The 126,854-nt window shown below is 45.1% G+C and overlaps 2 protein-coding genes and 1 pseudogene across 4 annotated transcripts; all 3 read right to left on the bottom strand.

The window, feature by feature from the left end:
- Positions 1–14,931: 14,931 nt before the first annotated feature.
- Positions 14,932–81,527, bottom strand: STX7 (syntaxin 7). 3 transcript variants are annotated; one of them, XM_074990552.1, is made up of 10 exons: positions 81,409–81,527; positions 74,103–74,251; positions 46,120–46,189; positions 35,435–35,525; positions 33,685–33,822; positions 32,779–32,831; positions 30,703–30,793; positions 21,399–21,471; positions 19,714–19,796; positions 14,932–16,329 (listed from the first exon to the last, which is right to left on the bottom strand). In XM_074990552.1, the coding sequence occupies exons 2-10, from the start codon at positions 74,185–74,187 to the stop codon at positions 16,237–16,239; spliced, it is 777 nt and encodes a 258-aa protein (XP_074846653.1). In that variant the 5' UTR covers positions 74,188–74,251; positions 81,409–81,527; the 3' UTR covers positions 14,932–16,236. The 3 variants fall into 3 exon arrangements, with proteins under 3 accessions (XP_074846653.1, XP_074846655.1, XP_074846654.1); XM_074990554.1 differs by having other exon boundaries at positions 81,431–81,481; XM_074990553.1 differs by lacking the exon at positions 81,409–81,527 and adding an exon at positions 77,795–77,929.
- An 18,882-nt stretch (positions 81,528–100,409) lies between these two features.
- On the bottom strand, positions 100,410–101,435 carry LOC142010426 (trace amine-associated receptor 7a-like). Its single transcript, XM_074988759.1, has one exon. The coding sequence runs from the start codon at positions 101,433–101,435 to the stop codon at positions 100,410–100,412; it is 1,026 nt and encodes a 341-aa protein (XP_074844860.1).
- A 10,101-nt stretch (positions 101,436–111,536) lies between these two features.
- Positions 111,537–112,560, bottom strand: LOC142010425 (trace amine-associated receptor 7a-like; annotated as a pseudogene).
- Between the last annotated feature and the right edge of the window lie 14,294 nt (positions 112,561–126,854).

Genomic DNA, 126,854 nt, shown 5'->3' with positions numbered 1-126,854 from the left:
TGGATGTGGCCATCATGGCCCTCGCTGCACTGGGGCTCCTGAATTGCTTCGGTGACCTCAACGGGACCCACATACCTCTCTGCACCCTGGAGCACAATGGAGGACAATTCATCAAGAGGAAGGGCTACCACTCGGTGGTCCTGCAGGCCATGGTGGACAGACGGGGCCAGTTTCCAGGATGTGTACGTGGGCTGGCCTGGCTGCACCCACAATGCACAGGTCTTCCAGAACTCAAGCTTGCGCAGTGAGCTGAAGGCAGGGACCTACATCCCCCAGAGGGAGATCCTGCTGGGGTATACCACTGTGCACCTTTGGCCGCTTGAAGGCGTGGTGGCACTGTCTTTTCAGCCGTCTGGATGTGGTGTCATAAATGTCCCCCAGGTCTTGGGCACCTGCTGTGCTCCACAATATTGTGGAGACCACGGGAGAAGCCTTCATGCCTGGGGGAAGTTCGAGGCTGGCATGGGCTACCCCCAGCCAGCCACTACCCCTAGCAGCCAGGCCCATCACGATGGCATCCGCATCCAGGAGGCTCTGCACCGCTACTTTGACCCGGGGCCCCAGTGAAAGTCACCCCTGCCACCCCCCAGTGGGCCTCTCACATGCAGGCCCCCCACCTCCTGCACCCCCCACCCCACTGAGCACACAGTACATAGGGATTATTGAAAAATAAATCAGTGTATTGTAAACTGCAAAAACCGTGGGGCTAATACTTATTGGTAAACGTAATGGACCGGCTAACTATATTCAGGACGAGGGGTACCCTGTGGGCCATCACTGCAGGGCAGGAGTGGAGGGGAATGACCCACGCTGGCTCCAGGTCTCATGCCCCACTCTTGTTTGGGGTCTCCAGCAGGGCTGGAAGGGGGCATGGGGTATAGGGAGGTAGGGCCAGGGACTGGCTTTGGGCTGGAGTGCTGGGCCAGTGGGGTCCTCTCCAGGGGACTGTCAGGTGGGGCAATAGCAGGAGGGGCAGCAGAGGGAACAGCCAAAGGAGCAGCAGGGAGGATGGCTGGAGGAGGCAGCCGGGCCAGGAGCTCCTGGTGGGAGGCTGCAATGTCCTGGAACGTGGCCAGGAACTCCAGGCAGGCTGCCTGGTGCCAGGTGGCCTCCCAGTCCTTAAACTAGGCCCGGTGCTCAGCCAGCTCCACCTGGCACTGGATGGAGGTGGTGAGGTGGGAGTCCTGCGCAGGCCGCCTCTGGCTCCAACGTGACCGAGCCTGTCCTGGTACTGGTGGCGGCTCTGGTCAGTCACCATCCCTCACCTCTGGGAGGCTGTCTGGGACTACGCTGTAGGGTGGGGCCCGGCTGAGGGTGAACAGCATTTGGCCTGGCAGCACAGGGCTCACTGTCTGGGACCACAGCCCGTGGATGGTGCAGGTGCAGGAACAGGGTGGAAGAGAGGAACAGGCCATGAGTACCAACCCCTGCCCCATGGCAAACACCTCCCGTCCTCCTGTAGGTGCTGGGGCCCCATCCCCTCTCCCCAGTCCATGGGTGCAGTGGCCCTGGAGGTGGCCTCCCTGTGCAGTCCACCCACCTTTGGGGTCAGGGCGCGACACTGTCCATGGGAGTGGAAGCTTATGGGCACTGGCTGCTGTGCTGCCATCCTGGGGCCATGATCCGCCTGGGCCCTGGCAGGTCAGGGTCTGCCGGGAATGTGGGGGGCCCCCGGTCATGTATGGTGCCCCCACTCAATGATCCAGGGTGTGTGCCCTGTTGCGTATATACCTGAGGGCCCAGCGCCGCAGTCAGAGAACAGCTGTCTGGCCGATGCCCAGCTGACAGTGCGGGAGGGGAGGCCGATGACCAGATTCCCCCCCCGCACTGGACCACGCCCTGGCCAAGGCTGGCTCCATCTCCAGCGCTGGTGTTATGGGGCTGGCTGCTGGGCCTGGCTCCTGCTCCTCTCCCAGCTGGGGCTCCTCGGTGGAGGTGTCCTGGGGGTCCAGGATGCTCTTGAGCTCCCTGTCATAGGGGCAGGCAATGGGGGCAGCCCCTGACTGGCTGGCTGAGTCCAGAGCCCGGGTATAACCCTGCTGCAACGCCTTCACCTTACTCCTGACCTGGTAGTCAGGCCCTCGGCCAGCCAGATGAAGGCAGCCGTGTTCTGCTGCTTGATCCCCATCACCCAGAGCATCTCCTCCTCCTGCCAGAGCCCCAGCAGGTCCTGGAGCTCGTGCTCGCCCCAGGAGGAAACATGCATTTTTCTCCCCTGGCTGGACCCTTGGGAACCCTGGGTGTGCTCAGAGGGAGGGCCCTGGTGCTCCTGACCTGCCTGGCTGGTGGTCATCACAGCCAGGGGGCTGCTGAGGTAACACCGAGGCAAGCAGGGGCAGCACATGTAGCAGCTGCAGCCTGCACACTCAGCTTCCTGCAGTGGGGTCTCCTCTTCCGTGTGGCTTTAAGAGCCGCTGCGCATACACACCATAGAACCATGCAGGAGCTGGGCACTATATCTCCACCTATCAGCTGACTGCCACCATGGCGGACCCCGCTCTTTCGAAAAAACAGAATGTGGAGCATCTACACATGTCCTTTTTCGAAAAAAAAAGTTGAAAGAGCAACCTAATGTTGATTTCACCTTCAAAAGAGTGCACGGCCTGTGTAGACATGCCACGCGCTACTTCAAAGTGGGGCCTGCTCTTTCAAAAGAAATGGCTAGTGTAGACGCAGCCCTTGTGTCTTGCTCACAACGCTCCTCTAAATGCATCCCAGAATCATATTTGCTTTTCTTGCAATAGCATCACACTTTTGACTCACACTCACCCTGTGGTTCACTGTGACCTTTAGATCCCTTTCTGCAGTACTCCTTCCTAGGGAGCCACTTGCTATTTTTTTGTATGTGTGAAACTGCAGTACTTTGCCTTTGTCTTTATTGAATGTCATCCTATTTGCCTCAGACCACTTCTCCAGTTTGTCAAGATCTTTTTGAACTCTGACCCGATCCTCCAAAGCACTTGCAATCCCTCCCAACTTGGTACCATCTGCAAACTTGATAAACATATTCTCTATGCCAATATCTAAATCATTGCTGAAGATATTGAAAAGAACTGGCCCCAGAACTGACCCATAAGGAATGCCACCTGTTATTCCCTTCCAGCATGACCATGAGCCATTAATAACTACTCTCTGTGAACAGTTATCCAAGCAGTTATACACCCACCTGATAGTAGCTCCATCTCATCTGCATTTCCCTAGCAGGCAGGAAACCTGCACTCTAGTGCCAGCTCTGCCCTCACTTGCTGTATGACCACAGCCAAGTCCCTTGAACTCTCTCCCTTCTCTCTGTTTGCTATTCGCCACAGGACTGTTTTCATCATGTGACTGAGAGCTGATGCCAATCTCATTTAGGTCATTCTCTGCCACACTAACAAATATTGGTGATAAGTTTTTATGCTTAGTATTTTATGCTGAAATGTTGATATATCTGACAAATTTGTATACAGCAGGGTCTCCATATTCACGAGTGCCACCTTCGCAAAGTCAATTATTCACGAGCGGCTTCGCTTCCCTAGGGCTCCGGGACTGGGAGCGCTGCTGGCTGTTCTGGTTTCACCAGGGCCACGGGCAGGGTGTGTCGGGAGCTGCTGCTTCCTGGTGCTCTGAGCCCCACCCCCCATTCACGTAAATCAACATTCACAAGGGTTCTGAATACAGAACCCTTGTGAATGTTGAGACCTTACTGTACTCTGTTTTTAGAATCAATATAATATTTTAAGATATCGTAGAAAGACTATCAATAGAGATGATGTGCAGAGCGTGAACTAAAACATCACCAGGAAAATTAAACAAAAATCTGAAGAACTAAATGTAGACATTTGTGGAGAATGTGGAAAAATTCTGTATTTTATCAACATGATGCGGGACTCATTTTACTCTCTCTCTCTCTCTCTTTTTTTTTTTTTTTTTTTTTTTTTTTTAACAGAAAGGCTCCTTGTGCTAAGACAAGTAGCCTATATCTTTCAAAGAGAGTCATTAAGGACTATCAACAAATTAACAGGCTGGCCTCTGAGAATAATAAGGCTATAGCCCATGTGAAACTGGATCTCTGTTTGTAGAGGAGAGTAGAAAATTCCCAAGAGGGAAGCAAAAGAATGAGGTATTCCTACAGCCATTTAAACCCCTAGAGGCCAAGAAGCTTGGAGAGGAATAAAAAGGGGAGTATTTCCTGAAGGACAAGCTGCCTTTTTGAACATTTGACTATCAGGACTGAAGGACATTTGGCTGCAGGCTTCACAGAGAAGATTCTATATTCTGGAGGAGGGTTAGAAGAACCCCAGACTGGCTGGAGGACTCTAACCAAATGCCAAAGAACATTCAAGAGTGGCAGGGAAACTGAGGCAGGGAAATGGATACAGCTGTTTGTTTTACATGGATCTGTATCTCTCTCCAAGTCTAAAATCAAGTGTTTGTTTTAGAAATCTTTCTGCAAAGTCTGCTTACTTCAATTATCACATATCCTTGAAGCTATAAACTATAAACCAGAGTGCCCACAAGTGGGGACTCTGTGGAAGGGTACGTTACAGCTTTCTGGAAGTTCAACAGTGGTCTTGGGATCAAGTAACCCCACTTCCAAAAAGGGACACTGGGCCGAATCTGTGCCTAACAATTGTGTCTGAAAAGGCAGTGACAACACCTGAAACCTACCAAGGTAGACATAGACGGGAGCTTTAAAAACAAACAAAAACTGTACACAGGCCCAGCACAGGTCCAAATACAACAGCCTGGTATGTGTCCAACAGAGTTTGATCAGAGCATTGACAACATTTTTCTAAAATCAGAAGAAAAGAAGCTGTCTAATGGTACAATAAGAGCACTGAGGAGGCAGCTGCAGATCTTTGATGTTCACAAGCGCTGTTTTACAGGCAGGGCTTAGCTGAAGCCAGAACCTTCTGAAGAAAACAATGGTTGCTAGTAGGCTCCCAGTACCAGTCCAAAGCATTAATACATGGTCTTATAATTGTCAACAATGACAGATTTTCTTGTTCAAGTGTTGGGTTAAATCTTGAAACCCTCAAGATTCCCCTGTTCGTAATCTTTCTCTATACGATTATACCTATTGAAGAGACAAGGTGGCTAATGAAATAACTTTTTATTGGACCAACGTAAGGTCTGACCTGAAGAGAGCTCCATTGTGTGGCTCAAGAGCTTGTCTCATCCACAGAAGTTGGTAAAATAAGAGTTTACTTCACTCACCTTGTGTCTCTAATATCATCGGACCGACACAGTTACAGCAACTGCATATTTCTATTGAAATCCAACTGCAATCCATGCTTACGTTTGTAAAGGGTGAGGAGTTGTGCCTATGTTTAATACTTTGTGGTGATCATGTGGATTGATTTCACTTCATGTCCACTGTGTAACCCATCAGATGACTCTAACCACAGATAATTGTGGGGGGAAGGAATGATTATACAGAGGAAATTGACTATTTTGCTGGCTGCTGTTGTAGGCAAGGCTTTAATTTTTCTTACATTAGTCATGACATTAACAAAACCAGAGATACCTCCTTGTGCCAAAACACTGCAAGACTGTGGGAAAAGAACCACCTATTCCCAGAACAGAATTGACTTAGGAGTCTTGGGGCATAAGAAGCCAAAAAGTAAGACATAAGCATTGAATATTTACTTCTAAAAATACATATGAAGAAGTAACAGCTTCAGGTCAGTCTGCATGGTCCCTCCATGGATGCTACTGGGTGCTAGGGCAAAGGAAACAGAGATCCTCCCCACTCCCTTTGTGAGGACTGTGTGTGAAGACAAAGATTAGATCAGGAACTGCCATCTCTCACCCCTGCACTGACAGAGAGAGAGAGGCATATGGCTCCCATCCCCTTCTCTGTGGACCTACCAGCATAACTATCCCCTTTCCCCTCCGCAGTATGTACACTCTGCACTTTACAAAAGTACTGAAATGCTGCCTTGCACAGCTAGAAGACACAGGGAGGCATTCTTAAGAATGCACAGGCTGCCTGGGCAATTACTACAACTGCATGTGCAAATGGATATTTCAATTTCGAAATACACAATGTGCTTGCAGATGCAGGCATGGAAATGCAAAAAAAAAACCACCCACAGTTTGTATGTGTGAGTGGTCCTCTGTCCCTAGAAAAAAACATCCCTAAAATCTGTATACTTTCCCCAAAGGAGTTTTGCAGTGACCTCGACCAAAGTGCCTACCTTCCTCACTCCTGTGTAAAGTTTTCACGTTTTTTAGCTCACCCCCAGGCTTGGTGGAATTTGGTTTGATTTTACAATAATTGCAAATAATATTTATGAAACAAGGTGATGAAACAAGTAGTAGTAGTAAACCTCTTCCTCTCCTACATCTTGCAGCACAGGCCATTGATGACCATTCACTAGTGCCCCCTGTCCTGGGCAAACAAGGAGGGTCTTTTATTAGACCAACATCTGTTGGTGAGAGAAGTTTTCAAGCTTACACAGAGCTCTTTGGTTGGTCCAATAAAAGAGCTCAATGTGGTCTGAAAGCTTGTTTCACTAGCCGAAGTAGAGCCTCAGCCATCTCTCACTACTGTCCTGGGACTGGCAAGGCTACAACACCACGGCATATAGGTAATATTGATGTTTATTATTAAATTTTTTTATTAATATACATGCTCAGTTATGGAAAAGTACGGAAGAGCTGAGACAATTCAATGCCAGTAGATGTTGGGATTCCAAAAGTTAGCACCTAACACCTTAAACTATTAAGACACGAATTGTCAAACAGTGCATGTCAAAATATGCAAAGTGCATATCCATAATTCCAACACTATTTTTAAACACTTGGCCTGACTGTAAATTTAGACAATTATGGATGAAAATATTTTTCATTAATGTCTGATATTTACATTTATCACCATTTACTGATAAAAATCTAGCTCTTCAAAACTTCTTTACAACCCATGGAAGCTGCATGTCATTGGCAATGTGTGATAACATAGCTTGCGAAGTTACTTGGAGACACTGGATTTTAAATAAAGTAGTTCATGCAGTGCACTGTGGAGAGAATATAATCTTTCACAGCCTAGGATGAATGACAGAACCACCTTCCTTAATCTACAGTATTTAAAAACCATTGGGGTTCACAGACCCTATCTTGGCCAGGTCAGAGGAAGTTACCTTCTTAGAGACAGGAGGGTAAATTCTTGGCCCCATTGAAGGCAATGGGAGTTTTGCTACTGACTTCAAGTAGGACCAGGATTTCAGCCAAACTTTGTCCTACAATACCCACCAGAGGTCAGTACTGGAGGACAGTCCAGCCAGCTGCAGACAGTAATCAGGAAGGGAGAAGAGCAGGCCTTGGAGCTGGCTGCCCTATCCTGGAGAACACACATCACATGCAGTGTTGGATTTGAAGACCTGGAGGCTGGAATCAGCAAGAGATATATAGTGCTCCCCTGCAGGACAGAAGGTTCTATCAGCTGACTGACCATATGGTGAGTGGGACAGACTATCCAGCTCTCCTTGAGGAAAGAGCTGGGGGCCATGGCGGACTGCTCTTTCAGAAGAGGGGCTCACTGAGTGTCTACACTCGCTTTCTTCCAGAGGATTCTTCCAGAGGAGGACAAGCTTCCTGAACCAGGGAGAGACATAACGATTCCAGAAGAGATGCTGCATTCTTCTGGAAGAACAGTTGTTGTGTGTAGATGCTCCCAGGATTTTGCAGAAGAGTGCTGCCTTCTTCCAGATGAACTTGCCAGTGTCTACACAATGTGACTACTATTTCAAAATAATTTTGAAGTAGCAGTTGTCTTATTTCAAAATTGGTAAACTTCATTCTACAAGGAAGAGCACCCATTTGGAAGTGTGCTATTTCAAAACAGGGCTGTGTAGACAGGGAATAGAGCCTATTTTAAAATAAGCCATAGTGTGTCCAATAGCTGTTTCAAAATAGGTATTCTGTGTGTAGATGCTGTATTGTGAAATAGCTAAGTACTATTTCAAAATGCATGTCTGTTTGTAGCTGTGGTATTTCAAAATAAACTATTTTGGAATAGCTTTTCCAGAATGGCTCATTTTGAAATAAGGCTGCTGTGTAGACATGCCCTAATACACATTATCCAGAATTAAACTCTTCTCTGTGCAACAGAGTAACTCCTAAAATAACTATGTTGAAAACTTCCAGATGAATTGGCATTCTCAACTTGGAATTTGCAAGATTCCTATTATTTTCTGGAACACTGGTCAGGAATTAAGCAACATTTTCTAGCTAGTGGTGTTTGATCATGCTGTTCTTTTAATTCCACTACATAGACACTTTGTAACTACATGGTGAATTCATTTTAGGACATTTTGCTTGAGAAGAAAAATCTCTCATCAGTATCCTAAAGTAAGCCTTCGGTGGCCAGCAGACTTCTATGGCACCACACAAAACTGATTTAACCCACTGTCCTGGGCAGTCTGTATCACTAGCGCAGTCACAGCAGGATGCTACTAGGACTGTAATCTCCATTGGTACGTGGTTGCCATAACACAAGGAAAGCACATATGAACAGAACTGGAACAGGTCTACTCGATTTCCTTCATCCAGCCCATCTGATAGCCAGTTGTGGAAAAGAGAGGCAGAACAGGAGGGTCAAACGCTAGAAAGATTAAAAAATGAGAGAACTACAAAAATAAGGAGTACAAACCAATAGTTCCATGTTTGTGCTACCCTCAGAAGGCTCTCAGAACTTAACGAATGCATGAGGGCTCCATGATGGATTTGATATAAGTTGATTAGGTTAAATTAAATGGATTTTGAGACCAATACATTTTGCACTATGTTCATTCACTGGGAAATCAGACTCTGGAATCAACTGATTTCTTGGAGGTTCAGTGGCTGTCATTAGCCCCGTCCTCAATGCTGCCACATGCCTTTGTCACGCTCTGCATCCTTATAATACAATCATCTTTTTAATTAGTCAGAAGGCTCATTTGCGTACAGCAATGGCACAAACAGAAAAGTCCAGAAGAGTTCAGGGAACTGAGTCCTCTTCTGTGATCGTAACAGAAATAATTATACCAGAAAACTAAAGCCTTTCCGGATATACATGAAATACAATATTCAGACTAACTATTGTGGTTTTGCTCTCTGAACCAGGAACATACAACTGTAAATATATTTTCTGGTTGTAGAAAAGGGTGGCCTTCCATGAGCATTCAGACGGGGTAATTTTCAACTGTTGACTCATCGCTAATGGAAAACAATCACTGTTCTTCGCAGTAATCAGAATCTCATGGGCTGTGTCTACACTAGAAAAATAACTTGGAAGTTGCTTACTTCAAACTACAACTTCCAAGTTGAGCGTCTAGCCACACCCTACTTTGAAGTTAAACTTCAAAGTAGGGCACTACTCCATTCCTGGGGATGGAGTAAGGACTTTGAAGTTGGGCTCCCTACTTTGAAGTCAACTTCAAAGTAAGAAAAATGTCTGTAGATTCTCTGCTGGCTACTTCAAAATAGTGCCAAAGTAGTAGACATCCAGGCACTTTGGAGTACCAGCAGGTTAGCCACGGCTATGCAAGTTGAACACTTTGAAGTTGCCATGGGGGAGAATTAGCTTAATGAAGTGCTGCATATGCACCGCAGCACTTCATTAATAATCTCCCGACACCCTACTTACCATCCTTCCTTCAAAGTAAGGAGCTAGTGTAGACACAGCCCTAGTGTTCTGTAGAAACTTCTGGAGTCACTTGCAGTTTCTAGACACTTGGTTTGTGTTTCCCCTTTTTTCTGAAGTAGAAACTACCAGAAGGTTCCTTCCCCTCCCCCATAGTTTTCCTCTTTCAGTTAGTCTTAGGGTTTTATCGAATATTTCTGTGGTTTCAGGGCTCTTCTGGTTTAAACATTTATCTAAGGCTGGCTTTGTAAATGGCTGAATCACAACATGAATGTTCTAGTTTTTTTCCTCATGAAATATGTTCTCCTTGAATCTTTAATGGAGTTTGAAATCAACTAGAGTTACTATAAAAGTTGGGAGTGGGGGAGAGAGAGGGTAGAATACGGTTTGAGGCTAATTTTCCATATTAACACTCAGGAGGTTTTTTTGTGGGGAGGGTGGCTGGAGAACCTCCAGAATGTTATACAAACCAAAATTGGCACAAAATTCCCCAGCGGGTGTGTCACTCCAACACAAACACTTAGCCTCAACTGAGATTAGAGACCAATTTCAAAAATCCTTTAAAACCCCAAATTTGTACAGCACAATATCCTGGAGTACAAATAAGTTTTCACCTTTTGCTGAAGCTGGAATTATAGGAGAAGCTAAAAGACTATTGGAAGCAATTCACGTCACATACATCCAAGAGAGGAAAATTACTGGGAAATGATTTAAAAGAAATTATGGAGGGCCCAACCCATTTCATGAGAGATGCTTGGCATTGGGAGCTGCAGAGGCAATCTCCACCTCCTGTGAAAGCTATTTCAATATTTTGTGGGTGTTGTGAAGCTATCCAGCAGCTCTAGCAAATCAGCTGGTTATTTCTCAGCTTGAACTCCAGTGCCAAGCTCTCAAGACAAATTCTCCCAATACTCTCATTTAGGACCACTCAGTAGGCTTTGAGTCAGGAGTAACATTTTGGGGACTGAGCAACTGATAAGGCTTTGAAATCAGAAGCCACCTTTTCCTCTGCTCTATCATGAGCAAATCCTGACTGGGCTTCCATGTGCAGTGGTAGGGAATTCTCTATGGGGGGTTGGGAAGGTTGTATAAGTCCAGGGGGAAAATACTGGTCAACATGAGAGAATGACAAACAAGCTTAGCCAGTAGGTAAAATCATAGCAATGCGATTATTCCTGAGATACTTACAAAACACTTTCTACACTTCAACCACCAATTCGTGTTTGCATGATATGAGGGAAAATCATAACTATAAACTGCTCTGGTGTGAGTGGAGAAACAATGAGTAACAGAAAAATAAAAAAGGTCGCTGGCAATTCTGAAAACCAAATTGTCTTGTTTTTTTCCATCCACAAGAACGGGTGAAAGCAATATGCTAATTAAAAAGGAGCTGGTGTGCACTAAATTTCTTGCCCTAACAAGTCTGACACTAGATATATTCCCTGCTTTAAAATAATTTGCTTTCTCTACTGAATTTTTGCACATCTGCAAGTGTGATTATGTCACTATTATATATATATACAATCTCTGATATATGCACCCCTCCAAAGACCACTGACTATCCCCTCTACAAAACACTGCACCCTTACACATGGAGATCAGAACAGTTCTTGCTGCCTTTCCAACACCAAGACTTTCCCATGGTTTTAACAGCAGCTAGAAATACTACTGCAAAATGGGAAAGTATCATATGTGAGACTTTGCGTGCCCTGAAATGGATACAAACAGCCAGCACCTCACTAACAGAAAAGCTTCTAACCAGTCACATAAACAAGAAAATGTAAGGCAAAACTGAGTCCTTTTATGATGACCTATTTGAAGACATTACATATTCCTCTCCACCTTTTAAGTCAGAATTTTGTTACTGCTATAACCATTTCTAGTTGCAGCTTTTGTACACTTGCATTTACTGTATTTAAAAAAAATGACGTGCCTACCTTCAGTGAAAGGAAGTAAGAATGCTTATTTGCATTCTTACACTCCAACAGCAGTTGCAGTTTCTGGGGCACCATTTGTTTAGAATCAGAAGGGTAGTCGTGTTAGTCTGTATCTGAAAAAAAATGAGAAGTCCTGTGGCATCTTACAGGCTAACGGATATGCTGGAGCATTCATTTTCATGGGCAAAGACCCACTTTGTCAGATGCAATATGACATTGACCATAGGGGCTGGATTTTTTTCATTGTTTAGGTTGACTACTGAGATTACCTCCTAAAAGGAAAGCAGATGGGCTGAATGTGGTGGGCAGCTCACCCAGTCTGAGCTACTCAAACCACAAAGCCATTGTGCCCTGGTTAAAGTCTTGCACTACATGACTGCTGGACAACTCATCCCCACTACTAGGGGCAGAGGGAAAGGAGGAATCCCTAGTGCTTTCCCCTCCTTTATTGCTTTACAAAATGGGAAGCAATACCCTTTATACAGTCCCTTCCCTAGCACCTAAAGAGAAAAGGAAACACTGGCCCCCAGGCCTTTCCTAGAAGGAGAGCAACACAGACACTATTATCAGTGTGTGCAAAAAAAGTTAAACTACTAAGTTATACAGGTTGCACTGCTCCGATCCGGTGCTCTCCCATCCGGCAACATCGGACCATGGATGTTGCTGGCTGAGCATACTAGGCTAGGACCATGGCTGGTGCAGGAATACCGGCAGGGCTGGGAGTGGAGCCCTCTGCCTATCCTGTGGCAGCAAGGGGCAGGAGCCAGAGCGGCCCCCTCCTCCCCCCACCACAGTAGCATGGGAGTCAGGAGCTGGAGCCCCTGGCAGCCCTGCAGCAGCTGAGGGGTGGGGTGCTGGAGCCCTCTGGCAGTCCCCCAGAGCCTGTGATAGGCTGGAGTCCTGGGAGAGGGAGGCTAGAACTGAAGGAGCCTCAGAGTGCACAGCTGTCTGGGTGCAAAAACCCTGGATCTCCTTTGGTCTGACAAATTCTCTTTCTTGGCAGATAAGGGAGGTGAAACCTGTGCCCTGAAAATACAGCTGTGTAAAATGGCAGTGGTGCTATTCACCAGACCAGCCTAATGCAAGAGTTCAGAATGCTCGGTTTACAGTTAATTGCTACAAACAAGAGTTGGATGGCATAAGGGGTTTAAAGTATACAGGTTGAGTATTTACACAGGGATCAAATGTGTAGAAGGTCCCTCAGTTTAGCAGATTCAGGTAGAAACAAGATCCTATGGGGGCGGCTCAACCCACAACTTCTCTCTTTTTTAAAAGGAGTAATGGCAATTAACCGCTGCAACAACATACCACAGATTGTTGTGGATTCTCCATCATCGGAAATATTTTAATCACGACTGGATATTTTTCTAAAAAAGCATGCTCTAATTCAGCCACGGCTGTTGGAATTGAAACATTAATATCGGGAAATCATGTGGCTTAATTGCCATATTTGGCATCAAGAAGGAATTCTCCCCAGGCTAGATTGGCAGTGATACTATATTATACATAGGTATTTTTTGGGGGGGAGGGGCAGCAGTGCGGGCAGGAAAAGGTGTTTTTTCCTTCCTCTGCAGCGTGAGGCACAGATCACATGCAGGTTTAAACTAGTGTACATATGTTTAATTCTCTATAACTTTTAAGTCTTTAAATCATGATTTGAGGACTTCAGTAACTCAGCTGGGGGGCAGGGAAAGCAACTGCAGGAGCAGGTGGGTGAGAGTTAGGGCAACCCAAACACATGACAGGGAGATATGTGGGTGGGAGGCGCCAGTTCCTCCCAGCTCCATCAAGCCCACGGAGCTGGGAAGGAGGCAGCGGCTGCTGGCCTTCCTCGGGAGCCCCAGGAAAGCAGCAGCCGCAAGTGCTCCTGTGAAGTGGCAGCTGCCAGTGCTCCCCCAGATCCCCAGGGGAAGTGGCAGGGATGCAGCAGCTGCCCACACTCCCCCTGCTTCCCTGAGGCTCAGAGAAGTGACTCCTGCCAACAGCTGCACCTGTGCAGCTGCTGGCAGAAAGGTCAGCAAGGGAAGGCCCAAATACAGGACAATTGGTCCCTTTAAAAAAAAAAATAATAAGTTGGGACACATTTTTGGCATCCCAAATACAGAACCGTCCCACCTAATACGGGACAGATGGTCACTGGAGTTGGAGGCTGTGGCCTGCATTGTGCAGGTAGTAAGACAAGATGATAGCAATAGTTCTGACCTTAAAGTTTATGAATCAATAAGCAAAGGTGACCATATTAACCTCTTCTGAGCCTATATGCTACCAATTGGAGTTAAATTATCTAGACCCCAAAGTTTGCAAAATACACATATTAAGCATGAGTAATTCAGTAACTTCAGTGGGACTACTCAATCTGCTTGAAGTTAATCAAGTACTTAAAATATTTGTAGTGGGATCTAGCTGCTTATATCATGCCACGCTCCACATTATCAAAGCTAATGAAGAACATATATAAATATAAACATTTTCAGCTTCTGCAGCAACATAACTATCAACTGAACTCCAAATTGCAAATCCAAGTTCTGCCTTCAGTTACACCCATGCAATTCCTTTGAAGACAATGAGTTTGCACAACAGTAGAATGTGCCTGCAGAATTTTCAATACCAGGGAGTGGTGGGCAAAATGGTGAGTCACAAGATAGGAGGGGCAAAAATAAATTACTTTTAGAACCTAATTTATATTTACAGTTCTGACATTTAGGGAACCACAAATATTTGTTTTTACTCGGAGCATTCCAAATAAATGTTAACAATCCTACTGTGATACTGTTTTGGAAGCACTTTTAGATCACCACTCATTTCTAAAGATTGTAAACAAAGAAATTGGCCCATTTTTAAAAAGCTTTTATAAAAAAATTCTAGGACCAAGACAGAAGTATTCACAGTATTGAAGAGATTCCAGCTGCCCTGCCCAAAAAACCCAACAAAAAGCCAGAGGCTTTAAATAAAAGAACATTTCCCTATAGTGTTTGAAACTCAAATACTGAAGTACTAAGAACTGGACATTAAAATGTATTTCTTCCCAAATTTAACATCTATGTGCCCATCCTGTAAATTTTGAGCTCTTTTCCAATGTATTAAAAATTACAGAGAACTGGTAAAAATACATTCTCCTGAACAGTCAGTTTTCAGAAATAAGTGGAAAAACTTGGCCTTAATTTGGGTTTTGACCCTGCAATCTGGTCTATTTGGCTGGATTTGTGTACACAGTCCCATGAAAGTCAGGGGGCTCACACACAGATGTCAAAATCTTTGTGTGGGCCCAGTTGCATATCTGTGGCTTACAATCCGAGTCTGTACCCCTTTAAATGAGTTTTAGTCTCTTGGTAAGTTAGGGAAGTGATATATGCTGGTACAGGAAAAAAAAGATGGAACCTCTTCACTTTTAAAAACTTCTTTATTTTGGCGGCACGGTTACAATGTCAGGTTCATAGATACATACAGTTACATGGTTTTCAATTAGCAAATCTCAGTTTGCCATGTAAACAGTGCATTCTCTATCAAACTGCTGTACAAGAACTTTATAAAATACAGATTGTGACATTTTCATCTGCACAATATTCCCGATCAGTGCACTAATAAATATCAATTAAAAAGGCAAATTGATTAGTTTGCAAAAAAAATTACCTTTCTAATTATGGATTAGTACAAAATGGCACAAAATGGAAAAAAAATCAATTTCAGAAGTTACAAGCATGGCTAAGTTTCTGAGCAAGATGAGTCAGTTCAACTGAGTAAGGTCTTTAGTTCCAAAAGCCTATCACGGACATTGAATTTAACTATTAGCCTTCCTCTGACTGCATAAGAAACAACTTAAAACTATTACAAACTGGGGTCTGTACTGTACTGTTCAGGTCACTAGAGTTCAAGTGCAGCTGGAATAGTGAAAGCTTGTGGTTTTCTAATATTGTACGTAAGAGTCCACAACTGGATTCAGACCCAGATTTTCAGTCAGACATGTTCCATGTGAATAATCAAACACTTATTTTAGGCATGAAAACACCAGATGTGTGAACAATTTAGGTGCACAAACACTAACTAAAAATATGGCCTGAAGTCTCATTTCTAGATTTAACAGCCTAATCAAAAGGCTTATATTAATACATGATTGCCATCCATTCTATTTGTACACCAGGATCTACCTATTGCCAGATAAAGAAATTAAGTCTATGAAAGACATTTCTCAGACACTGAATGCCCAATTCAAAGACTTCAACAAAATCACCTTGATGCCAGCCAATCATGTTATAATCTTGACTTTCCCACAGGAGACAGCAAGTGATAAGACCTAGTCCCCAATTTAAAAATAATTTGACAATAAGTGAGTTATTCATGAAAGAATAATGAGTTCAGAAAAGTCTGGTTTGATTTGGCAATGCTTAGAAACATCTCAGAGCAGTCTATCCCCCTTGAACAAAAATTCTGCTTAGCCTAAAATATTCAGAAGTGTTCAGTAAGTTTACCAATGAGAAGAATGTTTATAAAGCTGACTGATACCTTGCCAGTACAGAATCTTTAATCCAAGAATGGAAGGAAGCGATACCAAATAGCAGTATCAATCATTTCTTGAGTTTTAAAAAGAGCAACAGTTTAAATATTGAACCATCATTTACTGAACAGCTTCAGAAGTAGCCAAAAATAATTGTAAGAGTTTTCTTGCATAATTTAAATAATGCTCTTTCCACAGTCTTATTTCGCAGATGCCCATATGATGAGTCCAAGAACCACTGCTCCAATGGCAAGTACAAGAATGATGATGCACATTTTCTTTCGGGACTTGCGCTGTCGTCAAAAAAAAAAAATCACGCTAAGTTGGTCTGAAAAACTCAACTGCTTAATGGTTCAGATATTTAGACAATCTAAATGAAACGTGTGCTTAAAAGACAACGAAGACAGTGAATGGTTAAGAGGCAAAAGGTCATTCAGGAAAATCAAAGTTATAACTTCACTCCTTAGACTTCAGAGATGTTTGCTGCAGGGGGGAGGAGGAGGAAGCGGGGGCACTCACCATTCCCAACGTGAATAAATCTCTGGCATCTCCCTGGAAATGTAATGAATTACAGACTTTTCTTCTGTCAGGGGAGAGCGGCGGGGGGGGGGGGGGAGGGCGCAGTTGAGGAGCAGATTGGGACAGAGGCATAAAGTATTGGTGGGACAGGGGCTCTGAGCTGGCTAGAGCAGGAGGACACTGGGCCAAGGAGACAGCATGTGTTCTGCTGGGTGGTGTGTTATAATGAGGAGCCCAGAGAGGAAGACAGACTTGGACTGGAACTTGGATAAGGAAGCCCAAAGGAGATAATTGGAATGAGGAACCAGGTGGCAAAGTAGGTGGAGTGAGACAGGACTGAGACAGGTTGGAGGGAGCAGTGACAGAATGGTTAATGACCACTAGAGGCACTCTAATCCACCATGGAAACCATATGCTTCAGTCATAGCATTCTACTGCAGACAGCAAGCCTGTAGCACACGCTGCCAGTGGATGCCTCATGCTCCCAGCTCGTCCACACAGAGGACAACTGTGTCCAGCTTGTGCAGTGAATGCAAAAAGGAGTGAGATCAGGTATTTATAGTCAGTATCAGGCTTACACACAAGAGGACCATCAAAATTAAAGTTTCACTGGCAACCTTAATCCAAGCCATTTCCTAACTTTGGGTGCTCAACTCTGCAAGTTAAACAGTGTTCCTTCAATAATTATCAGCTGTGTGTCAACTAAAACCACAAATACTATTATGAAGCGTCATATTGACAGAGACACATGGACTTACACCTTGGAACTTTTAAATCAACTGCAAAGGCCTCTGCCCCACAAGTTAGTTCAGTAACAGACAGAGCCATCCTCTCAGTCAGCCCACTAGACGGAGGGCTGAGGCACACGCATCACCAGTGGGTTTCAAAGATATTTGCTGACAGTAAAGGAATAAGCAAACGGAAGAACCTGGGGTTTGTGCAACAGACTTCCATACATTCCCCCCCACCCCGCCCTCGTGTTTGGCTTCTTCAATCCTACTCCATTCAGCCCTACCGCTGTCCTGTCATTTTCTCCTTATTTTGATCCCTATTCCTCAAGCATCTCTTACCACTTATAGTCTTCCACTAATAGAATCTCCGTATTATCGGAGAGCTAGCAGGCTACCAGCTCCTCACTCCTTCCCCAGCAACCCACCCACCCACCCACACCTGCTAGCTCCCAGTCTCTTTGTCTAACCTCTTCCACCATCCTCATCTCCAGTTCCCAGTCTACTTACTGAGCTAGTCACAATTTCTCCCCAAGCACTCCCTCCAGTCCTAGTCCTGCCATACTCCCTGTCCTAATCTACTACTTTCCACATGGCAACGTGGCTCTCTTCTCCCTGCCCCACTGTCCTCTGCAGAGGATTCTGATGGCTTCCTTCTCCAAGCTGCCTGGATGCCAGTACAGGGATCATTCTGTCTCTCATGCATGCACTCGCTCCATTCCAGGGACTGGCACCCAAAACAATGGGGATCAGTCAGTTGGCTTCACTTTCAGAGCCCAAAACTGGAGGGTGCATACTCAGTTGCTCTATAGGGATGGCACACAGGCAATATGGTCAGCATGAGAAGCTGAGAGAGACTTGAGCATGCTCAGTGAGATTGGAAATCACTGAAAATTTAAGCTGCTGAAAAATCAAGCAAGTCTCTCGTGAAGAGTTATGTCTACACGAGAGCAATCTGTCAACAGAAGTTACTGTCAGAAGATATCTTCTGACAAAACTTATGTTGACAGATCATGGTCACACATGAAAGCAGATTGAAAAAGTGATCTGCTCTGTTGACAGAGTGCGGCCGGACTGCCCAGCCACTCTTGACAGAGTAGCTGACCAAAAGCACAGCGGACAGGGCTGCCCAGTAACCCAGAAGCCCTGTCTGTCGACAGAGGGCCCCCGGAGCATCCACACAACCTTTTTGTTGACAGATTCTGTTGAGAATGGCATTCTGCCTCATGGGGGAGAAGCAGAAGGCTGTCAATGAAAGTGCCAAATTCTGTCAATTTACTGTCAATAGAACATATTTTTAGTGTGGATGCTCCACAAGTTTTGTCAACAAAACTCTCGAGCATAGATATAGCCTAATATGCATGAGCTGTGATTTTTCAAAGGCTTTTATAACTTAATAAAATTTGGATGGATTTTCACAGGTATGTCAAAAGGTAGTAAACTTTCAAGTCTCTTTCCATGGGATGCTAACGCTTTTCCAATAAAAAGGGTCCCCAACAGTGAATTGCATGAAAAAAATGTATTTTCCTCTAGCCTCATTTATTGAAATGAAAGAAAAAAAAACCTGGATCCTTCTGGTTTAAAGGTTTCCAAATATTTTATCCTGGCGGAACTGGAATGGGAAACTTATCTCAGATGGTTAAGTTTGAAAACTTACAAGCAACTGAAAACAGTGTCTTATAGTGAGAACACTTAGGCAATCTTAAATAAATGGGGTTACTAGCTCTCCCTATATTTTAGGGCAAAAAAAAAGTCAATCACCTTTTTGGTCCCTTACAAGGCAGCAGACAAATCTAGGTTTAGCAAGCTTCCCTCCGTGGATCATTTGCCAGGCTACAACTGTAATGTGTATAAGACTTTGAATTACAATGGCCAACTTGAGCAGAGACACATTCAAGGAAGAGGATAGATTTCATTTTATTTTTAAGTCAGTGGACATCATGGAACCAGAAAGCCATCTTCTATGCACAGAAAAGATTTATGCAGCCTGAGCAGTGGCAGCACAAAACTTCCTACCACTGCTCTGCCAGCAGACCCCAATCCTGACTTGGGGAAATTTCCAAACAAAGGATTAGTTCATTCTCTAGATTAGTCAACCCTTCCCACATGGCTCTGCAAATGAGAGGGCCAGTGATGATTCCCCTCCCCCCCCGCCACAGTATTAGGACATTAGCCAACTAATTTCACAAAAGGCTGCTAAACTTCCAAAGAGCATGGATGTTCTTACTACCAACCTGGGTTGATTTTGGAACAGTAACCCAGGGAACCTATCCTATCCTATGCTAGTCTTAGGCCTTTGAGAAAATCTCCAAGCCATTTAAAGTAATTGTAAGGAAGAATTAAATCACAACTGTCCTCATACAAATTAAGACAAACAACAACAATGAAAGGAATAATTGACAGATGACTGGCAGTTTGCATTGATGTTACCTGGTAGTCTGCTGCTCTTGACAGCTGCTGGTTTCCTTGCTGGACATGTACCTCTGCACTTTCTACATTGGCTTCTATGCTGTCTTTAAAGAAAGGAAAAAAAGTCCATTTTTAAAATAAAGCCAAACACGGTAAAAGCCTCTTGTGTTTGCTACCGTTCTAATTAACTTACAGTTGCTGCACAAGCTCAGAGACATTTACTCACAAAATTAAATCTCAACAAGCCTACTCCCAGAATGTTGATGCACATCTGCAGCACGAAACCACTCTTGTAATGATTAATGGCCAAAAATAAATAAGTATATTTATATATATCAATAAGGTGGTATAACCAGACCTAGAGGCAAGTTTACCATCACCCTCTTATTTTTATTTTACTTTCCTGGATTAAAAACCAACATGCCCCCGAAAAAGCATTGAAATGGCATAGATACAAACACTCAAACACACAGACAAAGTCCAAGATCACTTCTGACTTGCATTTAGTGTCACTCGCAAACTTTATGCTACTGCATTATAGAAATGTCTTCTTTTGTTGTTTTCCTTCTATACAATTGTACCTGAAACCAGACTACCTTCTGAAGCACCCAGAGTATTCTAAGGCTGACTTCAGACATCATTGTAACAGCTTCCAAGTTCAGGTATTCTCGAAGTAGAGGGCTGGCTTGAGGCATGAACCCATAAAGATAGTTTCTCAGGATGCTAGGGTTTGAGAATAAATGAGAGACTGCTGAAGAACACTTACTGCCCAGCAAGAGAGGCACAAACATGAGATGAAAGTGGTGATGGACAGATGAAATGAATGAGCCAGAACTCCGAAAGAATACTACTTCATATTAAATTCAATTGATGGATATGTTGTTTGAAAGGTTTGGTGGATCAGTGATTATTAAAAAGAGAAGATGGTTAATGGGGCAAAAACCAACCTCCTAGCTAATTTGTGAACATTGGTTAGGTGAGTGTTGTTTAGTTGTATTCTGAGAAAAGATGTCTCTGTTTAAGTTTTCATCTATTGAAATAACTAAGGCCTTACTTAAGGCAATTTTCTGGCATTATCAAACATAACTGTGTTGGTTCCTGTCTGGATAACTTCTTTCCCCCTCCCCCAGAAAAAGTGTGTCTGTTTTTTGGTTTAACTTAATTTGCTTTATCCAACACGAAGAATCAAGGAACTAGCTTTTCCATTTTCCCCCTTCTGTTTCTTTGTCCTTCATATTCTTCCCCATGTTTTAGGTTGGTCATTCACTCAGAAATTGGGAGAAAAACATTTTATGAAAAGAGAAGTGCAATTAAACCTCTCAAATTGAAAGCAAAACTCAAATGAAGGCATAAGATCTCAAGCTGCATTTAAAGTCAGTTTTCCAAGTGTACTGGATTTCTTAACTGCTTTAGTAGAGCACCTAACAATTTCTGCCAATCAGAAACACAACAGGTTAGAATCTCAATCAATTTAAGTACAGTCAGCCAGCAAAGGCGGCACTCAAAAGTTCGAGCAAAGAAAAACTCTCATCTTCCTGGTTCCTGGAGAATCATGCATTTTGTGATTTAAAATTAAGAACCAAGCCTTACAAAGAACGAGGACTAATCTACACAAACCAGCAGGACAGCATTTATATTTCTAGTTCCTGTCCCCAGCTGTAAGGTTTGATGAAAATTTTTAAAAATATTTTATGATATGTGCTTACCTATCACATCTCCTTGTTCATGAATCATCATTCCTAAGTCTTTAAATATTTCATTGATGTCCATAATATCTGCCTGCAAGAGAAAATAGTTTATTTAAACAGACAATTAGCAAATACCATGAAAAAGTCCTGTAGTTAGCTAAGCATTGTGTGTTATTTCAGACAAGGCAGCTGTGGTTTCTGGTACAAAAAGGAGCTAGTACAATTATTTTGCAAGCTTAAGTTTTAATTTGAATTCAAATACTATCACATATACATTTAAATATCCTAGAGTCAGTTGCATTGCACAGCCTACTAATGTTCGAGGCCAATTTCTAAGGTCTTGGTTACATACAAACTTGCAATGGCTTAACTTAGGCTATGTCTACACTACAGCATGAAGTCGATTTTATGGCACTTAGCTCAATTTTACAATGTGACTCTTCACTGCACATACCATTAGGTTGACTTAAGAGGCGCTAAGGTCGACTTTTTCACGTTGAACCTTCAAGGCGGTGTAACACCATGTTTGAATTTAAAAAGGTCAAATTAATGCTAATGTGGAAACAGCGTCACTTTAAATTGATTTTATTGCCCTCCAGAGTGTCTCAAAAGGTATCCCACAATGCCCCACAGGCATCCGTTCTGGCTGCTTTCACCTCCACTGCTCTGCAGGGGCACAGGAAGTAGGTAACAGGAAGCCCGTGAATTTGAACTCATTTTCTCTCTGACCAGCGTGGACAGTGCACCTCAGGAGCCATCCATCTCACCTCATCATCATGATTATTGTGGGTCCTTTTGATCTGAGCTCTCAGAGTGGCAAATGAGCTCCAGCATGGAGCCACAACGAGATCCTGGCTCTCATTTCCATGTGGGTTGAAGAATTAGCAATGAGCAGACTGCGAGTCAGCAAGCAAAATGCAGTCATTTATGAGAAGATTTTGCAGGCATGATCAAAAAAGGTTATGCCCAGGACACTCAGCAATGCCGGGTCAAAATAAAGGCACTCAGGCAGAAGTATCATGAAGTGAGAGAAGCCAACAGGCGATCTGGGTCATCTCCCAAGACATCTCACTCCTACAAGTGGCTGGATGCCATTCTTGTGAGGGACCCAACCACACTCCCCAAGACTAACAGGGACTGTTCAGGAGACCGTCCTCAGGGCTCCTGTGGGAGCTGAGAGGGGGAGCAGGAGGCAGAGGCTGATGTAGAGGACAATGCTGATGTTCAACAGGTGCTCGATGAAGCTGCTCCTGCTAGCCCAGAGGTCTTCATAACCCTTGACCTCAACCCAATCTCTTCATGGATACCTGATGCTCCAGGGTCCAGCAACAGTGCAGGGGGCTCTTCTGGTGAGTATTTTTTTAGAATGCTACAAGCGGAATGTGGTTGGGTTGAAGTGCAGGATTACTTCTGTGGAGCACATTTCTTACACTGTTGCAAGTGGGTTCAGACTTAGTGTAATAGAACACCAGAACTGGAAGGGACCTCAAGAGGTCATCAAGTTCTCTCTCTTGCCAGGACCAAACACCATCTACATCATCCCCAATAGGTGTCTGTCTAACCCGCTTTTAAATATCTCCAGTGATGGAGATTCCACAACCTCCCTAGGTAATTTATTCCAGTGTTTTAACTACCCTGACAGGAAGTTTCTCCTAATGTCCAAACTAAAGCCCATTGCTCCTTGTCCTAGCCTCAGAGGCTAAGGAGAACAATTTTTCTCCCTCTTCCTTGAAACCCTCTTTGAGGTACTTGAAAACTGCTATCATGTCTCCTCTAAATCTTCTCTTTTCTAAATTAAGCAAGCCCAGTTCTTTCAGTCTTCCCTCATAGCTCCTGTTCTCTATACCGTTAATCATTCTTGTTGCTCTTCTCTGGACCTTTTCCAACTTCTGCACATCTTTCTTGAAGTGTGGTGCCCAGAACTAGACAATACTCCAACTGAGGCCTAATGAGTGCTGATAAGTTAATGACTTACTTCTGTGGAGCACATTTTTTAAAGTGCTGCAAGCAGGTTGAGGCAGGCACGATGAGTCTGTGCTCCTTTAGAATAGCTTGTTAACATTTCTAAGGACAGAGTGCTTATCCTTTTTGGAGATCTCCATAAAGGTCTCAGCCAGGTACTCTTATTTTTCGCACAAAGTTTTTGGAGAGACCCAATTTATTGAGGCTTCCGTGACAGCACACCTTGCAATGCCAGGCAACTAGGAAGTAAGCTGGCATCATGGCATCACCCAGAATTCTGGAAAATTTTCCTGCCCTGTGCTCACAGTATGAGCATATTTTCTTTTTCGCTCTGTCATTCTTAGGAAGCCAATGTCTCTTTGCGTAATCTAGAAGCAGCATGGGAAGTTCCATTAGAGTTTTTCCACACCGTTCCAAGGTCATTTAAGTTTCCCAGGACTGCCCTGCCGCACCATGTGGCTGGTGGGCTCTCTGTCTCCCAGGCTTTGTGCGGCTGGCAGGCTCTCCTGGCTTTCTCCCCTCCTACCATGCTACTGGCTCTTCCCCTGCACAGGATTTGTGAGGAGCCACCAAGGAAGTTTTTTCCATGCTTTACATTTTACAGGGAAGATCCCCCTGCCTGCAGCCCACCATGTGTCTGGTGGGCTCAAAACCCCCAGCCCTTGCCACCCAGCTGCCAGGCTGCGCAGACCCTTTCCCGTCATCCTTAACTTAACAAGATCTTACCATATCCGCAGTGAAATGGTCTGGATAATGAATAGCTTCTGTTCTGCAAAGGCTGCTTCACTGTCATCCTTAAGAAGCCAAAAGTGGCCTTGGAAAACAAAAGTTGCAGTGATTGTCAAATAGACCCCCACACGCTCTATGGGCAAGCGCTGTGTGTCATATTTAAAAGCTGTCTAAATGTTGACATTCATGGTCTTCAACAGGCAGCGTGCGTGGGGAAGACAAGGTTGCTGTGATGAGGCAAAAGAAAAGAGCCAAACAGGACCTTCTCCTGCAGCAACTTGAAAAGGCAGACAGGGAGCAAGCCAAAGCTGCCACTGACAGAAGGTGGCCCCAGCAGTGGCAGCAAACCATGCTCCAGTGCAGGAACAAGGACTTGGCAGAGTTCCTGACAGCTGTCAGAGAGTGAACCAAGATCTTGTGTTCCATGCTGCAGCTGCAGAGGGACACCTGCCACAGGTCTCATTATACAGCCTACTCATCCGGTTGCCTAGCCTCTTCTCCGTACGGCTTAACCCCTCATTGTTGGGGTCCTGAACAAGGGGCGGGGGGTGGGAAAGGGGAAGGACAGCCCCTCGCTCCATGCCCAGGACCTTGCCACATTGCAAAAGGCTCACATTCCACCACACATTATAGCAGGGTTCCCTTCTTTTTCCTACCTACCCCTTAACCCTCCTTGCTCGAAGTAAAAAATGTTTTTGTGCAAAAAAGTGTTATTTATTGGTTCTTTTGGGGTGGGGTGCAGTTGGAGGTGCTTTCATAAAGGTCAAACACACCTCACTGTGGGGGGCAGAGTGGTGTCACAATAGTTAAATGCAGTAGATTCATATGGCTGTCTGCTTATTCATTAAGCTATTTTTCAAAGCCTCTCTGACTGCTGTTGCTTCTGCATGTTCATTGGTGACTGCTCGTGCCCAGCTGCACATAAGCACTGCCCAGGGCATCTGCCTCTGCAACCCAGGCTGGCATGAAGTTCTCCCCCCCCTTGTATTTTCCATAATATTTGCAAATCAAGCGCTCTGCAACCACAGTGGTTATGCTGGCTTTGCAAAGGTCCAAACGGGTCCAACGGCATGTGAATCTCGCTTTTAAATTGTCAAAGGCACATTTCACCACCATTCTGCAGTTGCTCAGCCCGTAGTTGAAGCACTCCTTGCTGTAGTCCAGCGTGTCTGCATATGGTTTCATGAGCCACGGGAGCAGAAGGTGAGCAGGGTCACCCAGTACCACTGTGGGCACCTCCACATCGCCAATCTTGATTTCTGTTCTGGAAAAGAGTCCCATGCTGGAGCTTCCTGTACAGACCAGAATTTCTAAAGATATGCACGTTGTGCACCTTTCCCAACAAGTCCCACACAGGTGTTGGTGAAAACCTGTGTGATCCAATGCCTACAACACCATGGAATTTGCGTTATATTTATTGCCCCACCGCAGTTAGGAAACACTACGGCAGCAAAGCCATCCACTAAGTGCTACATGTTTGCCAGGATTAGTCTTCTGCAGCAAACAGGCACTGATTGTATTGGCTACCTGGATCACCGCAGCCCCCAGTGTAGATCTGTCCACCCCAAGTTGATTTCCCACTGACTGGTAGTTGTTGAGCATTGCAAACTTCCATAGAGCAATTGCTTGTGAACTGTTGAAGCAGGTCTCATTTTGGTATTGCAGCACTTCAGGGCAGGAGACAACAAATCAAAGAGCTCCATGAAGGTGGCCTTGCATATGCAAAAGTTCTGTAGCCACTGCTGGTCATCCCAGACCTCCCAAATGATGCAGCCCCACCAGTGTGCTCTGGTTTCATGTCTCCAGAACCAGCACTCTACTGCAAGCAATGCATCCAGGACAGCCAGAAGCACTGCATTCCTGTTCTCCAATATCATCATCCAACTCATCCCCTCACTGGCTTTGTCTAATTAAATACTGCACGACACTTCAGGAAATGGCCATAGCATACTGTGAAATAACTTTAAGCTGTTCAGGATCCATGCTAGCACTGCAAAAGGGTGTGAGCCAGGGCAAGCTTTTGGAAAAAAAAGCCTGAAAAAAATGGTGCAAATTCCTTGGGTCAGCTCTTTGTTTTCCAATGGTGAGGGAGGGGAGCAGTGCACTCTGGGATGATGACGATATCAGATACCCAACCCACAAGCACTTGCAGCACATTTTTCCCCCATAAGCCACTAGCACAAAAACCAGAACAACAGGCACTGTGGAACAGGTATCCACAATGCATTTCTGATGCAGTTGAAAGTTGCTATGTTGACTTTCTGGACATTTGCAGACACTCCTATTTGACTTTATAAAAATCTAGTGGTAAAATATCAATTTCAGTAAATCTGACTTTATTTTGCAGTGCAGATATGACCTAAAGATGTCCTTAACTAGCTCAGGGCTTGTCTATACAGAGAGTTAATGCTCAAACAGCTGGAGTGGAAATCTAGAGTGCTCTAGTCTGCTGTGTGTTCACTCTCTATAGAGACATAGCCTTACTTAAATTAATAAAAAACATTCTATGTAAACACATTTCTGTCAGTGAAACAGTAACGTCAATTTGGCTTAAATAAATTTTTCAGCCAGTAACAGAGTGCACACGTGCAATATGAACTATTAAAATGTGGTTATGGTAAAGTAACACGTCACTTTGTTGTTGTATTTACAATTCATATTTGTTTTAAATTATCCACATCTGTTTACTCACTGAAGCAAGCTTTTACACAGTCAGTACCACAGAGCCTATATAGAGAGAGGACTGATTCTATTTGTCTCATGCTTCAGCAAAACCACCCACTAGAAGTCCAGTTCCAGAAACTTTGCTTGCTGGTATTCATGACACATAATTTCAGTTGGTATGCAATCTATCATTCATTCCCACTGGTGCTCTGAAAGTCAGTTACTTCTTCAAAACCCGCATTTCCATTTCCAAAGTCATTTAATATGTTCATTAGTACTTTTTCCCCCCCCTGCTTTGTTATTGGCAGATGAATGCACAGACACGTGGATTGTCCTCAAAAATTTCTGTTCAACTCCAGAAAAATCCCACCATTACTGGAGTTAGTATTTCATGAACTTTATATGCATATACAATACAAATAAAAGCTAAACATTAAATTCAACAAAAATGGGTATCCAGCATTTCCACACAGTGATATTAAAGGCAAATGACACTAAGAACAGAAATATAAGCCACATGGAAAATTCTGTAGAGGGGACATTTTCCATTTTATTTAAAATTTGAGAAAGATATGCAGGGACATGACCCAAGTAGACTTAATGGGGGAACAGGCCATGGACAAGAATGAATGGCAATACCATGCTAAATGGCAGGTCTATAAAGAGGCTGTGGAATAAGGAAAAAATCTCTGAAGAAACAGCTATAGGGATATTTGTGTGGAAACCCAAGATTTATCTTACTTGGTAGTCACATGGTGCCTGCTTTTATTCTGCTGATAAAGTCAGGAATGCTTGGTAGACCATAGCACTGCTTACCACAATAGTGAAAAGTGTACTTTCATGTAGGAAATTCCATGTGTGGTTCTATATCTACTACCTAAACAGCAACGTTTGCATTAACAACAGTCTTGTTTTGATGATGGATTTTGCCTACCTATGTTAACGCTTAGTATCAGAGAGGTAGCCGTGTTAGTCTGTATCTTCGAGAACAAAAGTAGTCCTGTAGCACCTTATAGACTAACAGATATTTTGGAGCATAAGCTTTTATGGGCAAAGACCTGCTTCATCAGATGCATGGGTGGGGTACAGAGGAGTACGTAAAGAGTGGGGTCTGAGTAAAAGGGAGGGAATAGACCGAACAAGGTCTATTCAGTCAGGGTGGAAATGGCCTATTATCAGTAGTATACATTAAGAGAGGAGAAAAAACCAAGTCAGATCAATTGGGGGTGGGGAGAGATATGTGGCCCATTGTCAGATTCTAATGTGGAAGTGTGAACTTCCAGCACAGCGAAACTGCTTTTGTAAGGGGTTAACCATTCCCAATCTCTGTTTAATCCTTGGTTGGTGGAGTCAAATTTGTAAGTGAATTGCAGCTCAGATTTCTCTCTCCATTTTATTTTTGGAATTTTTTTGTTGTAGGGCTGCTACTTTTAAATCTGTTACTGAGTGTCCAGGGATAACGTTCCTAACAGCTTGGAGTCCATCTTCATGTGAGATATTGGTGTAAAGGCCAGAGGCTGACAAAGGAGGTACTGGTGTCATCATGAATAGGACAGACTACCAAAAGGAGGCTGCCAGGCAACTCTCCAACACCACATTCTACAAGCCACTATCCCAGGATCCCACCGAGGAATACGCAAAGAAACTACAGCATATGCTCAAGACCCTCCTGATAAAAACACAAGAAATAATCTACAGACACACCGCTTGAACCCAAACCAGGTTTATTCTACCTTCTACCCAAGAAATATAAACCTGGGAATCCCAGATGCCCCATCATCTCAGGCATTGGCACCTTCACTACCAGACTGCCTGGATATGTGGACTCTCTACTTACACCCTATGCTACCAGCACTCTCAGCTTTCTTCGAGATAACACCAACTTCCTCAGGAAACTACAATTCATTTTCTGGGACCTCATTCTTTAAATACCCCTCTGAAACCATCCTCCCCCCATGCATCTGATGAAGCAGATCTTTGCCCACGAAAGCTTATGCTCCAAAATATCTGTTAGTCTATAAGGTGACACAAGACTTCTTCTCGTTGTTGAAGCTACAGACTAACACGTCTACCGCTCTGATACAATTCACTGGTGACCTTTCAGAAAATACCATCCTGGCCACCATGGATGTAGAGGCCCTTTACACCAATATCCCACATAAAGAGACTCCAAACTGTTAGGAACATTATCCCTGATGAGACCAAGGCACAAGTGGTGGTGGAGCTTTGTGACTTTGTCCTCACCCACAACTATTTCAGATTTGAGGACAATTTATACCTTCAAATCAGTGGCACTGCTAGGGGCACCTGCACGGTCCCACAGTATGCCAGCATTTTTAAGGCTGACCTGGAACAACACTTCCTCAGTTCTCGTCCCCTGGCACCCCTCCTCTACCTGCGCTACGTTGATGACATCATCATCATCATCATCATCTGGACCCGTGGGAAGAAGGCTCTTGAAGAGTTTCACCATGATTTCAAGTTTCCACCCCACCATCAACCTTAACCTGGAACAGTCCACACAAGAGATCCACTTCCTGGACACTACTGTGCAGATAAGCAATGGTCAGAAATACCACCCTATACCAAAAACCCACAGACCACTATGCTTATCTACACAACTCCAGCTTCCACCCAGGGCACACTACACAATCCATGGTATACAACCAAGCACTAAGGTAAAACTGTATTTGCTTCAATCGGTCAGACAAACATCTACAAGACCTTTATCAAGCTCTCATCAAACTACAATACCCATCTAAGGAAGTAAAGAAATGGATTGACCGAGCCAGACGGGTACCCAGAAGCCACCTGCTACAAGACAGGTCTCGGAAGGAAAACAAGAGAACACCACTGGCTATCACATACAGCCCCCAGCTAAAGCCTCTCCAATGCATCATCAGTGATCTGCAACCCATCCTGGACAATGATCCTTCACACTCACAGACCTTGGGAGGCAGGCCAGTCCTCGCCTACAGACAGCCTGTCAACCTTAAACAAATCCTCACCAGCAACTCTAAACCTGGAACCAGTCCCTGCACCAAACCTAGCTGCCAACTCTCTTCACATATCTACACCACCATCATCACAGGACATACCATCAGGAGCTTCTTTACCTGCACATCTACTAATATAATATATGCCATCATGTGCCAGCAATATCCCACTGCAATTTACATTGGCCAAACAGGACAGTCTCTATATAAAAGAATAAATGGACATAAATCAGACATCAGGAATGGCAACATACACAAACCTGTGGGAGAACATTTCAATCTACCTGGACACTCAGTAACAGATTTAAAAGTAGCAGTCCTACAACAAAAAAAATTCAAAAATCAAATGGAGAGAGAAACCTGAGCTGCAATTCATTTGCAAATTTGACTCCATCAACCAAGGATTAAACAGAGATTGGAAGCTGTTAACCCCTTACAAAAGCAGTTTGTCTGTGCAGGAAGTTCACACCTCCACATTAAAATCTGACAATGGGCCATATCCCCCCTGATTCATCTGACTTGTTTTTTCTCCCCTCGAGGTAAACCATGATAATGGGCCATCTCCACTTTGAATAGACCTTATCAGCTCTGGCCCTCCCTTTTACTGGGATGCCACTCTTTAAATACTGCTCTGAACACCCTCCTCCCCACAACCTCATGCATCTGATGAAGCGGGTCTTTGCCCATGAAAGCTTATGCTCCAAAATATCTGTTAGTCTATAAGGTGCCACAGGAGTTCTTGTTGTTCTCGAATGTTAACGTGTGTTGCAGTAGAAGTATCAGAGAAAAAAGAAGGCTCTGTGCCTTAAATATTGAGCCTGTTCTGGTCTGGCTATGGTCTGAACAAGTGGGTCTGTCCCACGAAAACTCACTTAATAAACTATTTTGCTAGTCTTTAAAGTGCTACTTGACTGCTTTTTGTTTTGATAGAGAAAAAAGAGTATTCCCAAGTTGGTTCCAGCACTGCTTACCTCAAGCTGCCTGATGGAAGACTCTCTCTCCTCAATAAGACGGAGATCATCTTCTGTAATTTCTTCATCTTGCACTTGTGCTTGAGGTTGACTGTAAAAAAAACATAAAATAAAAAAGATAAAATACAAGAACACTCAGGCCAACTGAACTCCCCTCATCTGTAATACTGAAACACACTTTGTATTAAACACTCGATTGCAGAGAACGCACCTTAAACTCTATTAACAAGACATGCTTTTCCAACTTCAAAATTTGCACACAGCTGACACGATAGGCCTAAAATCCTCAGGCATAAATAAAGTTTTACAAAGCAGGCTATTAAACAGCTTTAAACACAACACTCCTAGTGTTTTGTCTCAGTGCTTTTTAAGCATGCAGATATCACATGCATCCTTTATTTGGATTCTGAACTATCATTTGAAGGCGAAAACCATTTTGGTTTTCCTCATTAGTGAAGTCTGGGGATTAAGAAGCCACTTGAAGAAAATGCAGGTATTCAGTAATCTAGATTACTGGTTAAATATTTTGATCTGTGTTCTAGAAATCCATCTGTCTTAATCTGGAAGGATAGAAGGCAAAAGGCTGCATAGCTGCCTATATTATCCTCTACAGATGCAGCTGGACAAAAAGGAGCTTTTGTGTCCTTCCCACATGTCCTTTCTTCAGGAGATTGTAACGAACCAGAGGAAGCACATTCCATTTTAATTCCTGTTAAATTTTAAAAGCCCTCTTTAAAAATTCTTCTTATGCACATGCATATTTACTTAAGGTTGTTAAATGTGCATAAATGTCCACCTACTAGTCTCCTCCTCACCCTTACCTTGTAGTTGGGTGGTTTAGTGTCTGAAACTAATCAGGAGGGCAGCAGAAATTGGGATTAGCTAATCCTAACCCGACTGACTCAAAGCACATAAAACTCCTGAGTAAAGTTTAGTTTGGTGGCAGCAACTCTTTTATTGAGGAGGGGGCAGAGAGGAGAAGGAGAATGTGGTACAATGCCTTTAACAATTAGGCCTTTATCTTTGCTGAGGCTTCTGGGTTCTATTGTAATAGAACTAGATCTTTTACTAATTTTAGTTCTCCAGTCCCTTCTGTGGGACACAAAAAAGCTCATCTTCCATTGTTGCAGTTAATAAATGGATCATATTAGAAGCCAAGAGATCCAGAAACAGAGTCTGACAGTTGTAAAGCAATAACTTTTCTCAAAAAGAGTATTTTCCAAGAAAAGATTACTGAATTTGACATTTTCCGTTTTAATTTTATCTTCTGTAGAACTCTAGCAGCTTGATATAATTGGCTTTCACAGGTTACAAAAACCACATAACAGCACACTTTAATAAAAGGATTTTTTAAATGCACTATGTAAAAATTATTTTAAATGAGTACAAGTTCTTACACTCTGTGCTGTAGTCCACTGTCATATCTCAGATATAAAACCCCATTACAATAGACCCTAAACTTAAAGGGCTAATGGGGGAGACAGAAATGTCCCTTAAACACAGAAGTCTGTTAAATCTGAGGGTTTCCTTTCACCCTAGTGCCCACCCACCCCTGCCAGGCTCTCCCAGCTCCAGTCCCAACATACACACACAAAAAAGACAACAACTCACCAGAGCTGCCATAGAGCCGAGGCGCCCCACTGCGCCCTGGCAACTGAAGACTCCATCATGGCCTCGAGAAGCCTCCACCACGTGCTCCTCCCACCAGGGGTGGGGCACGTACGCCAGTGCTGACGCGCCCCACTGCTGGTGGGAAGGGAGCACGATGGCTCTAGTGAGAGTCCAGACCACAGCAGAAGGTTCAGCTGCATTGGACCATAGCGGATGGAAGCAAGAGTCCTTCCAGCTGCAGCAGTGGCAGCTCTGGCAAGTCGCCTTACTTTTTTCTGGGGAAAGCGAGGGGTAGGATTTAGTATTTTACAGGCCCCAGTGGACTTTGGGAACTGGGTGCTGGCGGACGTCCGTTGTTCCTGAAATCCGCTAAATTGGGGTCTGTAAAAATTGTGGGTTTACTGTACTGGAGTTAACCAATCAATTTACAGGACAGGTTATAAGGGTTATGGCACACCATCCTACCTGTCCCAAGAGACAAGCGTTCTTTCTTTGTGACTATCTTCTGAAGGACCAACCTGTAGGATCAAGAAAAGCAAATAATCATTTTATTACAGTGACAGATATGTACCCAAGTGTTGCTGACATTCCCAAAACAAATCAAGATTAAGGGTATTTAACTTCAATTAGCTTCAAAGCTAAATGTCACCTCATGTTCTTGGCATGGAGCTGATTATATATACAAAGCACCCCGAGCTTGGTAACCACTTGCAATATTTTTTTTATGCCAACAGTACATTCATGGACTCAGATGAGGTCTGAGACAATATTACAAAAAAAAAAAAAAAGCATTATTTTGTGTTCCCCAATTATTTTAGTTTTCTAAAATTAACCAGAGTTCAAATTAAGACTTATGTAATTAAGAACACACTAAATGAACACTTCGTTTACTCAATGCTTTCTGCTCCACAGGGGTCTAGTAAACAGATGGTTATGTCCAAAGAAGAATTCCCATTGATTCAGGGGACATTACACACACAGAAAGATGTAACTAGATGCCTCCCACAGGAAAATCTGGGCATAGGCACTATGCAGAACACTTATGAACACCTTTGTAAAACCACATGTAGGCAGAAGGACAAAGTAGCTACTTCCATCAAAAAAAAAATCACCATAAACTTATGCTTCCTTTAATCCAACCATTAAATTAAACATATGCAATTTTTAAATTTAACACTTGGCTTGCTTCTGCACAGAAGGTAAAATAAAGTCTAAGAAACAACTATGTTGGTATTATGCATGCATTCACTATCTTCTGCAATGTCGACAACCTTGTAAGAATGCTATTCTCAAGCTAATCAAAAGACAAGTTTTATATGAACAAAGCTAGTAACGTGTAAAATAATCTTTAATATATTTCTGGATACTTACAGACACCCTGGAGCTGGCTCTTGCTCTTGCCACAAGATCTTTTTCCTTCTCAGCAGCTTGCCTTTGGACCCTCTGGAAGTTGGCCAGTGCTGCACTGAACTCTCCCACCAGACGATCTTTCTGTAGTTTTCTTTGACGCTGTTGAATGAAAGTTCAATCTGACTTTTTTACAAACATCAAAGTAACTTCCTGTTGTTCCAGGCTTAATTTCAAGGGTTCTTTTTTTCCCCCTCCCCACCCCATGACTGGGCTCACACTTTAAAAGGTGTCTCACGGGCATGTTTCTTTCCCATTTGAATGTGTATGGGCTGCCTCCTATTCAGGGTCACAGAACAAATCCATCACTACCACAGGTTGCACCTCTCAAAACTGCACCTCTCTGGTCTGGCAGCACTGTGGAAGTTACCAGACCAGAGAGCCCTGGCGGCTGGGAGTATAGCACAGGAGGCTAAGGGTTGGGATCCCTGCCAGGGCCAGGGGGTCACCTGAGCCAGTGGCAGAGGGGGCTGGGAGCCCTGTCAGGCTTGTGGTAGCGAGGCTGGGAGCGAGTAGCAGGGTCAGTGGCAGGGGCCCTGCTGGACTGGTAGCAGCAGAGCTAGCAGCCCTGTTGGAGCTGGAAGTGCAGCCAGGCGGGTGGCTGGGGATGATGGGGGCAGAGGATGGTGACAGCAGCGACCTTCCCTGGTCTGGTTAACGCCTCATTTGGGACTGATCAAGTCCTGAGAATGCCAGATAAGGGATGTCCAACATGTACAGCGATTGTAGAAAAATAGCACTAGTAATACAGTGTATTTTCAACTGCCTTATTGGCATTTTACAGCTGGTATTGAGATGGCTTTAGTAATGCATATCCCAACCTCTTTCAGTAAACCACTAGTGGGAATTTGTCTCTTAACTATTAAGCAGGCCCACTGCACAGTTTGCTGAACATTTTGATGTTGTAACATTTAAACTGTGTACCAGGCCAGAGCATCCAGGGAAGAGGGGAAAGTTGCTGATTTATTTATAAGATAGAAGCACTGAGTGCATGCCTTGAATGATACCTGAGAGAAATGACTTCGTAATCATCTGCTACAAAAACACCAAGTTCCTCTTTTTATTCCTGTTGACAGTAGACACTAGCTGGGCATGAGAGAATTACCTTTCATCTTGCACATCCTCATAGACCACAGTGACCCTACCTTTGAAAATCCAAAGGGCTTTAACTTGCCCTTAGCCAATCACCGCCACTTTTTATCCTGGAGTCTGGGCCATGGTGGGAGGGAACAATCTAGCAAAACATGGCTTAGTTTCCTACCACAAGCTTTCAGACTCCGGGCCAAGCAAAAACATTTTTTTAATTTTGTCCAGGGGTACTTATATACCAAGGCAAAGTTTAAGCAGGAAACATGAATGAGACAGAATTGTTATAATTAGTTTTTCTGTTAACCACACTTACGTTCACAAGTCACAAAATACACCATTGGCAACATGAGTAACTATCATGTGTGGTGGCAATTCTTGCGAGAACGTTTTAGTTTCGATACGGTGTAGGAACAATTGCTTACAGAAAGCTATTGTACATTTCAGTGCAGCTGAGGCCTATAAAGCAACTTCTATACAGCACTGAACATTCATTTTTAACATAGACGTTGCTTGGATGGTTCAGCATCTAGCAACAAGGCAATAACGAACACATAATTGAAGCCATTCCAACACTTTACATCAGCCAACATTATGTTCAAACGACCCACGTTCTTCATTTCTATACCTGTTCATTTGTCTCAGGCAGAGACCCAAACTCTTTAATGTACTTGTCAGTTTCTTTGGCAAGCTGGTTTGCATGTTGCTGCTTCTGCTGCCTAAACCAAACACAGAACTTATATTATAAACACTGGATTATTTAGCTGGAACAATTGTACTGACGCTCACAGAAGTGTTTTTAGAAGAACATTACCAAATGTCTTACTAAATATTTATTTACAGGAATTTCTATTTTTCCACTGTCATATCTGAGACCTGATTACTCAGAAGGGTGTTGGATGCGAGACAGATCCTGAAAGAAAGAATGTTAAATTAGTGATACGGCAGAGGAATCAGCAACAAGAGGGCTGCTGGTGATTGTACAGAAGAAAAGTTACAGAACACCCATGCCATATTTGAAAGCATCTGTAAAAAAATTCTGCAGAAAAACCAAAAGCAACTTGCAGCCTCATCAATGAAATGAATTAAGATGACTTTGTTGTGATACTGCAAGAGCCCTTGCATTCACAGGATGAAGCACAGCAGTCCTGTATTTTTTGGGACTCTGTGGTCACTGCCCCAGCCATCCTATGGATGGGAGGCGTGTGCATGCTGGGGAGGGGGCGAGAGGGGGTTACCTTGGGCATGGCACATCTGTGGCAGCTGTGGGTTGCCTCCCCTTAGACCCCCACCCCCCCGCTTGCCACATGGGCAGCAGCCTTTTCCACTCTACCACGCCATGAACTCCTGACTCGCTGAGCCCCACTTCTTTGCAGCCGTGGGAAGTGGCCTCCGTTCCCTGCCGCCCTCAGAGAAGTAGGGCTTGGTGAGCACGGAGGGCATGGTGCACTAGAGTGGAGCAGGCTGCTGCTTGTGCTGCCCGCATGGTGAGAGTGTATGTGTGTCGGGGGGGAAGGGGGACCCCTGCTGCTGCCACCACTGCCATACCATGCCCGATTGATCAGGGTGAGGGTGGAGCAGGGGAGAGGGCAAGGCCTGCAGCACACGGGGGTTGCCCTAGACCCTTCCCCCACCACCCCGGAACGACCCTGGGTAGTTGAACAGTGAAGCATACACACAGCAGACTTGAGACACTTTCTAAACGATCATGAGCAGAGTTTCATTTTTGATAAGCAACAGAGAGGTAGCCGTGTTAGTCTGCACTCCATCTCTCTCTCAATCATCTCAGACAGGACAGTTAACATCCCTCCACCTCTCACTTCTTTCCTTCTATCCTATTTGATTTGTCAGTTTGTATTACAATTTTTTTTCTCTTTTTGGCCTTCTGTACTTATACAAGTCAGTCTGTATTGGAAATGAAATTGTTCTGAAGAAGTGGGTCTGTCCCACGAAAGAGCATCACCGAATAAATCATTTTGTTAGTCTTTAAAGTGCTACATTTCTGCTGGCTCATTTTTGATAAGGAGTCAAACTCCTTGTAGAAAAGGGCAAATTTTATTTATTTATTTTTTCAAATGGTGTTTGGCTTAGATGTAAATTCCATTCTATCCATAGCACACCTCTTCTGAGAGTCAAAAGGAGGTTTGTATCACTATGGAGGAGAGTGTTTTTTTGTATTATTTTTTCAGTAGCTTTTAAGTGGGAACCATACTCACCATTAGGAGCACAGCTATTTAAGCTCTGTTGTTCTGTCTTCCTAATTTCCCTTTCCTTGACTCGTCTTACTTTCCTTTTCTATTCCCTTCCCTACTCCATGGATTTAAGTTTGGTTCTCTCCCCCCATCATTTCATTTGCAACATGATCAGCAATGAGATGGTTAACATTAACTTTTTTTTAAGAAAATGTCTTTGTTAAACTTTAGAAGCAAACATTTCAATAACATAATAGTGGCCTGGAACTCATAGAATCATAGAACAATAGAGCTGGAAGAGTCCTAAAAAAGCCATCAAGTCCAGCCCCCTGCCCTAAGCAGGACCAACCCCATCAGATCAGCCCAGCCAGGGCTTTGTCAAGGCAAGACTTACACAGCTCCAGGGATGGAGACTCCACTACTTCCCTGGGTAGACCATTCCAATGTTTCACCACCCTCCTAGTCAAAAAGTTTTTCCTAATGTTCAACCTGGACCTTTCCAACCACTGAGACCACTGTTCCATGTTCTGCCATCCATGGCCACTGTGAACAGCCTCTCTCCAGCTTCTTTACAACCTCCCTTCAGTCAGTTGAAGGCTGTTATCAAGTCCCCCCTCAGTCTTCTCTTCTGCAGACTAAACAGTCCCAATTCCCTCAACCTGTCTTCATAAGTCATATGCTCCAGCCCCCTAATTATTTTGGTCACACTCTGCAGGACCCTCTCCAGTGTATTCACATCCTTCCTATAATTGGGGACCCAGAACTGGACACAGTACTCCAGATGCGGCCTCACCAAAGCCGAATAAAGAGGAAGGAGAAGTTACTCACAGTAGTAACGATGGTTCTTCGAGATGTGTCCCCATGGGTGCTCCACAATAGGTGTCGGGCTCGCCCCGGCGCCGCAGATCGGAAACTTTCCGGCAGTTTCTCTCGGACCGCGCATGCGACGGCGCGCACCGCTCCCTTGCGCGCCCCGGTCCCCGCCAGTTCCTTGACCAGCCGCCTCGGATGCTCCTGGAAAACACTAAACAGAGATCCGAAGCAGGGAGGATGGGTGGGTGGTGGAGCACCCACGGGGACACATCTCGAAGAACCATTGTTACTACGGTGAGTAACTTCTCTTTCTTCTACGAGTGTCCCCATGGGTGCTCCACAATAGGTGACTACCCAGCAGTAACCCAAGTAAGGAGGTGGGTAATCAGTTTATGTGCAGCTTGCCCTTGAAAGGACTGCTGTCGACAGACGGGTATCCTCTTCGAATACCCGGTGCAGAGCATACTGTTTGGCGAAGGTGTCATACAATGACCAGGTCGCCGCTCGACAGATCTCTTTGAACGCGATGCCCTTGAAAAAGGCTGTTGACACCGCCACCGCCCTGGTGGAGTGGGCCCTGGGCAGGGCCAGCAAAGAAGTCTTTCGAAGTTCGTAGCACATTTTTATACAGGACACAATGTGCTTCGAGATTCTCTGTGAAGAGAGACCCTCCCCTTTCGACCTGGGAGCGAGAGAGACTAGAAGCCTGTCCGTCTTCCGGAAGGACTTAGTCCTGTCTATATAGAAGGCCAACGCCCTCCTCACGTCCAGGAGATGTAGGCGTGCCTCCTTGCTGGAGCTGTGAGGCTTCGGGTAAAATGAGGGTAAAACTATAGGTTCATTAAGGTGGAACTCTGAAGAAACTTTCGGAACAAAGGCTGGGTGCAGCCGTAAGGTTACCGCCTCCTTTGAGAATACTGTGCCGGGCAGCGTTGCCATAACCGCTGAGAGCTCACTCACCCTGCGAGCTGACGTGAGTGCAAGAAGGAAGGTCGTTTTTATCATAAGTAGACGTAGGGGAATTGTGGCTAAGGGTTCAAAAGGTGGGCCCGTTAGCGTGCTGAGCACCAGGTCCAAGTTCCACGATGGTGGAAGCAGTTTCTGAGGGGGATACAGGTTTACCAGCCCCTTCAGGAACCTGGTAACAATAGGATGAGCAAACACCATGGGCCCTTCCTCTTCATACTGAAAAGCCGATATAGCGGCGAGATGGACCTTTAGTGAGGATAGGGAGAGCCCGCCTCTTTTGAGGTCCAGTAAGTATTCTAGTATTACAGGTATAGGAACATTAAGGGGAGCTAACTGCTTGGCAGAACACCATGCAGTGAATCGAGTCCATTTCTGCTTACAAGTCTTCCTGGTGGAGGTCCTTCAGCTACTCTCCAGGACTAGTTGTACTCCCTCCGAACATGTACTCTCTAGGGAGCTGAGCCATGGATTAACCATGCTTGTAGGCGCAGGCCTTGAGGGTGTGGGTGCACTATGGACCCCTGGGCCTGCGTGAGCAGGTCCGGCGCCACTGGAAGGGGAAGCGGTGAGCGGTCCGACATGCGCAGAAGCAAGGGGAACCATTGCTGTCGATCCCACGTTGGGACTACTAGGATCATGCGGGCTCTCTCCCTTCTGGCTTTCTGCAAGACCTTGTGGATGAGCACTGTGGGGGGAAATGAGTAAAGCAGGGGGCCCTTCCACAAAATCGCAAATGCGTCCCCCAGGGAGCCCCGTCCCAATCCTGCCCTGGAGCGGTACTGGGGACACTTCTTGTTGTGCTGAGTGGCAAACAGGTCTATCTGGGGAAACCCCCATGTATAAGAGATCGGTCGTAGCAGATCTGCCATTCGTGCGTGAGTGCAAAGCGCCTGCTCAACTGGTCTGCTTTCACATTGTGAGCGCCTGATAAATACGAGACCTTCAACATTATATTGTTGGCGATGCACCAGTTCCACAGCCGGACTGCTTCTGCACATAGGGCACGGGATCGAGCTCCTCCTTGTCGATTTATATAAAACGTGGTGGAGGTATTGTCTGTATTGATCCCGACTACTTTGCCTTGTATGTGGTCTCGAAAGTGTTTGCAGGCGTCGAACACTGCTCTGAGCTCTAGTATATTTATATGCAGTGACTATTCGGTTGGGGACCACAGTCCTTGCGTCACCTTGTCGTCGATGTGTGCTCCCCGCCCTATATGGGAAGCGTCGGTAGTAAGAAAAATAGAGATTTGTGGTTAGTGAAAGGGTACCCCTGTTAGCAGGTTCTTGGGGTTTACCCACCATTGCAGGGATCTGCGCACCTCTGTCGTGGGCGACACCACCTTGCGGACAGTGTGGGACGCCGGCTTGTAGACGCTCGCCAGCCAATGTTGCAGGCTGCGCATATGCAATCTGGCGTTCTGCACCACAAACGTTGCCGCTGCCATGTGGCCTAGCAGCTGCAAGCACGTTAAGACCGGCACCGTGGGGCTGTATGTAATGACTTGCACCAGGGAACTGATGGCGCGAAAGCGAGCGTCGGGTAGATAGACCCTTGCTGTAATAGAGTTTATACGAGCCCCTATGAACTCTATGTCTTGTGTGGGGTCGGTCTTTGACTTCGCAAGGTTCATGACCAGGCCCAGCGAAGAAAACGTGTTCGCTGTGATGCGTATTATGTGTAGTACCTCTGCCTTCGAGGCCCCTTTCAGTAGGCAGTCGTCCAGATATGGGAATATAAAAATACCCCGTCTGTGCAGGTAGGCTGACACCACTGCCAGGGTTTTGGTAAAGACTCTGGGGGCCGAGGAGAGGCCAAACGGAAGGACCTTGTATTGGAAATGTTCTTTGCCAACCATAAAACGGAGAAAGCGTCTGTGTGCCGGGTGGATCATTATATGAAAATATGCATCTTGTAAGTCGAGGGCTGCAAACCAATCTCCATCGTCCAGTGCCGTGAGTTTAGAGGCGACTGTCATCATCCGAAAACATTGTTTGCGCAAGTACCGGTTGAGGCCTCGAAGATCTAAGATGGGCCTCCAGCCTCCTGTTTTCTTCTCTGTGAGGAAGTATCATGAATAAAACCCTTTCCCCTGGAGTCGCTCCGGCACTCTTTCCACCGCCCCTATGAACATAAGATGGTCCACCTCCTGCTTGAGTTTCGCCTTGTGGGAAGCATCCCTGAGATGAGGCCTGGGCGGAGGTTTCGGCGGTGGGAGCGACTGGAAGGGGATCGCATAACCCGTGGCTATGATCTCCAGTACCCATTTGTCTGCGGTGATCTTTTGCCATTGGGGGTGGAATGGTCGGAGGCGATGATGGAACATTAGCTGGGGATGGCATTGCACGATGGTGGTAATAGTGCAGCCCTCGACCTGTCCGTCAAAGTTGTTGCCTTTGGGCCTGCACCGAGGATGCACGGCTCTGTTGGGAATGTCGCCTAGGAGTTCTATACTGTTGCTGCTGTTGATGTCGCCCTTGGTCGTAGCCCCATTGGTACTGAGCACGCTGAGGTTGGTACGGGTATCGTCTTTGTTGAGGGTAATACTTTTTCTTTCTGTATGGAGGGGTATAAATACCCAGGGTTCTGAGTGTAGCTCGAGTCCTTACTGGAATGAAGGACCGAATCGGTTGACTCTGCAAACAGCTTCTGCCTGTCGAAGGGGAGATCAACAATTTTCGCCTGCAGATCCCTCGGGATACCCGATGTCTGAAGCCAGGATTCCCTGCACATGACCACTGCCATAGCCGTTGAGCGTGCCGCCGTGTCCGCCACGTCCAGGGCGATCTGGACTCCTGTCCTCGAAGCTGCATAGCCCTCTTGCACGATGGCCTTCAGCACCGGTTTCTTATCTTCCGGAAGCGAATCCATGAGAGAAGTAAGCCTGGAGTAATTATCAAAATTATGGTTCGCTAGATGTGCTGCATAATTTGCCACTCTCAACAGCAGGGTAGAGGAGGAGTATACCTTCCTGCCGAATAGCTCTAGCTTCTTGGCATCTCTGTCTGTGCCCCCCACTTTGTACTGGGAAGTCTTTGATCTCTGCTGAGACGATTCTACCACCAGTGAATTTGGTTGTGGGTGACTAAACAGAAACTCCATGCCCTTCGCCGGGACGAAGTATTTCTTATCCGATCTCTTGTTTATAGGTGGAGCGGAAGCCGGGGTCTGCCATATGGTGGTGGCTGACTCCATGATTGCTTCGTTGAGCGGAATAGTGATTTTGGATGAGGCCGGAGGTCTCAGATTTTTGAGGAGCTTGTGGTGCTTCTCCTGCACCTCTGCTGTTTGGATGCTTTGCATGAAAGCCACCCTTTCAAACAGCTCCTGAAACTGTTTGAGGTCGTCCGGGGGAGCAACATCCCCGGGGGAGGACAAGGAGGAACCACTAGGGTAAGCCTCCCTCGAACTCTCAGGGTCCTGCTGTCGGTGGTACACCCTCTCGCTAGAGGCTTGCGAGGCAAAATCTCGGGGTTCCAATATCAATTCCCCCTGAGACCGCTGTATTTCCGTCCCCGTCCGTGAGTGCCCGCGGGGGTATTGGACGGTCGAGGGGGACCTACCCCTGGGTGTATGCCTGTGGTGTCTATGCCCAGCATGGTAAGGGCGACCATGGCAGCATGGGCACGGTTCCTGGGATGGAGACCTGGACCACTCTCGAGGCGCATACCCCCGATGTCTGGGAGAGCGAGATCTTCTCGATGACTGAGACAGTGGTGAAACTGGTTTGTGACAGTACTCCAGGGGATCCAATCCCAGAAAAGGTGAAGGTGGCCCGAGCCACAGTGATGCTGGTTGGAGGAACGGAGAAGGAGGCTCTGGGTAGGCTGGAGGAGACCCATGCCTTCTGGTTGGCGTGCGCAGAATAAGGGGAGGGCTTGTTGAAAGGAGCACTGCAGCCCTGTCTGGAGAAGGGCTGCAGTGCTGGGTTTTTGCTGCTGCCTTTCCCCTCCCCTGCGGGGCTGGCACTGCCCCCTCCCGTGCCGGGGATCTCGGCCCCGCTGTCAGCGCTGTGCAGATAGCCTCCTCCGGTGCCTGCAGGCTGCGTGCCTGTTGGCCCTGCACCGTTGGTGCCGCGGGGATCTGTGCCGCTTGCTGCGGTGCCGCCGGTTCCGGCGCTTGTCTGGCCGCCGCTCTGAAGGCTGTGCGTGCTGGCTGTTTAGTAATCGGAGGCTCAGCCTCTGCCACGTGCGCTGCCACTTGTTTGGGATTGCGGCTGGGGGCTGTGTGCTACGCCTGTCCCACTCGCTGTGACCGCTGCGGCAGGGATCGGGCTGGAGAGAGCTTCCTCCGTTTCTACACCGAGGGGGTGAGGGAAGCCGCCTTCCTTTTATGGAGCCCTGTGGGTCCCTCCGATTGAGGCCTCTCCGGCACGTCTGGCTGGAGGGCCTTATCAAACAACAGCATTTTCAGCCGCATTTCTCTATCCTTTCTTGCTCTGGCTGTGAGCTTTGCACAAAAGGAACACTTCTGGGTAACGTGTGATTCCCCCAGGCACCTAATGCATTAACTATGCCCATCGGAGGCCGGCATAGCTTCGCGGCAGGACTCACACTTTTTGAATCCTGAAGAGGACATCGCGGTGAGTCTTTTGAGCTGTTAATAGGGTACTTAGCACTGTCTCTGTGCCTGTTCCCCTTTCATGGACCCCAGCCTGCCACGGCAGGAGGCCTACAGGCCTTCACAGCCCCGCGTTGTCTCCGCTCCTCTCTCTCTTTTACTAAAACTTTCTATTATATATATATATATATATATATATATACATATACATATACACACACACACACACACACACTTGTCCTTTTTCCTTTTCTCTCTTTTTTTTTTTGCAAGAAAAGAAATCAACAGTCTAAACTAAAAACTCTAGCTACGCTGACTCTGGCCGCAGCCTGAGCAGATTCCATCTGCAGCCAATGGCGGTTCAGAAGGAACTGGTGGGGACCGGATCGCACACGTGGCCAGGGGCGCGCAAGGGAGCGGCGCGCATCGGTGCATGTGCGGTCCAAGAGAAACTGCTGGAAGGTTTCCGATCTGCGGCGCCAAGGCGAGCCCGACACCTATTGTGGAGCACCCACGGGGACACTCGTAGAAGAATAATCACTTCTCTGGATCTACTGGCAACGCTCCCCTTGGTACAACCTAAGATGCCATTAGCCTTCTTGGCTACAATGGCACACTGTTGACTCATGTCCAGCTTCTCGTTCACTAAACTCCCAGGTCCTTTTCTGCAGAACTACTACCAAGCCAGTCGGACCCCAGCCTGTGACAATGCTTGTGATTCTTCCAGCCCAAGTGCAGGACTCTGCACTTGTCCTTATTGAACCTCATCAGATTTCTTGCGGCCCAATCTTTCAATTTGTCTAAGTCACTCTGGACCCTATCCCTGCCCTCCAGTGTATCTACCTCTCCCCTTAGCTTAACTCAACCTCCCAGTCACAATTTCAGTCTACCTAGAGACTCAGGAAGACAGCCCTGCCTACAGCCATTAAACCATCTTCATAATCACAAAATTGAAAATATTTTTTTAAATAAAGTTTAGATTCTGCAGAAAGATTTACAAATGATACAAACATATGAAGCAAGAATGACCTATCCCGAAGAGCAGATGTTTTAACATCCATCACAGGATAGTTTTCCCTGCATGTTTACAAGCAGCCAGGGACCTAACTACATTCCCAGACTGGAAATCCGTACAACAAACGGCACAGATACCTGACTTACCTTCAAATTTCCTCCCATTCTGTACTATGTTATCTTTGGTTTTGTACGTGTCAAATTCACCCTCAATTTGAGCAAATCATCGCATAAGCCTGAGGTCCCCAAATTATGGGGCACTGCCCCCAGCGGGAGTGAAGGAACATTCTGGAGTGTGGGAAGGTACAGCTGGGAACCAGGCCAGCCCCTTACAGGTCCGGCTGCCATACCCAGGCTGCTCCCCGCCCACCTGAGTTCTGATGGGGTGTAAGGTGGTCATGTAAAATATGTTTGGGGACCACTGGCAGAATCTGATCAAACCATACCACCAAGGATCAAGTACTACTGTAGGTATGCACCCTTCCAACCTGTGCTGAGCGATGCCACATGCAACAGGAATTTTACTAAGTCCAAAGTTTAATTACTGTGCAAGTGCTAGAGTTTAATTTCAAATCACTGTCATCAGAAGAAAAATCCACTGTGGATCCAGAGTTGCAGGTCACCAACGCTATAGTCCTAGCTCAGAGTACTTTGCCCTACTGTGCAGAATGAACATGACAGCCCTGGTCTAATATAAAACTTCCTCCTACTAGTCAAAGATTAATGTGCCATATTAGCCTCTGTAGTGAAGTCTGTCAAGTTTCTCACTCAAGGGGTTAGCACAACACATGAAGTCTGTGCATATTTGCGTTAGAATTAAAGAATAAAGCAACAGAAGAGTTTGGTCCAAGTCAAATGAATGTCAGTATTAGGAAACAGTGGCTAGTAGCCTCCTTCACTGGGAAAGGAATGAAATTCCACATCCACTGGTCTTACTTCACTAATGAAACTCCACTGTCAGCTGGTCTTATTCCATGTTTGCCTCTTCTAGCATTTTTGGCATATGTTCACCTTATAATTTCACCCAATACCATGATTGGGATTGTTTAGCTATCTCACTTTACATTCTTACAGCGTCACTTAAAAGCCACCCCGTCCAGGGCACACCACGGTGAACTCTACCCAAAAATAGTAACAGAACTAGCTGTGTTAGTCTGTACTCCAACAAAACAAAACAGCAGAAACGTAGCACTTTAAAGACTTCGGTGGTGAAGTTTTGTGGGACAGACCCACTTCATCAGATCAATTTCATTTCCAACATAGACTGACATTTATAAGTACAGAGGACCAAAAAAATTGCAATAAAAACTGACAAATCAAGTACATAGGACTGAAGTAGGTGGCAGAGAGATAGGGTATGTTAAGTGTCCTGTCTGAGAATTAGGAGCATCAAAAGGAATGAAGCAGCCCTTGTAATGCGAGAGGTAACTGGCATCTTGTTCTGCAGGTTTTTCAATCTCGAGAGCAACTTAACACCTTCTGATGCTGTCAGTTTGTCCTTATTTATGTTCACCACAGTGTAGATTCACCAGAAGTACTGAGAACCGCTTCTTAGGTAGGTTAGTATGGCAAAGTCTTTTAGGTTACAAACATACCTCAGATGATTAATTTTTTCATGTTTACGCTTTAATACTTCTGCTATTCTACTTCTACTGCTCCCCCCCACCTGCCAACAAAGCTGAAAACTCTGCTAAAAATCACTGCCACCTACTGAGACTGAATTTACAATGCAGTGAAATGATAGGTATTTATGTAAAGCACTTACAGCTGTTGCCTCAATTCAGGCGTGTCTTGTGGTGTTCCAAGCTGATGCAGTATTCTTTGTATTTCTGCAGCTGTTGGTAAAGAGGAAGAGAAATTTTAAATGACTCCGTTTGAGATTTTTTGAACACACACACACACACACACACACACACAAAGTTTTATGCATTTTTGCTTGATAACTCTACAATGTAATTGCCAACACGCCTAAATTAAATGACATGCTGAAATACGTAGGAAGAAAGCGGTGATATTAGGATGCAGCTAGCTTAAAATCAGACTACTTAACTCCAAATGTGTCTGAAATTACTGTAAGAAGCAATATAAAACTTGTACTGTTTATTCATGCTATACATGCATGCTATATAAGATAAGCATCTGAAAGGCTGTCACATCACTGAGGTATATAAATACTCACAACTAGTGTGGTAGCAAAATAACAGCTCACTAAACATGCCTACACTTACTTAAAGCAGTAGTGATAACATGAATATCTAGGGTTACAGTTTGATTTATATATTTGGTTCAAATGCTTTAAAATTTCCACTTACTTATGGGATAAAATGAGTAACTCAAAACTCCATGGCAAGTTGGAAGCTTATTACATAAAATGTATCCCAGCTCTGAATTAGCAAAATGAAGATGTAGTTTAATGTGCATGTTTGAGATTTAATTTACAATGCTACTAGTCACAATGGGATCACCAGTCTTAAAACACAGAGGCACATTTTTAGAAGGCCAAAACAGGAAGTATTTAATGGAAAAAAGTCTGTATTTGTACACCCTTAGACAATAGTTTCCTGTCTCCCCAAAACACATTTATCCCTGTGCAATTTGGGGCAGCCATCTGGGCAGCAGAAAACATAAGTCATCAAATCCAGGGCTCTGCTGTAATTTAGTGTGTTTTGAGGAACTAAAGCTAAATTTTTGCAATTTTTCTTTAAAATGAGTTTGAGAAAGCCACTAATAAAAGAAACAATAAGAACAGGAAAAATAAAGGTTCATGGCATTATATATCCCAAGTCCACAAGGCATTTATTATATAAAACACCTTCCTATGAAATCAATCGCATAAAAATAAGTTCAGAACTCACTACAAAAAAACATTTTTAAAAGAATTAGCTGTTAACAATTCCCTGAGGATTCTGAAAAATAATTTTTTTATAAAAAAATCAGTCATTGCATTTATAGGTTTTCTTTTAAATACACACATTCCAATATTCGGTATAGTTAAAATGACTGGTTACTCGCCACATGAGGGTGGAAAGAAAACAAGCATTTTATAAAAAACCTGTCAAGTTTTAAAAACAAAGTTAGCTTTTGGGAACACTGCAAGTGAAAGTAAACTGCACAAAAATTCAACCATATAAACTAATGATCTAAAAAGAACTCAATGGTTTTAAAATTTAATCAAGCTAAAGAGATGTAGAGAATGTTCTAAGAAAAAAATATCCTGAATCAACAGCGTAACTTGTGACCATATGCCACCTGCTGGCAAGTTTGAGAGAAACAGCTTCTGAAGAGTCAGGTTACATTAAATATACCCCTGAGAAAGAAAGAGTTCATTAATTCAAGTGTTAAATAATGAATACTATGCTGAAATATACTGTATCAGAAATCCTATTTATTGGCAGTTAATCACAATTATTAATAAAGTCTATTTTCTTGTTCAATATACCTAATATTAAATTATTTCTTCAAAGGTAAAAATATAAATTTTAACTAGTAACTCTGCACATGACCCAATGAAATGAATTAAAATGTTGACTGGCTGTTACAGATGGTGCTTTTATTGAGCACTAAATTTTTGCAAAGCAAACAAGTTTTGAAATTTTATCAAGATAGATATCTTGCCAACTACACACCAGTATGAGCCCTGGCTGGGATGATTTAGTTGGGGCTAGTCATATTTTAAGTAGGGGTTAGATTAGCTAACCTTCTGAGGACTTTCCAATCCTAATTTTCTCTGATTCTATGATAAGATTAAGGGGAGCATGTTTTTGATAATCCATCTGAAGACAAAACACTTCTGCACGTATTTTGGAAACACAAGCTTTTAAGTGCTCTCTTAGGCTATATCCACACTACCCAGGAATATAAGCCAGACAATTTTCTGTGGTTTGATTTCACGCATCTAGTATGGGGGTCACAGTCAACGACAGTACTCGAACATATGCAAGGAGTAAGGGAGGTCAATGGGAGAAACTTTCCCATCTACCTTCCTCAGTAGGGATGGCCAAGTTATCCAAGTGCAGATATGTCGTAGCTAGAATTGCGTATCAGTGGTCGACTTGCTTTGCCTATTTAAGGCATAGCTTTATTCCAAGTAGGCATCCCTCAGTCTGCATAAACTATGGATCGCGCCCTTTAAAGTTTCAATTGAGGACTTCATTTACAGCGTCTATTGTGACTATGAAGACCCACACAAGACTGACAGTCCTTGCTGCATCTCTTGAAGATGTAGTGGGTGTCTGGCAAGTCCTTATTGTGCTTTGTGTGTGCTCGCTTCTCCTCTGCTGTCTGATCTTCATCTCGCCCTTCTGAAGGCCCTTGTGTAACCTCTGCCTCCATCTGCTGCGGTCCTCTGCTAGTTCTTCCCAGTTGTCCAGCTCGATGTCTACCTCTCTGAGGTCTGTCTTGCAGACATCTTTGTAGCGCAGCTGGGGGCGTCCGGGAGGTCTTTTGCCAGAGGCTAGCTCACCATACAGGATGTCTTTTGGAATCCTTCTATCATTCATCCTGTGGACGTGGCCAAGCCAGCAGAGTTGACGCTGCCCGAGGAGGGTGTGCATGGTTGGGATTCCAGCTTGCTCAAGGACAGCGGTGTTGGTCACTCTGTCCTTCCATGATATTCCAAGGATGTGCTTGAGGCAGCGCAAGTGGAAGACATTCAGCCTCTTTTCCTGGCGGGCATACAGGGTCCAAGTCTCGCTGCCATAAAGGAGGGTGCTGAGGATGCAGGCTCTGTAGACTTGCATTTTGGTGTGAGTGTACAGCTTGTTGTTATTCCACGCTCTCTTGCTGAGTCTGGACAGAGTTGTGGCCGCTTTTCCGATCCTCCTATTTAGCTCAGTGTCCAACGACAGGGTGTCAGTGATGGTGGACCCGAGGTAAACGAACTCGTGGATGACCTCTAACGTATAGTTGTCAATGCTGATTGATGGGGATTCAGCAACATCCTGACCGAGTACGTTTGTTTTCTTTAGGCTGATGGTAAGCCCAAAGTCCTTGCACGCTTTGGAGAACTGATCCAGTAGTTTTTGAAGCTGGTCTTCTGTGCGAGACACTACAGCAGCATCGTCTGCGAACAGCATGTCTCTGATGAGGGCTTCTCGCACCTTAGACTTAGCTTTCACCCTTGCAAGATTAAACAGTTTCCCATCAGATCTTGTGTGCAGCAAGATGCCCTCTGTTGAAGATCCAAAGGCATGCTTCAGGAGGAATGCGAAGAAGATCCCGAACAACGTCGGAGCAAGGACGCATCCTTGTTTGACGCCGCTCCTAATTCTGAAAGCATCTGATAATGCGCCGTCATATTGGATGGTTCCTCTCATGTCTTCGTGGAATGACTGGATCATCTTGAGTAACCATGGAGGACAGCCTATCTTGTGGAGCAGTTTGAAGAGACCATCCCTGCTGACCAAGTCAAAGGCCTTGGTCAGGTCAATGAAGGCTATGTAGAGTGGCTTCCTCTGCTCCCTGCACTTCTCCTGCAGCTGCCTTAGAGAGACGACCATGTCAACGGTAGACCTCTCTGCGCGGACTCCGCACTGCGATTCAGGGTACACCCTCTCAGCAATCCAAAAGCTCTCTGCTATGCCTACACCTATCTTACAGATTTTTGAAGATTTACCAGTATAGCTTACCTAACCGCCATCTAGAGGACAAATTTTCTAACTGTAATGCAAGCTTAAATGTATGTGTAGGTAGTCCGTCCTGTCTGACAATGACATCTTGAGCTTCAACAGGCTCGTCAGTTGTGGACTCACATGTGGCTGAGTCGTCCAAGCTTTGAACAGCATGTGCGTTCACAGTGGGGGCAAGGGAACTGTGCTGGCTCTGTTGATGCGGCCGCTGCTGTTGCTTTCTTCCTTTCACGAGCATCAATGAGGCGTACATATTGCTGCTCTTCAAAGTTGTCATACGCGTGTCGTACGAGAGCACGCCAGCTGTTTGGTCTTTTGCATGCTGCTCTAGCTGATCTGGTTTTAAACCAACATGAGCAATGTTGGCCTTCATGCAGTCTTTATGACTCTTGCGAGGCCTACCTTGATTTCTTTTGCCCTGGCAGAGTTCATCGTAGAGGAGTTGCTTTAGGGATTCTTGACTCCTCTATTCGTATGATGTGCCCTGTCCAGCGAAGCTGGGCTTTCAGAATCATGGCTTCGATGCTCGTAGTTCCTGCTCTACCCAGGACTTCCAGGTTCATAACTCTGTCCTGTCATCGAACGTGCAGTATTGACCTCAGACTGCATGTGTGGAAGTGCTCCATCAACTTTATGTTTTCTGTACAAGGTCCAGGTTTCACAGTCATACAGGTGACCAGTCAGGATTTACAGCCTTGTACACTTTCAGTTTAGTGGACTGTCGGATATTGTGTCGATTCAATACTTCCGCTCTCAGACATCTTACTGACTGGCAGATTGTGGCATTGATTTGTCAGGGGAACCATTGTTGGCTATCATGCTGCCAAGCTTCTCTTCCCCAGGGAAACTGGTAGGTAAACTACACATGAACACCCTCACTTACTACTTTCATCCCCAGTTAGGCAGATGGTAAGAAACAGGACTGTAGGATCTCGGAAGTGGACAAAAGTTAAGACAACAGCACTGAAAAGTCTGGGACCAGTTTTTGGCTACAAAGCATCTTGATTTACAGTAGCTGTAATATTGCTGCCACAGCCTAGTCTACAAAATCTCAATGCCCCTTACCCTACCTCTGCCCCAAAGATACTATGAAACTGTAGATAAGGGCATTTGGGGCTTTACTTAGATACATTCAAGAAATCCATTACACAGGCCTAATAAACTTCATCAATACTCTACGTCCTAAATATAGCTGGCAGCATAAGCCACAGTCGAAACAGCATGATTTACAGTGATTTCTAAGTTGCCTCCAATTTGCTGTGTCCTATATGGCAACTCGGGGTGAGCATCCCCACCCCCATCCTAGTCAGGGTATGCAGGAAAACGTTCATATAAAAAGTCTGTCAGCTTTAAACATATAAGGCAAGTTACTCCTGAGAGCTCAGGGTGGTGTTCAGGGATGATAAGAAACTGGACAAACTTGTATGGATTACAGAATGCATTCCACATGCAAAGTTACCCAAGCCTCACCCTTTCCACCCCCCAGGCATGAGAGGTGCATTCAGAAAAAAAATTACTAAAATTTTAGCAGTAAGATTTCAGTTTCTCATCACATCTGGCCTAACCTATAATTGTCTTGCAGCACTAAGCTACTGACTGGTTAAAGCTCCTCTCCATTCAGTTACATCTTTAGAACTAGTCTCACTTGATTCACAGAACACATGAGCTGAAAAGACAATGGCAAAATTTAAATTTCTGTAGATACAGATGGGAAAAAAATAAACGTTCACTTACATAGCCAAATACTGACTCAGTTCTGGGCAACAAGAGTTCCATCAGTGGCAGCAAGGGGAGGAGATCAGAATATGGCCAGTGCAATACTGATTTAGGCTTGGTCTACACTAGACCTTACAGTCAAATGAAGATATACAATTCTAGCTATGGCAACTGCATAGCTAGAATCAATGTATCTACAATTGACTGTGAGGTCTGTCCTCATTGAGGGAGAGCAACAGGAGCAGTCTCCCATCAACCTCTTACTCCTTTGAGAGCAGGAGTACTGAGGGGGTCTCTCTGCAGTCCGCAGTCGATCAATTCCACACATCTTTATCAGATGCATGCAATCGAACTCCAGAAGATCGACCTTGACTGGGTCAATCCTCCTGCAAGTGTAGATAAGCTCCAAGTCTTGCATTAAGGCTCATACCTCCCACAGAAGACACAACTATTAAGAAGGCACCAAGCTCTATTTTGAATTTATTGTTCTCCAATTAATCCCATTATACTAAAATGGGCAGAGTATCTTGATGAGCCAAAAATATAGTTTCTGCTACAGCTGAAGTACAGATCAGAAAAATGTTAAATTCTGAGTCAGACTTTGCTTGTCATATGCACAGACAAAAAAAAAGTTTTCAGAAATACTTTTGTAACAGCTGCTCAATTTGCACTGTGCAGCAGCATTTAGAATACCACAGTTAAAGCTATGCTTCTGTAATTGTTGATGATAATACTTGAACAAGGAAGGAAGTACTTAAAATGACTTATGGAAATAGGAGTTTTACAAAATTTTAAAAAAGGATCAACGTCAGCAGGGAAATAGTTTTCAGCCTTTGTAAGTATTAAAGGGAACAGGAACAGAGAAATCCCCACTTCAAACCTTAAACTAGCCTGACCACTCTGGACAAGAAGTCCCGTGGCACCTTATAGGCTAACAGATATTTTGGAGCATAAGTTTTCATGGGCAAAGACCCGCTTCATCAGATGCGCGAGTGGGGGGATTGTTTCAGAGGGGTATTTAAAGAGTGGGGTCCCAGTAAGAGAGAGGGCCAGAACTGACAAGGTCTATTCAGCAAGGTGAAAATGGCCCATTATCAATAGTGCACATCAAAAGAGGAAAAAACAAGTCAGATCAGACAGGGGGATATGAGCCATAGTCAGAGTCTAATGAGGAGATATGAACACCCAGGGCAGAGAAGCTGCTTTTGTAAACTGCGAGCCACTCCCAGTCTGTTTAATCCTTGATTAATGGAGTCAAATTTGTAAATAAATTGCAGCTCAGAGATTTCTCTCTCCATTTGATTTTTGAAATTTCTTTGTGTTAGGACTGTTACTTTTAAATCTGTTACTGAGTGTCCAGGGAGATTGAAGCGTTCCCCCACAGGCTTCTATACATTACCATTCCTGATGTCTGATTTATGTCCAGTTATTCTTTTACAGAGAGACTGTCCAGTTTGGCCAATGTAAATTGCAGTGGGGCATTGCTGGCACATGGCGGCATGTATTATATTAATAGATGTGCAGGTAAACGAGCCCCTATGGTATGGTTGATGTTGGGTCCTGTGATGTCGTTACTGGTGTAGCTGTGTGAGCAGAGTTGGCAGAGAAGACCACTGCAGGGGCTGGTTCCAGGCCTAGAGCCACTGGTTTGTGATTTGTAGTTACTGGTGAGGATTTGTTTAAGGTTGGCAGGCTGGGCCACTGGTTTGTGATTTGTAGTTACGGTGAGGATTTGTTTAAGGTTGGCAGGCTGTCCGCAGGCACAGACAGGCCTGCCCCCCACAAGGTCTGTGAGAGTAAAAGGTCATTGTACAGAATGGGTTGCAGATCACTGATGATGCGTTGGAGAGGCCTTAAGTGGGGGCTGTATGTGATGGTCACTGGTGTTCTCTTGTTTTCCTTGTCACCTGCTACAAGACAGGCCTCACTTCTGGGTACCCATCTTCCTCTGTCAATCTGTTTTGTCACTTCCTTAGGTGGGTATTGTAGTTTGAGGAAAGCTTGGTAAAAGGTCTTGTAGATGTTTGTCTCTGTGTGATGGATCGGAGCAAATACAGTTGTACCCTACTGCCTGGCTGTAAACAACGGATTGAGTAGTATGCCCTGGATGGAAGCTGGAGGCGTGTAGATAAGTATAGCGGTAAGGTGCCACAGGACTTCTTGTTGTTCTTGAAGCTACAGACTAACACAGCTACCTCTCTGATACTTGTCACCATGCAAGGCACTACGTTTAGCCGTAATAAGTGGAAATCCATCAGCCTCATGAAAAAACTTGAACAGATACAGACAGACGTCATCTTCCCCTCCAAATGAAGACAGGAGGACATCATATCAAAAGGACTGAAGGTGAAAAACCCACTGAAATCAACATACTACACAGATTACAGTGAGAGATTCTTTTCCACAATTGAGGTGGCGATAAGAGAATATGCTTCGAGAACAACAAGACGTCCTGTGGCACCTTACCGCTATGGTTATCTACATACCTCTGGCTTCCACCCAGGGTATACTACACGATCCACTGTTTACAGCCAGGCACTAAGGTACAACCGTATTTGCTCCGATCCCTCAGACAGAGGCAAACATCTACAAGACCTTTACCAAGCTTTCCTCAAACTACAATACCCACCTAAGGAAGTGAGGGGAGAGACTGACAGAGCCAGATGGGTACCCAGAAGCCACCTGTTACAAGACAGGCCTCGCAAGGAAAAAAAAAGAACCACCACTGACCATCACATACAGCCCCCACCTTAGGCCTCTCCAATGCATCATCAGTGATCTGCTCTCCCCTCTATTCTCCCTGCACTTCTTGAGGTGGAGTACCGAACTTGATGGGACAGTGATTGGTGGTTGATTTATCACGTCTATACTAGATGCAAAATTGGCCCTCACTGGATAAATTGCTACCCCATCAATCTGGCCTGTAGTTAAGACATGTTCTTTAGCACACCTTTGCACATGGAGAGTGATGGGAACAGCCCAGATAAACCAGAGAATCTTTAAAAAGGCCCACAACATGCGAGTGCATGAAAACAACATGAGACTTTATTTTTGAGCACAGTATTTATGACACATGGCCCAGCTATGCTTCTGTAGCCAGACAACAGCTATCTGACACATTGAATTCTGCTCAAACAGCAGTAGTTTCTACGCTGATTTGTTTGTAGCATTACCATTACACATCAGTCATGTTCTGAAAACCACACCCTGCACATTTCCTAACTGCATCTACTCTGCTATCCTATCATGCCTCCATGGGGAGAAAAGGGACATGCATACAAAGCAACACCAGCAGCAGACAAAGCAATGAATACTAATGTGATATTACACACAGACCTGCTCAAACAGGGAAGGTTTGGCGGCTATGTCAATACTAAAAATTACGTTACAACCAAGTTACAGTAAACCCTCCAGCTATGCAGCAGTTGCGTTCTTGCAACCCCCACATAACAAATTTTTGCGCAAGATGGGGTGGGAGGGGGAAGAGGGAAGCAGGCTGCAACCTGGTTCCTGGCTCTCCTGGGCTTGCAGGGGCTGGAACACAGACCAGCCCAGCAGGACTGGTGGGTTTCCTGGCTGCTTCCCCCTGCTGTCCTCCAAGGTGCAGCTGTCAGCCAGGCCACTGGAGGACAGCAGGGGAAAGGCTTTTAGGTTTGTCTAGCATTGATTTCTCAGAAGCCTATTGCTTTCAGTGGCTAATAGCTGCATAGAAACACACAAGAGAAGTACCAGATATCCCCATCTTAAAACAACACACACTTCTTGAGCGTGTCCAGAACATCTTGGTTCCTGAGTATCTGATAAAGTCTTTTTCGGAGTTCGTCTTGAGACGATGCTTCAAAATTCAGCAGAAGACATCCTGAGCAAAAGTGTTGTTACCAAATGTAGCCAACAATCTCCCCCGTTGCTGCTCTGTAGGGTGGATGGGCCCAGCAGGCAGGGGCGCCCTGCACCCGCTACACCTGCCCAGCACACTGAAAGATGCCGTACCTCGAGGGGTAGGTGCTATGGCCAAAGCGCCGGCTGCCTGGGCAGGAGGCATAGCCTGGACAGGAACCACCAGGTGAGGCCTGAACTGCTGGGGGAGGAGTGTGCTGGCACTGAAGAGATGTAACTCCTCAGACCCAAGCCTGGGCAGCCCAGGCACTTCAGCTATGGAGTCATGCCCCCAGCAGGGGCATCTAGGGGAGGGGCAGGCCCACATCTGTCCGGCCACTATAGGGAAGAGTAGGCAGGTGATTGTGCAAGTCACTGAGCCACAGCAGCATCATCCACAGCCTGTGTCCCCACCCAGAACTGGTCGCCTCTTTGAGGCTCAGCCATTACCAACCTGCAGTGGCACTACCTGCATCCTTGTGAGATCTGACTGGGTTCAACCGCTCTTGCTAAGCATTTACCTGCAGGAGCTGTTGTGGGGGGCTGCCCGAGGCCATGGAGTCGGACTGCATGTTTGACATATTTGCACTAACTGATTCAAACTCAGTTAAAATTGAAGTGTGTGGACATGCAGTATCTTGTCTAAAGCATGAGGCCAGTGAAATTGGTGTTAGAGATTCGAAGCATCAGTTTCAGCCACACTTCTAGCTCTCGAGCCTAAGAGCAGAGTAAGTAGAAACCACAGTGTGCACATGTACACACACACACACACACACCCTATTTTCCCTTTCATCTGCTTTAAGCAGGGCTTTCCTAAGACAAAATCAGCAGTATAAAAAAAAGTAACTGGATGCAAGTCTCATAAATATTTAGATATTTTGTTGCCACAGATTGGGTAACACTGTGCGGAAATAACTAACTTGTTCAACTGGAAACAAGAATTTGAATAAGTGAACTATCCAACTACAGATGAAGATGAAATCTAATCATTTAAGAAGTCAGCTGGGAGCAGTACCTGAACACTCTGCTGGGAACATGGATTTCAGACAGTGAATGGTATGATTCTGCATGGTCTCACTTGATTTAGCTGGTGGACTTTGAAATATTGCAAATGGACGTACCAGAAGACAGGGTTACTTGACACCTGCATATAAGCATTCAGAGGCAGGCTATGGTAGTTTTGCAAAAGGTCACAACTTTGGGTAGTGGGTCTTGGCAGCTGGGACAGACTCCTCACATCACACTTCTGTAGGGCTTGGAAGGATTCTTTTTTTTTTTCCCCCCCCTTGTGAAATGTCAGTCTACGGCCATTTCACCATATGGTAAAAAACGCAAAAACATTTCCATCAATAATCATAATTTACAGCTAGACTGAAATGGCTAAGAGAAGTTATGCCTAAGATCAGAGTTAGATTTAAAGCTATTTAATTTATATCTATGTTGACTTACGATTTTGACAATTGGGGATTTTTGGGCTTATACAGCTTTAATTGTTTAATTTAAGTGGCTCTTTTTAGGTTTATACTGCTTTTTTGAATCTGTTCAGCAAAAGCCACTATAATTATAGTCTGACCAACTCAATTTCCTGAAACTGGATGTTAAAAAAAAAAAAGTTAAAAAATGCTTAAAAATAGACATTGATGATAGCCATCAAAATAACAACCCTCCCCACATACAATTCTGCCAAGCCTAGTTATGAAACATTTGGGATAACATTAAGGAGTAATACTCAGCCCTTGTCTATGAATAAGAATCAGCTCTCCCTCAGAGGCAGAAGGAGCTGATCTGCAGAGATACCCCAGCACCCACGAGACTTGGTGATGTTCTCTGTGTGGGAGCATAACCAGCTTTCTGAGATTTGGAGTAAATTGGACGCAAGAACTTTGTTTTAACTGGGTCAGAGATATCTTTAAGAGGCTCTGGATCTGAGCCTTTGGAGTGATGGGAGCACTGTGATGGTCCTGAGATAGGCACCGTCTACCTTCCTCCTACTTTAATGCTCCTAGGGCGGACTGCCCTGCTGAACTGGCCTGTTCAAACTGAGCAAAATGTCAATGGACTAATCCATAAAATTAGAAGCTGTCTGGTCAAAATCCCAGATGTCTGTCTGTTCACACCAGCCCTCCTACCTATTCACAGACAGTATTGTGACTCCATGTAGATCACCTCAATACATTCCCAAACACAAAAGGCTCAATTTACAAGTAACATGCTTTTTTCTGACTTGGGGCACAAGGCTAAACATGCAGGTATGAAAGTCTCACAGGATTTTCTCTTCTTCCACATATCACCACCCCAGTAAGGAATTAGGCAGATCACATTAGGACCTTATTTATCTTATGAAAGTATGGTTTTTTTGTGAATGAGATTACACAAATACATTTATATTTGTGATGCACGTGATATAACTGAATTATCAGACCCCTATATCACAATACCACAGAGCCAAACACCGTTAAAAGGAACAGCAGTAATAAAAAGCAGCAGAGGTACACTTTTGTTACCAATGTGAATGGACAAGACACTGAATTCATCACACAAAAGATTGGATTCATACAGCAGTGCCATTTTTATACAGACACTTTTCAGTGCAGAATCACACTTCAAAAACAGTATGCAGATAAATTATCACAGGAAAGCTTGGCTTTTCTCAATGTCTAATTTTAAATACAGTTGTAGAAAACTATAGATGAAATGGGGACAAAAAGTCATCTCTTTTGTACAGGCTTGGATATCACAATATCAGCGAACTCATGTATCTTTCACTTGCACATTTGCATTTCCCTCAGCTAAGAGCAAGTCTGCCTATCACATGGACATCTCCAATTATGTAACTGACTGTACAAGATGGTCGAAGTTTTCATAAGAAGCAATCACGATTTTAAAAAACAGCTAAAAGATTTTCCATCTTCCAAGAATCAACCCATTTTTGCAACTTTACATTTGCCAGAAACAAATACAAATATAATCCTGACTGATCTCAATTAGTAATACTTAGCAAAAATATTTACTCGCAGAACACATGGAATATAATAAAAATATTTGACAGAGCTGACATCTAAAGACAGGAAAAAAAATTAGACAGTCCATCCCAGTTAGCTGAACTTGCCCATCAGAAATGTATGACCTGTACTGACAGTTGCATTCCCCAAAAATCAACAGACGAACTATGTCTACACTAGAGAGTTTCGTTGACAAAACTCGGAGCGTCCACACTAAAAATGCATTCTGTTGACAGTAAAATCGACAGAGCTTGGCACTTTCATCAATAGATTTCAGCTTCTTCCCCAGCAGGCAAAACACCTTTCTTAACAAAATCTGGCAACAAAAAAAGCCGTGTGGATGCTCCGGGGGTCCCTCTGTCAACAGACAGGGCTTTTGGGTCACTGAGCAACCCTGTCTGCTATGCTGTGTTTCCAGTTGGCCATTCTGTCAGAGCAGATTGCTTTTTCATCCGCTTGTGTGCGTGGCCACAATCTATAGTCAGAAATTTTACTGGACAATCTCTTCCGACAGTAACTGCTGTTGGCAAATCGCTGTAATATAGATGTAGTCTAAGTGATTGGGGTAGGAGAACAACTCGTTGTGGGATAAAAATAACTAATTCTTTTGAGATGTCAAGGACTGACAGTCTTGTTTTTACTTTTGCCCAAGCAAAGATTATGCTGGTCTGATTTTATCAATTTGAAGTATCCCAAAAGCATATGCTCCCCCAGCTAAGTTCCCTGTGGACGTGTAGGCAACAAAAGTTAAATACAGTATTAGTCACCTTTGGAGTACTGTAGCCAGACAGCCAGCCCCCTCTCAGACCAGCATTGCTGGGAAAACAAGGGAGCCAAAACAACAGGGCACTTAACATAAATTCCAGCACAGCCTTTGAAGCTGTGAGAAAGCACAGGTGTGCTGCTACAATGTGCCTCTGGGAACATATACAACGATTAGGCTCACAGCAGACAGAGAAGCTGTGACAGATGTGGCTCTTAGCCCCTACTAAATAACATGATGCACACACACCAACATCCTAGGTGGGAAAATATTTACCCTAATAAAAGGAATGTCCAGTAGTCAAAACTTATTGTTTCTCTCCCTTGCAAGTGTAAACTACTCTTGCGAGAGCTGGCGTCACCCAGACAGACCAGCCCCAATTTGGCATAAGAAAGGAGAAAGAGAATAAAGGAGTACAGAGGTATAAGTATGGGGCCTACAGCACCATGATTTTTGAGTGCTTTTCACTATCTATCTGCTGGTCAGATAAGTGACAGCCTCCCAAGGCTTCTGCAGCTAAAGGGGTCCCTAAGCCTTGTCCCTTATTCGTCTTTCCGCAGAACTGAGTGACCGATCCTGGCTTGGCACCGCTGGAATCGAGAGATGCAAGGAGGGTAAGAAGCACCCACACCTGATCTCCTATCTTTAGTGTACACATATTTTGAAATAGAGCTCTATACTTTGGGGTTTTTTTCCTCTCTTTGGGATCGTGGCTTCAGTTTTGTAACTTGTTTGCGTGTGTAACATCTATACATTTAAATAAGTAGGCACTAGCAATTTTGTAACCACATGATTAGAATCTAGTTTAATAAGTTTTGGTAACCGTTTGTGCATAAGCCTGACTTGTTTCTCTGGGTTACTGTAAAGCAGCCAACACAATTAAAGAACCTCAGCCGTTTTGGCTATAAAGCCTGGCCATTAGGTGAGAGTACTAAGAGCCTAGCGTTGAGTTGTGCCGCCTCCACGGGGCAAACTCTTGGGGCGCCTGTCAGTCAATCCTGACTGCCTGCCGCGAAGGGACAGTGCATCCTAGCGGTTAAAGTCACGGGTGTGGAAAGGCTCTTAGTGCTGCCATTGGGGCACCTGTCAGTCAGTGTTGACTGCCCACTGCGAAGGGGCTCTGAGCTTTAGCAGTTAAAGTCACGGTTGTTTAGGACCTTGGGGCATCCATCAGCCTGGCCCGGGCTGCCTGCCACAAAGGGACAGTGAGTCCTAGCAGTTAAAGTCACAGATGGTGTAAAACGGGCATAGCTGGCACCTCACCAAACATCCTTGGCCATCAGCTAACAGATTTGGCGTAGTTGAGCAGGGTTGTGATATAGGCTGCACTACAGTAACACAATGAAACCAGTCATGATAAACACCACAGAATTCCCTGAGCTAGAGAAAAGTTTGACCCAAGAGGGATGGGGAAATCCTCTGTGGAGCAAAGAACTGCTGGAGAAATATTGGGGAAAACCAGCAGAGATCTGGCAGCATTTCTGGAACTGGAGAACTGCCTGCAAGATTAAGAAAGGGAAAGGAAAAGGTGCTTGTATATGGCTGCTTACTAACATTTGGCAAGCTGCCTGTAAGGATTATCATAGTCTGGCAATAGAATTTAATAGGCTACAACAGGAAAGGGACACACTGCGCAAGGAATGCCAGAATTTAGATACTAGAGTAAGAACACTGAATAGGGATATGGAGCATCTTCAGAAAAGATTACTTCCCTTAATTGAGAAAGAAGGGATAGAACGAAGGGAAAAGCTGGAGACTAAAACACACAAAATCAACCAGGCTAAAGTTGAGACTGCTCTCTGGCTAGACCCTGAGAAATGGGACGGAGACATTTGGGACTCAGCAGATGAGTCCCCCTCCTCTGAGGAGGAAGGTCCCTCTGTAAAATTAATACCAGCTATCACACATCACAAATCAGAAGAACATGAGGGAAATTTGAGTGGGGCAGAGCTGGATGAAGAAGGGGATGACAATGATCCATCCACCTCTTCAAAAATGAAGAAGGGAGGTAAAAAGGGGAAAGGGAGTAAAGCTCCAACACACTTTACCAAAATTACCACCCCCCAATATACTCCCATGGAGTTAAAAACAATCCAGGGGGACTTTGCTAAAAAGCCTGAGGAAGGTACAATAGAGTGGCTGGTCCGCCTCTGGGACACTGGGGGTGGATATATACGCCTGACAGCCCAAGAAACTGAGCGCCTTAACTTAGGTGCAGGAATATTCCTGGAACATTCAGAGGGGAACACTCCTAAAACACTTTGGTCTCTGGCTTGTCGATGGGCAAGAGGAATTTACCCAGCAGACCGAGATGAACCCACAGTAATGCACTGGACCAACATAGATGAGGTAAAAACAGCTCTATTAACTGTGGCTGTCATTAGCATGCTTGGCCAAAACCCTCAAGATTTAGCCTATGAAAGTCCATGGGAGGGTCAGGTATACGTAGATAATCTCAGACCCCTGCTTAAGGGAGCTCCGAGTAACCATAGGGCTATGGCACTGTCCCTCAGATCAGATGCTGCAGCACATAACACAACCTTTCGGACACTGCTAAACTGTCTGGTGTCATACTTTAGAGAATTCGGAGACATCAGAGCACTGACAGGCAAAGCTAAGATGCGTTCCCTTCAGGGAAACAAGGGGGCACCATCTAAAGGACATAAAAACAAGCGAGAGCCAACCCAGGAGGAAAAGGAGCTTAGAGCCAAGTTGTGGAGACAATGTCTGGCTTTAGGTTATCCCAGAGATGTGATAAATGGACTGCCCACAGAGCGGCTAAAGTTATTAACCACCTTTAAAAGAGGTGACTGGGAGAAAACTAATGCTACTCCCAGTGCACCTCCGCAGCTCTCACCTCCTCCCCCACCTGCAGACACCCTGTATACACCATTGCGGCAGCAACTGCAAGAGTTACCAGAGCAGGGAAACTAGCTTGCGGGGGTCAATCTCCTTTCCTAATAAACCAGCTTAAACCCAAAGAGGAGAAAAACAACAGCAAAAGACCCCCGGATACATGTAACTGTAAATGACAAACACATTATTCCTTTTTTAATGGATACAGGGGCTCAAATGTCCATGATTAAGCAAGAAAGTTTTCAGGGCCCGCCACCTACTGGCCGAAAGCAGGTACTTGTTACAGGAGTAAATGGCAGTACCATGACTTACCCATTAGTTAAAATAAAACTGGATATCCCATTGCAACCCCACCATCAGCCCCGAAAATATGAGGTGATTTTGGGCAATGCCAACATACTGGGCATGGATGTTTAAGAGGAAAGGAGAGAAGGATTAATGGGGAAAGGTGGGCTTTTGGAGTCAGTTCTGTTCCTCATGCCACCCACCTGGAAGAGGAAAGCCCTCCCCACTATTCTGTAAACTTACTTAGCAGCGCGCCTGCTCTCCCGCCCTCAACAGTAACAAACATAAAGCAGTATAATGTCCCAGCTGAGGCCATAAGCCCTGTTACTGACCTGATCAAAGATTTGGAACAGCGAGGAATTTTAATTCATACCCACTCTCGCTTTAATTCTCCTGTGTGGCCCGTCAAGAAACCAAATGGCAAATGGAGACTCACTATAGACTATAGGAAGCTAAACAGTAACACTGGACCATTAACTGCAGCAGTCCCTAGCATAACAGATATTGTAAACACCATACAAACCTGGGATAAACCCTGGCTAGCACTATTAGATGTAAAGGACATGTTCTTCATGGTCCCTTTGCAACCAGCTGACCAGGAAAGATTTGCTTTTACTTGGAGAGGTGTACAATACACTTTTACCCGAATGCCACAAGGGTTTAAGCACTCACCCACTATTTGCCATGGGGCACTGGCAAAGGTCCTAGATGACCTTTACTGCCACCCAATGTACAAACTGTGCAATACATTGATGACATCTTAATAGGTGGGAAAGCCTCAAAAGAGGTACAGGAGGCTATGAATCAAATCAAAAGAGCACTAGAAGCCCTTAATTTAGATTTACGACTGAGAAATGCCAAGGTCCCTCCCAAGAGATAAAATTTTTAGCTACTGTATGAATGGGAGGTTGGAGGTCTGTGCCTAATGACACTGTGCAAGAGCTAAATCAGGAACCCTCCCCTGAAAGTAAAGATCAATTGAGACAGATTTTGGGAACCCTGGGGTTTTGGAGAAAACATGTACCTGGCTTTGCCATTGTAGCCAGACCGTTGTACAATTTGTTAAAGAAAAGTGCTGCCTGGGAATGGGCTCCTGCCCATGAGGAAGCCCTCAGGCAACTGATAGGGGAGATACACACCTATCAGGCTCTGGGTCCCATACATCCTGAAGCCCCATTCCATTTGTACCTAACTGTGGGAGCCACTGGAATGTCTTATGCTCTCTGGCAAGAAAGTGATACTACTCCCAGACGACCAATTCAGTTTGGTTCCAAGTCATGGCAAGGGTCACAAGCTAACTACACTCTTTATGAGAAGGTGCTTCTGGCAGCTTACACAGCCTTGAGAGAAACTGAGGAATTAACTCAGGATAAGGACATGACAATTCACACCCCTCTTCCAATCATTAAACCTATATTGGAAGGGAAAGAGTTACCACCTGGTGTAGCACAGAAAATGACTATCCAAAGATGGGCACTTTACATACACCACAGGGTAGGTGGTGCAGACACTGCACAAAACCCCACTATGATTCAGGAACCCCTATGGAAAGTGGGAATGCCTGATGAATACCGCCTACCTCCACAGCAGTCTCCCATTAAGGATGCTGCCCCATTTGATCCTTCTAAGCCTGAGGGAGTACAGTTCACTGATGGCAGTGCCAGGCTGGTTAAAGGAAAATGGAAGGGGAAAGCTGCAGCAGTGCCTGCAGACACCTCTGCAGCACCCCTAACTGCTGAAATTGATGGGTCAGCACAACTTGCAGAATTGGCTGCAATTAAATTGGCCTGTGAAGCAGGAGCCACCGCAGTACATACGGACTCCTATGCGGTGTGGGCAGGTGCCACTCAGTGGATCACTAACTGGAAAAATAACCACTGGGAAGTAGGAGGTAAACCAGTATGGGGACTGGAATACTGGAAGTGGTTATATCAGCATGCCCTGCAACAACCCCTCTCTATAGGACATGTCTCAGCTCAGAGGAATAATACCCCAGCTGCACAGTTAAACAATTTAGCCGATGCAGCCGCCCAGCTCTTTACCACACAAGTAGAATGGGAACGCTTATATTCATGGTTACATGATAATTTAGGACACACAGGAAGTGACGAGTTGGTGCAGCAAGCACATATCAGGGGGTGGCCTATCACCCACAGACAGGCTAAAGACCTGGTGCAAGCCTGCGCTATTTGTGCTGAGACTAGAAAACATATAGCAGAAGGACAAAGGTTTGCCAGGCTAAGAGATGGAAAAACACTATGGGCAACCTGGCAGGTCGACTACGTCAGACCACTACCCACTACAAGGCAGAGGTGGAAATACATCTTGACTGGGGTAGAAATTGTTTCAGGGATTGGTTTTGCATATCCAACCCGATTGGCAACAGGGTTGTCCACAGTTATGGGACTAAACCGCTTAACAGTAACTGTCCCAATGCCTCAAGAAATCCAATCAGATAATGGTTCGCATTTTAAGAATAAACTTGTAAGGGAATGGACCCTTAACCATGGAGTCCAATGGACCTTCCACATCGACCTCAATCTAATGGCATGGTCGAGCGCTGGAATGGGTTGCTAAAAAATCACTTGAAGCCTACTGATGGCACATGGGGAGACAGACTGGACGAAGTGGTGCAGAGATTAAACAATAGACAAACTCCTACAGGAAGTCCAATCAGCAGGGGATTCTTCCCTACAGGGAAAGCTATCTCCCCTGCCAGAACACCACTGCACAGTTCCAAGTATGCTCCCGGAGACACTGTTGTGATTAAACACCCAGCCCTGGGAACCTTTACCTGTGTTTTGCACACCTATAAAGAGAAAGGCGTATGGAGTGCCTTAAATGCTGATAAAACGCTAATAACCATTACAGAGGCTTGGATCACATCCAAGACCGGCTGACCATGTGATTTATTGCAGGAATGGTCCCATGGTTCCGAGCAACCTGCCAGCTAACCTGTCAGCAAAATGGACCGTGCAGCAGACCTGTTTGATCACTAGAGACTACTATGAACTGTTGATATATTTGCCATTACTTATAATAGCAGGTATAATTATTGCTTTTGGTTTTAAAGCAAGTTTTTTAGCTAGAACCCGACCCACCAGAGATATGTTCCTGCAAGCCCTCATGATCCTTCTGTTGGCCCCAGTCACCTTGGCAATATCAGAACATCGTCTTCGGGGAGCAATCCAAACCATCGCCTCAGCTGCTGGCGCTACAAATTGCTGGATGTGCACCTTGCTAAATTCAACCAACGGACTGGGAATTGAATTTGTACCACTCAGCCTAAATGATTGGTGGAACAAAAGTGACATCTTTCGGTGGGGACCAGCATGGTACACCAACAACCCTCGCATTGACTCGGGGGGCAGTGGGACAATGGCATTGCACTGTTTGGGGACGTCCTGTGGAATATGTAAAGGGATCATCTAAAGAAGTATACCCTATTTGTTTTGAAACTCAGGGTGACATACAAATGGGTAGTCTAGATAAGCAGCAATGTGCCCATACAATTGTATTTGATAAAAGAAGTGGGGACTGGACTACCTACCCACCCATAAACGACAAAAGGACTTTAAAATGTTGGAAAGGTCCCATCAATGGCACACTTGAACATTGACCCCTCTTTAGAATATATAATGCCACGATTGTTCCCCTGAATATGAGTAGATACCCTGAAAGCAGAGATTGGTATGACCAATCACTGTTCTTTATTCCCAGTACCGGACATATTTATAACCCATTGCTAATCAAATCTATTAACTCCTTATTAAATCAGTGTAATGAAGATGAACTTTTTCGCTCAGATCAAATTTTAGAAGATTTGTTAATGGTTTTGCTCTGTACTAACATTAAGATGGGATATTGTATTCCATATCACCAACCCATACCTAAACCTGAGGGGGGCGGGTGGCACAGAGGACCTTATTCACCCATTCTTAGTAAAGAACCTGGCTTGTTCTTTATTTGTGGGGACAAGGCATATAAATATCTGCCTGTAGGTTGGACTGGAAGGTGTTCACTGGGACATGCAGTACCCGAGGGACTAACAGTACACCCTCATGTTGATGCCCCCGGAATAACAAATCTGGGAAGTTTTATACACCGATCCAAACGAAAGTTCACCTACAACCCCCTGATTGAACGGCCCTCTGGTTTTCACCGATTTACACGTGCACTTATACCTTGGTTGGGTATAACTGAGCTCGAGATGGCAATAGCAAACGTTTCTGGGCAATTGGAAATTGCTCTTAATCATACTGCTGATGCATTAGGGCTTTTAAATGAACAATTTCAGTCTCTGGCCCGATATGCTCTGCAGAACAGAATAGCACTAGACGCTATCCTAGCCCAGCAAGGAGGAGTGTGTGCTGTCATCAACCAATCTTGTTGTTTTTATGTAAATCATTCAGGGCAAATAGAGCAAGATGTGGTTGCTATTACAGGTGCAGTTAAAATTTTTCATGCAGTGGCTGAGGATGGACAAACCTCATGGATGCAATGGTTAGCTCAACATTTGGGATTTTCCCTCTCCCCGTTTTTACATTCGGTTGTAAATACTGTTTTAACCATTTTAATTATTGTAATTGTTTTTTGTGTACCTTTATGTATTATGAAGCGTTTGATTCAAACTGCTCTTTCCTCCATGCAAATCAGATACCTAGAGCTAAAAAGGGATCCTAACCAATTCCGCGAACCCTCATCCTCTAATTTGTTTGTTGGGTATTTCTAGATTTCCCCAAGGAGGGCAAGAGGTACTGGCATCACCACCACCTTGCAATCTAGGATGTAGTGTGGTGCATCGGGGGTGGAATGTAGCCAGACAGCCAGCCCCCTCTCAGACCAGCATTGCTGGGAAAACAAGGGAGCCAAAACAACAGGGCACTTAACATAAATTCCAGCACAGCCTTTGAAGCTGTGAGAAAGCACAGGTGTGCTGCTACAATGTGCCTCTGGGAACATATACAACGATTAGGCTCACAGCAGACAGAGAAGCTGTGACAGACATGGCTCTTAGCCCCTACTAAATAACATGATGCACACACACCAACATCCTAGGTGGGAAAATATTTACCCTAATAAAAGGAATGTCCAGTAGTCAAAACTTACTGTTTCTCTCCCTTGCAAGTGTAAACTACTCTTGCGAGAGCTGGCATCACCCAGACAGACCAGCCCCAATTTGGCATAAGAAAGGAGAAAGAGAATAAAGGAGTACAGAGGTATAAGTATGGGGCCTACAGCACCATGATTTTTGAGTGCTTTTCACTATCTATCTGCTGGTCAGATAAGTGACAGCCTCCCAAGGCTTCTGCAGCTAAAGGGGTCCCTAAGCCTTGTCCCTTATTCGTCTTTCCGCGGAACTGAGTGACCGATCCTGGCTTGGCACCGCTGGAATCGAGAGATGCAAGGAGGGTAAGAAGCACCCACACCTGATCTCCTATCTTTAGTGTACACACATTTTGAAATAGAGCTCTATACTTTGGGTTTTTTTTCCTCTCTTTGGGATCGTGGCTTCAGTTTTGTAACTTGTTTGTGTGTGTAACATCTATACATTTAAATAAGTAGGCACTAGCAATTTTGTAACCACATGATTAGAATCTAGTTTAATAAATGTTGGTAACCGTTTGTGCATAAGCCTGACTAGTTTCTCTGGGTTACTGTAAAGCAGCCAACACAATTAAAGAACTTCAGCCGTTTTGGCTATAAAGCCTGGCCATTAGGTGAGGGTACTAAGAGCCTAGCGTTGAGTTGTGCCGCCTCCACGGGGCAAACTCTTGGGGCGCCTGCCAGTCAATCCTGACTGCCTGCCGCGAAGGGACAGTGCGTCCTAGCGGTTAAAGTCACAGGTGTGGAAAGGCTCTTAGTGCTGCCATTGGGGCACCTGTCAGTCAGTGTTGACTGCCCACTGCGAAGGGGCTCTGAGCTCTAGCAGGTAAAGTCACAGGTGTTTAGGACCTTGGGGCATCCGTCAGCCTGGCCTGGGCTGCCTGCCGCGAAGGGACAGTGAGTCCTAGCAGTTAGTCACGGATGGTGTAAAACGGGCATAGCTGGCACCTCACCAAACATCCTTGGCCATCGGCTAACAAGTACTGAACAAATTCAGCTGCAAAGTCAATAAGAAATACATGATTCATATTCTGCTACAGGCACAACCCTGACACAACCCTTTCAAATGGAAAGAAATACTATGTGAATGCTAAATCTGAGCTCACACACAAGAATCAGGAAGTTGCAGCTACATCACACACATTATTCTGTAGCGTACAGAGCTTTACCCTACCCTTATAAGCTTTGAGTAATACATTATTGCCCTGCCTCTAGCATCAAACCAGAAGACTGAAGAATGGTGGCTGACCTACACTGAAAAGTTAGATTGGCATAGCTGCATCTCTCAGGGTTGTGAAGAAAATCCACACCTAGGACAGAAGTAGCTATGTTAACCCTCACTGTAGTCAGCATTAGACTGATGGAAAAATTCTTCCATAGACCTAGTGACCACCTCTCAGGGAAACAGAGTAACCACAATACCTGGAGGACTGAATTGCTATAGCAGCATAGCTACTCTGCTGCTGCTGCACCATCATAGCAACTTAAATGTACACAGTCTGTCTCTTGTTTTCTTAGTGCTTCAGGGTGCCAGGCATTGTTTGCCAATCCTATATAGGACATGGTTCACTTGGGTCAGCAAACCAATCAAAGCATTTCAGCTGTGTGATGGCAGCAACCCTCCCATTCCACCTTGTTCTACTCTCTCCTACCAGGGACCAAAGGAGATGGCTGCTCTATGTCTTTACCAGCATGCAAGGTGGGCCACAATCTGACCCTCTGGTATTATTGTTAATATCTGACAAAAGGAAAGCTAATGGAATGTAGTCAGACAGAAGAAAAAAATCACCAAAAAGTTTAAACACAGCATTTTAAAACAAAATGAGACCGTATATACACAGAAGCAACTTAGTATATTTAATGTCCAAAATGCTAGGTACTTTGCAAACAAGTAAGAAAAAGGTCCAGAAGAGTTTGCAACTTAAACCGTGGAAAAGGGGCCAGATTAGTACGATGAGGACAGGATGCTACAGAGGGCATTTTACAAAGTTTTTCCCCATTCGTGCATGCGCACACACATGAATCTGATGTGCCGTGCCCCTCCCATCCCCATCAGGACATGTTTAGTAAGCACCCATTTAGGTGCAGCCAAATGACAGCATTTTTCTATCAATCTTTCCAGCTGTGGAAGAGTTACAGTCATTTTAAGAATCAACACTATCAATTTGCATATAACTGTCACTTCTTACGACACCACAAAAATAGAAGGATGCTATGACACAGGGTTGGTAAAGAGTACAAAACCTTTCCCCCTAGATCATTTTTTGTTCATAGCTAGCTAAGTTGGAGATAAACTCAAAAGCATTGCTATTTATAGACAATGAATGCAGAGGGGCAAAAAGGTAAGCAAGCATATGGACTGCTTTCATTCCTCAAGCCTGCAGCTGGTTGGTTGCTGCATGGATTGGGCAAAGCCCAACAGAATCTCAGGAAGGTGGCAGCTTTCACTGCTATTGGCTAGAATTACCAGTGCTATGCTCAGTACTAGCACTAATTGTTATCATAGGAGGTAGCCTGTAAAAAAGCATTATGTATGTGACTGCTGTGCTTCTATACATGCTACTGCCGGCATACAAGCAAGGGGTATGTATTTTGTTTAAAGTTCAAAATGTATAAAGACTTGGTTCTTTGCCAGATATGAAAGAATTTACTGTATTCTATTATCCGGAACACAAATAACCGGCATTTTAATCAGTTAATTTTTGCTAAGTTTTCCCTAAATACAGTCTAGTGAAAGTAAACACAAATATATACAGCAAATACAGTGTAAGTTTACAGAGTACAATGCTACTGTTGGTAAATAAAATACTCTACATACATTTTTGTTAGTTTCTTAATACTTAATCTTGTGTTTCTTTAGTGCTATGCAGTGCTAGGTACACCTCTCTATTATTCAGACTATTTGAATATCCGGCAACCTCCCAGTCACAGGGCTGCCAGATTTAGAAGAATTTACTGTATTTGGAGACTCCAGAAACGGAATGTGAGTTTCCACCCTCCCCCATCTCCTGTCAGAAGAGATAGGAGCATTGTTTCTCTAACAGAAAATTTCTCATCTCTCGTGTTCTCAGATTTGTCAGAAAATTGAATTCAGCAGGTAAAGCAAGAGTTTTTAAAACGAGTCCCTTTCAACAGGCCAGGTTTCAGTTTCTTGTGGTATCATAATCCCTTTGTAACTTTAGCTCCTCAGAGAGAGCTCTTCTGCAAGAGTGAGAAAAATTGAAGACTTGATATTCTTCTCAAAAGAACGTAAGAACAGCCACGCTGGATCAGAACAAAGGTCCATCTGGTCCAGTATCCTGTCTCTGAACAGTGGCCAAAGCCAAAATGTCCCAGAGGAAGGGAAAGAACAGGTAATCATCAATTGATCCCTCCCCATCACTCATTCCTAGGTTCTGACAAAGAGAGGCTAGGGACATCATTTCTACCCATCCTGGCTAATACGTTCATGGAGGACAGGTTCCCTTCAATGGCCATCTAGCTCTTTTTTGAACCCTGTTATAGTCTTGGCCTTCACGACGTTCTCTGGCAAGGAGTTCCACAGGTTGACTGTGCATTGCCTAAATATTTCCCTCTGTTTCTCTCAATAAGCATACCCTCTGATGTAGCAATATTAGCTTAGTAAAAACAAATATCAGAAAGACTACAATACTTGTATGTGATAAAGCAGTTAAGAGGCACAGAATATTTGAACAGCTTGCTTTTGTGATTTTATAATTCAGTTCTGTAAGAAAGAGATTCTCCTCACCCCCTTCAGTTATAAAAGTTATACAAGTAACATTTCCAAGTATTCAGTTTTCCCACAAGACTAAGTAGTGCCAAAACCTTCCCTTCCAGTCCCAAAGAATAAACCCTCACACAACACTTTCAAGGACTTTCCTTATCCTGTCCTACTTCCTATATATCCTAACATTCCAAAATTTGGCTGAGACTAGTTTTGTGAAATGGTTCTTTAAATACAATGCAAGGTGTTTTACAATACTACAGAGTAATTTGTATTGTTCTCCAAATATATGCTACACTGAATGAACAAGAGATTGCACTCATCTGATATCAATCTAAAAAGGGAATAAGCAAATATTATTGATCAATAGGGATACGTTTAACTTCATATACTAAAAGACTGCAATTTAAGTTACAAAAGCTGGCATTCAACTAGCACATAAATAAGCACGTGACCTCTGAAGCCACTAGCATTTAAAAATGGCTGTTCCTATAGTAAAGACTGATTAATTAAAACTATGTTGATGTTGTGGTTTCTTTACCTGTCAAGTTCAATAAGCAAAAGACCTATATGTGGTTTGAGCTGTGATTCACAAAAAACTCTTAAGAGCATGGACAAATCTCATCTACCAGCACGTGTGAGTGCCATACTGCACACGCACAAACAGTCAGCAACAAGAACCACTATTTCATCCAGAATGGCGCCATATTCTACCATCCTTCCTCATCATGAGTAATATAAACAACCCCTGTGAAACAAAGGTAAAATTCTGGCTCCACTGAAGTTAATCAGAAAACTCTCATTGATTTTGCTGGGGACAAGATTTCACTTAATGTCTGACATACTGTGGACAGCTATTCAACTTATTGAGCTATTCTCTCTCTTACACACCCAACCTCCCTCACTGACAAAGTTCTGTACTTTGGTACGGAAGAACAAATGGATTCCTCACAGCCATTCCCACATAACTAGTTACTCCAGCACCAAAGCTGTTCTCACTTTTTATTTTTTCCCCACCTTCACTCTGACCACTAAGAATTTTAACCTGCCAGTATGCAACTGGTTGCAAGGCTAACTGCAGAATCAGTGTTTCATTCCCTCCTCCTCCGCCCCCCCCCCCTCCCCCTCATGCAGGACACAATCCCTACTGAAGTCATGATGAGAACCACATATATATAGCACCCCTGCAAAAATAAATCAAGTCATTTTTATTTAGCTGGCCAAGCATATCATTAGGCAGTTGTTTGTTTTTATTACTGCTATTTTAACTTTGGTCACAGTCTTAGTGCTTTAATTTCAATCAGAAGCAGCAGCTTCTCTCTGAGGGTTACTCTACCCTACAGTATTATTTTCTGTTTTACATAGGCTCAGAAGTGTTGGTTGTACATGAGGAAGCACCTGAAAAACTGCTTGTGTTATTTATGGGAGTAAAGCATGTTTTACAGATCTGTGGTTTTAGAACAAAGGAAGAAGTTCAACTTTCTTCCTTTTTCTTTTTTTAAACAAGTCACCTATATTATATTTTTGTCTGTATTATAATTTCACTCATTACTGATATTGCAATTACAACATTTAAACGTGTGCGCGCCAGAAACTGTGGCCAGGGAGTTATGTTCTTCTGCCTTAAAATCCGCTGAAGCCTCTCTTACAGAATTTCATTTTGGGAATAGCTGTCCATCCATAGAACAAAAAATAAATACTATGTGAGTTAAAAGACAGAAAGATAGAATTCTATATTCAAATATAACTCAAAAGGCTACCTTTGAACAGGTTTTCTGTTTAATATAAATTAGGAAACAAGCAAAGATAGAAGTGCTAGTGATACAGTTTTGTAATGGTAACACAGAGTGAAGAGATTATTGCCTTTTTTTTGCCCCTTTTAGGTTGCCTTACACTCCAGAGACAAAGGTCATGATCTACATGAAATGAGTGATCCTACTGAGCAGTGGTGCTTATCATAAGCTTGTACTTTTGTTAATGGTCTGTCCACAAAGTCAAGAACTAAAACAGTGGAGTCTGACTCAGTGGCAAGAGCTCACACATAAAAACATTTCAGAAGTACAGCACATGAAGCATTACGGCTGTGGCCACACTTGGTCAAAATTTCAAAAGGAACAAGCTAATGGCCAAATCGGAGGATACTAATGAGGCACTGAAATTAATATTCAGTGCCTCATTAGCATGCTGCCAGCTGCAGCACTTCAGCTGATAGGAATAAGGGGATTTCAAAATCTGCAGGGTCCTTTCAAAGAAGGAGCAACTTGTAGCTGAGCTGCCAACAGCATGCTAATGAGGCATTAAATATTCATTTCAGCACCCCATTAGTATCCTCCAATTTGGCCATTAGCATGGCCCTTTTGAAATTTTGGCCAGGTGTGGCCACAGCCCATGTGTGTGTAATAGCAGTAGAAGACCAGTGTACCAGAGTCAATGGGAGAGCACATATTTTTAATCTAAATATGGAAAGCACCCTTAAAATATTTAACTTCTTTCTTTTCCCCTGTTGATACTTAAGGGATCTTTCTAGAAGAGAGACAACATGTACAAATTAATTAGGCAATACCAAACACTGTCAGATGTATGACGTAGGTAAACTAAAAAGAAAATTAAAATACCAAGAATTCATTCTTTTAAGTGTTGTGTGTGGAAATCGGAGGTACAAAGTAATACTGAATTACGGCTCTCAAATGGACAGTGTTTCTTTAACATCAGCACAATTTTGTGGCATACCTACAAATATGGCACTATATTCAAATAGGTTAGTTTAAAAGAACATGTATTAATTCAACTTACTGCATTGGGTGATCTTCTGGATATTAGAAGTTATACGTTGAGCTAGCTGGGTAGGAGCCTCAACGATACCTGTACTATACGACATGGCTGAATAAATTATCAACTACGTTAAGGGTGCAAGGTCAGACAATTTCAACAAACAAGGGCACCTAAAAAAAAAAAAAAGAAAGTAGTTATATGCTGATAATTGTACAAGTCCATTATACATTTTACCAGTTTAGAGTACACAGGGACCAAGAACTCCAGCAAAATGAAACACCCCCATAATACTATTTGGCCTTTATCAAGGAAGTCCATTTTGAAAAGGCATTTCAGAGAATGCTTTCTCAAACTCGAGTAAGAATGTAAAGCCATTTCAGAGCTTGTTACAATAATAAAATATACTTGATTAACATTCATGAGATTGACAGTCATAATCTTAAAAATCTCATGCCTATCAGAAGGTCAGAGTAGATGATCACATAGATCACTTCTGGCCTTGGAATGCATGAATCAACTACCTCACATATATAGCTTCTGATGAGAACAGCAGATCATATTTGTCAAGCTCAATACAAGATTTTTTCCCTAACCACACAAATAAAGAAACTTACAAATTACTGAAAAAAAAATAGGAACTATCCCAAGAAATAGCACTATTTTCTTTAAGTACTAAATATAAAAACAGTCACTTATTTCCCATGAAAATTGAAGTCTCTGATGCAACCTTAACTATGTTTTTGTGACTGCTTGTCCATAACATGCATATTTTGATATATTAAAATATAGGCAACTGAGAGGTTCTTGAATCGACTGTGGTTTAAATGGGAGTTGTATCTATGAACCAACAGTGACATCCATGCCTATACCTGTTACCACCTGTAGCGACCACTCTCAAATAGGCAATTTTTCCTTATTTTTGAAAATACTTTTTTAAATGCTCATCTTACAAGAATTTATGTACTGTAAACTGAAATGAATGAGAGCAGTATGCTAAACTGCACTAAAAATACTCCCCAGACGTAGGAATGAGTCCAATGTACCCTTGCAATTGGTGTCTAATATTTAGAGACAGTTAAAAGTGAACATGTAACCTTATTAGATATCAGGTTGTTTCCCCCCTGCCCCGGTGGAGGAGGAAGGGTACCTTCAACAGAGTACACATGTAAACAAAATAACTATTTTTCCCTTGAGAAGTTAGAGACCTGTCCTTATTTTTATAATCAGCTTTTGGATACAGGACAACTCAGTGGCCATGTCTACACTAACCAAAGACTTTGAAATAGCCATGCAAATGGCCATTTTGAAGTTTACTAATGAAGCACTGAAATACATATTCAGTACCTCATTAGCATGCGGGCGGCCGCGGCACTTCGAAATTGACGCGGCTCGTCCAGACGGGGCTCCTTTTCGAAAGGACCCCAGCTACTTCGAAGTCCCCTTATTCCTATCTGCTCATAGGAATAAGGGGACTTCGAGGTAGCTGGGGTCCTTTCGAAAAGGAGCCCCGTCTGGACGAGCCGCGTCAATTTCGAAGTGCCGCGGCCGCCCACATGCTAATGAGGTACTGAATATGTATTTCAGTGCTTCATTAGTAAACTTCAAAATGGCCATTTGCATGGCAATTTTGAAGTGTTTGGCTAGTGTAGATATAGCCAGTAAGTATTAAAGATGTTGAAAGCCTTACTTCTATCCCCCACAATTGTATTCCTGCATAGGAGCAAAGCAAATAAATTAAGTCACCCAGCTGAATTCTGCATTACTTCCTCACCATACTACAGGATCAGTTGAACATAAAAATATAGCACTGATCCCATAGGCTGGTCCTTGAGATTGTGAAGGAGGTCAGAGGGTCCCAGACATTGACAGTCTGGGAATGCTATTTAAGTGAAACCAACTGACCCAGTTACCAGGTTAAAATTGTAGGAGTGTTTTCAATGTTATGTCTTTTCAATCCGATTAAAATAAGCAAGAAACATGTTTTTAAAAGGTCCTAAAAAATCAAGGCACCCAGGCAATTTAAGGGTCATAGGCTATATTGGACACACACAAGAAAAACTACCTTAATTTAAAAAAAATGTAGCTGGATATGTGAAGATACAGAAAGCTGATCTTTCTTGTTGTCAGACTGTGCAATAGGTTAATTGTTTTAGTAGGAGTCTTCTTCATAATTTTCTCTTTCCATCAAGACGGAATTGAAAGTGGTGAGCATAACAAGACATGAAGTATAAGTTCAACTTCCCTAGTCTGGCACCATCATGACCCAGTTGGTCCCAAACAATGGAATCTGAGGGACCGGGGAGGTCAGCGTCAGCCCCCTAGCGTGTCAAGTCTACTTGGCCACCAACTCTCAGGATACCGCATCTCCACTGCTTGGGTTGCCGGGCTCCAGGGCTCCCCTGCTCAGGCTGCAGGGGCTCGATTCTTCCCGGCTGGGGCAATCAATACTCCTGGTCCCAGCCTGAGGGCTTTCCCACCCCTCTCCATGCGTGCTCCACCCCGGAGTACTCACAGGATCATCGATGTCAAACCATGAGTGCTGCCAGACAAGGGAAGCCCAGATTACGGATCTTCAACCCATACTGCCCTTACCATTATTTGATTTTACTCCCCCCACCCTATTTTCCCCACTTTTCCCTTCTACTGATGCTATGCAGAATGGAGGAGACATCTGACTGTATTTTCAAGTCCCATAGAACAGCTGAGTCTTAAGGATAGACTTGAACAAAACGTAATTGATCAGAGGACTCACTAAATAGGAGCACGGCTCAGAAAAAGCATGGAAGGTGGCACAAAAAAGGGGGCGAAGGAAATTAAGAGCCAGCAACACTGGTAAATTGACAGAGGGAAGGCAGAGGGCTGAAAAAGATATAAGGTAGTAAACTGTTCAGCTTATCTGGCAGTACCAGGTTTCTTATCCTGTACTCATAATGAGGCAGAAACTGTATATACACCATCTTGAACAATTGGGCCCTGATCTTAATTAGGGTCTCTAGGAACTAAACTAAAAATACGCAGGGTTCCTAAAAGCTCCTCTTCACATTAAAGTTAGTTCTGCAACATGTAAGAACTCTTCTGTTCATGATGTAAGTCATGGATGTAAATGTTTATTAAAATGCTAAATAAGAAAAAGTCAAGTATATGCATCTATACAAAGTATTTTATGAAAAGATATGCTTTCCATGCATGAAACAAAAGAAGTTTTATAGGAAAGCTCCATTACTGTGTTTCAGAATACTTTAAAATTGAAAATAAGACATTTATGATTTGTTCCTTTTACTAGCACTATGGCTGTGGCCACACTTGGCCAAAACCGAATGCTCACATCTTGACGCAGCTACACGGAGGTCCATTTCAAAGTTTTGGTCAAGTGTGGCCACAGCCTATTTGTTTACATGGTGCCTCTTAAGCTGAACAGCCACATTGTTCTCCTTCTACAACATAGGATTCACAATTGCAACAGTTAGTAGTCTTTGCCCTGATATTTAATGCAGCCCAATACAGTATGAGGACAGACCTTTCTGGATCATTTTGCACTGTTTGTACACTCACCCTGGCAACTAATGCAATGTATGAATATACCCAGTTAGTGAGCACTTGCTGTAAGGTTCACCCCTCTAAAAATATTTCATTTGTTTGCATTTCACGTAGAATAGAAAATAAAACTAGACAGTTCAATTTTACTTTTGTTTCTAGATACTGTTGACACTTACTGAAGCAAAGAGATGCACAAATTTTTGATAAAGGTCACATTAGCATCATGCCAGAAGCCCAAAGGATGCACCTATTTGCACAGAAAATACAGTAAGTTCAAACACCTGTATCCAACAACCACATATTATTTCCAACTCTATTAATATGTTTTCCTTAGCAATAGGGTCAGTACCCACTTAACAGGACTGATGCATGTAAGGAATGAAAACTAACAAAAGACAACTGGCTAATCTCTGGACTGAAATTTACCAAAATTCTGCTAATTTTATAGCAAAAGCACAACTGGGCCTTGATGGGGCCTCTGGAAACTATTCCACATTGACTTCTCTCATCCAGCACCCTTGGGACTGGATAGGTGGCAGAAAAGAGAATCTGCCAAATCACAGGAGATCAATATTTTCTAGCACATTATCAACAGTTCCACAGCTTACTGGGCTCTTAGAAGACACACAGGGGTAAATTACAGCTAAATAACAGCACAGAACACAGATCCAGGACTGGTGCTTGGAAACAAATTTTATGGGGCCACGTGAAACTTGGCCACATACATGACAGGTAGTCACCCAACTATCTAAAATCATGCTAGATTACAGAGTTTGCCGAACGAGAGTGTTCCGGATTAGAGAGGTTCAACGTGTATAATTATAAATAAAGTACAATTCACCAGAGAACTGTCTTAGAAGTAAAACAATTAAATAAAATGCAACAGCAGCTTTTTTCTACAGAAGAGTTTATAATTCTGGGGCAAACAACCATAGGTAACAGAAAAGCAAAACCTTACTTTCAGGAGATAGTATTAAGGGAATGGCATACCTCAGCACACTTTATGACTCCACGCAAGGAGTTTCTTATTTACCTTAACAAAAAGTTAAGGGATGACCTAGTTACAGCTGAAGTACGTACCCACGTGGGGAAACAAGTATTTAATAATAGGTCATTCAATCAAGCAAAGAGAACAACATAATCCAATGGATGGAAATTGAAAATAGATACATTCAGAGGAAATAAGGTTTAATTAGCAGTGTGAATAAATTCAATTGTAATAGTTTGTACAGGGCCACAGTCAATTTTCCATCTGCGACAACTTTAAAGTCAAAATGGGATGATTTTCTAATTCAAAAGATACATTGTAGAGATTACTTGGGGGGAAATTCTATGGCCTGTGTTGATCTCTACACAATTACAATGGTCTACTTTCAGGATTGGTATTTGTTAGTATATTCAAAACCCACATCTCTCTGTAAGAATAAAAGACAATTTTTCATATATTGCATATAACTGCGTGACAGCAGGCCCGGCAGTCTTTGAACACATTAACTTATTTACACAAACACCTACATTCATCACAATGCAATTCTTGGATTTGATAATGTGCACAAGAAAGATTGGGATTCATTTTCTGAGGCTTTCACGTGCCTCCCTTCTGCACACAGGAAGTGCTGTTCCACTCCTGGTGCCAAAAGGACCAAGGGCGAGCAAAGGCTGAGGTGAAACTAACTTAAAATTTCTTCGCAAAACTAATTTACAAAATTTCTTCACAGACCACCATGGCTATCCCTCAGACTATTAAAGGTTCTCAAAGGTACTGTACTATTGCAACCCAGGTCTCTGCCAGCTCCTTAAATGGGTCCCTCCTGACTTCTGCAGTAGCTCAGCCAGCTCCTGCTGGAGCTATGCACTCATTTACTTTCACCTCTGGCAAAGGCTGCCCTCTCCCCAGCCAGCTGGGGGCAATGCACACAAAGTCCAGCAATATCTCAAGAACAATACAACACCTGCTTCTGAGATGGTGAAAGGAAGTGTGGAAAAACAGAAAATTGGAAAAGGACTTATCTATACTGATTTTGAGACAAGCAAGCATGTAAACCCACACCATGCTAGCCTGTCATGCACCCTGTGGATCTTATCAGGGAGGAAGCCAAGTTAGTCTGAATCTTCAAAAACAACAAGAAGCCCTGTGGAACCTTACAGGCTAACAGATAATTTGGAGAATAAGCTTCCGTGGGCAAAGACCTGCTTTGTCAGATAAATGAGTGCGGCGGGGGGCGCATTCAGAGGAGGATTTAAAGAGGGAATCCCAGTAAAGAGGAGGGCCAGAGCTGACAAGGTCTGTTCAGTTAGGGTGGATGCAGCCCCTTACTGGCAGTTAATGTGGACTTGTGAACATCAAGAGAGCAGAAATCAAGAAACAAGTCAGTTCAGTCAGAGCGGATGTGGCCCATTGACCTGACTTGATTTCTCCTCTCTTGATGTTCACAAGTCCACATTAACTGCCAATAAGGGGCTGCATCCACCCTGACTAAATAGACCTTGTCACCTCTGGCCCTCCCCTTTACTGAGATCCCCTCTTTAAATCTGAGGAAGTGGGTGTTTGCCCACGAAAGCTTATGCTCCAATATATCTGTTAGTCTGTAAGGTGCCACAGGACTTCTTGTTGTTCATGTGGACCTTGCTGCGATAGCACACTAAAAACTCTGTTGTGTCCTTTGCTTTATTCCACTTTGGAATCAGAACAGGTTAAATAAAGTACACAAGGAACCCATTAGCGCTTGGCAGAAGATCCACACAACATACAGTACCTCTTAATGCAAGACAAGCTTTATGCTCTGACTTGCTGCACATTAGGGCCTAGTCTATACTATCAGGGTCACTGATCTAAGTTATGCAATTTCAACTGCATGAACCACATTGCTGAATTTGACAAACTCAGATCTACTCACTGCAACGTCTTCACCATGGTAAATGGACCCCTGAGGCTCTCCTGTCAGCTTCCCCTCTGCCCCTCACTCTAGTGCGGTACCAGAGCGGACAGGTGACTGCTGGGCGTTTGATGTGTTGTGTCAAAAATCTGCCCTGCTGATCTCATCACTGCCGAGCAGTAGTGAAGAGATGCCCTAAGGGCTCGTGGAGGCTCCCCCTAACGAGTGACACGGGCCAGGATGCGTGTTCCTGAAGCCAGGAAGCAGGGGGAAGGGCAAGATCGAGGCAGAAGCTGTCCCGTCAAGCAGAAAAACAGCAGCTTCGGGGTAGCCCAGATTGTATGATGCTAACCGAGCTCCTGGCGGTGCATTAGGAGGAAGGGGTGCTGCGAGGGTAACGTACCGCAACGCCTGCCGGGCTGCGGAGGCAGACAGAAGGGTGCCCGGGTGGGCTACGCCCAGCTCTCGGGGAGTGGGACGCGCCAGGGCACACCCAGGCTCCTCCCGCGCGGAGCCCCCTCGGCATGGATCGGCCGCTGGGGCTGGGGGCTGGCCGGGGAGCTGTCTGCAGCCTGGGGAGCGAGGCCCGCCCTGCCTCGCGCCCGCCGGCCAGGGGAGAGGCAGCGCGCTAGCCACGAACAGCCCCGGGAATGCGGAACTAGCCTCCCCCGCCGCCACCATCGCTGCACAGCCCCTCCCGCAGGAGCTGTGCCCGCTCCCGGCCAGGGAGCCCCCCGCGACCCCGTCTGCCGCGGAGCAGCTGCAGCCTAGGCGCAGGGCGGCGCCCACCAGGCACAGCCACAGGCTGCCGCAGCGACTCCCCCGGGGCACCGCCAGCGAGTCCCGCTGCAACCCGCAGCGCCTCCCCCGGGGCGCCGCCAGCGAGTCCCGCTGCAACCCACAGCGCCTCTTACCAGGCCCCACGGCTCAGCCTACCAGCACCGTAGAGCTCCTGCCCCGCACCGCCGCAGCTGCAGCAGAGTCACCGGGAAAAGAGGCGGGGCTGAGCGCGCCGGCCCCGCCCTTTCTCCGTGCCCCCGGTGCTGGGAGTGAAGACGAAAGCCGCGGCCTTCCCGCCCCCTAGCGGCCTGGGCGGGGCGTGCAGCGGCCGGGGCTCGTGACCGGCGTGGGGCGGTGCCCGAAGCGGGAGCTTCCGCAGGGAGACGTCCTCAAGGTGACTCGGTTGGGCGGGCCGGCTCCTGATTGCTCGGGAGCTCTTAAACTACCCAGGCGTTTCTCGCGCAGCGGGGCTGCTCCAGGGGAGAGCTGCGGCAGTTCGGCTCTGAGCGACTCTTCTGCAGCAAGAGTCTTGGGCGTGGTCCTGGAGTGGGGTTGAGTATCGCCCCGCCCTTCCCCCAGCCAATTTGTCCCCGTGCAGTGCGTCCCGGGATGCGAAGTGATGTGGAACAACACTCCCCCAGCAGGGTGGCAGTGAGGCACGATGGCACAGTATAAATAGCTGCTACATGCAAGATACCCTTTCTGGGCTAGCTCTTCCACTGGGATTTGAAGCCTGGGCCTCACCACCAGCTCCCCTTGGTACTGCGCACATGCTACAGTGGCTGATGGCACCACAAACAACATTAGCTTTATTCCTGCTGCTCACCCACATTGCATGTACATAACCTTGATCCCTGGGGCTTTATCTGTGAATACTACAAGTCTTGATTTCTGAGGTCATTGTTCAAATAATTAATAGAATCTGAAGATCTGAAAGAAAATCGTTAGTGCAAAACTCCAATCAACACTTAAGTTTTTTAATGAAACAGCAATATTTTCCAAGAAAATAAATCTGTAACCTTTCCGTGTTTATTTTAAAAATACAATGCCAGCAATGTTGTACTGAAAAGTACTGCATGGGATCTTTTCAGGGGAAAAGGCAAAACACCACATTTATTGGTAATACACATATACCAATAAACACTCATCGGCCATGTCTACACTAGCCAAAACCTTCAAAATGGCCATGCAAATGGCCATTTCGAAGTTTACTAATGAAGCACTGAAATACATATTCAGCACCTCATTAGCATGCGGGCAGCTGCGGCACTTCGAAATTGACGTGGCTTGTCCAGACGGGGCTCCTTTTTGAAAGGACCCCGGCTACTTCCAAGTCCCCTTATTCCTATGAGCAGATGGGAATAATGGGACTTGGAAATAGCCGAGGTCCTTTCAAAAAGGAGCCCTGGGTGAATGAGCCGCGTGGCGGCGAGCCGCGTCAATTTCAAAGTGCTGCAGCCACCTGCATGCTAATGAGGCGCTGAATATGTATGTCAGAGCTTCATTAGTAAACTTCAAAATAGCCATTTGCATGGCCATTTCGAAGTTCTTGGCTAGTGTAGACACGCCCATCATATGCATCTGATACATAACACACTCACATACACACACACACAAGTACACTCCTGTTTTGTTGCTGTCACCGATAGTTGCTCCCCCAAACTGCACTGGCCAGGTGAGCTAGATGGGCAAGGGGTGGACCTGGGCTTCTACCGATCCAGACTGATGCTCTAGTGCTGACAAGACAAACCTGGGATCCCTGTGCAAGATGCCTTCCATTTATAGTGTCCTCTCTCTCATGCATATGCATAATCTGGAAGAGCAATCTTATGAATACGCATTTAGCACCTTCTTCTGGGTGGTGCTTCCAAAGGCAGGCACTTGCTGGTGACTCCCAAGGTGTTCATATGTCCACTCTTCTTTCAATGGGCCAACTTCACAGGTTCCATTGTTCTTCTCATTGGCCTTGGGACTACTTTCTCCAACCCTTACAAGTACTTGGAGGTGCTTGTCTTCCATGCTTTTCCATTCACACCTCATTCACTCAACAAGGCAATCAGTTAAGCAGTCCAAAAATAAAGGGTACACAGAGGTTTTTCTTTACCTTACCTACTTCTAGGAACTGTTCTACAAAATATAACTAAATTTCTATATCACAGGGCTTAATACAATGATACATAAAATGACATGACACTCTTTACCAAATATTCATAAACCTGAATTACCCACCAGGAGAAAAGAATCAAATCGACAGGGCCAGACGAATACCCAGAGACCAGATACTCCAAGAGAGGCCCAAAAAAGCAAAGAACAGAACACAACTGTTCATTACCTACAGCCCCAAACTCAAACCACTGCAACACATTATTAAAGACCTACAACCCATCCTTAATCAGGATGCCACACTCCAGAAGGCCCTAGGTGACAGGCCTGTTCTCTCCTACAGACAACGTCCCAACCTTATGAGGATTCTCACCAACAATCACAGTCTGTGCCGCAGGAGCACCAGTCCTGGAACTTTTCCTTGCAACAAAGCCCGTTGCCAGCTTTGTCCACATATCTATTTTGGAGATACCATCACTGGACCTAACCAGATTATTCACAGAATCACGGGCACATTCTCATGTTCCTCAACTAACATCATATATGCCATCATGTGCCAACAATGCCCAGATGCTTTGTATATTGGACAGACTTCAAACTCTCTTAGACAAAGAATTAATGGGCACAAAACAGACATAAAAACACTCCTGATCCACAAACCTGTCAACCAGCATTTTAATGGAGTGGGCCATTCTGTTAATGACCTGAAGGTTTGTGTCTTACTGAAGAGGAATTTTCACAACAGATTGGAAAGAAAGGCTGCTGAACTCTCTTTTATATTCAAATTCAACACATTAACATGTGTTTTGAACCAGGATGGGAATTTTTAGGTCATTATAGGGCCTCTTTTGCATACTTGGCTTAATCTGATTCTTGCCCCCCCCCACACCCTCTGCCCCTCTACTCTCTGATTTGCTCACTTTGATAATATTTTTCTGATTTGTCAACCTTGATTACTATTTTTGGTTCTTTGTGCCTTAAATATTGAGTCTGTTCTGGTATGGCTATGATCTGAAGAAGTGGGTCTGTTCCATGAAAGCTCATCACCTCATACATTATTTTGTTAGTCTTTAAAGTGCTACAGGACTGCTTTTTTGTTTAGATAGTATATAGACTAGCACGGCTTTCTCTGTTACTAAAAACTCCAGTGAGAAATAGTTAAAACCAAGATGTATCTACAATGTTAGAGCTAGTAAAAGATGCATTAGCAGAGCTATGAGAAACAAAGTCATTTTATATGGTCTTTTGATTGTTGTTGTATTTAATTCCGTGCTTGCACATTCAGGCTGAGTTTAGAATTTGAATGAATGAGATAAGATGAGATGGCATCCTTCAGTCTGCATAGACTATGGATCGCGCCCTTTATAGTTTCAGTTGAGAGCTTCATTTATAGCGTCTACTGTGACTATGAAGACCCACACGAGAGTGACAGTCCTTGCTGCATCTCTTGCAGATGTGGTGGGTGTCTGGCAAGTCCTTATTGTGCTTTCTGTGCGCTCGCTTCTCCTCTGCTCGCTGTCTGATCCTCATCTCGCCCTTCTGAAGGCCCTTGTGTAACCCCTGCCTCCATCTGCCGCGGTCGTCTGCTAGTTCTTCCCAGTTGTCCAGCTCGATGTCTGCCTCTCTGAGGTCTCTCTTGCAGACATCTTTGTAGCGCAACTGGGGGCGTCTGGGAGGTCTTTTGCCAGAGGCTAGCTCACCATACAGGATGTCTTTTGGAATCCTTCCATCGTTCATCCTGTGGACGTGGTCAAGCCAGCGGAGCCGATGCTGCCTGAGGAGCGTGTGCATGGTTGGGATTCCAGCTTGCTCGAGGACAGCGGTGTTGGTCACTCTGTCCTTCCATGATATTCAAAGGATGTGCCTGAGGCAGCGCAAGTGGAAGACATTCAGCCTCTTTTCCTGGCAGGCATACAGGGTCCAAGTCTCACTGCCATAAAGGAGGGTGCTGAGGATGCAGGCTCTGTAGACTTGCATTTTGGTGTGAGTGTACAGCTTGTTGTTATTCCACGCTCTCTTGCTGAGTCTGGACAGAGTTGTGGCCGCTTTTCCGATCCTCCTATTTAGCTCAGTGTCCAACGACAGGGTGTCAGTGATGGTGGACCCGAGGTAAACGAACTCGTGGATGACCTCTAACGTATAGTTGTCAATGCTGATTGATGGGGATTCAGCAACATCCTGACCGAGTACGTTTGTCTTCTTTAGGCTGATGGTAAGCCCAAAGTCCTTGCACACTTTGGAGAACTGATCCAGCATTTTTTGAAGCTGGTCTTCTGTGCGAGACACTACAGCAGCATCGTCTGCTAACAGCATGTCTCTGATGAGGACTTCCAGCACCTTAGACTTAGCTTTCAGCCTTTCAAGATTAAACAGTTTCCCATCAGATCTTGTGTGCAGCAAGATGCCTTCTGTTGAAGATCCAAAGGCATGCTTCAGGAGGAGTGCGAAGAAGATCCCGAACAATGTCGGAGCAAGCACGCATCCTTGTTTGATGCCGCTCCTGATTCTGAAAGCATCCGGTAAAGCGCCATCATATTGGATGGTTCCTCTCATGTCTTCATGGAACGACTGGATCATCTTGAGTAACCGTGGAGGACAGCCTATCTTGTGGAGCAGTTTGAACAGACCATCCCTGCTGACCAAGTCAAAGGCCTTGGTCAGGTCGATGAAGGCTATGTAGAGTGGCTTCCTCTGCTCCCTGCATTTCTCCTGCAGCTGCCTTAGAGAGAAGACCATGTCAACGGTAGACCTCTCTGCGCGGAATCCACACTGTAATTCGGGGTACACCCTCTCAGCAATCTTCTGGAGCCTGCCAAGGATGACGCGAGCGAACAGTTTACCAGTGACGCTTAGGAGGGAGATTCCACGGTAGTTGTTGCCGTCGCTTCTGTCTCCTTTGTTCTCATACAATGTTACAATGTTAGCATCGCGCATATCCTGTGGAACCTCACCCTCTTTCCAGCACAGGCACAGTAGCTCATGTAGGGGTTCCAGGAGTGTGTCCGCGGCACACTTGATTACCTCTGGTGGTATACCATCCTGGCCTGGGGCCTTTCCTGCTGCAGTGCTGTCGATGGCTCTCTTCAGTTCGTCCACAGTCGGTTCCTGATCCAGTTCGTCCATTACTGATAGGAGCTCGACGGCATCGAGGGCTGCGTCAACCACAACGTTCTCGTGTGCGTACAGCTCGGAGCAGTGCTCAACCCAGTGCTCCATCTGTTTGGCTTTGTCAGCGATGACTTCACCAGATTTGGATTTCAGAGGTGCCATCTTGTTCTGGGTGGGTCCTAATGCCTTCTTCATACCCTCGTACATTCCTCTGAGATTACCAAAGTCAGCACAGGTCTGGATGCTGCTGCATAGCTGGAGCCAGTGGTTGTTGGCACAGTGCCTGGCTGTCTGCTGTACTGTTCTTCTGGCCGCTCTAAATGCTTGCTGGGTACTCTGGCTCTGTGAGCGTTTGTACTCCAGGAATGCAGCGCGCTTCTTTTCAATGACTGGAATCATCTCATCGGAGTTAGCTTTGAACCAGTCGTTCGTGTTTCTAGCTCTTCTTCCAAACACCAACAAGGCCATGTTGTAAACTGTATTCCTCAGATGTTGCCATTTGGATGTCACATCGGCGCCCCCAGGGCCTCTGCGCAGATTTTCCTGGAGGGTCTCTCTGAACTTTTCAGCTTTCTCCGAGTTTGCCGTCTTTCTGGCATCAATGCAGGGCCTTCCAGCAGGTTTAGAGTGGTACAGCTTCTTGGGTCTCAGCTTGAGCTTGGAGCAAACTAGCAAGTGATCTGTATCACAGTCAGCACTATGATAGCTGCATGTCAGAAGGACGTTTTTGAGGTTATTACACCTAGTGATGACCATGTCTAGTTGATGCCAGTGCTTCGAGCGTGGGTGTCTCCACGACACTCTGTGCTGGGGCTTCGTTTGGAAGAATGTGTTTGTGATGCACAGATTGTGGTACGTGCACAGTTCAAGGAGACGCTGTCCATTGTCATTCATTTTTCCCATACCGAAATGTCCTAAGCAGGAAGGCCATGAGGCCCAATCAGCTCCAACTCTTGCATTGAAGTCACCCAAGATGTACAGTTGTTCACGAGCAGGTATTTGCGCTGCAGCAGCACTAAGCATGTCATAGAACTTGTCTTTTACTTCTGGTGCGGCGTAGAGGGTTGGAGCATAAGCGCTTATCAGGTGGACAGGACCGGTGCAAGTTTGAAGCGTGATCCGAAGAAGTCTTTCTGATCCGCCCATGACTAATTCCACCATTTGTAGAAGGGTGTTTCTGACAGCAAAGCCAACACCATGCTCTCTGGGTTCTTCTTGGGCTTTACCCTGCCAGAAAAAGGTGTAGTCCTTTTCCTTTAGAGATCCCGAATCTGCGAGTCGCGTCTCTTGCGGCACAGCAATATCAACTCGGAGCCTCTTCAGTTCCTTGTTAATGACATGGAAAATATCAGAAATGAATTTGGTTTCAACCATAGTGTTTAACACTTCCCATATCTAGCCTACACGCTTTTTAGAAAACTTCCCTAATACACATCAGGGAGGAAATGGTTCTTTGTGAAGCTCCATCAAGGTTTATGAAAAACTGATCCTCCATTCTCCTAAAAGTTTTGCAAACCTTAGTGAACATTTCAGTAAACACTGACTTTCAGATTATTAACAAAAGGTGTTGGGATTTGGCTGCAAAGATACAGCCAACTTGAACAAATTTTCAAATTGAAATACGGGGCCACTCTCTTTAGAGAGGAGAAAGCAAAGAACAGCATTGGTGGGAGGCAGATACAGAATCACAGGATTGGAAGGGAGCTGAAGACATCTTCTAGTCCAGTTCCCTACACTGAAGACAGGACTAAGTATTTCCCTTACAGATGTCTGTTTAACCTGTTCTTAATGATGGTGATTCCACAGTTTCCCAAGGCAGTTTATTCCAGATCTTGACTAGATATATGCATCGTAGCGTTTTCATAGGTAGAGTGAAGGAAGAGTATTCCATGATGCAGTATTAGAATTAGGGTCCCATTGTGCTGCTTAGCCACACATCAGAAAATAAATGACTAAAAATCTGTAGATAAGCACTGCGATGGCACTGGGAGAGGGGGTATGCCGAAAGGGGAATGCAAATGTTTTAAGGTTGGGAAGCATTGTACTAGAAGCACATAGTATACTGTTCCAGATAGTTTTCAGACTGTGACCAAGTACACCCAACTTACATCCAGTCCTGGGGCACTTAGAGACTAACAAATTTATTAGGTCATGAGCTTTCATGGATAAAACCCACTTCCTCAGATGAACGGAGTGGAAAAAAATTCCAGGGTTAATATTGGGGAAAAAGGGATCTAGATAGGCTGATGAGCAAGTTGATTTAAAAATACGGATGAACAACCCAACTCTGTTCCTTATGGCAAGGTTGGGTATAATCTGGTGGTCAGCATAGTGCTTGCAAATTTCTTTACCAGATCTGAAATGTTCCTAGTGAACTTTACACAGATGGTTAGACAAGTCTGCAATGGCATTTGTCAGGGACCCCGTGGGTATGGCTGAATGAAAACAAGGAAGAAAGCCATAAGTAGCAAAGAATGGGATTTGTTGGGTGGTGGCCTGGCATGTATTACTGTAGGCAAATTCCATGTAGGGAAGCAGGGAAAAATAGTCAACAGATGTTCTCTAGGGAGAGATGTGCCTTTTTTGGGATAGTAGGACTACGTCTACACTAGAATGCTATGCAAAGTAGCCTATTTCGAAGTAACGACATCGAAATAAGCTACTTTGACGCATATTGTCTACAAATACAGGATGCGGAACACTGAAAGTGTCTGCCCTGAATGGAAAATCAGAGCATCCACACACACAAGTGGCCCCTTTCAAAATAAGGGTCCAGAAAAGCCTTCCAACAGGGTCACAGGGCAGACTGGCCCTTCTGGGGCAACAGCAAGCTGCTCCTTTAAAGGGTCCTTCCCAGACACACTCGGCCTGCACAGCATGAGTCTGTAGCCAGACATGAACCCCCCCATTTGGCCTTTTCTTCCTCTGCCCCCCACTGGGAGAGACAGAGAGAGAAATAAGCAGGGGAGACAGGCAGCCTTTGATGTCCTGGGAACACAGGTGTGCTGTCTCACCCAGCCTCTCTACTATACACAAAAACCAGACAGTGGATGGGCTAGCTAATGGCCGCCCTTCTGGCTGATCTCAGTAATTGACATGCCTTGATCACGTCCCCAGCCTTGATCACTTCCCCAGGAAGATTGGGGAACCCCGCCCATCACCTCCAAAGGTGCCCAATTGTCCACAATTCACAGGTGCGAATTGAGCCTTACACCTTCCCTGGGAAACCTGGGGTTCAAAACATTCCTCCCAATTGGCCACTTGAGACCAGGAAGAAGCGTACGTGACAAAAGGGGTATAAAGGGGCTTGGCAGACCACCCCCCCTTTGAGTTTCAATCACCTACACCTGCTGGCCAGGTCTGGAATTAACTTCCGAGACTGGGGATGCCTGGTTCGTATCTACTTCTTCCCGAGGGATTGAGAGAATCTGGGTCACACCGGATCTAGGAGGCAGGGGTAAGAATTACACCTGTATTACACTTCTTTCCTATAGGAATTGAGGGAAAGACTCTAGTTCCACCAGGTCTAAGAGGCAGGGGTGAAAATCACACCTGCAACTTGCCTTTCTTGTGTACACGTTACTTGTATTAGTTTAAGCTAGCTAGTTTGTCTAAAACTTTTCTTAAGTTAAATTGTATTGTTTCTCCTTTAAAAACCGCAGGTACTAGCTGTTTTGGGCTATAAACTGCTAAAACCATTAGCCTGTCACTCAGACCGTGGGAAGCCCTTACCTTATCTTTAAAACGGGTTTACCCCTTTGATCTATTAGAACACTGCGATCCTCCACTGTCTTTTACATAGAACTGTAGAAAAGTATTATCTTGCCTATCAAACCACAGGGGGGCCTTACCTTACCTTAACTGGCAAGCTGCGGTCAGCAATTACCTTCTGTAAACATTAGTAACCACGAGAAAAATCATTATCCTGTCACTCACTCGGGGACCATCTTGGTTTCATTCATAAATTGAGCGGTCAGTTTAAAACCCCCTTTTACACGCGGCAGCCGCTTCTGTTGTAAAATCGCTGCCAGCGGTTTCCTATTAACTGTTAGTAAAGTTATAAACAAAAATTCACAATTGTGGTACTTTGATCACTTGTCTTAGTTATATTGTTTCCATCTTTGTATAAATAAAAAGTAACTGTTAAAGCCTCTCTAAGTGTAATTTTCCTCTTGCTGCTGTACCCGAACTAAACACAAACCAAAGAACCCAGCCTGCCCTGGCTGCTTAGCGTAGCTGCTGGTGTGGCATCACCCCCTTTGCCCCACCGGACCTTTAGCTGGCACCTGGGCATCGGCTCACAGAATCCTGCGGAGCTGACACCAGACCCGCACATTCAGTGCAAGCAGCGATGGACCACCCCACCCCCCAGCAGCAGCAGCAGCAGTAGCTGGAAGCCCTACAGGCTCTTGCCCAAGCAGCAAGCACCCTGCTAGGTGCTGCATGGGGGGCCGCTCAGCAGCTCCTGGCAAGGGAGCCCTCTCTGGGGACAGATGGGGATGCCCCAGACCATCGGACTCCCTTGTTTCCCTCCCACATACTGGCTTGCTCTGCCACCTCTGGAGTTACCCCACCAACTCAGAGTGGTGGAAGCATTTGGTAATGCGGAAGTGGGATGACATGTGGCTGTGGAACTTCCACATGTGCCGGCAGACCTTCCTCGAGCTCTGCCAGTGGCTCACCCCCATACTGAGGCACTAGGATGTGGCGCGCCCTCCCCGTTGAGAAGAGAGTCGCCATAGCTGTCTCGAAGCTGCCACTCCAGACAGCTACCGCTCCGTGGGCCACCAGTTTGGTGTGGGCAAGGCCACAGTCAGGGCCATTGTCATGGAGGTAAGGAGGCCTGGGCACATGCACACTGGGGAGGGATGCCCAGGGTGGGGCCGGGAGCACCCTGCACACCCTCCTGGGTGCTCATGTCCCCTCCCCACAGGTGGTCTGTGCACTGAATATTCTGCTCCTCCAGAGGGTCACCCACATCGGGGACCTGGATGTGGCCATCACTGGCTTTGCCACCATGGGGTTCCCGAGCTACTTCGGGGCCCTGCACGGGACCCATATCCCTATCCGTGCCATAGACCACAGTGGGGGATGATATATAACCCAGAGGGGCTCCCACTTGGTGGTCCTGCAGGCCATGGTGGACAGCCCGGGTCACCTCCAGGATGTGTATGTGGGCTGGCCCAGCTGTACCCCTAACAGCCTTGTGTTACAGCACTTGGGTCTGTGCCACCAGATGGAGGCAGGGACCTACATCCCCCAGAGGGAGATCCCACTGGTGGACTCCACCATGCCCCTCGGCCTCTTGGCAGATGTGGCGTACCCACTCTAGCCCTGGCTTATGTGTCTGTACACCAGCCACCTCAATGCCAGCCAGGAGCAGTTTAACGGCCACCTGAACCACGCCCGCCAGGTGGTGGAGAGGACCTTCAGCCACTTGAAGGGCCAGTGACACTGCCTTCTCCCCCACCTGGACCTCGGCCTGCAGAACATCCCCCAGGTTGTGGGCACATGTTGCATGCTCCATAACATCGTGGAGAGAAATGGGGAGGCCTTTGTCCAGGGGTGGGTGGTTGACACCACCACAGGCTACCCCCAGCCGGTCGCCACACCTGGTCACCAGGCCCACTGGGACGGGGTCTGGGTCTGAGAGGCCCTGCGGGCACATTTTGATCAGAAGGCCCAGTGAGAGCATCCCTGGCCATCCCCGGTGGGCCTCTTGCACACCGCCCCCACAACAAGCACACGTCTCAGAGGGGTGTGGGAAAAGTAAAACTTGGAATTATTGATAACTGTTAACCGTCGACTATGATTTCTGCACAACAAATTGGAACCATATACATGGGGAGGGGGTATAACTATATATACATGGCTTGTGTTCCTTCCCTCTTGTTGTTACTATTAGCTGAGTCATGTATCTAATCACCATGAGGCTTTTTAGTGAAGTCTGGAGCAAATAGGTATTGGACACTTCAGTTTATTTGATGCCATCAGTTATTAGCTCTCCTTCCCTGTTAAGGAGAGGACCTACACTTTCCTCAGTCTTTCTCTTGCTCCTAATGTATTTAAAGACACTCCTCGTATTGTCTTCTATGCTCCTTGCTACATGTAACTCATTTTGTGCCGTACCCTTTCTGATTTTGTCCCTACAGGCTTATACTGTTCTTTCCTCCTTCACAGTTTATCCATGTTGTCCCTCTTTATAGGAGTTCTTTCAGAATCAAGTAATTAAAGAGCTCCTAATGAAGTTATTGCCCAGGAGGCTAGGAGGAGAAGAGCCAGCACCCAGCTAGCTTAGAATCCATTCCAGTCAGGTCCAAAGCTCAGGAGAACAGGGGTAAAGGTCCAACTCCTTTCTCCTACAGGAGATCTTAGCTGGACACAGGCACAAGAGCCTGATCACATGCTTAACCTTACATCCTCCGGAACAGGAAAGGCCAGAGCCTAAGAGAGCTCAGCTTCTACACCCTCACATTCTTTTTCTCAAATGGTGAGCGGGTTAACCTAGTCTCCAGCTTTGGAGTCTTTTCCCAGAGCTGGACTCTGTCCCCTCAGAAAGTGCAAGAAAGCAGAACTAGCCATGGTTCCAGCCCTGCAATCCTCCTCCTTACCGTGGAACTATGACTGGGGAAGCAGGAAGTTGGGAACCCTGCAGGACCAGTCCCAGAGGTTGACAGAAGAGGAGCAGTTCAGAACTCCACCCACTACTGTCTCTTCAGTAACAGTTGTTTCCGCCCACTGTCTTTTCTTCCCAGTCATCTTTGGCGTCTGGGCAGTTACACAACTTTATTGTTGCTTCCTAACGAGGATACTGAGAACCTTAATATCCTCCCTCAATAGCCTTTTAATTTTTTAGATAACTTATTTGTTTGCAATCTGAAATTAGAGTCTAATGCCCTTTGTGTGTAGGCAGAGAGAGATACATACCCTTCCAATTCTCAACATATGCTTTTATGTATTGGAAATTACTTAACCTGTGAGCTCTGCAGGACCCAGACTGTTTTTTTGTCGTCTTTGTGCCTAGCACTGTGGAGTTTTGATCCCAGTTTGGAGCCCTTAGCTGCTACCGCAACACAATAATAGTAAGCGGGGTAAGGTCAGTCTCACTCCTGGGCCCTAACTCTGAGTTCAGCACACAGACAATTTAGGTACTGTGGCACAGGCCCGGCTTGCCTGTACCAAGGTTTGGAATTCTGTCCCTCAGCTATAAGGGCATTGGGGTAGGTGCCCCCCATCTGCCTGTTCTGGATAAACATTCCTCCTCAGTCACCAGCTGAACTCTTAGGCTACCTGTGATATGGGAGCCCAAACACTACTCATTGGAGGTTATCTCCACCCCTGCTGTCTCTGGCAATGCTGACATTCTCTTTATCAGCTTTTGTGACTCTCTCCTTATCTGTTGTAGTCCCCACTCCGACCTGCTCTCCCACTGTCTACACCTTCCCTCCACCAGAAAAGGCTTTTTAAAAGGCCCCATGGCAGCCTGCAGTGGGATCAGCCAGCCCTAACTGATTTACAGAAGCCCTGTGTCTGCTGTTCCCACTCCTCCCATGATGACTCCAGTCAGCTGCTTCTCGCTGCCCTGAAGTAACCCTCTCCTAATTAGCCAGGGCCATTTCTGCTTTTCAGAGCTTCCTTTCTTCTCTCCTAATCTAGGCCTCTGGCCTGACCCTGTCACAAAAAATTTAAAAAATTCATAGAAAAGAAAACCCCAAACAAAAACCACTACCTCAAGTTTTGATATAAATACACATTCCACATCATTCTTCTGTCTTGTTGATTGTTTCCAGCCTGGTACCCTTTGCTTCAGTTAATTTAACAATTCAGCTCTGATTGTATTCAGTCGTATTTAGTTTAGCGTGCCAGAGGGGTGGAACAAAGTAGATTGGCAGGGCTACAGTGAGGCCTTTATGACAGCTAGGAGGAATTCTGATGAGCAGGGATAAGTGCTGTTTGACATTTTTATACATAAAAAATAAAATAAAAAAAAAGTTACTGCCACGTACCTGTGCTATCATATGCCATATAAGTTCTGCAGGCATGATGACCATGGATATAATATTTTGTTTTGATTAGCAACTATTTTAATGCTAATATTTGTGTATTGCTTCATTTGCCTTACCATTTTAACATTCAGGAAAATCAGGTATTTACCACCAGATGGCATAATGGTGACATTATACTGCTCTTCTCTGCGATCTGAAGATCTTGAGTTTGAGTTTGATCTTACACTGGTTTTATATTAATATAACTCCACTGATTTCAACAAATCACTCCTGATTTACACAGATTCAGTATAGATGAGAGTAAACCTCTTCTTTCAAAGCAAAATGCATACTGGTATTTTGTTTGGGATTTGTGTTTCTGAGCATGGTTACCCTTCTGAAACTGGGTTTTGCTAGTTATACTTCTATTCATTTGAATTTGTTTTTCAGCTAGCACAAAACTTTGTAATAAAGAAATAAAGAAACCATTAGTGGATCCTGCCACCATGTCTGCATGGCTATTTCCCTGAATGCTGGGCACCCCCAGTATTTGTGTCTCAGAGTGAACCATACATTTAAAGTATCAGAGAGGTAGACGAGTTAGTCTGTATCTTCAAAAACAAGATGAAGTCCTGTGGCACCTTATTGACTAACAGATATTTTGGAGCAGAAGCTTTCGTGGGCAAAGACCCGCTTCATCAGATGCATCTGACGAAGCGGCTCTTTGCCCACAAAAGCTAATGCTCCATACATTTAAACACGTCATCTTGCAACATTTACCTGCAGAGATGCAAAAAGTGGGGTCCAGTGAGGTACAGCAGTGGAAAACAATGAAGATGCTAGAGCTGGCTGCTCCAGAGAGGGAAGATGCTACCTGCCTATTTTATAAGATATTTGATGACTATTAAAATAAATGTTTATTCAACTGAACACTAAAAGTCAGTCTTCATCCTATTCCTATGCATTCTCAAGTACGTTTTCTCTGACAGGCTGAGTGGAAACCACTGATGAAGTTGGCAAAAGCCACGGACTAGCTGGACATTTATAAAATGATGTCTCATGCTCCCATTAATTATTTGCATATAAGCAGCAGGCAGAGTTTTGCTGTTGGCAAGATGATAATTTTTTTCTGCAAGCTCTGTGTCCCTGCCATGTGTGGCTTGTTGATTCCACAGGAGGTGTAAAGCAGGGGTCTGCAATCAAAATAGCGAGAAGAGCCATTTTTTCAAATTCAGTTACAAAATCAATACTTCAAGAGCTGCAATGTGTGTGAGTATCAGGAAGTCCTTATTAAGTAACATCAAATCATACTTTTTGCAACCCCTATTTTAAGATCAGTGCATACACAATAATTTGTACCAGTTAGAACGTTTAAATTACTTTCACCTGTGGGTTGGAGAGCAAATGAGTTAAAAAAACCACTGCACCTGGCTGTTAAGCAGGAATAAGCAATGTCTGCATCAACCTTCCACGCCAATGTTTCTGAACATTTTTTTTTAATAAAGTATCCCTTTAAAAAAATTACAAGTATCCTCACTATGCACAATTTTCAGACATGCAGGTTTTTTTCCCAATGCAACACATTGGTTTAAACAACTTGTATTACACTGTAGTTTCAACAGAGACCGTTCCATAAAGCGAATCAACCAAGGAACAAAGGGGGTACACTTCCACTTGTAGTGAACCCAAATTTAAGATATTTGGAATTTTAACTGTGTGCTTTTCTTATCTCAGAAGAATTTCGACTTCAACCACTGATACATGTGTTTTTTCACTATAGGTTTTCCTGCCTCAAATGTTTCCAACACGGTTTCCTGTGTATTACCCTCTTCCCAATCTTCGGTTTCACTCTTTGTTTTCAAAAGGAATTGGTTCATTTTAGACTCTTTCAGTTGTAATTATAAAAATCTAAACTAAAATTATACTAACTGCAATTTTATCACTTACTTCAGATAACAAGTTTCCAGAGCCAGGCACCCTCAGCCCCCTGCTTTAACCCAATCCCCCCCTTCCCTCCTCCATAGCCAGGCAACCCCAGACCCCCCAACTTTAACCAATCCCCCCTCCCCTTCTCCAGAGCCAGACACCCCAACTTCCTGCTTACCAATTTAACCCAATCCCCCATCTTCTCCTTCCGAGACAAGCACTCCCGGCCTCCTCCCCTCCACTGTAATCTAATGCCAGATACTCACTGGAGCCGCCGCTGCCATCACCATCAATGCTGCCACGTTCTTCTCCCTCCAAATGCTGAGGAGGATTTATGCACGTAACAGCACACAGCGCTCCTGTGGCTCTGAGCATTTTATTGCTCTAAGAGCCATGTGTGGCTTGAGTGAGTACCTGTCAGACATCTCTTGTGTAGTTCCCAGGGCTGACAACCTGCTAGCAGAGCGTGAAGCCCACGTGAGGTGAGCTCTGTGGCCAGGGCTTGCCCGGTGGGGTTTTTGTCAGAGAGGTGCAGTAGAGAGCTAAAGAAGACTCAGCAGCGACAGCATCCAGAGCTGTAAATGACTCTTTAAAGAGCCACATGCAGCTATGGAGCCACAAGTGGCCGGCCCCTAGTAAAGAAACAAGGAGTGGCTGATTAGATTGAGGGATTTCTGGCTTAGGATAGAGGAGTCCTACAGCCAAAACTGTGGAGAAATTTTTAGGAATAGAACTGAATTAAGTAGTGTACCGCACACTTAACTTCCCTCTTACAGGTAAGTCAATCCGTATCCCTACTTCACATAGGCTGTGGCCACACTAGTGTAGCCAGACAGATATCCCCCTGCTCGACTCCATCTTGCCCCTTTTAGGTGCCTCTGAGCACCAAGCACAAAGAAACAGCACAGTCTTAGAATGTTTGAAAGCACAGATGTGCTTATCTCAAGCCCAGTCTTTTGATGCTTCAAAACACAGATGTGCCGTGTCAGCATGACCCTGGACTGAAAAATACAAATAAGAGGGCTAACAGGCTAGCTGTTGACCACAGGGCCCCTAACTGCCCTTGGCTGGTACTGATAATCGATATGCCCACATTTTCGTCCCAGAAGAGGAACCTCCCACCCATACAAAAAGAATGTCCTGTTTTAATGATTTGGTTATCTCTATCTTACAAATGTAAATTAAATTTCAACTGCCTTGTAAGAACTGGCATCACAAAGACGAACCAGTACAATTGGTACCTTTAGATAAGGAAGAGTGTGCGTGACCCAAGGGGTATAAAGAAGGTCCCGGCAGACCACTCTAACTGAGCTCCAATTACCTATACCTGCCAGTCAGGTAAGGTCTTTGCCTCCCGAGGACCCATGGGACGCCCTCCTCGTATTGTTCTTCCCGAGGGATTCAGTGAATGACGTTGGCTACGACAGAGTCGAAGGATGCAGGGATGAGAATTATACCTGCAATGTACTTTTGTGCACATTTAATAGCAAGAGCTCTTTAGGCTGAGGCGTCTGGTCCTCAAATGAGTAACTTTTCACTTGTAATCTAATTAACATGTCATATGTATCATCCTACTAGTAGTTAAGAAGACAGAGCAATGACTTTGTAACCATTAAGATTTTATTTCTGTCTTTTAATAAATAGTAGCCATTTAAGCTTTCAGCCTGACTCCTTCCAGTTACTGTAACTCGGCCAAACACAAACAAAGAACTTTAGCCGTTTGGCTATATCAGCCTGGTCAGTGGTAAGGTGTAGTAAAAGCTGAGCGCTGAGTCGTGCTGCCTCCACGGGACAGACTCTTGGGGCACCCGTCAGCCTCCCTGGCTGCCCGCTGCGAAGGGACAGTCTGTCCTAGCAGTTAAAGACTCGGGTGGAATAAGCTCTCTGCACCAACTTTTGGGGCACCCGTCAGCTGCACTGGCTGCCTGCTGCGAAGGGACTGTCTGTCCTAGCAGTTAAAGACTTGAGTGGATCTCTGGGGCATCCGTCAGCCACTTTGGCTGCCCACTGCAAAGGGACTGCCGGTCCTAGCAGTTAAAGACTTGGATGTGATAAGGCTCACAGACCACTCATTACCAGGCCATCGGCTAACAACTAGCCCCTCCTTTCAGAGGGGCTGTGGTAATGTCACACTTTGGGATATGCTAATGAGGCACTGTCATGAATATGCTGTGCCTCATTAGCATAATAGCAGCTGTGCGCTTCAAAACTGTCGGTTTGAAATGCATGCCGCCTGTGTAGACGGGGAGCCTTTTGAAATGGACCCCTGATTTCGAAATCCCCTTATTCCAATTTGGTTTTGGGACTAAGGGGCTTTCGAAGTCAGGGGTCCGTTTCAAAAGGCCCCCCAGCTATGCAGGTGGCGTGTGTTCCAAAACCAGCAGTTTCAAAGTGTGCGGCCGCCATTATGCTAAAGAGGTGCTGCACATTCATGGCAACACGTTATTAGCATATCCCAAAGTGCCACATTACCATAGCCTTTCCGAAAGGAGGGGTCAGTGTGGCCACAGACATACTGTTTATTAAACCAAGTAATAAGCACTTATTGTTAATATACAGGAATATTTCAAACTAACAAATGCTTCCCTTTCACCACTGGCCTGTGAATAGCGTTTGTAGCAAGTGTATGAAATCCAGATCCCTTGCTGCCAGTCAGAAATATTTTAGGGCTTTTGTACTTGAGAAATTAACTGGAACTGATATTGCAGAATAGCTATCTATTGCACTTTAAAGTCACACTTTATTTTAAAACCTCAGTTACATTCAAATACAGATAAGTTCCTAGAATGTTGCTATGACACAGAAGACTGTGGTCTGGCTAGATTTTCTCATGTAATAAAAATGGGTTTCTGTCAAAATAGTTCTGTTGAAGTGACGGGGAGTTTTACAATTGACTTCCCTGGGTTCTGGATTTCATATGTGGGCTGTATCTACACTACAAAAATAAGTTGAAAGTTGCTTACTTCAAAGTACAATTTGGAAGTAAGCAACTTCCAACTTGAGTGTCTACACACATGCTACTTCAAAGTTATACTTCAAAGTAAGGCATAACTTTATTCCTGGAAATGGAGTAAGAACCTCTAAGTTGGGCTCTAAAGTAAGGGAAACTGTGTGTATACTCTCTGCTGGCTACTTCAATATAGTGCCTAACTTCAAAGTTAACTTCAAAGTTAGTTCCTTGTGTAGATGCATCCGAGGTCATTGATTTCTGTTAGTGACTGTGATTACCAGAGCTCTCCCTTATGTGAGGTATCCTTGTGCACATGAAAGAGTCTTATTTTTTACTCAATACTTCCCAAAATAAATGTTGGTCTTGTGGTTAAAACACAATAATGGATATTTCCTATGTGCTTGTGGTCAAGGTAGTAGGGATTATTCTTGTTCCCATTAAAATTCATTTTAATTCATAATTGCTTGGGTTTTTCAATGGAAGTTAAAGGAGTTAGATGTCCATCTCCATTTGAAGGTGAATTTTCTTATCTATTAATTGAAGATAATAACTATTCCATATGGGTTTGGGGAGGACATAATTCATAAGAAAAGCACTTTAACATCCGTTTGCTAACAGTAATATATGGGTATAAAAGATCAATGTATATGATACTGGTGTGGTACAGAATGATAGCAAATCAGTTTTAAAGGGATGGAAACATTTCTGTTCTTCTATGTTATTTGTACTTTCTAAAAAATGGAGAGGAATTTCACTGAAAAATTCATTTTTTTAATTTCCTTCATTTGTTTAATTCTGGAGAGCTATTTTATCTTCTCAGTCACAGAATTACCAGTGCTACGCATTGTCCTAGTATTGTTTCATAGTATAATCAAGTATTAAATTAAGAGTATCTGTAAATAAATTGTCTTGTTATCATGTGGTAACTCAATTTATCACACAAAGTATAAAATCAAGTTTACAGCATTTCATCTAGAAAAATAAATATGCTGCTGAACTATATGAAAAGGGCAAAGACTGCAAAATGTGATATGACTAGCTTTAGGCTGGACGGGACAGGTTTTCATTCAGGAAACAAATTCATTGTTGAACAGTCAAGCCGGAAGATTTTACAGCTCACAATCACTTTCATTGCTTTTCGAAACCAAGGATAAAAGAGCGAGTAAATCAAAGGATTCATGGCAGAATTGGAATAAGCTAACCATGCCATGATATCAAAGACAAGGGGTGGAGTTAGGAAGTCAAGGAAAGCATCCATTATTACAGTTATAAAAAAAGGTGACCAGAATGTTAAAAAAGTGATCACAGCTATACCCAGGGTTTTCGCAGCTTTCCTTTCCCTTTTGCCTACTCTGTCACTATAATTATCTGATGACTGGATGTTGTTCATAATTTCTATCATTCTGGCTTGTTGTTTAACCACAGTGAAGATCCTGCAGTAAAGAGTTATCATTGTCAAACAAGGTAAGAAAAAAAGAAGAGAGGAAACAACCACCCACGTTTTCTTGACAACAAGCTGGCAGCTGCCTGCACAGGAGAGGGCATTTACTAAATCTTGTATCCCTTTGTCGTTAGCCCCAGTGAAGATAACACCAAAACTGTATAGTAATGAAAGTATCCAAGCAGTGGCTATGAACATGCCTGCAACTGGCACTGTGAACTTGATAGGATAAATTAAAGGATCAGTAACAGCAACATATCGATCAATAGAGATGAAACATAAGTGAAGTATTGAAGAATAACAAAATGATGCATCTAAACAACTGTGGAATCTACAGAATATTTCTCCAAAATACCAACACGTTTCAACAGATCTTACGCTGCTGAAGGGCAGCACAGCCAGACCCAGACAAAAATCTGCACATGCCAAGGAGGCGATCAACAAATTTGTTGGCGAGTGAAGCTGTTTGAAATAAGCAATTGCAATAATTACCATTAGATTTCCCCCTAATGTAAGAAGTGTCAGCAAACTGAGCAGAACATACAAAGTTATCCGGATTCCGGAAGGCCATGACGTTTTATAGCAAGAGCCATTCATATTCTCAAAGCAAAATTGTACTTCTTTGTTTTGAAGAAGTGCTGAAGTCATGTTGTGTTCTGTTGTTAATCGCCTGGAAATTTTAGTTTTCACATTTATATACCAATAGTTTTGATGCTGGTTAGTTGAAAGTCTTCCATTTTTAAGTCTTTCTGAAAAAGAGAATTAAAGATGACATGTGTGAGACTACAATAATTCCAAAATGCTGCATTATGTCAATCAATATGTTGGAAACTTTTTACTGCCTGTATAGCACAAAACAGAGCAAAATATTTGTTTTATCTACAGCTTAAATGATATTTTTAAATAGGCAAAAAAAGTAGCAACAATTCTTTATAAGTAAAATGTTTCAAAATTGTTATAGTTTAAATATTATTTTTTCCTATCAATATTTATATATTTCAATTTCCTTGATGCTTGATCTTTCTATTTTAGTCAACTGCAAAACTCCTATGGATTTCAATTTAGTTGGAGGGACTCCCTGTGTCTTACCTTTTGAGAAGCTTTTCTTCAGCTGTTCGCCTGGATTCAAATCTGATTGGAAGTCAGGAAGAGACACATGTTTTCAGCAGCGAGTTATACTTGGACTTGTACTAGCAATGATAAAGATAAAGTACATGCAGGTTGTCCTCTTTAAATGGGGGTGGGGAGGAGTGGAAAACAGCAAACACATGGGAAATTTTGTGATCACCCCGTAAACTGAAATCCCTCTGGTAAATGGTGTAAATACTGACCGATGTGTAGAGTTTGAAAAAACATCATTAAGCATTTGTTTTACTAAGTATATACTGTCATGCATGTGTTTGAGCTAAATCTTATTTTTGTAATTTATTTTGAAGGCAAATTTAACAGGCTCCCACAGCAATAAGGTGTTATCTCAGAATTATTACTGAATTGCTTTGTCAGGAATGCACTCTGAGACAACTGAAGGCAGACACAATGATGTGTATGTTAAAGAAAATGATTAATCACACCTTTATTAAGTAGTAAGACGATGTCTCTCTCTCACGCTCGGTCTCATTTTAGATCATTTTTTCTATACTCGGTGCCAAACTGATTCTTTTATTCAGACTGGAGTGAGGATTGAATCAGTCTATGTCATCCTGAGGTGTCTGCTGTGGTCCAGTGCAGACCCCAGTTCAAATTCAGGCAGCCCTAAATTGAACTCTAACAGCCGTGGTTTTTTTATGGGTCTTCTGGGTTTGGAATAGCCAGAATACAGAACTATGCTAGCTACACCTGGCCAGGGTGCCAATACATTCCCTCTCTCCTCTTGCCTGCTCCCAGCCTGCCCTAGAATTTCCCCTGCCCCATGGATTTCTGCAACCCCCCGGGACAGTGGAGCAAGCTCTGAACTTGGCAGGGTTCACCTGCCCTACAGACAGTTTTCTAAGGGTACTTCTCTCTTCTTCAGTGAGTTGGAGTAGGTTGAGAACCGAAGTTGATGTAAAACTTCCATTCCAAAAGCTGTCATTTTACTGGTGCTCGGACCCTTATGCCTGATCTACACAAGCAACTTATGTCTGTATAATTACAAAGGCCTGGGGTATAAAACCCAGGGATATGGAAGATAAAACAATTTATCCCAAGGTGTGTACAGTGCTGCAGAAATGGGGGAGTTCTCCTGTCAACCTAGCTACTGCCTGTTCATGTGGATTACCTGTGCTAGCAAAAACCTGCTCTCATTAGCATTGGCATCATCTTCTCTGCAGTGCGACATCTACTAATCTGCAGTGGTGCTGTTGTGTCATTTTAACAATGTACGTATAGAGAGCCCCATAATGATTTAGATCAGTGGGATAACTTAAAGCAGCTCATGGTGCACAATTGGCACAAGCCCGGACAACCACAACCAGCTCCCCGAGGGCAAGCAGAAAATGATGCTGACGCAGCTATCTTCTGGAGTTTGATTTAGCACGTCTGGTAGGGGCACCCTGTGAGTAAGGGGTGGAGTTGTGAGGAGTAAGAGAAGTTGATGGGAGAGGGTTTGGGCGGTAACAGCTAATATAAACCCCATCATGCTGACCGTACCATTTGGATTGTTCTCTAATATGTGTTACTCTCCATTTACCAACATTGAATCTCACTGGCTGTTTTCTTGCTCAGTCACCCTGTTCTAGTGGATTCCTTTGTAAAGTCCAAAGCTGACTTGGAAGAGATAACTACCTTGAGTAAATTTTATTGTTTTACAATTCTTCTGCTTCACCATTTGCCACTTCTTCCAGATCATTATGAGTATGGTGAACAACGCTGGTTTCACTAGAGGTCTTTGGGGGCCCTGTTACTTACTTCTGTCGATGGTTAAAACCGGCCATTTATTCTTACCCTTAGTTTCCTGTCTTTTAGCCATTTATTTATACATGAGAGGACCTTTCCTTTTATCCCCGCATTCCATTTTTTTTGCTTAAAAGCCTTTAGTGTGGGACACTGTCAAAGGCTTTCTGAAAATCCAAGCACACTATATCCAATAGATCAACTTGTCCACCATCCAGACCCACTCCCATAGCACCCCACAGCCCTCTTCATGTCCCAGCAATTGTATTGCTTACCATGCTCTGCCCAGCATGCCAGCTGGAGAGCAAGGCTGAGGTGTTGGGGCAGCAGGGCTAGAACCTACACTGAACGATTGCTCCCGAACTGTAGCATCAGGCAGGCAGCAGAACAAAGCAAGCCCCTGCATGTAGACCTGCCCTTGGGGGGAATCCCTGGGCCACCCCCCCGCAGCAGGTAGGGGTGGAGGTAGCACCATCCCACTTCTCCCAATCCCACTGCCCCCCATCATTGCTCACCCACCTGAAATCAGGGCCTACCCTAGTGGGCCCTTCTGGCTACATCACTGGTACAGCTGTGTTGAAATTCATGTTCTGTATGTACTCTGACAAATCCATGACTGAATTGCTACAAAAAGGTAAAAACTGGGAATAGCAATTGGAATGCCAAAAACTTTTCAGTGGGAGTTAAGCAAGCATTGTCACCCACATAGGAACTAGTATATTTTAGTCACATTTTATACAGGATAGTGTCTTATTTAAGGTCATCTTATACTCCCTCTTGGCCGCGTCTACATGTGCACGCTACTTTGAAGTAGCGGCGCCAACTTCGAAATAGCGCCCGTCACGGCTACACATGTTGGGCGCTATTGCGAAGTTGAAATCAACATTAGGCGGCGAGACGTCGAAGTCACTAACCCCATGAGGGGATGGGAATAGCGCCCTACTTCGAAGTTGAACGTCGAAGAAGGGCACGTGTAGATGATCCACGTCCCGCAACATCGAAATAGCAGGGTCCGCCATGGCAGCCATCAGCTGAGGGGTTGAGAGACGCTCTCTCTCCAGCCCCTGCAGGGTTCTATGGTCACCGTGGGCAGCAGCCCTTAGCCCAGGGCTTCTGGCTGCTGCTGCTGCAGCTGGGGATCCATGCTGCATGCACAGGGTCTGCAACCAGTTGTCAGTTCTGTGGATCTTGTGCTGTTTAGTGCAACTGTGTCTGGGAGGGGCCCTTTAAGGGAGTGGCTTGCTGTTGAGTCCGCCCTGTGACCCTGTCTGCAGCTGCTCCTGGCACCCTTATTTCGATGTGTGCTACTTTGGCGTGTAGACGTTCCCTTGCAGCGCCTATTTCGATGTGGTGCTGCCCAACATCGAAGTTGAACATCGACGTTGCCAGCCCTGGAGGATGTGTAGACGTTATTCATCGAAATAGACTATTTCGATGTAGCATGCGCTTGTAGACGTAGCCCTTGAGAACATAAGCAGGTCATAGGCCTTGTGCTGTCCTATACATGTTTTTCTCAGATTGGGAGAAAAGCTAAATGGTTAAAATGGCTTAATAAGGCTAAATGGTGCAGATGGTAGGCAAATTGTGTTGATAATGTGCACAAAACCCAGCTTACCTATCTTTGGAAAAGTCCCACCCCCTTGTGTTGTGTTTGGCAGGCCTGTGACCTGAGTTTGCATCTGGCATTTTATAGCAATTTATTTGTTCCGACTAGAGTTCTTATTGAAGACAAACACTGTGGTGTGTTATCTCTGTGCCATTTATGTAAATAGTCTGAGTATACCAAAGGGAGCCATTGCTATACCTATGAGATTTATCAGGACCCCGGGTTTCTTCCTCATTTGGACATCACGCCACTATACGCCCTAACTCCCCATATGTTTAGCTTTGGTACCTTGCACAAGACATGCCCCCTATTTCTTGGGCTACTGGGTCTTACCCCTGTCTATAATTGCTCCTCAATTTTCCCTCCCCCAGTCTCCAGGTCTCCTCATGCCCTCCAGCTGCACTTCCTTCTCCTTTCTCCCAAGCCAAGTCCTATCTGAAGGCTAAGGGACATGGGCCCTTGGAGCCAGGGTGAGCCTCTTACTCATCGGACTACTTCCCAAAGGGGCTGGGAGAGTCCAGTAATCATTATCTGTCTCTCTATCAGAGCCACTGTATTGTCAAGAGAAGAGGGGGCATTCTGGCTGACCCATCCTCACAGGTTGGGTGGTAGCCCCCTCATAGATCAGTCTAGAACAAAGATTTCCACAACCTTCTTTGAGCAGTGGGTCTTTGGCTGCAGCCACTTTTGGGACAGGTGGATCAGGCTGAATAACTGGGACCTCGGTGCTTTGCCCTCCCAGTCTTTCCACTCATGCAGCCTTTGGGCTCTGACCGCAGTGGTCATTCTTGACCTGGCTAGGATCTCTGCTTTCAGTTGGGAGTACTCAGCAGCCACCTCTTCTGGTATGTCTAAATAAGCCTTCTGAGCCTCACTGCAGAGGAACAGAGCCAGAATTCTGGCCCACTGGACTCGGGCCCAGCCTTCCCTCAGGCCCTGCACCTGGGCAGTCAGAGACTTCAGTCACATTGCACCTCCTGCAGGGTGGCTCAGGAGTGGGCAGCCTGACTCAGCAGCAGCTGTTTAGTTACATGTTGTAGCTGCACTGACTCCCACTGGGCAGCCAGCCGAACCCTGATCGCTTCCTGCTGTGATGTGGTGGCTTGTATGAACAACTTCACAAAGTCCTCCATCTTACTTGTGTTCCTCCATAAAGGGATGGCTTAGCCTGCCCTAGGTGTGTCCGCTGCAGGGTCTCACAGCATCAGAGGACCCCGCTGCAACCACCACATGTGGTCAGGTAAATCCAGTCTGAGGCTCCTGTTCAATTCATAATCTCACTGATAATTTTGGTACTGTGGCAACAGACCTGCTTGCCTCGCTGGAGTTTGGACTTCTACACCTTGTTTAGAAGGTCGTGTGGGTAGGTGCACACTGATCTGCCTAGGCTGAATAAACAGTCCTCTCCAGCCACTAGCTGAATTCTCAGGCTACCTGGGGGAAGGCAGCCCACACACTCCTCATAGGAACTCCTCTCCTCCCCTGCTGTCTCTGGCACTACTTACATTCTCCTTATATTATCTTAAATTAATTATCCTTAAATAAATTATTTTGTTAGTCTTTAATGTGCTACTTGACTGCTTTTTTGTTCAATAGTATATAGACTTGCATGGCTTTCTCTCTGTTACTATGCAACATGCAAGGCTCTCCTTATCAACTTTTTTGATGCTTAGATAAGATGTTCTAATCCTTACTCCAAACTTCTATCCCACTCTCCACATCTCCCTGTCCCCTCTCAGTAGGAAAGACTTTTTAAAAGGCCACATGGCGGCCTACAGCGAAATAAGCTGGCCCTAACTGATTTAAAGCAGCCTCAGCTCTACTGCCCCTGCTCCTACCATGATAATTCAGGTCAGCTCCTCCTCACTGCCCTGAAGTAGTGATCTCCTAATTAGTCACGGCCATTTCCGCTTTTAGAGCTGCCTCAATTCCCTTCTTGTCTAGCCAGCCTACCTGACCCCGTCACATAAGTTAAAAGAACTTTGTAGAAGAAGACAAACACAAACAAACAAAAACCACTCTCTGAAGTTTTGATATTAATACTCATTTCACATCATTCGTCCATCTTCTTGATTGTTTCCAACTGGGACCCTTCACTTAAGTTAATTTAACAATGCAGCTAACAATATGATAGTATTTAGTCATTTATTTTAGCGTGCCAGAGGAGTGGGACAAAGTAGATTGGCAGGGCTAAGGTGTGGTCTTTATGGCAGCAAGGTGGAATTCTGTTGAGAAGGGATAGATACCGTTTGATATTTTTCTACATAAAAAGTAAAAAACAGTAGTAGTGCCATGTATCCATTCTATCATATACTACATAAGTTCTGTAGACACGATCACCATGGGTTTAATATTTCCTTTCAACTAGCAGTTATTTTAATGCTAATATTTGTATTGCCTTATTTTTGCTTATTAATTGCTTATTAATTGCTTATTATTTTATAATAACCCTATTATTTTATAATAACCCTATTATTTATTATTTATTATTTATTATTATTATAATAACCCTATTTTATAATAACCCTATATAACCCTATTATTTTAATAATAAGCTTATTGCTTATTAATTGCTTATTAATTGCTTATTAATGCTAATATTTGTATTGCCTTATTTGTAATGCCTTATTGGCATTAGAAAAGGTTCAGAAAAGGGCGACTAAGATGATTAGGGGCTTGGAAAGGGTCCCATATGGGGAGAGGCTAGAGAGACTGGGACTTTTCAGTTTGGAAAAAAGGCGATTGAGGGGCGATATGATAGAGGTATATAAAATCATGAATGGTGTGGAGAAAGTGAATATAGAAAAATTATTTACCTTTTCCCATAATACAAGAACTAGGGGACACCAAATGAAATTGATGGGTAGTAGGTTCAAAACTAATAAAAAGAAATTTTTCTTCACACAGCGCACAGTCAACCTGTGGAACTCCTTGCCCGAGGAGGCTGTGAAGGCCAGGACTTTATTAGGGTTTAAAAAAGAGCTTGATAAATTTTTGCAGGTTAGGTCCATAAATGGCTATTAGCCAGGGATAAAGTATGGTGCCCTAGCCTTCAGAACAAGGGCAGGAGATGGATGGCAGGAGATAAATCACTTGATCATTGTCTTCTGTTCTCCTTCTCTGGGGCACCTGGCATTGGCCACCGTCGGCAGATGGGATGCTGGGCTCGATGGACCTTTGGTCTGACCCAGTATGGCCATTCTTATGTTCTTATGTTCTTACTTTTTAAATAGTCAGGATAATCCAGCATTTACCACCAGATGGCACAAAGTGTCCTTATACAGCTGTCCTCTGCTAACTGAAGATTTTGGGCTTGAATTTGATCTTCTGCTGGTTTTACATCACTATAACTTTCAGTATAACTCCACTGATTTCAGTAAATCACTCAGGTTTACACAGCTTCAGCTGAGATCAGAATAAACCTCTTCTAGCAAAACAACATATATCCTGGTATTTTGTTTGTGATTAATATTTCTGATCAAAATGTCTTTTTTCAGTCTAAAACCGCTACCCCTCTGAAACTGGATTTTGCTAGTTATGCTTCTGTTTGTTCAAATTTGTTTTTAAGCTAGCTCAAAACCTTATAATAGAGAAATAATTAGTGGATCCTGCCACCATGGCATCATTGATATTTTCCTGAGCACTGGGAACCCCCAGTATTTATGTCTCAGAATATACCATACATTTAAACACTGGGTTGGAGAGCAAATGAGGAAAAAGGAAAACACTATACCTGGGGATAAGCTGTTAAGCAGGAAGGAGCAATGTGCACATCATCCCTCCACACCAATGTTTCTCAACCTTTTTTCTTTTTATAATGTACCCCTTTTTAAAAAAAACAATATAAGTATCCCCAGTACCTGTAATTTTCAGACATGCAGGGCTTTTTTTCCTACCATTGCAACACTTTTGTTGAAATAACTTGTATTACAGAGTAGTTTTGAAAGAGATGGTTTCATGCAGCAAATCATGCAAGGAGCAAAGGGGGTACACTGCCACATCTAGTAAGCCCAAATTTAAGATATTTGGAATTTTAACTATGTGCTTTTCTTATCTCAGAAGAATTTCCACTTCCACCACTGGCGCATGGTTTTTTTCACTACAGGTTTTCCTGCCTCAGATGTTTCTGACACGGTTTCCTGTGTATTACCCTCTTCCGAATCTTCAGTTTTATTCTTTGCTTTCGAAAGGAATTGGTCCGTTTCAGACCCTTTCAGTTGTAATTATAAAAACCTAAACTAAATTGTACTAACTGCAATTTTATCACTTACTTCAGATAACAAGTCTCCAGAGCCAGCCCCTGCTTTAACCCAATCCCCCCTCCCCTCCTCTGGAGCCAGACACTCCCAGCTTCCCCCTCACTTTAACCCAATACCCCCTGTCTTCCTCCAGAGCCAGGCACCCCAACTTCCTGCCTCCCAATTTATCCCAATCCCCCCCTCTCTTCCTTCAGAGACAGGCACTTGCAGCCCCCTCCCCTCCACTGTAATCTGATGCCAGCTACTTCCTGGAGCCACTGCTGCCACCACCATCAATGCTGCCAAGTTCTTCTCCTTCCAAGTGCTGGGGGAAGATCTATGTGCATAACAGCGCGCAGGGCTCCAGTGGCTCTGAGCATTTTATTGCTCAAAGAGCCATGTGTAGCTTGTGTGAGTACTCGCCAGACATCTCTTGTGTAGTTCCCAGCGTTAGCAACCTGCCAGCAGAGCAGGAAGCCCACATGAGTGAGTTCTGTGGCCAAGGCTTGCCCAGCGGTGCTCTTGTCAGAGGGGTGGAGTAAAGGAGTCCAAAGAGGAATCAACAGCACTAATGTCCAAAGCCACAAATGATTATATAAGGAGCCACTTGTGGCTCTGGAGCTGCAGGTTGCTGACCCCTTGTAAAGAACTAGGAGTGGTTAGTCAGGCAGAGCGATTTCTGGCTTAGGATAGAAAAGTCCTAAAGCCAAGAATGGGGAGAAGTTTTTATGAATAGAACTGGAGTAGGTATTGTAATGCATCCTTAACTTGACTGAAACAGGAAAATCAATGGCATTCTCCTACTTCACATACCATTTAGTAAACCAAATAATAAGCACTTATTGTTAATATACAGCAATATTTCAAACTAATGAATACTTGCCTTTCACCACCAGCCTGTCAATAGCTTTTGCAGAAAGTGTATGAAATCCAGATCTGTTGCTACCAGTCAGAAATATCTTAGGGCTTTTGTATTTGAGAAATTAACTGGAATTGATATTGCAGAATAAGTCTCTATTGCACTTTAAAGTCACACTTTATTCTAAAACCACAATAACATTCATATCCAGACAAGCCTCTAGAAAGTTGCGGTGACACAGACGACTGTGTTGTAGCTGGATTTTCTCGTGTAATAAAAACAACGGGTTTCTGTCAAAAAAGTTCTGTTGAAGTGAAGGGGAGTTTTACCATTGACTTCACTGGGATCTGGATTTCACAAGAGGTTGTTGATTTCTATTAGTGACTGTGATTACTAGATCTCTCCCTTATGTGAGGTATCCTTGTGCACACAAAACAGTCCCAAAATAAAGGTTGGTCTTAGTTTAACACACAATACTGGCTGTCTCCTGTGTGCATGTTGTCAAGTCAGTAGGAGTTATTCTTGCTCCCATTAAAAGTAAATTAGAGATTTTTCCCCAATTTAAACATTGCAGGATAGGGTCCATAATCTCTTTGCTTGGGTTTTTCAAAGGAAGCTAAAGTTCAGAAATCCATCTCCACCTGGAGGTCAGTTTTCTAATACATCAGACGAGGATAATAATAGCTCTTCCATGTGGGTGTCGGAGAACTTAATTCATAAGTATAGCACTTTAAGATCTATTGTTAGTGATTTGGTAAATAATGATAGCAAATCAGTTTTAAAGTGATGAAAACATTTCTGTTTCACCATGTTATTAGTATTTTCCAACAAATGGAGGGGAATTTCACTGAAAAACTGATCTTTTTTGGTTTACTTTTTTTTGTTTTACATTTCTTTTCCTTTTGTTTAATTCTGGTGAGCTGTTTTATCTTCTTGGTCACACAATTACCACTAATAAGCATTGTCCGGGTATTGTTTTGTAGCATAATCAAGTATTAAAGTAAGTGTCTGTAAATTGTCTTGCTCTCGTGTGGTAACTCAGTTTATCACCCGAAGTATAAAATCAACTTTACAATACTTCATCCAGAAAAATAAATATGCTGCCCTATTATACGAAAAGGGCAATGAACTGTGAAATGTGATGGGAGTAGCTCTAGGCAGGGCTGGATAGGTTTTCATTCGGGAAATAAATTCATTGTTGAACAGTCAAGCTGGAAGATTTTACAGCTCACAATCACTTTCATTGCTTTTCGAAACCAAGGATAAAAGAGCGAGTAAATCAAAGGATTCATGGCAGAGTTAGAGTAAGTTAACCAAACCATGATGTCGAAGACAAGGGGTGGAGTTATGAAGTTAAGAAAAGCATCAATTATTACAGTTATAAAAAAAGGTGACCAGAATACTAAAAAAGCAATCACAGCTATACCCAAGGTTTTTGCAGCTTTCCTCTCTCTTTTGCCTACTCTGTCAATGTAATTATCAGGTGACTGGATATTGTTCATAATTTCTATCATTCTAGCTTGTCGTTTAACTACAGCGAAGATCCTGCAGTAAAGTGCTATCATTGTAAAAAAAAGGTATGAAATAAAGGAGGGATGATACAACCACCCACGTTTTGTTGAAGACAAGCTGGCAGCTGCCTGCACAGGAGAGGGCATTTACTAAATCTTGTATCCCTTTGTCATTAGCCCCAGTGAAGATAACACCAAAACTGTATAGTAATGAAAGTATCCAAGCAGCGGCTATGAACGTGCCTGCAACTGGCACTGTGAACTTGATAGGGTAAATTAAAGGATCAGTAACAGCAACATATCGATCAATAGAGATGAAACACAAGTGAAATATTGAAGAATAACAAAATGATGCATCTAAACAACTGTGGAATCTACAGAATGTTTCTCCAAAATACCAACACGTTTCAACAGATCTTATACTACTGAAGGGCAGCACAGCCAGACCCAGACAAAAATCTGCACTTGCCAAAGAGGCTATTAACAAATTTGTTGGCGAGTGAAGCTGTTTGAAATAAGCAATTGCAATAATTACCATTAGATTTCCCCCTAGTGTAAGAAGTGTCAGCAAACTGAGCAGAACATACAAAGTTATCCGGATTCCGTAAGGCCATGATGTTTTATAGCAAGAGCCATTCATATTCTCAAAGCAAAATTGTACTTCGTTTTGAAGTAGTACTGAAGTCATGCTGTGTTCTGTTGTTAATCACCCTGAAATTTCAGTGTCCACATTTATACACCAATGGTTTGGTGTGGCACTGGTTGGTTGAAGCTCTTCCGTTTTTAAGTCTTTCTGAAAAAGAGAATTAAAGATGACATGTGTGAGAGCACAATAATTCCAAAGTGCTACATTATGTGCATCAGTATGTTGGAAACTTGTGCTAAATTGACGGTAAATAATAAAACACAGCAAAATATCTGTCGAGACTACATCTTTCAATGGCATGTTGAAATAGCAAACAAGTAACAACATTTTTTTATAAGTGAAAAGTTACTCTACAGTTTAATTATTAAGCTACATTTTTTCCTATTAATATTTATATATTTCAGTTTTCTTGATGCTTGACCTTTCCATTTAAGTCAATTGCAAAACTCCTATGGATTTCGGTATAGTTGGAGGGATTTCGTATGTCTTACCTTTTGAGAAGCTTTTCTTCATATATTCCCCTGGCTTCAAATGTGTCAGGAAGAGACACATGTTTTCAGCACCACGTTATACTTGGACTTTTATTAGCAATGCTAAAGGTGAAGTACATGCTGGTCATCCTTTTAAAACCGGTGGGAAGGTGGAGGAGGGGCTGAAGAGAAAAACAGCAAACTCAAGGGAAATTTTGCGATCACCCCATAAAATGAAATCCCTCTGGTAAGTGGTGCAGATACTGACAGATGTGTAGAGTCTGAAAACACATCATTAAGCTATCTATTTTGATTCCTCACAAGACACTTGTTTTAACTAAGTATGAACTGTCATGCATGTGTCTGAGCTAAGTCTCATTATTATAGTATATTTTTGAGGGAAATTTAGTGGGCTCCTACAGCAAGGAGGTATTGTCTCATTATTATTACTGAATTGCTTTGTCAGGGCTAACCTTTGAGGAAACTAAAGGCAGAGACAATGATTTATTTGCATGTTAAAGAAAATGAACTCCGTCTTTATTTAATAGTAAGACTATTTCTCTTTCTGACACTTGCTCTCATTTTAGACCATATATCCACACTTGGGGCCAATCTGATTCTTTTATTCAGACTGGAGCAAGGATTGAATTAATCTGTGTCATCCTGAGATGTCCGCTGTGGTCCAGTGCAGACCCCAGTTCAAATTCAGGCCGCCCTAAATTGCTCTCTAACTACCATGTCTTTTATGGGCCTTCTGGGTTTGGAATAGCCAGAATACAGAACTATTCTAGCCACACCTGTCCAGGCTCCAATACACACCCTCTCTCCTCTTGCCTGCTCCCAGCCTGCCCTAGAATTTCCCCTGCCCCATGGATTTCTGCAACCACAGAGCTGGTGGAGCAAGCTCTGAACTTGGCAGGATTCACCTGTTCTGTAGGCAGTTTCCTAAGGGGACTGACTTCTCTCTTCCTCAGTGAGTTGGAGTAGGTTGGTAAGTACAGCTGACATAACACTTCCATTCCAAAAGCTGAGCCTTTACAGCTGCTCAGTCCCTTATGCCTGATCTACACAAGCAACTTATGTCAGTAGATTTACAAAGGCCTGGGGTACAAAACAATCCACAGCCGGGGATATGGCAGTTAAAGCAATTTTTCCGCAAGCTACATCTCCACTACACCGCAATTTCAAAAGGACCCCTTTCGTAATGCTCATTTCAAAAGAACAGCCTTTGAATTAGCGCATTGACACACACAAAGTCACAATCCTCTATTTCGAAAGAGGGACCCAGCATTTTGAAAGGGCGTATCTATGCAGTCACAGCCACTATTTTGAAATATTGGGCCAGGAAACACCGTGAATGGGGTCGCATTGCTGCAAAGGCCTTCCAGCACCTGCAGCCAGCCACCCTCTTAAGGGGACCTTCCAATACCCACACCTTGCACATGCTCCAGGCTGCAAGGCTTGCCACAGCACTGCAGACCCTGTACAGGCATCTTAGCTCTAACAGGGACACCACGCCTCCCCAGCAGCTCCCTGAGGGACAGTTCATCTGGTCCATGGCCAGCCTGCTGGCTGTGTTGGTTGCGGCTGTCCTGCAGCAGCACCAGAGGGCTGGTTGCACAGGCCCTTCTCCTGCAGGCCATCTGCCAGGGGCTACTTCAGTGCCCCCTGACCCTGCTGATTTGGTGGCCCTGGGTCTACCCCACTAGCACCGAGTGGTGGGACCACCTTGTGCTGGGGGAATGGGGCAACAACAAGTGGCTGCAAAACCTCCGAATGAGCAGAGAGACTTTTGAGGAGCTGTGCCGCTGGCTTGCCCCAGCCCTCCAGCACTATGACAACAGGATGCGGCCCACACTTCCTTTGCAGAAGAGGGTAGTGATAGCAATCTGGAATCTGGCCACCCCAAACAGCCACCGGTCTGTCGACCATCAGTTTCGGGTAGGCAAGGCCACCATCGAGGCAGTCCTGCTTGAGGTAAGCCCAGCTCATGCCACACACCCACAATGAAGTGGGGGCCACTGGCCTAGGAGGGGCCCTGCAAGGGACCATGGAGGGGGTCCCCAGAAAGGACCACCCAGCCATGCACTCATAGATGGATCTGTCTTCTACCCCATGCAGGTCATCTGGGCAATAAACACCCTCCTCCTGTGCGAGGTTGTCACTGTCGGGGACCTGGACATCACCCTTGCTGGCTTCACAGAGCTGGACTCCCAAACTGTTTCAGCATGCTGAACAGGATGTGCATAGCCATCTGTGCCCCGGACTACAGCGTAGGAACTTTTGTCAATGGAAGAGGTACCACTGCATGGTCCTCCAGGCCTTTGTCGATGCTCAGGGTTGATTTGTGGATGTGTGTGTGGGTTGGTCAGGCAGGGCCCCTGATGCCTGGGTGTTTAGGAACTCATGTCTGGGGTGCAGTATGCAGGAAGACACCTATCTCACCCCACGGGAGCTCCTAGTGGGAGACATCACCATGCCTCCTTGCATCGTGGCCAACACTGCATACCTCTTGTCCCCGTGGCTCAGAAGGCCCTGCAAAGAATGCAACAACTCGTCCCAGGAGCTTTTCAACACAAGCCTGAACCAGGCCAGGAGCATCGTCGAACGGGCATTCAGGCATCTCAAGAGGTTGGAGGTCAGCCTTCCAAGCATGCCTGTGGTGGTTGTGGCCTCCTGAGCTCTCCACAGTATTGTGAAGCACAAACAGGAGCCCTTCGTCCGGGGCTTGGCTGCTGAGACTGGCACCGGATATGAGCAGCTGCCTGCTGCCCTGTGCTGCCAGGCACAAAGGGACTGGGTACGTGTCAGAGCCCAGGGCCCACAATGATCCTCCCCAGCCACTCTCACCCAAAACACACCCCCTTCTTCACCCCCACCCCTCACTTCTCCCCCAGCAGATGACAGGGACATGGGAATACAGGTGGAACCTTAACTCTTTAAAACTGTAGCAAAAATAAGCCTATAATATAAACTTCAAAACAGGTGCCTGCAATTCTGTACAAGGTGTGGGGACTATATACAAAAGGGATCCAGGGATGGCATTCGGGGAGTGACCAAACTTGGGGGAGGGTGCTGTGGTGGGGAGAGAAACTCAGTCATCCACTGGGCCAGGGGTCTGGGAGCCGCAGCAGCTGCAGGTGTCTCTACCTTCCTGGACCCGTTTGGCTGGGATGGGGCCAGGACCACTGGGAGGTAGTGGCCAGGTGGAGGGGCGGGGGGGGTGCTGTGTCCTCAGCCTTGCCAGGGTGTTCCAGAAAACAAGGGGCTGGTGCTGGGGTGGCTGCACTGGCCACCAGCCACCACACCAGTTATAAGGCGTTGACTGGGGAGAGGTCCGCTGGGATCAGGGCAGCACCAGATGGACCACTAGGCGAGGCTAGTGATGGAAGGGGAGGTTGGTTGAGGCAGCTGGCTGCAGCCTGGGTGAGGGTTTCTAGGCAATCTGCCACCTGCACCCACAGCTCCCGCTCTGTTACCAGCCTGTCCCAGAGCATGCTGCCTCCTCTTCCCCCACATTGGTGATGGGGTCCCCAGCAGTGACTCCACATAGCCACACAATGGGGTGGAGTGGCGGTCTCCTGTCCCTCAGTTGCTGGGGTCAGCAGACCTATGGAGACACAAGGGAACAGAGGGATGGCTCATAAGTCCTGTGTCCTGACCCCAGGAGTAGGCCTATGCTCCAATGGCCCCCACCTCACTCCCTGATGGCCTATGGGGCCCCATGGGATACTGGTTGCAGACGGGTCCCTGCATCGTGGGGCTCATGCTGTGGTCAGTCCCCCCATTCCCTTCCCAGTCATGCAGAATATGGGGCTGTACAGGGGTGGGTGCTGAGTGTCATGCAGGTGAGTGGTCCCCTGCAAGCTGTAGCATGGACAGGGTCCCTCTCCCCAAGCCCCCAGGCATCCTGAATGCCCAGTACCTACCTGCTGCTCTCTCCATGAAGACTGGAAATGCCTGGCTGGAAGATCTGGAGAGCATCACAATAACAAGGGTCCCATTGCTGAAACCCTCATCATCGCTGCAGGCCTCTTGGTCATGTTCCTACAATCCACCAATTGTGGCAGCCGAGGGTCCCAGCTCCTCCTCCTCTGTGTCTGCTTCAGGCTCGGTCTCAGACTGGGTTGTGGAAGGCAGCCAAGTTAAGGAAGTGCTCAGGGGGTGGCACTTGCTTGGGCCCCAGGAGGTAGTCCAGCTTCTTGGAGTGAGGACACCAGGTGGAAGGTGCACCCAACCAGCTGGCGGTATCTCGACTGTGGCAGTATGCCTGCCTCAAGTCCTTATAAATTGCTAGGGTAGACACTGCCGTAGTATGGACAGTGCCGTGTCAGTGGGGGAGTTCTCCTGTCTACCTATCTGTGCCAGCAGAAAACCCACTCCTGTTAGCATTGGCAGTATCTTCTCTTCAGTGTGACAGCTACTAATCTGCAGTGGTTCCATTGTGTCATTTTAGCAACTTATGTGTAGAGAAGCCCATAATGACTTAGGTCGGTGGGACAACTTAAAGCAGCTAACGGTGCACGATTGGCACAGGCCCAGACAACCACAACCAGCTCCCTGAGGACATGCAGCAAATTGATGCTGATGCAGCTGATCTTCTGGAGTTTGACTCAGCAGGTCTGGTAGGGGCACCCTGTGAGTAACAGACAGTCATAAGGAGTAAGAGAAGTCTGTTCTGGTAAGGCTGTGATCTGAAGAAGTGTGTCTACCTCCTCTCACCCCCCCGAAAGCTCATTGACTAATAAATTATTTTGTTAGTCGTTAGAGTGCTACTGGACTGCTTTTTTGTTTTGATAGAATACAGACTAATACAGCCATCTCTGTCACTGTTTCTAACACAGACTGACATTTATAAGTACAGAGGACCAAAGAAACCTGACAAACCAAATAGGATTGAAGGAAGGGGGAAGGGGATGTTAATTGTCCTGTCTGAGATATTACATTTGATGCTTGTAATTATCTCAGAGAGGACAATTAACACCCCCTCACCACTTCCTTCAATCTTCAGCCAATATTTTAATGCTTCTAATACTGTCATGACATGACAGGTTTTAGTATCACACCTCTATGGAAAATGTGTTCAGAGTGACTAGGCTGCTTACAGTCTACCTATATGAATGGTTGTTTAAGAGGGGAGTAGTATTTGGCCCTGCTTTATTATTAATCTCATCCAAGTCTCTATATCTGAGAAACATTTCCTCCTCTTAATTCTTCCACTTCGATCTAGATTATGCAGCCTTCAGTTCTGCAGATGAGTCCTTATCTGTGTCATATACAGTACTAAACACAAGGTGGGTGTTTAAAAATAAATTTGCATTGTCATTTTACTATTTTCCACTTTCAGCTCCAGTGTGTACACACACACACACACACACACACACACTTACTTCCTTGGGATCTCAGGGAGGTTCTCCTTTAAGGTGAACTGGGACCTGACACTACTTTGCCATCATGCGGAGTAGGACTAAGGAGGGTTAGGTGTCAGCTTCGTGAGGCTAAACTATGAGTGATGCTTGGCGCAGCTAGTCAAGTAGCTCAGGAGTGAGCAAACCTTCTAAGTCAGGCCCCACTTTTTGTCCCTATAGTTAGCTGGCCCCTTCACCCCCAACCTGGCTAATGCAATCCAAACCGATGAAAGTTTTGGTTATGGTCACATGGAAAAACCCTTTCAGCACATGTAAGAAAATATCTAAGTGTAAAAACTTTAACAGCATATAAATGTGAATACACATAAACACAGTAACATATTACAACATTTTTAATGAGATGGGTGACCCTGAGACCCAGCAACTGATCATGCTGCGCCCCTCTTATGAAATTTAATGCCCCCTTGAGGGCCTGTTCCCACTTTGCACAGAAGCTGGTCCAAGAAGTGACTTGCTGAGCCATTCAGTAACAGTGACTGCAATGTCATTGCTTTTAACATCCCTGGGGGGTGGCTGTGGGGGTTGTGTGTGGTGGGGAGAAGTGACAGGGATGTAACAGTAGCATTTAACTTCTAAAAGAGGAAGGCAAAAATGGGGATGCTAGTTAAAAGGAAATTAAAAGAACAGTCACAAGACTGTAAATTGCTTTCCAGCTGCATAGAAACTTGTTTATAAAACACCATAAACAAAGATTCAAACGGATATGGATACAGAAAATAAAAACAGGAAGCAGTCCAAAAACAAGCACCCCGGTGTAAGAGGCTGTGAGAGACTTTCTGGCTTTGTCCCTAGTGCTTCTCCAAAGTTTTGACCTGCGGCCCAGTACATTCAACTCAAACCTTTCTACGGAACACAAGCGTGCTTCCTTTTCCTCTGGCTTCTCATTCCAGCTTGCGTTTCCTGCCTTTCCTTACCTGTTTCTGTCTTGTCCCATTCTCTCTTTGGAGCTGCTGCAGAGAGAGGAAAGAGGAGAAGCAAGGTGAGATGGAAATTCCCTGCCCACAACTAAAAGTTCAGTTCAGATTCAACGGACAAGGGCCCTGCTTGAAATTAGCTCACTTCCCAGTGTTCAGCACAAGCCTGTAGCAGAGAGCCGGAGACCTGGCAGTAGCAGAAAGTCGGGGCCAGCGGGATGCAGAGTTGACCCTGTGGGGACTTGCCCATGAGTGTGAGTAGGTGCACAGTGACAGGTCAGCGGGCAGGACAACCCCCTAAATCCCCAGAGGCTGGTTTCTCGATTTAGCTTTCCAAGGGGTTTGGAAGGTTGGGAAAGTGAGGGAAGAGATGCAGCCTAGTTACAGGGAGCTCACTAGGATTTTGGGCTAATGCAGAGAGGGGAAGAAGAAAATAGACCCAAACCCTGCCAGGACAGTCACCCTTCCTTCACAAAAATCCTACTTCCCTTACAGAAGGGGAAAGAAGTGAAGGGTTGAGCAGGTAAGGGAGTCTCCCATTCTGAGGAAAGCCTCCATCCCACACGAACGCCTTTCCCAGCTTACCTGTCTACCCCACCAAGAAAATCAGAACTGTTCGCCCCTCTCCTTTTCCAAGACAAACACAGCTCTTACTCCTTCCACAGTCCTGTTAATAGGGTTAGGTGCAGCCACGTGCAAAACCCAACACCATGACACGTGTCTCTTCGCCACCAAATCACCTCTCCTGCTGTGGAAGACGGCTTCTCCCAAGCATTTCAAAGACAGTCCAAACAATTAGCCTCAGTCTAGCAGCAAAGATGCAAAATGCCTCACCCAGGGAGACCACGATTGCACTGTTCCCAATGCACACAGTTAGGGCAACTACAGCCCAAGAGGGGACTCCTGCTGCACAGAATGAAGCAAAGTTAAAGCTTTGGTTGGTGGGGCAGTATCAGTTGGGCAGGGCTAGAGGAAATGAAGAAGGGGGCTGTGGAATGGAGGAGCTGGAAGGAGCCCCCTGCCCCACCTGTTTCTTTCCAGGCCTGGGAACATCTGGGGAGAATGTTTGGCTTTTTTGGAAAAAGGGTTGAATTTCTCACAGCCTCCACCATCTCCTTACAGCCGCCCCTGCACCACAGCATGTTGCATCAGACCCTGCTTGAACGACAGAGGTCACAAATAGCCTTTGACCGCCAATTTCAAAAGAGCCAACTGGAAAAAACATTCCTTGGGCCATTTATTAGGGCTAATGCAAAGAGACTCAACCCTCCCTAAAGGGTGGTCCCTCAGCCACAAACACATGAAGGGCCCACTTATTTAAGAGGGGGAAGACCTTACAGATAGGCGAGGGGGCATTCATTTTGCCTGGCAGTGCAAAATGAGCTGTGGCTAAAGCAGCCCGGCCAAGGAGACCCAACCCCTCCTTACAGGGTGCTCCTTAAGCCGACTTCTGACCATGGGCCAGAGAGAAAAGCACTTAAAGTGGAGACCTCCAGTAAGGGGGGTGCTTTGCCCAGCAAGTGCCAGCGGGCCAAAGCAGGCTAGAAAGGGGATACCTGAATCCTTCTTACAGGGTGGGGTGAAAACCACAGGGCATGTTAAAGCCTAGGAGGCTGCTCCCCTCCTTAAAGGGGGGTCCTTCAGCCACAGGCCTGTAAAGGCCCTGCCAGTTTAGGAGGGGGAGGGAAAAGCCCTGGCACCCTGCATACAGGGCAGTCCTTTTGCTTGGTATGGCAAAGTGATCTGCAGCTAAGGCAAGAGGGCAAAGCAGGCCCAAGCCTGCCTTGCAGGGTGCTCATTAAGCCCTGGCCAGAGGTTAGAGTGGACAAAAGGGCAGACCTCCATTCCCTCAGGAGAGGGTGGACTCTTTGCCCCGCAAGTGCCAGTGGGCTGAGACAAGCTAAAAAGGGACACCTGTGTCCCTCTTACAGGGAGAGGTCAATGGTTCTGGGCATTTCAAAGGCTAGCTCCTGAAGAGCTGAAACCCTTAGGGGGACCACTACCCTTTTTAAAGGGGGGCTTGCTATAGAGCTCCCTAGAGGACCCTTCAGGCATTTTTGAGCCCTGTTTACAGGAAGAGCCCTTTAACTTCCGCCTCAGGTGGGTGGAAGTTTACCTGGAAGTCCCATCTTCTCAGTACATGGAGGCCCTCATGTGAAAGGCGTGGTTCCTTCTCCCCTGGCTTCTCACTGCAGCTTGCATTTCTTGCCTTTCCTTTGCCACTTCTGCCTTCTTGTCCCTTTCTCTCTGGAGCTGCTGCAGAGAGGAAAGAGGAGAAGCAAGGGGAGATGGGGACTCCCTGCCCACAAGTTCAGTTCAGATTCAGTGGGCAAAGGCCCTGCTTGAAATTATCTCACTTCCCAGTCTTCAGCACCAACCTGTAGCAGAGAGCAGGAGAGCTGGCAGCAGCAGAAAGTCAGCGCCAGTGAGGTCCAGAGTTGACTGTGGGGACTTGCTCATGAGGGTAAGTAGGGGCCCAGTGACAGGTCAGCTGGCAGAACAGCCCCCTGACTCTCCAGGGAGCCAGTTTCTAGAACTAGCTTTCCAAGGGGTGTGGAAGCTTGGGAAAGTGAGGGAAGAGACACTGCCTAGTTACAGGGAGTTTGCTTTGGATTTTGGGCCAGTGCAGAGAAGTGAGAAAACAGAGACACAAACCCTGATGACAGACTGTCACCCTTCCCCTCCGCCCCAAATCCTACTTCCTTTAAAGGGGAAAGCACTCACAAAGAGTGAAGTTGTATTTCAACGTGCAAGTTAAGAATTTGCTGCTTCTTCCTTTGCCAATATATCCTCCAGTTTTCAGCAACACCCTCTCCACATACGTGAAGGTTTAGACACCATAATAATGATGGTTTAGAGGGACTGTCCTTCAGTCACTTTGTTTTCCTGTAGTCAGTTCATTGGTGACTGAAAGGTTTATTTTGCCTTTTTCCCTGTTTTACAGAGAAGAGGAGGAAAAGAGCAAAACTTAGATGTAGTCTGCATACATGCCATGATGAGAATGCCTGTTTTGTCGTGCAGATGCCAAGCTTTTTCATCCAGCACTGCCTGAACTGCAAGTTCAAAATATGAGGGTTTTTCCATCCAGTGTCTCCTGCCCTGTGAGGAGCAGCCTGCTCAGCTTTTCCCACCCAATCAGAGGCACCCACCAGAGACTTTTCTACCAAGCTACCCCGGCCCAATTAGAGACAGCTAACTGAGGCATCTTATGCCTAGGACAACATTCTCTGTCAGCATGTGCTAGTTGAGGGCTTTCCCACCCAGCACATCCTGCCCTGTTAGCAGAAGACACCTGAGATTTTCCTGTCCGGCACCTGCTGTACTACCAGTCACATGAGACTTTTGTCTTCCACTGCCTCTCACTCAGTCAGCAAAGGCCTCTTGAGGTTTTCCCCACACAGCAGATCCTGTCCAGTCAGCACCAGCTTCTGGAGGCTTTTCCCACCTAGCAAGCTCCAGGCATCTGAGGCTTGTCCCACCTAGCACCAGCTGACCTGAGAGCACAAGCCCCCTCAGGGTTTTCCTTCACAGCTCTTCCTGCCCAGTAAGCTTGAGGCATCTGAGAGTTTTACCAGCCAGAGCCCATCAGTGCCAGCTGCCTCAGGCTTTTCTTGCCCGGCACCTCCCCTCCCACCCTCTGCACCAGTCCCCTTAGGATTTTCCCCACCCATAACCAAATGCCCCGTCAACACTAGCTGCATGAGGCTTCCCCCCTCTAGTTTCTCCCAACCAGCACCTCATGCCTTTTTAGTGCCAGCTACTCAGGGGTTTTACTATGCAGACCCTTAAGTCCTTTCAGTGCTAGTTACCTCAGGCATTTACCACCCAAGTTCTCCTGGCCAATCAGCACCTGATCCCATTTCAGGCAGGATACCCCCCTGCCCCATCCCATATTTTGCTGTGGGGCAGTATGGTCACCCTACTCTTAATGGGCATAATAGGATAAAAAGATCCATCGGTTACCTAGACATGAATGCTATGTACTACTGCACAAAACAAAAAGCGGTCAGGTAGCACTTTGAAGACTAACAAAATAATTGATTAGGTGAGGAGATTTCCAGACCTGAAGAACTGGGTCTGTCCCACAAAAGCTCTTCACCTAATCAATTATTTTGCTAGTCTTCAAAGTGCTACCTGACTGATTTTTGTTTTGTGAATATATATACTAACACAGCTACCTCTGACTGTCCATTACTGCACTACTTATGCATAGATAGCATCACCTACTGGATCATAGTACAAATCTCTCCAGGATTCTGCATCAAATGACTGGCTTAATATTTGCAATACTCACGGTTCAGATTTCAATTTGAAGTTTAAATGTATTTGCTGTTCTTTCAGTGCTGCTAGTATCACACTCATGACAGGTTCTTAGCTGCTACTTTTCTCAAAATGTCACAAACCAGCATGGTAGTGTGTTGGAAGGAGCATGGTTTGGATGAAAAAAGGAAGGCACAGATCATTTTATGCTCACTATTTACCTCTCCCAGCATTGGCCAAAGAAATCCTTAGTCACTGGCAAATTTCTTTCACCTGGTGGGGGAACATCAGTATGGCACAGAAAAGAAAATGCCAATTCAAGAAATTAGCAGAAATAACTCCATGATGTTAAAGAAACAGTTGGCTGAGCATTATCCACACATTTCTTGAAAGGAGTGCAAAGGCTTTCGCAATACCTAGTAGCATGGCAAAAAGAGCCATGGATTATGAAGCAGAGCTATACTATAATGCCTTTAAAGGCACATCCAATGAGTAGCAGGCAGGCAGTTCCTGTCTGAAACACAGACTATACAACAGATGCAGGAAGTCTATCAAACAGTGGCTGAGGCCCCTGGATGATTGCGTTGCTAACAGACCACATACAGACTGCTGCAGAGAAGCTACATGAATGCTTTTCATTGGCCTTGTCGAGGCTGTTCCCCACTCTGACACAGTTGGCAGAAGGTGGGACCTGCAAGACACTTACTACCTTGCATCTGTAGGAATCTTTATAAACTTCCCAAGGTCACTAAAAACATATGTACAGTGTCTATGAGGGGCAGTGATTTTAAAAAAACCCCACTGTGGTACAAGCAAAGTTTCCTTATTAAACAGTGCATGTTGCACAGACAGTTACTCTAAATATAGAGACATTTGCTCAAGAACTCTTAAACCATAAGGTGGCCCAAGAACCACAGCCACAAAGTTCGGTGTGCAGCTTCCTCTTACCTTAACACAAGGTCAGGGTTTGAATGTGCCTGGATAGGGTGAAGTGCATGAAGTCCCACAGTCTTCCAGACTTTGGAGGAGACACCCCCCCAGTGGGGCATCAAATACAGGGAATGGCAACCATAGTGGGCAGACACAGCAGGAAAACAGTGACCACATGGCAATAGGGTTCTTGACCCTGCCTGTATCCGGATGGGGAACTGCCCCTGTGTCACACAGGGCTAGCCCTGCTGCTCTCCTGCAATCCTGCTCTATAATTAGCCCCTCCCATATGAAGGGCCAGGAAATCTAGTGCTAGCCCCCACCTCAAGTTCATGTAGCGTCTGGGCACAAAAGCACTGCCTGGCCTCCCATCGCTGCTCCGTCCCCTTCACCCACCAGAGCAGTGGAATGTGCCATGGCCATGACCCCAGTCTCCCTCTCCCCACAGCCACTCTGGCCCAGTGCCCCACCCTGCACTCCCTAAGGCTCACCCCAGGGCCAGGCCCCAGGCCCTGCAGCTCTCCCTATTCCCTCCCCCCTGTGGCTGGATAGATGGCTGAGCCTCACCCACCCTATTTCACCCTGGAGACTGGCCTAGTGCTGTGGCCCAGCATGTTCCCTGTGGCTTCTCCCCACACATTCCCCCTCCAGAGCTCATGCTGGAGCTGTCACAGTCCAGCCCCAGCCCTCCCGGCTCACCCCAGGGCCAAGCTCAGGCCAGAGCTAGACCCAGCTTCCACTCTGCTATGGAGCTCACGGCAGGGCTGCCTGGTCCTGACCCTCCTGGGGACAGGTGAAAGGGCTGGAAGTTGTGGCCCAAACTGTCCCCAGCCCCTGAGAATAGTTGAGTGGGGCAGGGGGCTCTGTGGCCAGATTGGTTCTCCCAACACAGGGACAGGCAAGGAGAGCCAGGAGCTGAGGCCAAAGCCTTCCTGCTCACCATAGGGCAGGAAGCCACATCAGACCCACTGCTTCACCATCCCAGGACAAGCATAAGGGGGCTGGGATCCACAGCCTGACCCCTCCCTCTGAGGGACCGTCAGGGGGTGAGAGTTGGCAGGAGCAGAAAAACCCTTCTGTTAAGGACCAGAGCAATGCTGGATACATCAATATAAAACAAGTAGAAACAATATTCTTAGACAACCATTTAGCTGATCACTTATTTTATTCAAAAGTTTTACAATATTTAGAAGTTTTTAGAAAACATTTTCTGGTAAGTACGTTCATAAGAGACTAGAAATTTGGCAATGTTATTCCCATAGGTCAGGTTAAAAAGTTGTACAGGAGAACCTGTATCTCAACTTAGCCTGGCCCTTTTTGTTAACGTTTACACTGTAAAATCATAGGATAGACAGAACCTGAGAATATAGGCTGACATCAGAATTGATCTCTTCTCTCAAAGCAATGCACATACCTGTATTTTGTTTTCACTTTTTGTTTATTCTTTTAAGAGTGTCCTTTGCAGAAAGGGCACTTCATCTGGGACTTGGGGGGGAGGGCTGTTTACAACACACAAGATCCAGAACATATGACCATGTAGACAAGTTGCCTCAGGGAGCAACCACAGCTGCTCCATATACAATTTAGTCCTGGGGCTCAATTCTGTGTTCAGGCCTTAGCAGGCCAACACCCAGCTCCTTGGGGAGGCACCACAATTAGTCTAGTCCCAAAGTTAAAGGGGCCAAGCCCAGGTGTAGGGCAGGGCAGGGCAACCAATGCCTACAAAGTCCCAAATCCATGCCCTACTTTGAAGTCCCCTTATTCCTATGAACAGATGGGAATAAGGGGACTTTGAAATTTAGCCAGGGTCCTTTCAAAAAGGAGCCCTGTCTGGACATGCCGCGCGGCGGCAAGCCGCATCAATTTCAAAGTGTCACGGCTGCCCACATGCTAATGAGGCACTGAATATGTATTTCAGCGCTCCATTAGTAAACTTCGAAATGGCTATTTGCATGGCCATTTTGAAGTTTTTGGCTAATGTAGACTCGGCCCATGTCTTCTGACAGTAGCTTGTGGTGTGTACACTATAAAGAAGGTGTTCACAAACTGTGGTGTGCAGGCTGTCAGTAGCTCCTGAAAATCTTCCCAGCAGGCACATGGAGAGGTGAAGAAGAGGAAAAGAATGGCAAAAACTGCTCCCCGCCCCTCCAACACCTACTAACTCCTGCTCCTTCTGTGATAAGACCTCCAGTTCCAGAATCCTGCAGATCAGCCATCAAGGGACTCACAAACAGGAGGGTGAAATAATGTCCTTCTCATTATCAAGTGACAGCCAAGACATGGTGCTTCATTCTCCTTACCTCCAGCAGCTTTTTTGTGTTACAAAACAGATA

This window comes from Carettochelys insculpta, chromosome 3, assembly GCF_033958435.1.
Source record: "Carettochelys insculpta isolate YL-2023 chromosome 3, ASM3395843v1, whole genome shotgun sequence".
Lineage (NCBI taxonomy): Eukaryota > Metazoa > Chordata > Testudines > Carettochelyidae > Carettochelys > Carettochelys insculpta.
Note: the sequence above shows the minus strand (reverse complement) of the source record. Positions and strands in the feature narration are given on the sequence as shown.

Excerpts from the sequence above, each read along its gene's own strand:
- STX7 (XM_074990552.1), bottom strand. The coding sequence starts at position 74,187 with ATGTCGTATAGTACAGGTATCGTTGAGGCTCCTACCCAGCTAGCTCAA. Across the intron at positions 19,797-21,398 it reads TGAACAAGGAGATGTGATAG|ACAGCATAGAAGCCAATGTA; the intron begins GTAAGCACATAT and ends CTTTCTTTAAAG. Across the intron at positions 16,330-19,713 it reads CAAGAGCAGCAGACTACCAG|CGCAAGTCCCGAAAGAAAAT; the intron begins GTAACATCAATG and ends TTTTGACGACAG.
- LOC142010426 (XM_074988759.1), bottom strand. The coding sequence starts at position 101,435 with ATGACTTCAGCACTTCTTCAAAACAAAGAAGTACAATTTTGCTTTGAG.